General features: G+C 38.0%; 11 protein-coding genes and 1 long non-coding RNA gene across 23 annotated transcripts in view; 7 read left to right on the top strand and 5 right to left on the bottom strand.

Annotated features, from left to right (window-relative positions):
- Nucleotides 1–2,511, top strand: part of CR4 (crinkly4) — a 4,132-nt gene extending 1,621 nt beyond the window's left edge. Inside the window, exon 1 of the mRNA XM_008801842.5 lies at nt 1–2,511. This exon is cut by the window's left edge and continues 1,621 nt beyond it. Within this exon, the coding sequence (XP_008800064.3) occupies nt 1–2,091 (2,091 nt within the window). The 3' untranslated portion in view covers nt 2,092–2,511.
- A 1,859-nt stretch (nt 2,512–4,370) lies between these two features.
- LOC113463237 (uncharacterized) lies at nt 4,371–8,864 on the bottom strand. Of its 2 annotated transcripts, XR_005514884.2 has the most exons (3): nt 7,881–8,830; nt 5,742–5,873; nt 4,371–5,368 (listed from the first exon to the last, which is right to left on the bottom strand). It is a non-coding gene; the product is annotated as an uncharacterized LOC113463237 (long non-coding RNA). The 2 variants fall into 2 exon arrangements; XR_003387125.4 differs by having other exon boundaries at nt 4,371–5,873; nt 7,881–8,864.
- An 881-nt stretch (nt 8,865–9,745) lies between these two features.
- Nucleotides 9,746–10,860, top strand: GUN4 (protein GENOMES UNCOUPLED 4). The gene has a single exon (XM_008801817.6). It carries the CDS (start codon nt 9,807–9,809, stop codon nt 10,653–10,655), a length of 849 nt encoding a protein of 282 aa, XP_008800039.2. The 5' UTR covers nt 9,746–9,806; the 3' UTR covers nt 10,656–10,860.
- A 1,739-nt stretch (nt 10,861–12,599) lies between these two features.
- On the bottom strand, nt 12,600–19,388 carry LOC103714522 (glycosyltransferase family protein). 3 transcript variants are annotated; one of them, XM_088720147.2, is made up of 13 exons: nt 19,181–19,385; nt 17,520–17,596; nt 16,828–16,902; nt 16,628–16,703; nt 16,468–16,540; nt 16,334–16,385; nt 16,186–16,247; nt 15,878–15,941; nt 15,507–15,564; nt 15,331–15,417; nt 13,751–13,844; nt 13,119–13,201; nt 12,600–12,722 (listed from the first exon to the last, which is right to left on the bottom strand). In XM_088720147.2, exons 1-12 carry the CDS (start codon nt 19,276–19,278, stop codon nt 13,163–13,165), a joined length of 855 nt encoding a protein of 284 aa, XP_088576273.2. In that variant the 5' UTR covers nt 19,279–19,385; the 3' UTR covers nt 12,600–12,722; nt 13,119–13,162. The 3 variants fall into 3 exon arrangements, with proteins under 3 accessions (XP_088576273.2, XP_026663415.3, XP_008800023.2); XM_026807614.4 differs by lacking the exon at nt 13,119–13,201 and having other exon boundaries at nt 19,181–19,388; XM_008801801.6 differs by lacking the exons at nt 13,119–13,201; nt 16,828–16,902 and having other exon boundaries at nt 19,181–19,376.
- Nucleotides 19,389–31,823: 12,435 nt separating this feature from the next.
- Nucleotides 31,824–55,732, top strand: LOC103714504 (protein SEMI-ROLLED LEAF 2-like). 4 transcript variants are annotated; one of them, XM_008801782.6, is made up of 21 exons: nt 31,824–31,977; nt 32,135–32,593; nt 33,671–33,745; nt 40,543–40,658; nt 43,801–43,915; nt 44,063–44,191; nt 45,218–45,265; nt 49,858–50,051; nt 50,137–50,330; nt 50,434–50,726; nt 50,997–51,146; nt 51,258–51,704; nt 51,822–51,971; nt 52,301–52,376; nt 53,162–53,289; nt 53,411–53,611; nt 53,751–53,891; nt 53,979–54,107; nt 54,954–55,157; nt 55,273–55,411; nt 55,516–55,732. In XM_008801782.6, the coding sequence occupies exons 2-20, from the start codon at nt 32,459–32,461 to the stop codon at nt 55,393–55,395; spliced, it is 3,048 nt and encodes a 1,015-aa protein (XP_008800004.3). In that variant the 5' UTR covers nt 31,824–31,977; nt 32,135–32,458; the 3' UTR covers nt 55,396–55,411; nt 55,516–55,732. The 4 variants fall into 4 exon arrangements, with proteins under 4 accessions (XP_008800004.3, XP_008799995.3, XP_038989648.2 ...); XM_008801773.6 differs by having other exon boundaries at nt 55,273–55,732; XM_089930198.1 differs by lacking the exons at nt 31,824–31,977; nt 32,135–32,593 and having other exon boundaries at nt 40,543–40,645; nt 55,273–55,732.
- A 3,054-nt stretch (nt 55,733–58,786) lies between these two features.
- Nucleotides 58,787–65,957, top strand: ATNTH1 (DNA glycosylase superfamily protein). Of its 4 annotated transcripts, none has more exons than XM_088720141.2 (12): nt 58,814–59,111; nt 59,705–59,815; nt 60,116–60,179; nt 61,163–61,234; nt 61,457–61,575; nt 62,723–62,790; nt 62,932–63,022; nt 63,956–64,093; nt 64,168–64,272; nt 64,395–64,478; nt 65,408–65,468; nt 65,557–65,957. In XM_088720141.2, the coding sequence occupies exons 1-12, from the start codon at nt 58,866–58,868 to the stop codon at nt 65,670–65,672; spliced, it is 1,275 nt and encodes a 424-aa protein (XP_088576267.1). In that variant the 5' UTR covers nt 58,814–58,865; the 3' UTR covers nt 65,673–65,957. The 4 variants fall into 4 exon arrangements, with proteins under 4 accessions (XP_088576269.1, XP_088576267.1, XP_088576266.1 ...); XM_088720140.2 differs by having other exon boundaries at nt 58,821–59,109; nt 59,694–59,815; XM_088720143.2 differs by lacking the exon at nt 63,956–64,093 and having other exon boundaries at nt 58,787–59,109; nt 59,694–59,815.
- A 3,267-nt stretch (nt 65,958–69,224) lies between these two features.
- On the top strand, nt 69,225–77,283 carry LOC103714476 (gamma-secretase subunit APH1-like protein). Its single transcript, XM_008801745.5, has 6 exons — nt 69,225–69,462; nt 69,894–70,049; nt 70,194–70,279; nt 73,777–73,902; nt 75,038–75,165; nt 76,888–77,283. The coding sequence occupies exons 1-6, from the start codon at nt 69,350–69,352 to the stop codon at nt 77,026–77,028; spliced, it is 750 nt and encodes a 249-aa protein (XP_008799967.1). The 5' UTR covers nt 69,225–69,349; the 3' UTR covers nt 77,029–77,283.
- Nucleotides 77,284–80,231: 2,948 nt separating this feature from the next.
- Nucleotides 80,232–85,686, bottom strand: LOC103714465 (uncharacterized). Of its 2 annotated transcripts, none has more exons than XM_008801723.6 (8): nt 85,189–85,686; nt 84,520–84,692; nt 84,242–84,304; nt 83,901–83,967; nt 83,707–83,807; nt 81,827–81,871; nt 81,143–81,613; nt 80,232–80,670 (listed from the first exon to the last, which is right to left on the bottom strand). In XM_008801723.6, exons 2-8 carry the CDS (start codon nt 84,652–84,654, stop codon nt 80,500–80,502), a joined length of 1,053 nt encoding a protein of 350 aa, XP_008799945.4. In that variant the 5' UTR covers nt 84,655–84,692; nt 85,189–85,686; the 3' UTR covers nt 80,232–80,499. The 2 variants fall into 2 exon arrangements, with proteins under 2 accessions (XP_008799945.4, XP_088576270.2); XM_088720144.2 differs by lacking the exon at nt 85,189–85,686 and adding an exon at nt 84,794–84,918.
- A 4,311-nt stretch (nt 85,687–89,997) lies between these two features.
- Nucleotides 89,998–95,487, bottom strand: LOC103715916 (uncharacterized). Of its 2 annotated transcripts, XM_089930197.1 has the most exons (3): nt 95,302–95,487; nt 94,056–94,356; nt 89,998–92,836 (listed from the first exon to the last, which is right to left on the bottom strand). In XM_089930197.1, exon 3 carries the CDS (start codon nt 92,818–92,820, stop codon nt 91,147–91,149), a length of 1,674 nt encoding a protein of 557 aa, XP_089786323.1. In that variant the 5' UTR covers nt 92,821–92,836; nt 94,056–94,356; nt 95,302–95,487; the 3' UTR covers nt 89,998–91,146. The 2 variants fall into 2 exon arrangements, with proteins under 2 accessions (XP_089786323.1, XP_038989651.3); XM_039133723.3 differs by lacking the exon at nt 94,056–94,356.
- A 5,831-nt stretch (nt 95,488–101,318) lies between these two features.
- On the top strand, nt 101,319–102,198 carry LOC120106664 (uncharacterized). The gene is made up of 2 exons (XM_088720831.2): nt 101,319–102,038; nt 102,176–102,198. Exons 1-2 carry the CDS (start codon nt 101,585–101,587, stop codon nt 102,196–102,198), a joined length of 477 nt encoding a protein of 158 aa, XP_088576957.2. The 5' UTR covers nt 101,319–101,584.
- Nucleotides 102,199–102,249: 51 nt separating this feature from the next.
- LOC148714115 (NAP1-related protein 2-like) lies at nt 102,250–104,758 on the top strand. The gene is made up of 7 exons (XM_088720830.2): nt 102,250–102,261; nt 103,133–103,255; nt 103,374–103,424; nt 103,638–103,709; nt 103,818–103,931; nt 104,019–104,080; nt 104,545–104,758. Exons 1-7 carry the CDS (start codon nt 102,250–102,252, stop codon nt 104,669–104,671), a joined length of 561 nt encoding a protein of 186 aa, XP_088576956.2. The 3' UTR covers nt 104,672–104,758.
- A 17,540-nt stretch (nt 104,759–122,298) lies between these two features.
- LOC103700554 (furostanol glycoside 26-O-beta-glucosidase-like) lies at nt 122,299–131,586 on the bottom strand. Its single transcript, XM_088720139.2, has 13 exons — nt 131,267–131,586; nt 130,516–130,579; nt 129,292–129,350; nt 129,104–129,179; nt 128,694–128,771; nt 128,520–128,607; nt 128,115–128,364; nt 126,912–127,027; nt 125,982–126,202; nt 125,342–125,373; nt 124,588–124,687; nt 123,318–123,426; nt 122,299–122,611 (listed from the first exon to the last, which is right to left on the bottom strand). Exons 1-13 carry the CDS (start codon nt 131,534–131,536, stop codon nt 122,443–122,445), a joined length of 1,632 nt encoding a protein of 543 aa, XP_088576265.1. The 5' UTR covers nt 131,537–131,586; the 3' UTR covers nt 122,299–122,442.
- Between the last annotated feature and the right edge of the window lie 11,229 nt (nt 131,587–142,815).

The raw sequence follows: 142,815 nt of genomic DNA, 5'->3' as shown, positions 1-142,815 counted from the left end.
CAATCAATCTCAGCTGGTGGGTTTCATGTGTGTGGGATCTTAGAGAATTCTCAGGTCTTTTGCTGGGGGAGGAGCTTGGAAATGCAGCAGTCGTCTTCAGATGTTTTGGGCCAGGGGGATGTCAATATGGTGCCAATGTATCCTATGGTTTCTGTGGTTGGTGGGAGGTTTCATGCATGTGGGATAAAGAGCCTTGATCATGGAGTGGTCTGCTGGGGGTTTAAGATCCAGAATAGTGTTCCCCCACCCAAAGAGTCAAAGGTGTATGAGATTGCAGCTGGGGACTACTTCACTTGTGGTGTCCTTGCAGAGACCTTGCTGAGGCCGCTTTGCTGGGGCACCAGCGGTCCCTGGTCGTTGCCGATCGCAGTGTCGCCTGGAATCTGTGCTTCTAATCCTTGCGGCCCGGGGTACTATGAATTTAGCCATGTGAGTTTCAGGGTGAAGATTTGTAAGCCGGCGAATTCGAGAGTTTGCTTGCCATGCAGTGTTGGGTGCCCTGAAGGCATGTATCAGTCTACGCCCTGCAACTTGACATCCGACCGAGCGTGTCGATTCAACTGTTCCAGCTGCGCCTCGGCAGAATGCTCGCCTTTCTGCTATTCAGGAAAGAAATCCAAGAACCGGAAAGTTGTATCTCTTCAAATGCCTTTCATTTTAGGGGAGCTTGTCTTGGCTGCGATCGCGGTAACCTCGGTTATGTTAATTGCATGTCTTTATGTTCGATATAAATTGAGGAATTGTAAATGTTCGGATTCTGAATTGAAGACTGCAAGGAGCTGCACATATTCTTTCCATAAGGAGTCGGTAAAAGTTAGACCCCACATGGAGGAGCTGAAGATTAGGAGGGCTCGGATGTTTGCTTATGAGGAGCTGGAAAAAGCTACAGGGGGATTCAGTGAAGAATCAATTGTAGGGAAAGGCAGTTTCTCGTATGTTTTCAAAGGGATCCTGAAGGATGGAACTCTTGTTGCAGTTAAGCGAGCCATAAAGGCATCTGATGTGAAGAAAAACTCTAAGGAATTCCACACTGAGCTCGACCTCCTTTCAAGATTAAACCATGCCCATTTGCTCAACTTGCTTGGCTACTGTGAAGAAGGTGGTGAGAGGCTTCTAGTATATGAGTACATGGCTCATGGGTCCTTGTACCAGCACCTCCATGGTAAGGACCCTACTCTAAAAGAGCAGTTGGGTTGGGTTCGTCGGGTCACCATTGCCGTCCAAGCTGCACGGGGGATAGAGTACTTGCATGGATATGCTTGCCCGCCGGTAATTCATAGGGACATCAAATCTTCAAACATTTTGATCGACGAGGAACATAATGCTCGTGTTGCTGATTTTGGCCTTTCTTTGTTCGCCCCAGATGATAGTAGTGCCCCATTGTCTGAACTCCCTGCTGGAACTCTTGGCTATCTCGACCCTGAATACTACCGACTTCACTACCTGACGACAAAGTCTGATGTCTATAGTTTTGGAGTTCTTCTTCTAGAAATTTTAAGCGGCAGGAAAGCTATTGATATGCAGTATGAAGAAGGCAATATAGTAGAATGGGCAGTACCACTGATCAAAGCTGGAGATATCTCAACATTACTGGATCCAGTCCTGAAACCTCCTGCAGACCTTGAGGCTCTTAAGAAAATTGCGTCCATAGCATGCAAGTGTGTAAGAATGAGGGGAAAGGACAGGCCTTCAATGGATAAGGTGACAACCTCCTTAGAGAGAGCTCTTGCTCTGCTGATGGGAAGCCCATGCATTGAGCAACCGATTTTGCCTACTGAGGTGGTGTTAGGGAGCAGTAGGCTGCACAAAAAGGCTTCCCAGAGATCTTCAAACCAGTCATGTTCAGAGAATGATACTGCTGATGCTGAGGACCAGAGGTTTGAGTACAGAGCTCCTTCATGGATAACATTTCCAAGTGTGACGTCGTCGCAGCGGAGGAAGTCATCAGTGTCTGAAGGGGATGTGGATATGAAGAACTTGGAAGGCAGGAGTTTGGCAAATGGTGGAGCAGGAGATGGTCTGAGGTGCTTGGAGGAAGAGATTGGGCCAGCATCACCACAGGAGGATCTTTTCTTGCAGCACAACTTTTAATGGTATGACAGTGTCTGAAAGAATGAAACTTCAATTATCAATCTAAGGGTCATTTAAACATTTCCATAACGATGTGGTTTTCGAATTTCAATTCTGGAGGACGGTCCGGCTCATTGATAAGCTGTTTTAGCAAGAAAATGATGTGCGTATTGCTCAATCCAATCCTTGCGGTGTTCGGTTGCTGCATCTGATTGCACTTTGAATGCTATTGTCGAAACTCTTGGCTGCTCATGGTTATGGCATAAATATCCATGCTTTCAGCTTTGTTTTCCAGCTTCTATTGAAAAACATTAGAGGGCATTGTTTATTTGTCTTTCCCCTATATAGCAGGTCAATTATATTTGCACCGAAATTGATTGCAATCAGATGTCATGTTTGTATATGTTCCAATCTCATCAATTAGATTTTGCTTTTGGTAAATTTTCTGATTTGAATTAATTCTGTCCATGCACACAAGTGTATAATATCTTTCTTAGTTTTTTTTGGCCCTCTCTGCATTCTAGAAGCTGCATCTAAACAGTGGTTGTTGAACACTGGTTTGAAGCGATGGTAAGTATCTTTCAGGATGTTTTATGTAAACTGGCTGTTTGTCTGTGAGTTGGGATCTTCTCCAGTTTGGTGTAGAAGTGTCTATTTCTGTTTATGCTCTTTTTGGTGCATGTTTCTAACTAACAGATGGGCACGGATGCGTACCGTTGGAAAGATCATGATTAATGAGGCAGATATCCTTAGGAAAGAAAAAAAGGAGTTGGTGATTGTTCTTGAGCCATGATGTTCTTGTATGAATTGTTATGGGATGGATTGGGTTTCTACCAAGAAAAATGGGAGCTTTGTTAGAATAATTGGACAAAGGAGGTTAATAGTTGTAACCTGAGAAGTATGAGGGGAAAGATATTATGCATATTAGTTACCAAGGAAAAAAAAAACAATATGGACATTGACACCAAGTATCCACCATTCAGCTTCATGTAGATTGTTGAGGTGTGGAGGGATGAGTTTTGGTATGGAAACATTGCTTAGATTTCTGGGGGAAAAAAAACAGAAGAGTTTGATTGGAACAATTGCAAAATGGAAACAGAAAAAAATCTACAAGCAGTGACTGGTGGGTGGTCATAAGAATGTTTGAACCAATAAGGTGGATTTAGAAAAATAAACCAAATAAAACAGTAGAAAAGATTTCTTGGGAATAGCTGGAAAATGAAAAAGTAATGTCGCATTTGTAACTTTGCATTACATTCAAAACCATTTTTGGTGGCTTTGGAAAGTAGAATTCATTAAAAATATTAAAGTGAGATCAGGTGCTGGAAGGGTGATTTGCAAATGTATTGGAAACATTTACAAGATTTTGATAAAGAAATAATTCATAGAAGAAGTAGCTTGGGGGAAAAAAATCCATAGTAATACGGAAATTGGAAAATTAGAAAAAGTCGTACAAGGGCTGTAGTTGGATTATTTGCACAATATTTAGAAGGTTCATAGATTCTGCAGAAAAATATTAATAATAATCAGTGAATTTAGAAAAATAAAAATCATTAAAAAATGATGAGTTTTAGAAAAAAAGAATTTAGTAATAAAAATTAGTGATTCTTAATAATATAGAAATAAATTTTATTTATAAAAAAATATTGTCAGGACCAAACCAGGGAAAATCGAACTGCCAAAAAAATGTCTTCAAAAATAAAAATATTGTTAAATGACGGATTTTAGATGAACAGAATTCAGCATAAAATTTGGTGATTTAAAAAAAAGGGAAAATAAAATTATTCATAAAAAATAATAATAATTAATAAAAGTTAGGAAGTATGGACCATAAGTTTACAAGATCATTGCACTACGACTAAACTATAAAAATTGTTGCACTTAACAACTATGAAGCTCATCAATAAAACATTATAACTATTTAGATTTCGAGCGCTCTTATCCGTTGGCTTTAATTTTAAAACTGGACCATATGTTTATGAATCACAGCTCTGTCCTTCTTAGGTCGTGGCCAGTATAAGTTGGAGCAAGAGTTGTATCTTGCAAGTGTAAAGTGATTTTCTTGGATTAAAAAAAAATGGCGCGAACCCTCTTGTGTAGAAAATTTAAGGGAATTATCAATTAATTCATCACAAGCTGCTTTCTTTTATCCACATAACGAACGACTGTATTTCTCTAACTGGCAGCTTCCATTTTATTGCACTGAAAATTTAAAAAAGTTCTTATCAAAAAACAGAGAGAGAGAGAGAGAGAGAGAGAGAGAGAGAGAGAGATCTGTGAACTGCATAAAGTGTTGAAGATATAAAAGCAGGATCACTAATATTATGCAGAATATATCATCTATCACCCTAAAGTTTTAAGAATACTGGTTTGAATACAACAAACTTGCACCTCATTTACATTATTTCTCTGTATCAAAATTCTAAACTACATTTCCTTGTACAGTCAGGTGCTGATTTATTGCATCTAAGATTACAAAAAGAATGTCTACTATAAAAATCACATGAAAAAAGTACCCAGAAGAAGCAACAATGTACAAAAATGATCTAGCTAAATATTACTCATCACAAGACAGTTAAGTCCCTGAAGAATTCCTTCCCCTTTGCAACATCCCTCGGACGTTCTCCGGCGCTTACAACTACAACTATAATTTTAGATCAACAACCTAAAACTTCCCCGAAAGAAAGGAGAAATAACACAATTTAGGCTGCAGTGACTGAAAATTTCTGGTATTAAAATATCTGCATTATAGTTAACAGCTGTTAGCTGGTTGGCACCTTACTCTCCATAGGAGGTCCCCTGTTCATTCCTAGATGGTGGCAAATAACCACCATGTGTCACAAAAAATAAGGGCTGCACTATGGAGCATTGAATTTATATAAAGCACATAAAAGTGATTGCCCCTTGATGAATCCTGAAATCAGTTCTTGAACATAATTAAATTGCACTCGAAAATTGAAAAAAAAAAGAGATAAAGGCTGTTGCATAGGCAATGTCTTAGAACCTGTAAGCAACTAAAAAAAAACCCAAATGCAGAATCATCAATCTATGATATCAAAGTACTATCCTTCTAGAGATTCAAAACTCCACATTTTCTTTTAAACTTCTTTAAAATGTGCTACTACAACTATATATCTCACTTTCGATTGATATTAAGAATGGATCAGTAAAGTATGTTTGGGCTTCATCCATCCTCTAGCTGTTCAGCATGAATGGCAACAACATTCATCAAAATTGCTAACAATGTTCTGCTGTGGGTCCAGAACAAAGTTGTGGAGGCAGTCTTTTTCAGAAGAAACTGCAAAACAATACAGTTGTTATCTTCTATTTTTAAGCTTAATTTCCCATCTCAACTAACTCCCTTTAACCCTTATAGGCAATGCAGATAAAATACATGTTACATAAAATGTTCATCAGGTGTAAGATTTTAAAGTGACACATTACCTGTCACCATGCATTAAAGATAACTAGCTAGTACACCATCCTGTCATGACATGATACAGAAGCTTTTGACTTTATACTGGTGTATGATTTCAAGAGGTAATTTAACTATGAATTCTAAGAGACTGAAAAAAATTAGAAAAAAAACTGCAGAAACAAAAATAATCTAGGATTGAACAAAACACACTAAACCCATTCTGCGCCAAATTTAAGATAGTTTAAGAATTAACCTGATAACTAACGCTAGAAAATGAACACAGTCAAGTCCAAATTGCGAGATCCCTGGGTGCAGTTGTCTCTGTTAGAAACTTGACAACATCCCCTTTAGTGACCTCCTCTTTCTTTAGATAAAGATGACGAACCTGGGCAAAGAAGGACATGGTAACATAATGAATAAAGAGGTAAGGTAAGATATGCCACAACCAAAAATATTTAAGTATTATTTATAAACATACATTGTGAAGAAGAAATTAGGCAAAAATAAGAAGCAAATGGATATTTTAAGGAAACTCGTCTACCTGAGGACAAACCATACTGTAATATAGTTAACCAGTAACAATCATCTTCACTACAAAATATAAATTGGAACTAATCATCCAAAATTACAATTCTTAATGCTTCAAAAAAGTTGATACAAAAAGCAAGTTCACCAATTGATAAATAGCCAATACAGCATTGGCAATAAACAACTAATCAATAGTCATAGAAACTGATAGCTTTCAAGTAAAAGCAAAGGGCCCGTTTAGCAATATAGTAGATCTGGAAGGATATGAGGAGAATGCTGGGAGGCTGCAGGTCCAGATCCTCGCAGGAAGGGATAAAAGGAGCTCATGAGGTCTTTCCCCCCCTTCCTATGGGACCGGGACCTCCAACCTCCCCGTGCTCTCCCTCCTTGTCTCGCACTCTCTCCCTTCCCTCCCTCTTTGGCCTAGCCTGACAGATCTTGAGTAAGAATTATAACCTGCCTTTTCAACCTGTCCAATACCTTGACAAGTTACTTATTTCAGAAGATAATCCAATGCTTACCAGTTTCTCTTTCCTCTTCTTCCCCTTTTTTTTGTTTTAGGTAGGGGCATAAACCCAGCACAATCTATAATAACTACAATGCTAGTATCAGCCCAAACAAGCTAGAAAAGATCAGGAAACAAATCAGTGGTCCAGTGCATAGGCTGATTGGAGGTTGCTCCTTACCTGCTTATGGATATACAAAACTATGCCCCCCTCAAGAAAGAAGAAAAAAAGAAAAACTGAAACAAAAAGAATATATAGCATTCCTCACGAGGCCACCAAGGAGAGCAACTACAATGCGGAGAAAGATATGCCAGTTTCTTGACCTGACATGAAGGAAAAGGCATAACTAGTGGACTATCTATCTAAAAATTTGAAACAGAATCTCTCTCTCTCTCTCTCTCTCTCTGTATGTGTATTATATATATATGCCAGTTTATATCCCTCGTCCTGCCTCTCTTTTCACTCTCATATCTAGCAGCCAGAGATGCCTATCTTTCTGTGTTTCCCTTCACCTTCTTTGTTTCCTCTTTCTTCTTTAACCGTGTCTTAACATTTTTTCTCATTCAATGACGATATATTACATAATACCCCCATGGCCAGTCCCCCCAGATTAGAAAGGTGAAGGGTTGATATCATGTTGATAACCTGTCATAAAATATGTCAATAACTAAGATCCCTAAAGCTGACCCTACATAGTTTGGAAAAGGCTTGATAATTATAATTATGATTATGATTTATTACAATCTATGACCTTATAATATGGATGAGAATAGGCTGTGTCTGGGTTGAATTCAACATGTATTGTCTAAATATTGTCCAGAGGATTTGACTATCCAAACGGAAAGCACGGACAAGGAATTAGAACTATAAAGATGGAAATGAGCTGGGAATTGCAAAGCACAAGAGACAGCTCAACAACAGACCATACAACATTATTCCTCGCAATAGCAAGATAAATATCGATGACAGGAATATATTGAAGTTGTTCTCCTCTCCATAGAGCATTGAATCTCTTCTATCTTCTTCTCTCCTAAGATATCTCTCTAATCTCTACTCTTCTCTCTCATACATTTTTTACTCACATCATGTGGAAGAAGATCAGGTGAAATCTTTACCAACACATTTCAATCAGATCTTGTGCTAGTTGATCTAACTTTAATTGGTCAAGAAAAAAAAATATAGCTAAGAACTAATATTTTCCACGCCAAATATCAATCTACAGGGTCTGACGTGCAGAACAATTAGGTTGAAGCCAATCAATAGCATGCTGTTCGTATCAAGCAAAGCACAACTATATGTTCCTCACATTTAAGAAGAAAAAAGACAAGTTTTTTTATGAACCAACAGTTCTGTATAACCTGATCAAGAAGCAGAGAGATGAGTTGATCAGCAACCTTCTTGGACAAACCCTTCTGTGGTACAATCTGTAGCTTGGCACACTTGGGTATAGAAACAATGCAGTTAGCTCCTCAGAAAGAAGATCCTGGTCCTTCGATGGAGCCCTTCATCGGCCACTCTTATTTCTTTTCACTCGCAGCTCCCGCCTCACTCCTCCCAATCTCATACTAGCTTCACCAACGGTCAACTCCTCCCACTCTAGCTTCACCAACGGTCAACTCCTCCCACTCTAGCTTTCCACATTACTCAACCTAGGGTTTCAAAAGAAGTACATAATCCCAAGAAACCCTAAACCCTTTCGTTCTTGCTTCTGATGTCTTCGCCGGAGCCACTAGCTGGTAAACCCCGCTGGGGCTATTGGATCAAAAACTCTGCACCGAGCCACCCTCTGATATCAATAATTTTTTAAAATTGATTTCTAAATATAGCTGCTAAGCTGGAATTTATCACATCGATCAGATTTCATCGTAGTGGACGACTTGCTTGTGGACAAAATAACTAAGTTGCGGTGATCGGGAGAGGTGGCAAAGAGCAAGTAATGGCGATGCCGAGGAGGTCCAGGAAGGGGAATTTGTTCGGCTTTCGGCGGTGAGGTGGGACAAATGGCTCCAAATATAAATATAAATGAACATGGCGAAGGGGCCGGAGTGTGGAGGACACCATGAAAAGATCTCGAGAGAGTTGGTGACGGGGACCATCCAATCGAGGAACACGCCGGCAATGAGGTTGAGGAGGGGTGGTGGGTGTATCGAGAATGGCAGAGAGGTCGGAGAGGAGGCGGCGGAAGGAGGGCTTGAGGGCTTGGTCTTTGTGGGAGGGTGGTTTTTAGGGGAAAACAGTGAGTGGTAGGGTTTAGGAGGGCGTTGGGTCGAGAAAGAAAGGGATGGAAGCCAACTTGAACATGAGGTGAAGTCCTAGTTTTTTTTATAAAAAAAATTTATTTATTTTTATTTTTTTTAAGTATAGCAGCACCTCCTGCAACACGTACTTACATGAGTGCAATTAATAAAATCAAAAAAAATAATAAAGAAAAAAAAAATAGCCGTTTAGTTCTCCTAAAAAAAACCTCTAAAATATTGAGCCACAAAAGAGGCTATTCAGTCGGCCGTATGTAGGGCATGCCTCGCATAGAAAATGTCCTCCCACATAGCTCTAAGCTCAACTTCAATAACAAAAGTGTTGAAGATCTACCGGCCCCTGGTCACTACAAGCCTGACATTGTGGTCCTTGATGACAAAGCCATACCTCCTACTTCCTTCTCCAGCAATACTGCCATCGAAATTCACCTTAAAAAAAGCTAGAGTGGGGCTCCTAGTTGTTTCGCTTCTATTTTCATATTTTATAGAACCTAGTTGAAGCTAACTAGAAATAAAATATCTAATTACACATGATTGACTTAACTAGAGATTGCAGTTCATCAGGACGATGAAAGGCTAACATATGCAACTTTTTGCAAATTAAATTGATATTTTTTATACGGATTTGTAGAAAGTGATAAGGGAAGACCTTATCCGCAATACTGTTATATTATTGAGCATGGAATGCAAAAAGAAATTATATATCCACTTTTTTTTCTTTTTGAGATTAGTTAACTAATATATACTAATGAACACTCAATAATCTGCATGTTAACTTTCTGATTGAAGACCACGATAAGACATCCATCAATTGTCAGTGTTTCTTTCCAATGTTTTTCATGTCAAATAAGGGGAGGCATCCCATCCACCAATTGGCAGTAAGAAATTTATTAATAATTAGAAATATTGAGAAAGAAAAAGAGATAAACTTGTCCAACCATGTCAAGCAGCGGGAGAGGATCCAGCCTCACCCAAATCCCACCAATCAAAAGCCTCCTTTCCACCAGTCCTAGATGTCCCCCCATCTCCATGCCTCCATCCCCCACATCCATAAACTACATCATTCTCCACTCAATCCCGCAAATACCTTATCCCTCCTATCTCCCCTCGCGCCCTCTCTCCATGGCCACCACCTCCCTCCAATCCCTTTTTCATCCCCACCACCACTCCTTTACCTCCACCCCTGACTCTTCCCTCTTCCTCAAACCCGCCACCACCCCAACCAAACTCCTCTCCAACCTCTCTTCCTCCTCCATCACCACCACCCCATCCTCTCCTATCACTCCCACCACCACCACCTCCTCCTCCTCCTCCTTCGCTGTCATCGCCCGTCACCTCGAGGCAAGCGACTTCCGGCAGGCCGACGAGGAGACGCGGCGCCTCCTCATCGCCCTCGCAGGCGACGCCGCGCAGAAGCGCGGCTACGTCTTCTTCTCCGAGGTCCAGTTCATCGACGCCGCCGACCTCCAGGCCATCGACCGGCTGTGGCGCCTCCACAGCTCCGACCGCTTCGGCTACAGCGTGCAGCGCCGGATATGGGAGAAGTCCCGCCGCGACTTCAGCCGCTTCTTCATCCGCGTCGGCTGGATGAAGCGCCTCGACACCGAGGTGGAGCAGTACACGTACAGGGCCTTCCCGGATGAGTTCATCTGGGAGCTCAAAGATGATACTCCTGAAGGCCACCTCCCACTGACCAATGCTTTGAGAGGGACTCAGCTTCTTGCTCGTATATTGACGCACCCTGCTTTTGAGGAGGAGAGTTTAGAGGAGGAGGAGGAGGAGGAGAAAGAAGGTGAAGGTGGTGAGAAGGATGTGGAGAAGGAGAGGCCCAAGCCTCTGAGCAATACAAAAACCTTCAAACCAGATTACTCCTTTTAAACATGGTTTTGAAGGTCGGCAGCCTATTTTATTTTAAATAAGCCTTCCATGGCTGTCTAATTATTTCCATTTCCTTTCTTTTTGGTATTTTCGTTCTCTTAAACATGGATCATGGGAGAACTTTGCTGGCTGTTAATGGGTTGTTGCATGTTGCATGAAGTATTAATACATAAAATGTCATCCAATTACAGAGTTCTTAGCGTCATCTTAGGCTTCTTTTTTTGTCTCTATACTTGTGAGCCGGATAGGTTGCAACTCAGAGGTCAAGGGATAAACACTCCATACTAATGAGGGAAAGTCTTGTTCACAAAGATGTGAGGTTGTGACTTGTGAGGGCTTATCCTACGTGACGAGGGTCCTCGGCGCTGTGCGGGTGCACCTCGAGAGGGATTCTTCTGCGGTGATCGATTGGATTCGGGGTGCGGATAGACACGGTGACGGTCACCCGCTCATCCTAGAGACCCGGAGTTTTGCTCAGAAGATGGATGTTTTTCGGACAGCACATGTGTACCAAAAGGCGAACAGAGCAGCTGACTGGGTCACCTCCTACGTCGCCCGGCACTCCGGGGAGTTTCTTTGGACATCTGTAGCTGATATTCCCACCCTTTTGTACTCTTTACTTTCTTTGGATTTGGCTGGATGTACTCAAGCTAGAGCTATATGAATTTGCCGTTTTTCAAAAAAAAAAAAAAAAAAAAAAAATGTGAGGTTGTCGGGGGCCGAATAAGCTGCAACTCAGAGGTCAAGGGATAAAGACCGTGATAAATGTTCCTGTCGTACTACTGTGCTTATTCCTGATGAAAGCGTAGAGAAAGCACACGGACGAACGGATTTATTACCCATTTTTATCCCGGCAGTTCACAAAAAACCGGGTCGGGATAAGTTTAAGGATATGCTAAGGTTTACAAAGTATATTCCTTGGAAGCATTCACAACATTGACATGATGGATTCTGAGCACGAAGACAAATACTGATGCAGAACGAATCTTCGTAGCACTCCAGATACTGTTCACGTAACTGGTATTTAAGATTGGTGCCCATTCAACATTTTCCATACAGTGAGTATGATATGATACAAAAAAACAATTCTGCCTTCCTTCTTAATCCCATGTTGGCAATTGCATGGTGGAATAGAGGTTTGCCTTGATGATTTTGTTACATGCAACGAAGAAGCACTGTGTTTTCTGCAAGAGATTTAAACATGTGGATTGGCATTTACACCAGTAATGTTGCGTGGAGCATGTTCACCTCGAGGCTCCTTCTGTTTGACCAATTGTTGTCAAAATATCTCCTAAATTTTTTTGCTGCACATAAAAAAAAAGAAAAAAAAAAGTTAATCTACAGTTAGTACGCTGTGATTTCCATTACATATAATGCACAGGTTTGATGCAATCAAAGGGATTGCTGCCACTGCCAAATTAGAAAATTGATGCATTTTTTGGAAGAAGTTTCCTGAGGGTGCTGTTTAGACTCCTGGCTACCCTTTCCGCATGATATCTCGAAGGCCTGAGGCATTTACCAAGTGAAGGGGCAAAGAAAGACTGAAGAAGTTGGGAGGGCATGGAGGAAGCCGTTGATCCCACTCCTATTCAAGGATGCTAGAATCCATAAAAAATCGTTGAGTTTTAGTGACCAAGAAACCTCAGGATTGTGAGAGAATATAGGCAGCTTCCATTCAAGGGAAGAAAAACCAAATTATAATATATACAAGCTCTAGTTAAACATTCACTACTTAGTCGCGCACCACCAAAATGGTGGCAGATTGCTTGAACTTCTTGTCCCTTTTAATCAGCCATATTTTTTTATTTGGTCTAACAAACTATCTACTTGTTAAGGCAGCCAGCCTTCTTGAAAGAAACTTCATTCTAAGTTTTTTATATATAAGAATAAAGAAAAATGTGTGCCAGAAAGCAAAACCTGGTATGCACAAGCATGTAAACTCACATGCTCAACCTTGTCACAGTGCATCGCATGTCATGCACACGGGCAAAGTCTCCTTGTATGTTGATGTGAACCATCGCATGTAAGCATGGCCTCCCTTTGTGTAAACAAGCATGCCCCTGGATTCTGGAAAGCCAAAGAGAAAAGAAGCTCAACGAACATTTTACGGTAACGTGCTTTATATGTTCTCACTCCCGAACATTCTTAACAAGCAAAAGATAGATATAAGCAGTTGAGTCTAAAAAATAGTAATTTACAAGTATGCAAGGCTAAAGGAAAGGAAAAAATTTGCAGTTGATAAGGCAACTGATGCATTATACGCCTTTTCACAAGAACATAAGATGTGCCAGCAAAGTGAATTAAAAAGTTGGGATCGATATTTCGCATCATAATTATAAAACAAATGCAAAAAATGCCAACAATTAGAGTACCTGATCTTCCAATTTATAATGTGCTACTAAAACACACTATATGATAAGTTAATAGAAACATTACATGATCAAAAGATTTGGTAAAACCTACCATTTTTGAAGTATGGATGATACATTTTAAGCCCTTAGATAATCCTAACATATCTCATATCTGCAACCCAGGAGTTCGCAAGCCTGCAGTCAGCATATAATAATCTTCGCGTGCTAAGTATGCTAGTAGAGAGTATTTAATTCCTAAGTACTCAGGCAAACTATTTCATTCATTTAACTTGAAGTAGAAAGCTTGCCTACGGCAATGATCCACAATTAAAATTTGTTCTACAATGTCATAGGCTTGTGTCAGGGATTGGTACTTGCTTTCTTAATAAGCAAACCTTATTCATTGATCAAGAAACAAAGGAGATAATTTTGTCATACGAATTTCATAACACATATCTTTTAGTTATTTTTTTCCATCTATTTGCCCCATATAAATCATACAAAAAGAACCATGACTAACATATTATAAATTAAGATTTTGTTTGCAATCCTATTTTCAAGAGTCAGATCTTGATAGTCTCTATATATGCCAGTAGCACAGAAATTCATTTAGTACTTCATATTTTAGAAAGCTCTTCTCCATTAAATAAGCTGCTCAAGTGTGTGGGCCCATACCGAGAGAACAATGAAATGCTATAAAGGTGACTCAGATTATGCATTAAAAAAATGGAAAAGAAACTATACCACATCCTTCGGTGCATCATCAACAACTTCAGCAGGTTGATCTGCTCCAATGCTAGAAAAACATCCACCCTTGCAGCTCATATATCTCTGCAGACTAAATAGAAACAGCAAGTGCTATTCTTGTCAATATCATCTAGTCACAGAGGCCCAAATATATCATGCACAGTGATAGCATCAACTATAACTGTAAGGCACTCCATCGAAAAGCATATATCTAAATACTAGTTTTTTATAAAAATATAGATAAAATTTGATAAACATACGAAAGATGCCAGAAACTTTAATCATTTTAGGCAACAAACTCTATTACTGGAATCTATTGTCTATCATATATTAAAGCTAACTGTTGGTGGTGTTCTGAATTGCAGATGTCTAGCATTCCAATGCATTACAAGAAAGTTATATATCAATCTGACTCTCTACGAAAATTTGTTACCATACTTTTCAGATAAGGCATGAACTGTGAATATTCTCGTAGTAATTATTATTGTGATCTTTCAGTGGCTGCCATTTCAGTTTTATCCATTAGAGATCACAAAAATTAGAACTCACTGATAGTTATTTGATCATTTACTCACTGAGTTCAAACCCAGCTTAATATATCACATTTGCTTTCGGGACGAACTTGAATTCCATGTTTATATTATTTTTGATGATGAAGTTTGGTCACACAATCCAATATTTAAGATGATAACTATTACAACGAAAATTTGTTACCTTACTTTTCACACAAGGCATGAATCATGAATTTTCTCATAATAGCCTAACGTTATAATTGAGATCTTGCAATGGCTACCATGTTCAACTTTATCCTTAGGGGTCACCATACTTGGACCTTCAAACCCAACTCGACAACTCACATTTGCTTTAAGGATGAATTGGAATTCCATGTTTATATCACTTTTGACAATGAAGTTTGATCACCCAATATAATATTTAAGATTATAGCAATAACACCAATGCAAACATCTAAGAAAATAAGGGAAGATTAAGAAACAAGGAAAGTTCTAAGATATCGCAAATTGCTAATTTCTTTATGAGAATAAATCTCTAAGTCTGATCCATAGCCAGCCACCACTAAACTGCTACATTATCACGAGCTAAATTAGGTAAATATGCTCTACACTTGCTCTAATCAACTATAAGACACCCAAAGACAGGCATGCCTTAAGATCCATTAGATTGAAAAGAAGGTAATTATGCTCTACACTTGCTCTAGTCCACCATAAGACACCCAAAGACAGGAATGTCTTAAGATCCACTAGATTGCAACAGAAAAGAAAAAAAAAAAAAAAAGCAAACAACAACCAAACTCGCCCAAAAGTTTAAGATTATAAACAAGATAACAGAATGACATTTTTCTAGTTGCTTATTTTAAAAAGAAAAAAATGCATCGTTGGAGACGTACAGGAACTGAATAGAGACTTCTCAAAACTTAATAATTAAAGTATTTTCTTTTAAACTTCTATTTTTACACACTTTTCTGCAATTCGTTGTAAATAACATTGTGATGGTGTTTGGGGGAAAAATCAATAAAATAATCAGAAATTGTGATATTTTTTCTAGGATCAGAAACTTACAATTCACATTTATTAAGCACAAGAAGCCTGTTTGGAACACATGATTGCTTCTTCGACCTGCATGCTGAATTACAGGATTCCCCCTGCCTGCCTTTCATGTGAGGTTGTTAGCAAATTTCCCAAATGTTGCTGTCACTATATGTTACGGTAATAAAAATTGTCAGAAAGACTCTTACTTTCCAATGACAATATCAATGCCTGTCAGCCTTGCTTCAGAACTTAGTTCCATTATCCCTGATGTCAAACATGCAAAAAAATAACTGCTAAAAGATAATAATTCTATCCAATACCCATAATAACAATAAGGTACAAGCAAAAAAAAAAAACTTGGGCTTATGTGGGTCAAAGAAGATGATAGGGACTCTCAGATACATTCAAGGGAAGAACATTTAATACTAACATGATCAGATACAAAAAGATAATTGCTCATAATTGTAGGCATATTCTTTATCTAAGTTCATGCATATTTTTTATATACATAATGTCAAACACCAAGTGCTGTATTATTGTTGAAGACTGGAAGAAGAAATAGATTATAGTGAGTTACCTGAAAAATTTGACTGCAAAGAAAAGCAGTGATGAAAGTCACTTGCATATGCATTCTCATGAACCTGAAATATTTATATCACTTTAAGGAAACAATTTACAAGATCCTAATTCAATATTTGATATGCCTACATAGCATAATTATTCCAAGCAAGGTTGTCCAGCTAGAAACAAGAAAACACATGCAATCCCTTAATCATATAGTTGTGCTTTTATCCCCACAAAAATCATGAGATAAGCTTTAAAAGATCCATAACTTTTTGAGAAAAAAAGAACGAAAAGAGTATTCATGGAAAGCAAAATACATACCACACTTGCAGAATTATGACGGCACCTTCCAGCACAGAAATCAAAAACACTAGCATAAGTGCCTGAAAGAAGACAAGGTGGAAAACATGAATTAATGATGATAAAAGGCCTCCTCTCAGCAAAGAGGAGTTCTAAATGTGTATACAACCTGCAGTAATTGGTTTGGCTATCTTCACTTTCAGCGCAAGATCTTCCATTGTCTGCAAAAAGGACTGAGCGTGTTCAAACAAAGGCCTCAAATTTTTAATGGTAGCAGTGTGAATTTTGAATTAAAGAGAATACCCTGGATGGATCTAAGCAGCACGATACACAATGCTCATATGAATTGCAGCACTGTGAAACAAGGTTGCACCCACTGAAAAATCAAATGCCTAATTCAGCAAGTTCTCTATTTCAGTCCAGATGGTCATGTCAAATATCAGCTCATAGCCAAAAAACTCACTGACAAGAAAATCGCTGCCCTATTTCAGGACAGCAGCGAGACAATGAATCAACTGAAAGGGCAGTACATACATAGCCTGCAAGATTATAAGTTGATTAAAAACAGTTGTTGAATGGATAAGTCATGGTGCAAAACCAATACTAATAATTTTCCTATAAAACGACAATCATAGCCAAACAATTTGTATGTATGAACATTACAGGTGTACTTGAGCTGAGCTTCATTGAGCTTGCATCTGATCAAACTTGCTTTGAAATTAATTTCAAGCTTGAACTCTGAAATCAAGCTAGACTTGTTTACTATTCTTGCAAGCTCCATTTGAGTTTCAAATCGGCAAAAATGAGTCTAATTGAACAGTTCGATAATCCTACATTAGGCTCAAATAAATCTGCGCTTGAATCAAACTTAGTTCAAGATTGGCTTAACAATTAATTGTTTCAAAGTATTAAAAATTACTAATTAAGTCTTAACCCAACGATCCATTATCCATATAATATAATATAATTAACAATTAATTGATTCAAAGAACCAAAAATATAGTAGTCGAAGTCTCGATCAAATGGTTTATTATCTATATAATATAGAATATATATATATATATATAATATTTTTGAGCCATATCGGGATGAGCCTGGTCAATTTTGGCTTGGCTAGAAATTAAATTCAAGCACATCTTGTTGGTTCAAGCTTGATTATTTGGATTTGAACCAATATTGATTTGAGCTTTTCTCAACCCAAGCTCGAGCTGCTCGGCTCATTGATAGCCCTAATTAACATATGCTTAACGTGTACATGTATATGTGCATAGTTCACAGGTGCTTCTTTTCCCTGCTGGCGCCCATAATTATTGCACAATATAAACAGTGAGAGCAGTACAAAGTTGGAGCTTTACCATTATCATCTGATAGTAAGTATCGCCCTTGAATAGTATTCCTGCACACACGGTTCTCTGGAAGACCAATGTCCTTCCTGAAAAAATTAAACTAAAATTTTCAACAGAAACCTGTTTCTGTATTATAATAAAATCTTTTTCTTGTATTATCATGTTGTGATAAAAAATGAAGGGGATCCAACATGCAATTGGAGAAATCACTTAATTATAATATGTATACTATTAATTCTTTTCTCGTGCAATTATTGAAACTTCAAGACCCTGGAAGAAGATGACTGAGAAATGGGAGCATAAAAATCCAAAAAAACCACATGTAGAAAGATTGCAGGTTACATTGACTAAGTTAGCATAAGTACAAGAATTAAAATTGAAAGACCGCAGTTGCACAATTCATTTCAGCACTATAAAACCTTAAACAATAAAATTTGCTGCTTCAATGTGTAAATTATTGTATAGAAGCATCAAGGAAAAGCTACTGTGTCTCTCAGGTCATTAGGAGTCCTGCTTCTTAATGTGCACACGGTCTGTTTATTCATTGAAACATATATTGTAGGAATGTGTCTCTGAAGATTTCTACCTAGACTAAGATGTGTATAAAAGAGAAAATCATGTGACAGTAATAGTAAAATATCGCAAGAAAGGCAGGTTAAAGTTTGTTGGAAAGACAAATATAGAAGACTAGGAACTTACTCTCAACTACAATTCTTATACTGATCAGGTAACCATATATCCACCAAGGTGTTCAACATCAAATAGCAGCAGTTGTTATTCCAAAAGCTTTTGTTGGCCGATATACTTATTTATCTTGAGAGGTATGTAAAAAGAATGGAAGAGAAAGGGCCTTGCTTCTCTGTCTTTTATCTTCATATTACTCACTGTATATACTTGTGTGGGAGTTCCAACATTAATTACTAATAAAAGTCTTAAGCTAAGTAACAGTATAATGTTCCAAGATCGAACTTACTGTATGAACTTACACTCAAACACATTTCTTCCACAGATCTTGTAGCTATATATCCACCAAGATGCTCAACATTAAGTATCAGCACTTGTCATCATGCAAGCTTTTGTTGGCTGAATTGCATATTTATCTTGAGAAGCAATGCAAAACAAAAGAAAAAAGGGCATTATTCATTCCTCTGTCTTTGACCTGCAAGTTGTGCATAATTTGTAACGCACAAGCAATCCAATCCAGCATCTAATACTAATATATGCTCTAAACTCACCACATTTCTCAGGCAGTACTATTTTTCCCACTAATATCCTTTCGTATTGGTAATCCTCTCTTTGTTTCAGGGCCTTCTTCCAAGTCAAAAAGACTTATAAAAATCAAAGTTCTAACAATAACTTTGATCACTATGGCATTCACAACGACGGGTGAGGTCCATGAATGGAGACTGGATCAGCTTATGAATAGATTTTTCTTTCTCGTTAAACCATGATGCGAATTCCCATCCTCTAGACCCTAGGTTCAATCTTTCTACCAAAATACGAACTTTGACCCCAAAACTAACACAAGATTCCACAACATTCCATAAAATTTCACTTTTGCCGCCGCGGTTCGGAAACACCTCTTCACAGATTTCAGCGCTTGAAACAAAGCAAGGACAGAACGAGGGGGTGAAATAAAGAGGTAGAGAAGGAGATGGCGATCCACTCACCGGATTCCGGAGATTTTGGACGGAAAAACGAAGGCAATGAGGATCCAAAGGATCGGAAAGAGAGCATCTGGGAGGAGATCGCGACAAGATTTCCCCATTTGGAGATGCGATTCGAGGAGAGCGGGTTGGGGCTTAGGGCTCCGAAAGCAAGAGATTTGGGGTTTTGGGTAATTTTTCCCTTCTACAAGGGAGAAAGGGAAATCCGTCGGCGGAGGCGATGGTTTAAGGGAGTTATCTGTAATAAGTACATTCGATAGGGGGATTTGTTTGAAACATTGGAATATCAATTTTGAACTAGTCTCGGCAACTGGTTGCCGGTGTTAGAACAATTATAGCAAATGCATTCTTACATATATTCCCTTATGGTAAATAAAATAATGAATAGAGTTTTTTTGCATGAATACTCTCCTAAATATCGAATTTTTCATGAATATCCTCTCCAAATTGATATTTACATGTATACCATCTGTCACGACCCCCGCCCCGTTCCCGGCGGGCCGTCGCGACGGTCCTAGGGTGCGGGTAGGCATAAGGCCACCAGCCACCACGTAGAACCCTACTACCTATCAATCATCCATAAATTCTGAAAAATTTTGGCATGATGCATGCACAAAATGATCACCTTTCCTATGGTGACCTGTCAGGATTATCTCAATACATATAACACACTACCTGTCAGAGCAGCAATCACATAATCTGTCACATATAAACCTGGACAATATATAGCAATACATTATCACAGGCACACAACTGATCTGCACACATATATATACCTGCTTCCCAATCCATCCATGGTCAAACCCATATCCACAACAGGATCTATGACTGTAACTATACACTATATACAATAGAAGGTTTATAATACACCAAAAGGGGATAAACCTCTATCTACATTATACTATACTATACTATACTATACTATGGAGCGGCACAGCTAGCAGGCAACCACTAATCCTGCTCTTCTCTATACAATACCTGCCCTGCAATCAAAAACACCAAACTGGGGAGTGAGTATATAAATACTCAGTGAGTGGAGTAGAGAGTACTATGCACATGAGACAGAATATAATCATGGCTCGAGATGAAATCTCAAGATCAATAACAACATGAACATGAACTCAACATAGAGAATATGGAATAAATCATCAATATTACCACAATCAATATCAACTCATCTGAAGCATATATGGAATAATCAAGCAAACATATATGCTACTCATGAATATGCTCAACAGATCATAATGCTGGAACATACAAATCAGGTGTCAATATGCTGAAATCATCACTAGACAGCTGTCGGGAGGTGGGTTTTACGCCCCAGGCGAACCAGCAACAACTCCCTACTGTCACATGCATATGCAGGATAAGACACCATACCGATAACATAAATGCTAGACAGCTGTCGGGAGGTGGGTTTTACGCCCCAGGCGAACCAGCAACAACTCCCTACTGTCACATGCATATGCAGGATAAGACACCATACCGATAACATAAATGCTAGACAGCTATCAGGAGGTGGGTTTTACGCCCCAGGCGAACCAGCAACAACTCCCTACTGTCACATGCATATGCAGGATAAGACACCACACTGATCATATAAATGCTGGCCAGTATCCAGAACAGAAATCCATTTCACATCTACATACTAAACGGCACCTCGCGGGAATTCTACATCCGCGGAAAGCCATACTGCACCTCGCGGGGTCTTACTATGCCCGGCGGCAAGCAGAATATAAGTCGTAGGACCGGCCGATCCTACGCCTAGGGCCGTGTCCCCCCCTAGGAAGGGACTGGGCTCCGCCCACCCAGAAGGCTACTATGTGCACAAAGGCCGATGTTCAACCCCATCGACTATAGGTGTCCTGCAGATACTGCCAAGCCATGCATAAATGCCATAATGCACCCTCCCAATACTCTACTAAAAAGGAGTATAATCAAGATTACCACTCACTCGATCATGACCCAATCATAAACTAACATCAGGGTTAGGAGTGAGGGTCAAGGAAGTGCAATACAACTCAATATACCACTAAAAAGGCTCTACAAATCTTTGAAATGGAGGAAATGAAATCAATTTACAAAAGAAGTTATTTCACAATTTGGAACCAATTTAATTACTCATAAAAGAGTATAATCAAGGCTACCACTCATAAGTCTTTGAAATATAGGAAATGAAATCAATTTACAAAAGAAATCATTTCACAATTCGGAATCAATTTGATTACTCATCAACCCCTCGTAATTCCTCTCAATGTTCCTTCAAATGCATGTACAGAATAATCAAGCATAGAGAATCAAGATTATAGAGGAATCTACTACAATATCAATCAATATGCTCAAGTGGAATCAATTCACACTTGGCGACATTCATGAAAATGAATTAAGAATGCTCATGGTGCAAAGTACATGGCTCCCACTCACCTGTCAATCTGGCACAGCCCTGATACGCCTCCAAAAATCTACAGCAGGCAGTGGGGAACTTCTTCCTCTTGTTCCCTAGCTTTTTGCCCAACTGTGACATGCATTTACAATACATTTAGTCTTGTATCAAGGGCTATAATCTACGTGCCAATTATAACATAGGAAACTTTAATTGATTCAACTCCCCTGTTCCCTAAATCTTTTCTTTTCTTTCTTCTTTTCCTTTTTAATTAATTAACTCACCATTTATGTGTATTAGGGACTCCTTTGCATGAGTACAAGGTTCCTTTTAGCTTGATCTAGGCTTAATACTCTATTATAGCATGAAATCCCTTATTTTCCACCCGGATGAACAGTAACCCGGACCGACAGCCGGTTACTTCATCCCGGGTTTGATCCACTTTCCAGACTCCAAATTTGATGAAATTTTTACCTAACATTCTACACTCATAGAGGATTCCAAAGAGATAACATTCATCATCATCGGAGGCCGTTTGACCCCCTAAATAATTCGCCGAAGTTGGGACTTCGACACAGTTTTTCCGTAGTGCCGGAAAAATTTGTCAAAATCCGATTCTTCTTCTTTTAACCGCCTCTACAACCCTTATCCGACCCTTCTAGACTATATTCACCCTTTGTATAGCCTAATGTCATCAAAAGACTAGATAGGGATGGATATTTACCTTTTTCTTTTTTGAAAATCGAGGTCCTTGCGTAGAGGGGAAGGAGATCTACGTTCTTCCCTTCAGCTCGGAGCACAACCGGGATTCCTCTCCTCCTCGAATCCCCTTCCTCTTCTTCTTTCTTCTTCTTCTTTTTTCTTCCTCTCTGTCGCCTGAGAACTCCCTCTCCTCTCTGTTTCACGTCTGAGCCACCAAACCCTCCTAATTAAGTCACATCACACACCAAAAATTCCCATTTTGCCCCTAACACTTCAACATATCTACCGTTATGCCATTAATTTTTGATTCCTTCCAATTTTACCCTTACCACTTCAATGCATCTACAACTATGCCATTATCTTTTGATTCTTTCCTATTTTACCCCTTATATTAATTGAAAAGGACTATTCTATCCCTTTTTATATAAAAAAAAATATTTTGGGGTTATTACATCCTCCCCCCCTTATATAAAATTCGTCCTCGAATTTAAAAGAGTAAATTACCTGATTACTCAAAGGGGTGAGTGTATCTGCTCTTCATATTCTGCTCGGTGTGGTATTGGGAATCAAATAAATTGGGAGTGTTTTACCTTCTATCTCTACCACATAGGTAGGATATACATACTTCGCTTCTATACTATCCCCTACAGGTGTACTAATAGCTAAGGGGATATGCATTAATATCTTATCCTTAGCTAACTTTTTAGCAAAATAAAGGGACACAAATGAATGGGTAGCTCCAGAATTAAATAACACTCTAGCTTTAATCTTATCAATGAGGAGCATACCTGTCACAGCTGCATTCGATGCCTGTGCCTCTTGTGGATTTACCGTGAACACCCTTCCTTGCCCTTTGCCTACTGGAGCTGATAGTTGAGATGGTCCAGCACTCTGCTGTGATGTTTGTGCTTGACCTCTGCCTCTGCCTACAGGCTCCCTACTACTAGGCCTGTCCATCTGCACAGAAGGATAGGATGCCAAAGGCACCAACTGCTGGGTGGCACCCTGCGGGCATTCTCTGACAAAATGTCCCGGCTGTCCACATCTGTAGCACACTCCCTGACCCATTCTGCATCTGCCAGGGTGCTGCTTCCCACATATGCCACACACTGGCCATGATTGAAACTTGGATTCAGTTCTGGCCATAGTGACCGGAGGACGAGGTACTGATGGTAGAAAAGTATCTTGTGATTGACCTCTTTCCCTCCATTTCCTCTTACGTGGGGCAGGTGGAGCTGAGCGTACAGACTGCTCCGTCGGGCCCTCCGAGAGATCTACTCCCTCAGATCTATCTCTACTGCTTTGCCCTTTCCCCATACTCATTTTCCTCTGTTCTCTTTCAGCTCTTTCCTCTTTATTTCTGGTCTCCCACTGTTTTGCTTTATCTATCAGCCTAGACAAAGTGGGGACCTCTACTGCCAGTACTGCATTATAAAGCGGGGAAATCAGACCTCGTCTGAACCTTTCTATCCTGGCAGCTTCAGTGGGGATGATGTAAGGAGCATACTTCCCCAATCTAGTGAACTCACGAGCGTACTCAGATACGCTCATTCCGGGCATCTGCTTCAGCCTCTCAAACTGAAGAGCCCGATTCTGCCTCTCAGCCGGAGACAAGAACTCATCCATCACTGCTTGCCTGAACTCTTCCCAGGTTGGAGGATTCCTACTGTACAATCTATCCTCCATATGCCTCTGGTACCAGTCCCAGGCATCTTCCTTCATTGTAAGCCCTACAAGTTCTATAGCTCTTGCATCAGAACAGGGCAGTCTCCGTATCATCTTTTCAGTCTCCTCCAGAAATCTCTGAGGATCTTCACCTTCTTCCCCCTTAAACTCCGGGGTTCTGAGCCTAAGAAATTCCTGTACAGTAATCCCCTCATCATCTAGAGCTCGCCTGGCCAAACTTCTTGGCACAGGTACAGGAGGTGGAATGGATACTACTGACGGGGCAGGAGATTTCCCCCGAGCAATCTGCTCCCTCAGAGCCTGATTCTCCGCCAGTAACTGTTCCATCAATGCATCTCTACTTCCTACATCTCCTTGATCATCAACCCTCCGTCTATCAGCAGGAGGAGGTTTTTCTCTTTGGGGCTCGACATGTGCGGAACCCGCATCCAATGCTATATCTGGCTCCATTTTCCTTGAAAGTATTCTTTATATGTCTCTAAAGGAGTTAAAAAGAGAGGATGGTCGTTACACACTGAGTCATGATATATTTTACTGAGTTGTAAATAACTCATAAAATAACATACAGAAAAACCCTATGCTCCATAGTATAATCCTATACTTAATCCTGACTCATCCTATTGCTCTGACAGGACTCTTGTTTAACCTTTGCTCTGATACCAAGCTTTGTCACGACCCCCGCCCCGTTCCCGGCGGGCCGTCGCGACGGTCCTAGGGTGCGGGTAGGCATAAGGCCACCAGCCACCACGTAGAACCCTACTACCTATCAATCATCCATAAATTCTGAAAAATTTTGGCATGATGCATGCACAAAATGATCACCTTTCCTATGGTGACCTGTCAGGATTATCTCAATACATATAACACACTACCTGTCAGAGCAGCAATCACATAATCTGTCACATATAAACCTGGACAATATATAGCAATACATTATCACAGGCACACAACTGATCTGCACACATATATATACCTGCTTCCCAATCCATCCATGGTCAAACCCATATCCACAACAGGATCTATGACTGTAACTATACACTATATACAATAGAAGGTTTATAATACACCAAAAGGGGATAAACCTCTATCTACATTATACTATACTATACTATACTATACTATGGAGCGGCACAGCTAGCAGGCAACCACTAATCCTGCTCTTCTCTATACAATACCTGCCCTGCAATCAAAAACACCAAACTGGGGAGTGAGTATATAAATACTCAGTGAGTGGAGTAGAGAGTACTATGCACATGAGACAGAATATAATCATGGCTCGAGATGAAATCTCAAGATCAATAACAACATGAACATGAACTCAACATAGAGAATATGGAATAAATCATCAATATTACCACAATCAATATCAACTCATCTGAAGCATATATGGAATAATCAAGCAAACATATATGCTACTCATGAATATGCTCAACAGATCATAATGCTGGAACATACAAATCAGGTGTCAATATGCTGAAATCATCACTAGACAGCTGTCGGGAGGTGGGTTTTACGCCCCAGGCGAACCAGCAACAACTCCCTACTGTCACATGCATATGCAGGATAAGACACCATACCGATAACATAAATGCTAGACAGCTGTCGGGAGGTGGGTTTTACGCCCCAGGCGAACCAGCAACAACTCCCTACTGTCACATGCATATGCAGGATAAGACACCATACCGATAACATAAATGCTAGACAGCTATCAGGAGGTGGGTTTTACGCCCCAGGCGAACCAGCAACAACTCCCTACTGTCACATGCATATGCAGGATAAGACACCACACTGATCATATAAATGCTGGCCAGTATCCAGAACAGAAATCCATTTCACATCTACATACTAAACGGCACCTCGCGGGAATTCTACATCCGCGGAAAGCCATACTGCACCTCGCGGGGTCTTACTATGCCCGGCGGCAAGCAGAATATAAGTCGTAGGACCGGCCGATCCTACGCCTAGGGCCGTGTCCCCCCCTAGGAAGGGACTGGGCTCCGCCCACCCAGAAGGCTACTATGTGCACAAAGGCCGATGTTCAACCCCATCGACTATAGGTGTCCTGCAGATACTGCCAAGCCATGCATAAATGCCATAATGCACCCTCCCAATACTCTACTAAAAAGGAGTATAATCAAGATTACCACTCACTCGATCATGACCCAATCATAAACTAACATCAGGGTTAGGAGTGAGGGTCAAGGAAGTGCAATACAACTCAATATACCACTAAAAAGGCTCTACAAATCTTTGAAATGGAGGAAATGAAATCAATTTACAAAAGAAGTTATTTCACAATTTGGAACCAATTTAATTACTCATAAAAGAGTATAATCAAGGCTACCACTCATAAGTCTTTGAAATATAGGAAATGAAATCAATTTACAAAAGAAATCATTTCACAATTCGGAATCAATTTGATTACTCATCAACCCCTCGTAATTCCTCTCAATGTTCCTTCAAATGCATGTACAGAATAATCAAGCATAGAGAATCAAGATTATAGAGGAATCTACTACAATATCAATCAATATGCTCAAGTGGAATCAATTCACACTTGGCGACATTCATGAAAATGAATTAAGAATGCTCATGGTGCAAAGTACATGGCTCCCACTCACCTGTCAATCTGGCACAGCCCTGATACGCCTCCAAAAATCTACAGCAGGCAGTGGGGAACTTCTTCCTCTTGTTCCCTAGCTTTTTGCCCAACTGTGACATGCATTTACAATACATTTAGTCTTGTATCAAGGGCTATAATCTACGTGCCAATTATAACATAGGAAACTTTAATTGATTCAACTCCCCTGTTCCCTAAATCTTTTCTTTTCTTTCTTCTTTTCCTTTTTAATTAATTAACTCACCATTTATGTGTATTAGGGACTCCTTTGCATGAGTACAAGGTTCCTTTTAGCTTGATCTAGGCTTAATACTCTATTATAGCATGAAATCCCTTATTTTCCACCCGGATGAACAGTAACCCGGACCGACAGCCGGTTACTTCATCCCGGGTTTGATCCACTTTCCAGACTCCAAATTTGATGAAATTTTTACCTAACATTCTACACTCATAGAGGATTCCAAAGAGATAACATTCATCATCATCGGAGGCCGTTTGACCCCCTAAATAATTCGCCGAAGTTGGGACTTCGACACAGTTTTTCCGTAGTGCCGGAAAAATTTGTCAAAATCCGATTCTTCTTCTTTTAACCGCCTCTACAACCCTTATCCGACCCTTCTAGACTATATTCACCCTTTGTATAGCCTAATGTCATCAAAAGACTAGATAGGGATGGATATTTACCTTTTTCTTTTTTGAAAATCGAGGTCCTTGCGTAGAGGGGAAGGAGATCTACGTTCTTCCCTTCAGCTCGGAGCACAACCGGGATTCCTCTCCTCCTCGAATCCCCTTCCTCTTCTTCTTTCTTCTTCTTCTTTTTTCTTCCTCTCTGTCGCCTGAGAACTCCCTCTCCTCTCTGTTTCACGTCTGAGCCACCAAACCCTCCTAATTAAGTCACATCACACACCAAAAATTCCCATTTTGCCCCTAACACTTCAACATATCTACCGTTATGCCATTAATTTTTGATTCCTTCCAATTTTACCCTTACCACTTCAATGCATCTACAACTATGCCATTATCTTTTGATTCTTTCCTATTTTACCCCTTATATTAATTGAAAAGGACTATTCTATCCCTTTTTATATAAAAAAAAATATTTTGGGGTTATTACACCATCGTAAAACACTTGTTTTGCTATTTTATTTTTTTAATTATTATTTTTGCATATATATCCATGCCATCTAACGTCGTTAAAAAATTAACGATTTCAAATTAAGATGACTAAACTACTCTTATTAAGTAGATATGCAAAAAGGAACATTCATAAGACGATCGCAATGAAGACAAAAAAGAAAATTTCAAAATTTTATTTTATTTTTAATTAAAATAAATATAGTTTTTATTAACGATGTTAGAAGAACCGTTATATTAGGGGTATTTATGTAAAAATAGTATTTTATGAGTGTATAGAAATAAATATAAATTTTAAGAAGGTATTCATATAAATTTGAATTTTTAGAAAGATATACATGCAAAAAAAACCCTAATTAATATGTAACAGATATGTTATATAGAGGTTATATATATTTAAAATAGGCTCCTTAAATTTGAACTGGTCCTGTAGTTGTTCTATTCACATGGTTTTAAACTACAAGATATTGGTCATATAAGTGGTCAATAGATTTCAAGATAAATTGAGATCTTAGTTTATTAGCTTTTTAGCTAATGTGAAAAACAGAAAATCTCAACAGAAACTAAAAATTTTTATATCTCCATAGACATTTTAAGATCAATATATTAACATATTGGCTAATTTAATAGATTAGATATTAACAACTATATGTAGAGATTGATTTTAAACTTTTATAATTAAAAAATTAATTGATTTCGAGAAATAAAAGAAGTTATTGAAAAGTATGAAAAGAGATATCTATGTATCAGTTGGAATTTACTGATTTATACAACCTATATGTATGTATGTATGTATGTATGTATGTATGTATATGTATATATGTATGTATGTATGTATGTATATATATGTATATATATCTGTATGTATAAATATGTGTGTGTGCATGTATGTAAATACATATGTGTGTATGTATATAAAACACATGTATGCCTGTGTGTATGTATGTATACATGTAAGGAGATGTCTGGTATCAATACAAAACAAATCTCAACCACATTAAAATCTTGTTTGCTTGAACAGGTTGAGTTCTAGTACAGGCATATTCGCATATAAATTCCCATAGCATGGGAATAATATAATTTTCTGCATGAATCCATAACTTTGACCACTAGAAATTTGGTACGGCTCTTTTGAAAGTTTGGGTTAAAACAAATCACGGTAGGATGGAACAAAAAAAATAAAAATAAATCATGGTAGGCCACATCATTTGATCAAGTAACCGGAACGTGGGAACACGCTCCTTGTTCAGCAAAGGATCATATGTGTCTCAAAAAGAAAGTCCTTACTTGATTACTTGATTAGTTGATTCTAGTGTAACCCTTTCGAGTAGGAGCAGCAATTTATAATCCGATCCATCAATTCGATCTACAAATGACCCACTTTAAGTAGATTTGGGTTTGATTTAGGTCATAAATAGATCAACCCGTCTAAATCTATTTACTAAATAGATTGAATCTGGAATATAAATATTTAACCCGTTTAATCCATTTTGACTCGTTTAACCCATTTTGACCCGTTTAATAATTGAGTCGGATATAACCCGACTCGTTTAACCTATTTGATCTTTATTTGAGGATACCATCAGAGGATGTGCCCTATAGAAAAATGGCTTGATTTTGCAGCAAAAATTTGTTTTTCTCAAAATTTTATTTTATCAAGATTTTGGATCAAATTCTAAAGTTTTTATGGTTTCGAATAATCCCACATAGGACAGTGAATTCTGCGTGCCTCTATTTCAGCCCTATCATTTCTAGTCTTGATTTCTGTAGCATTAGAATTTTTTTTGCCTTTTTTCCATTTTGTTTGCAAATACTAGCAATAGCTTTTCCAACAAACTCTTTCTTTTTTAATGCAGTTTACGAGCAAGGTAGAACAATCATACATCACAATTTCCCAATTTGTGTGGCATACAACACCAAGAATGAAAGTCGCATGCAATAAAAAAACTAATACAATAAAATTAATCACTCCACGCATGAGCTCTAAACTTCGTTACCTTGTCACGGTCATGGGACAATCCATGGAAGCTAATTATTTAAGAGGAAAGTTAGGTCAAACTCATCTGCTGGACTTGTCTTTGCTAGTTGGCACCCCTTTCGACTTTTAAAATCTCGAGAATTCATTTTTTTTTAAAAAAAATCAACTCCACCATATTTCTTCAAAAAGAAAAAAAAAATAAAATAATCGTTTCCACTGCTCACACTTGATCATGTCCAAAATACTTGATAATTATTTGTTTGCCAAGTTCTAATCTCCCTTGAGACATTCTTCTTAATTTGCTCGCACGTCAAATTAGGTTCATAATGTCAACGTGGGCCCCATTGGTTAACCATGACAAGGTCAACTTTTTGTCTATTTCGATTATTTTTTCCAAAAAGTGACATGAATTATATGGATTCCCACTGCTGGAGCCATAAGCTTTTTGACACCTCTGAGTCCTCCATGGCTGACAGCTCCAGCCACGCCCAATAATGCTGACTTGAATAAAGAAAGCCATCATAGCAGGGAATGGAAATCCACTTTCACCCTCTCAATCATCAATATCTGTAAAGAGTTTTTCTATGTTGATAGATTGACCATCATACCCTTGTTCTATTCCTAATGCTGTGAGTTAAGTGCACAGCAACTCAGTAGAACAATGACAAATTAATTCTTGATAAAATATAAAAGATTTCCTCACAATAAAAAAGATGAAATATGTAAACTTTGTCCAAGCAGGCCAATTATATGTGCACAAATACACAAGAGTTCGACTGGATCTAGAAAAGCACCGGTGGTGTGGATGGGCACCACCCTCTGCTTCGGAACATCTGGACCATGGTAAGAGGCGATGTTATGTTCTAAGCTAGACATGTCTACAAAGAGACCAATGAGGCCGCAGATTGGAGAGCCTCGTACGTGGCAGGTCATTTCGGAGGAACTCTATGGGTTGGAGAAAGAGAGCTATCTAGAGCATTCCGTGATGTGTTGTTTTTTGACTTTTTTGGATGTATTTATATTAGAATCGTATAAGTCATCCGCTATAATAAAAAAAATACACATACACACAAGTACTTGTCCACAAAAAATATATACTACATCTCAATTAGTCGTATAAAATCCAAAACCATGGTTAAAAAAAATTACCAATCGCATGAATTGTACCAATTACTCTTCATTGGTGAAAGAAAGATGATTATAAAAATTACTGGCCGTACTAAAAACTAATCAATTACAATTCTAGTCATAGAGAATTTTTATAATCAAAATACATGGTAGAGTTCAACGAGCCAAAACCAAACATGGACAAAGCATATTCTTCTATTTTAAGCATATCTCCTATTGAATTGGCTGGGACCAAAGTTGGATAGCTAATAAATACCTGTATTATTTACAATGTTACAAGAAAGATATTTCTCTGCACTCATTGAATCACTACTCCAATTTCGATGTGCATTGGACCTGCCACGAAATTGGTACTTCTACTGAGAAATTGAGTGATATTAGAAAGCAGCACTTATAGTATCATAGTAGTTTTTTACAACAGAATTATTAAGTATTTATGCAACAGACAAAACTTGTACCTTTTGCATGAAAGAAAATTTTCTTTGTTGAATGATACAATAGTCGCTTCGAAATCTATCCAGATTGATAGATGAAAAAGTTTACAATATTTTAAAATTTGTGTGGAGTGTGATCCAATAGTCGATGTTGCAAAAAAAACATCCATTATTTTTTTCATGAAAGATGCAACCCTAATTTTTTTTTTTTATAGTAAAATGGTCGCTCACGTTAGTGCAACCAACGAAGTACGTGGCATAAAGATGGAGGTATAATATCAGATCGTGTCCATGAGACTTCTCCAGAGTGATGGGTAGTAAAGGAAGCAACCTAATCAACCGTCTTGTTCATTTTTCGATCTACATGAGCAATCTAAAAGAAGTCACAGTTTCTCACCATCCATTGTATATCGTTTAAAAGAGGAAGGTGGTCTGCATGTCCCTCAGCCATCAACAACGTTGCCAGGGATATTCTGGTCCATGCACAGCCATCGTTAAAAATTCAGGGACGTAATAACTCGTAAGTTGATTACCCGGTACCCGCAGAACGTTATAACCCCCCCCCCCCCCCCCCCCCCGGCACGCCAAAATTTTACAACCGTTATTGTCCATATCAATCTTTTCCTGATTTAAATTGTACGCAAAGTGCAAAAGACCAAAAAAAAAAGAAAAAAAAGAAAGAGAAATTTTTGAGGGATCTCAAGCCTCTGCCTCCCCAGGAGGCTATAGACGGAGGTGAGCTTAGTGGAATTCGATTCTTTTTTCCTTCCTGTTCCCGTTCACAGTTCTTGGAGAAATTTGCGCAGACGGAGCCCCCATTGGAAAAAGATCTTTTTTTTCCATGTTTTTTTTCCGTAATTGTAGGCTGAGATTCTGTGTTTTGTCATTGCAGGCTTGACCCGATCGTCCAATTGAGCACCGGATTCGACCAAATAACGAGATTTTGACCTCTAATTGATCGGTGTATTTGTCTTTCAATCAATTTCCCCCTAGAATTTGACAATTCTTTAGTTGACTCCTTGTTTCGATTTGATTTAGAAGGAAATTTTGCCAGGCATTCGCTTTTTTTTTCCCACCATAATGATTTGAGAAACCCTAAAACCCGATTACAAGAAACCCTTCTTCTGGCAACCTTATTGGGGAATTTTTTGCCCTTTTTTGATTTAATTTTGTATACCGGGCTTGACATTTGAAGAAAAAGAAAGAAATAATACAAATGGGGGTGGTATCGAGGCAGGTCTTGCCTGCTTGTGGTAACCTCTGTTTTCTGTGCCCTTCGATGCGGGCGAGATCAAGGCAGCCTGTTAAACGGTATAAGAAGCTCATTGCTGATAGCTTCCCAAAGACTCAGGTGAATCTCTTACACTTTCTAATTTGTATAGATTTTTATCAGCTAACTAGACATATCTGGATTGATCTAGAACTTAACTGGCGTAATTTATTTAGTTTTTGAACACCATATAATTTTGGTTTTCTTTGCGTTAAGAATTTGGTCCAATTTTGGGTTTTCTCAAACTTTTTATTTCTTTCTGTTATGCTAATAGTATTGGATTATAGCTTGTGATCTAAAATGAACTATGTTCTTCTCTCTTAGCTGTCAAAGTTGCTATTTGCTTTGGTTGGTTTAGGCTTGACTAGCTCATGTGTCTAAGGAATCTGGTGTCCTGATATGCTTGCTTATATTATCACAATTTGATTCTAACTGGTATGACTTCAAGTGTTGGAAAACATTTGTATCATCAAGAATTTGGCAAATTCTTTTTCTCTTTTCAAGCTGGTTTGAAATTTAGCTCGTTTAATGGTTTCTAATCTCTCTCATGCAAAGTTACAGTCACGATTTTAATTAGGCTTGAGTTTTCACTTACTGTTAAGATGATCCTATCATGTTGTTTCTTGATCAGGATTTTACACTTTGCAACTATGATCTATCCAATTTATGGGTTGTGCTTTCCCTTTATTTGTAAAATTTTTACTTGAAGATGAACCTATAATCTACTGGGTGTCTGATTCCTATGAATAAGTTGCTTATCTATGATGCTAGGCTACACCTCTATTCCATAAAAAAGCTTCAATAAATTTCAACTCTTTTGCTTGTTTTTACTTCCGACGTCTTGAACCTACTAAGTTGAACAAGATATATTTTATTCTGTTCCCGGCTTATACTATCAGACTCTTTTCATAACCATTAACTTGTTATTAGACCTTCATATATAATTATTTTGTTTTGCAGTAAGGAATATCTTAGGCCCTATGCTAGTATTTCCTAAAAGAAAAGAATCCCATTTTCTTAGCTTGTAAAATAGTTTAATATAGAAACTCTTCTTAAAGTTCTGCCATTTGTACACCTTCATTCCTTGTTATATATCTTGGCTGCAATATGTTTCTCATTATAATTATCATTTTTGCTGCTTGCCTTTGTACATTGTAGGGTGGAGAACCAAACAACAGGATGATCGGCAAGCTCTGTGAATATGCTTCTAAAAACCCAATGCGTATACCAAAGGTATTTAAAACCTGATTGTGTTGACTTCCATTTTCATGACATATCAAAATAACATAAACAACATTGTGGGTTACCTCATGGATTTAGGGATCTTCTTTGCAAGATTCAAGTCCTCCATCATTGGAAAGAGTCTTAATCTTAAGTTTAAAGTTTAAACCTTTCCCTTAAATCTATATCTAGATGAATGTACTTAGCCCAAAGTGGAATGTCAACCTAGACTTTACATCAAACTATTCAACATTGTATTTGAAGAAGACATTGGATTTTCAACAACAAAAAAAAAAAAAAAGCATTGGCACCAATTGATTGCATCTATTTGCAACAATTGGGTATATTGTGATTGTTCATGCGAGCCTTTTCCTAGCTCTATTGTCTGGGCACTTTGATTTTAGGATCTTGATGTGAAGCATAATGACAAGGATTGATGCCTGTCTCAACATATGGAGTGCACTTTCTTGAGTTGTACCAGGTGTTGACAATATTGGTGTAATAACACATTGAAATATTAATGCTTTAAGTACAATTTTGTGCTTTTATCAATACATCTATTATACCTAAAATATATGGTACCTAAATAAGTATTTTTTTTGTGGATGATAATACATATCTAGTTCCTAAAAGTTACTAACTTTAACTAGTCAACTTGGTTCAATTAGTTAATATATATCCTCACTACATCACATAGTTTGACCATGTATACTTTTTGTGTCTTTTATATATATATATGTGTGTGTGTGTGTGTGTGGTTGTTGTCAATTGTAATTGTATAAATTTGGCTATTTGCTGCCTCAGGATGAATAATTGCATTATTCCACATATTATTACCATATATTTAGGTTATAGATGAAATACTAACTATAAATTGGAAAAGACAAAAGACAATTTTACTAATGAAAAAAATGAAGGCCTAGGGACCTTCCTAAGTTCAAGTTAAGAGTTTGCTAGAGTTGGAACATTAGAACCAAACAAGGAAAGCTAGGGCTAGATATGTGGCCAAGATTAAGGCACGTCGTCTCAGTATCGGACTCCGTATCGGTGCCATTTGGTCACTGTGTTGGTACACCTGGTATGGGGGCCGGTTCGGCATATCGAGTGTCGGTATACCCCTCATGTCGTGTACTAGTATTGAACCAGTATGGTAGGTATATGCCCCATACTGCTCGGTTTGATACGGTATAACGTACCATGGCCAGGATGAAGGGGCCACTTATCAAGGTCTGGAAAATTGTGACAATATGCCAGATGATTCATTTTTCTTGTGGAGAGATGTTGTATATAAGATGATTAAATCTGAAGAAGGCTTGAAATGCATACCAAAGCAATAACTAAATCATAACCGACAAAACCAATGTTTTAAAGGAAATTTGTGGACCTTATACCTAAATAATAAGGTCATGTGGAGAATTGAGATTATATGGACTTCTGGATTATTTTTGGAGGAAAAAAATTGTGAATGATCAACAAGTGAGGACAATTGGAGTCATGCGAGGAAGGGGAAACAATAAGTAACAAGGTTGGTAGAAACTTAAAACATGATGCACGGCTTGAGAGATGAGTGCTGCATGGAGCAGCGTGGTATTTGAGTTGGTGGATATAGTTAGTCACTCAGCAAGAAAGGAGGTAATTAGCAATTACTTTTATTAAGGCATCAAGGAATTGTAAATTCTGAAAATGGTAACTATTCTAGACAATAATGTGGATTTGAATGGGAAGGAAAGTACGTGAGAAATAAAGAGAAGGAAATTAAAGTCATGATGTATGGGATGTTGAAGTATGGATGAAGGCAAAAAGTGCATATCCTCTGTTCTCTCTATTGCGTAGCCTCCTATCATGACCACACAATGATTGGCCTGAGGAGTTGGGCCACCAGAAGTAGATCATATTGTGCCATATTGATCATACCGATATCTCGGTTCGGGGTGTATATTGTGTCGTATTAATTGTACGGTACCAAACTGGTAAAGTGCCGGTATGGTACCCGATACTAAGATTGCAGATCTTAGCTAAGAGTCCTAACAACAACTATCTTGTTAGTTGATGAGGTGTTGAGTGTTAGGATTAAATACCAAACCGATCAAGCTGACATGGTATCTATAATATTGTTTGATTAGTGATAACTATGGCTTCGATACCATGTAACATGGAGTGGTAGATGGTAATGGCCAGATGATGGGGACATCAGCTAGGTCCCCATTTTATTTGCATATTTGTTTATTTTTATTTCTGGGTTTATTTGCATTTTAGAGTTTATTTGTGGTTTATTTTATTTCTGGGCTTATTTGCATTTTAGGGCTCATTTGTGGGTTTATTGGGCATTATTTTGTGTAAGGGGTTTTATTTTAATTGTTCTTATTGGGCCCTATTTATAGGAAACTTTTATGTTGATTAGGGTTAATGAAAGTTTAAGAAATTTTTCCCCCACGTCTTCTCCTCCTTTCTTCTTCTCTTCTCCTTCTCCTCGTCTTCCTCCTTCTCTTCTCCCTCTTCTTTTGTTCCTGATTTAAAATTGCAACGTGAGTACATCGTATTCACTGAAGTCTGCCTTTCCGGACTTGGTTCTACACCAACTTGGTATCAGAGCCAGGTTGGTTTTGCCCCTGCTGCCAAAGCCCCGATCCAACAACAACCTTCCTTTCCCTCGGTTCTCACGGTGCTTCAAGGAGAACAGGGCCTTTCCCTCTGTCAGTTCTGCTCAACAAAAAAAAAAATTCTGTAGCCGAGAGAGAAGAAAGAGCAACAGTCCCTGCGTCGGATTCTCCCTGCTCGTCGCCGCACTTGATCCTGCCTCCGCCATCAGTCGTCGCCGCTGCCCCCACCACCTGCAACCACTGTCAGCTGGTGTATGACCGAGCGTCGCCGGATCCCCGGATTCCTGTGGGCGCACGAGCTCTACGCCGTACCTCGACCACGGACACCGGAGCGTGTCGAAGGGCCACGAGTGACTCCCGCTGCCGGAAAGAAGAAGAGCGTCGCCGATCTATTTTCAACCTTGTCCCTCGGCACTGTCGACGCACCCGCCGACCACCGCGCACAAGGGAATCCCGGTCGCCACCACAACCAGCCGCCGCCTGTCGCCACCGACAACGGAGCCACGGTTGCGAGCTCCGTCGCCGTTCCGTTCGGCCGCTCTGCAACCACCGCCGAAGCGACCGGAACGCCCTCCCGAATCGATCGGGAGGTTGAAGAAGTTACGGTAACGGGTAGGTTCTAAACCCGTTACCCACAACCCGGTAACCCGGGTCCCAAAAAAAAAAAAAAAAATTGGCACGTGATCTGCACGTGCTGAGTTTCACAGTTATCGGAGCGGGTCTCATTCCAAACCCGAACCCGATAACCCGAACCCGTTAAGGTTCAAAAAAAAAAAAGCTAACCTTTGTTTCTGCCGAAAGAAACCCTAGGGTTTCCGCCGCACCGCTGTCGCCACCGCCGCTTCCTTCGCCGCCGTCGCCACCGCCGCTTCCTTCGCCGCCGTCGCCGAACCCAGTCTGCAGCGCCGCCTCCGACCGCTCCGCCTTCGCCACCTCCATCGCCTCCGCCGTGTCGCCGAACCCCGACGATTTCCATTGTCGCCGCCTCCCGCGCCCGCCTCCGCCTCCGTCTATTTTCCTTTCTTTCCATCGCCATCGCCCGACACCCCAGCTCCCCGCTGTCGACTGCCCGCCTTCTCGCCGTCGCCGTCACTTTCTCCCATTTCTCCCCAAACCGCTTCACCTCCCCAACACTTCACTCGACCCCCTCTTCTCCTCTCGCTGCAATTTCTCCGAGCACCCACCACCACACCCGCCGCTGGAAGACCGCCGCCGGTTCCGTTTTCGGCGCCCCCTCAGCCGAGCACTTCTCCTTTCGGCCGCTCCCTTCTCTCGCCGAGCACCATCAACCTCTCTTTCCCCTTCTTGCACTCAGCCGGGTCACCCACCAAATTCACCCGAGGTACAGTTGGGCCCAACAGATCTGGCCCTGTTTTCACTTGCCCATCAGGCCACATTCGAGCCCGACCAGCCTGGTCCAGTTCCTTGCAGCAGGCCGCCAGCCCAGCCCGCGCGCTGTACTGTAGCGCGGTCCAAGCCCAACTGGCCGCGGATCCTTTTACTAGCCCGATTCAGCATCTTCTTCAGCCCCTTCCAGAAATTCAGAAGGCTTTTGTGCTGCAGCCCCGGGTCCACGGTTCCAGCTAACTTCGCCCGGTACTGATTTCGTGTTCGAGACTCTACCACGGACGTTTCTGGTCGACTGCATTCACCACAGAGAACACATAGAACATATATTAGATGAGCAGGTTATATCTACCAGGAGAGGAAGCTACCAACGTTATCTTGTTCGGTGGAAAGGTCGACCCGAATCAGATATGACGTGGATTTCGCGAGTTGAGTTGCAGCGCTTTGACCCTGATCTTCTGGAGCAGTACGACAGCCGGCCAGATCTACACTCGACTGGGTCGAGTTTTTCCCACCCGGGAGGAGTTGATGGGGACATCAGCTAGGTCCCCATTTTATTTGCATATTTGTTTATTTTTATTTCTGGGTTTATTTGCATTTTAGGGTTTATTTGTGGTTTATTTTATTTCTGGGCTTATTTGCATTTTAGGGCTTATTTGTGGGTTTATTGGGCATTATTTTGTGTAAGGGGTTTTATTTTAATTGTTCTTATTGGGCCCTATTTATAGGAAACTTTTATGTTGATTAGGGTTAATGAAAGTTTAAGAAATTTTTCCCCCACGTCTTCTCCTCCTTTCTTCTTCTCTTCTCCTTCTTCTCCTCGTCTTCCTCCTTCTCTTCTCCCTCTTCTTCTGTTCCTGATTTAAAATTGCAACGTGAGTACATCGTATTCACTGAAGTCTGCCTTCCCGGACTTGGTTCTACACCACCAGATCATCCTTCCATAAGGATATAGTCTAAGATAAGTTATACAATATCACCATGGTCACCTAATATGTATGATAATATATATATTATTATATATATATGTACAAGGACTAGACATACGAGATATAGAGTATGTATCTCTAACAAATAGGGCTACAAATGGGTCAGGTCGACCATGACCTGACCTGATCCATATTTGTAGACTCGTGGACAGGGTTAGGTTCAAAAATTGAACTCAATCTAAAATTTGGGTTAGGTTTGGGTCTTGTATTTTGCAATTTGACCTTACCCATATATCATCCGAGTCTAATTTGGGTCAACAAAAAGGGACCCGACCCGAACTTGATCTAACTTGATCCAAAAACTTGAATCATGTAAACCTCTTTATCCTTCACTTTAAGTATCTTTCCCAATTCATTGAATAAACTCTCATCTAAACCAATTCCTTTCTTTTCATCTCAACAACCACTTCTCCTCTCATCTATTTTTACTTAATTATATTCAAACATTCATATGTCGTTGTTTGTTTTGGTAGATTCTTATTTATAATGCTCTCAAGTATATGAATATATCAGTATATATTGAAAATCGTAGTTTATAAACTTAAGAATAATCAATTACTTGGATGAAATTAAAAGTTTTTGAATGAAAATTCAAATTTAAGTTGGCTCTTTTTAGTTTTATTAAATTTCTAGCGATTTTATATTTAATTATTAATTAATTTAGCAATAAAAGAATAGCTAGATGCTTAACTCAAACAACAAATCGGGCCCAATCCTATCTCAACCTGAACCTAGACATTTCAAGTGGGGTCCAGGTCATATAGGATCCCGACCAGACTTGAATGACTTGCTGAATCTAAAATCATTTCTATGGACCCCACCCGACCCGATAAGCTAATGGGTCAGTTTTAGGCCCAAAATCATGACCCCAATGTGAAATCAGGTCGTGCCAGGGTCAAGCATATCTTGGTTTGACTCAACCTTTTTGCAGCTCAACTTACAAAATCGATCTAGATTAAAAGTCTCCCATTAATGTTAGAGAAGAGCAAAGATGTATACATATATAATATTAAATTACTCTGGCAACAATAGTTTTTGTGCAATGTCAATGCCCTTTCCTATATCATAATTCCGAATGTTTTCAGGCTTAAGAAAGTTGTGATTGCAATGCATATACATTCTATCCAGCTTCTGTAGCAACAAATAATCATGCATTATGCATACAGTGATGTGGTGCTTTTGGATTGCAAGTATTGACTAAATGGTCCGAATGTGCATGTAACATTGGTTAGTTAACAATATGTCCTTTTCATTATAAAATTATAAGTGTCAGTTGATGGCTTGTTTGAAGTTTTTGGCTACAATCAGAAAATTATATTTTCTGAAATCTGAATAATATGCCTATAAATTACTAAGTATATCAACATTTCCTCTGTTATGATGTTTTTTGTCGGAAATGCATAATATTAATTTTTTATAGGTGTTTCAATAAAAAAATGATTAAGATCTGATAGGAGATACATTATGATTGATGTTTGAGGCAAGAGTTCTATTCATACTCTTGAAACGGCAATTCAAGAAATTGAGCATCCGTTTTTACATATGGAATGTTGTATAAAGTTTTGCTAAAGTTTTATTCATTCTTATTGATTGTCATTTTCTGTTGGGTTGGCTATTATGAACAAAGCAGGTGATTGAGTTTCCATTCACTATCTTGTTGAAGTTATTTATGCCTTTTCTTTTGAATATTTTCAAAATAAAAAAAAGTAATATCTGTACCTCAAAGTATCATTGTATATCTGATGTTAATACAGTAAACTAATATGGAGAGCACTATTCTACTTGTGACTTGCTTCTTTGTGTGCTCAATTGAAGCTCGAGAATCATTGATAAAATTGAATTCTGTCACTCGCACTGCTTTCCTTCTCTGCAGATAACAGAGTTCTTAGAGCAGAAATTTTATAAAGCATTGCGGAAAGAAGACTTTTCTCTGGCAAAAGTAGTGCCATGCATCTACAGGAAACTGCTAGCTTCATGTAAGGAGCAGATGTAAGTTTGATTTATTCTTCTTCATGCTGAGCTTCTGCTAGAGAATAAGGTTTTGTCCTGTCAGATGTTGAAGTCTATATATCCTTTCATCTCACTTGGATTCACTTTGTCTTGATATCGTTGAAATGTTTCTCATGCTTTCATGTGTCCATCATAAATTTAATGCAATAAGCCTTTTTTTGTTTCCAGAAATAACATTAGTCGTTTTCCATCTTCGGAGAGGGTAACAGTGAAGCATGACTGGCAATGAATCTCTAATAATATAAAGATGCACACTGAATTAGGTCATGCCAACTTCTGCTAAAGATTATTACGAATATACTAGTTAACATATGAATACAGAACCCATCGAACTTGCACAATTAGCATGCCAATATCCATATGTCTTTAGAAGATACTTTGAAGTTTCATAATTCATACAACCCCTCGTTTTTATTTCCTTTCCCTCTAATCTCCCTTCATTTCTAGAGTCCTGCATTTTTCAATGAACAAACATAGAAAATTAGATGGGTCATTAGTCTTAGATTTTTTTTTAGGACTATATCTTATTAATTTTTGACTAATTCCTTTAATGACATGTGATATATATTCTATATAAAGCTTTAATTTATCGGAATTACTTTTGGGGCAACTTCTTTTAAGTAGATCTAAAGAGTCAAAATTAGCTTACTGATGACTTATTAAAAGCCTTAACATATATAATTTTATCTATTTGGGAATGATATTTCCCCATATCATTTTGTCTTTCCTTTCTTTCATTTTATTCATTTTATGTGACGGACCTTTCATCACTATGATAGTTATGACTTATGAGATCAACCTCATTTGGAAATTTCAATGTAATATGGTTCTTACCCAAAATAAGAAAGTATAAGGATTCCTACACTTGTCAATATGCTTGTCCATTTGTCTTAATATAGTGGCCCACTTTTGTAAATTTTAGACCTAGAATCTTATCATAGTAAAATTCTGCAAAGGTATCTTCCTTCTGTGTCATTTGACTCCAATGAATTGTTTACCCTTTCTCTCCTCTTCATTTTGTCTAATAACACAGAAGCTAGTTTGCTCTTCTCGTAAATCAGAACTCAGATATACCTAGTAACAAAGTGAAGGATCTTACATGTAGATATTGACAAACATAGTTACAATCTATACCAGAAAAATTGAAATGAATTTCAGCACATTTTTGGGGGCTTCTATCTGAGGATCAACATAGTGGATAAAAGACTTGGATAAAGTTGAGCAGATGTCAAAGAGTGATATTTGGGAGGACATGGACAGTCTACTAATGTTTGTTTAAAAATTCATCTGTCAACAATATCATGGAATGAAAAAAGCTGATTGCAGGATGAAAAACTCCCAACAAGGATCCATCTATTGGGCTTTAAGGAATGACTGCTGAAAAGCTGAAAACTATCATCAAGTCTAACAAGAGATTCTGCAATGAATGGTTATAATATTATGAAAATTAGTCATTACCAAGTCACTCATCAAGTGAACCACAAATTTCCATTCTGGATTATTTGTCAACAACAGAATCATTTATTCTTCTTTGATTTGATTGGATCTGTCATTTTACTTAATCTGTCAGACAATCCAATGCTCCAGATCAATATCAAGATTAGTTTGGAGCCCCATTTGGATTTCTATTCTCATGAAGATTCAGTGGTTATTACCACAATGGCCCCATCAAATCTTGGAGGTCTAATCATGGGACATGGCGGACATCTAAGAAAACAATCTTGGATGAGAATGGAACAATGTAATAAAATTTTAATGGAGAAAATAGGTTTGTGACTGTGTGTATTTGTAATATTTTTTAATGGGGTTTTTTACATGAATGCCCTCGTAAACATCGAATGTTGCATGAGTACCCTTCCAAAATTAATATTTGCATCTATACCCTCGTAAAACACTTGTTTTTCTATTCTACTCTTTTTTTATCCTTATTTTTGCATATGTACCCATGCCATCTAACGCCGTTAAAAAATTAATGGTTTCGAATTAAAATGACTAAAATACCTTTAATGAATAGATGTGCAAAAAGAAACATTTATAAGGCGATCGTGATGGGGGACAAAAAAATAATTTCAAAATTTTATTTTATTTTTAATTAAAATAAATATAGTTTTTATTAATGGTGTTAGAAGAACTGTTATATTAGGAGCATTTGTGCAAAAATAGTGTTTTATGAGGGTACATAAATAAATATAAATTTTAAGAAGGTATTCACGCAAATTTGAATTTTTAGAAGGGTACTCATGCAAAAAACCCTTTTGAATATCATCAAATATCTCTGGAGATTTTAACCTTCTATTATGAGTACAGAATTTGAAGTACTACTTTTAAGTAACCAGAAAGGGTCGGTCGGGATGCAAAATGTTAATTTAGAAGTCCATACTTTATACTTAAAACTCAAGTTTTGTGATGAATGAAAAAAACTAGGTTCAATGGAAGGAATTTTGAGTTTATGTTGCTTGCAATTCAAACTGGCACAAGGGATTTGGTATTTTACAGCTAAAATGTAACCCTTTTTTTTTTGCTTTTCCTGTAGTTCTGAGATGTACATATTTGAATTTTCTACTTGAACTATTTTAGAGCTCTCGTAAATTGCTTGGGTTATTGGTACAAGCATATTAATAGCTATATAACTTTCACCCAAAAAGCAGAAGGTATTGTAACTTAGGCAATTTAAGGGCACGAGAAAGCATGGTACAATTTCACTTTGCCTCTATATTGTGTTGTCAATGTTCCATGCTTTTCACCTATACTGTTGAAGGTGAGATAATTCTGAGAGGACTGACCTAGTCCCTGAACACATTCTTTTGAAACTTGATTGTTTCATAAGCCGTAATATCCACTTCTTAATATATCAATATTGGATTGAGCATGTCTACATATTTGTGGCAATTGATACAGAGAGGAAAGCATTATCTATTTAATCTAGTTTATGTTTCATCTGTTTAGGCCTTTTAACTTGAGCAGTATCGACATATTCTTAGGCTATTTGCTTTGTTTGATTTCTTGAAAGTTAGATTCCAGAGTTAGTTTATTTTAGCTGTTCAGGTTTGGTTTTTATTGGATATAAAATCTTCCAATTACTTTAGTTTTTGAATTTTATTGTGTACTTCATTTCTTTTAGGCCACTCTTTGCGCCTAGCTTGTTGTCTGTCATAAGAACACTTTTTGATCAAACACGTCAAGACGACATGCAAATTCTGGGTTGTCACACACTTGTTGACTTCTTAAACAGCCAGGTAAGCTCCATATTTTTATGTATTAACTCCTATCTGGTAATGTAGTGAGAGAGTTATTTGCATTAGGGGGATCAAGGGGTTCCTTGTGATCACATGATACAAATACCAATTTTCTAAGAATTGTTTCATGGCATGTTCTTGAAATAGAAGGACAGCACATATATGTTCAACTTAGAAGGCCTTGTACCTAAGCTTTGTCAACTTGGTCAAGAACTAGGAGAAGATGAAAGGGGACTTCGATTGCGTTCAGCAGGATTGCAAGCCCTTGCTTCCATGGTATATCTTCTTGCTAATTCGAAATGCCTTGTCTGAGACTTTTATTTTGTCATATTCACAACATATAGATGGTAGTTTTACCTGTTGTATAATATCTTCAATGTATCCACATAATTTTCTTTGATCATGTTTTGCTGCGTGGGGTTACCTGGAGCCTATCCAGGATTACTTCCATCTAATGAGAGGCTAAGGTTGGGGCTAGGGGAGGCCATTTCTCTCCCCCTCTGTACCTCTCTCATTTCATACTAAATGAAATGTGGGGCGGATTAATTCATCAGTTTGCTAAAAAACGGATTTTTACATATATACCTTAAAAATATCTCTTATTACATATTTTCCTTCTGAAAATATTTATTTGCATATATCCCTTAAATCATTACGTGCTTACATGGATGTCCCTTCCCTTAGACTTTGGGCTAACAACATTAACGGGATCTGCACTAATGTTGGATATCTTAGAATACATCATATGATTATAATAGTCTACAATAGACAAGTTGGGAAAGGTGCACCCTGTGCATATTTGTTTCTGTGACTATCATCTCATTTATATCATGTCTTGTTGGGAGTTATATGCTAATGTAAACCCATCTGATTTCAGTTGATTTTATTCGACTCCCAATTCTTCAAAAATCAAAAGTATATACTTATAAATTGATTCCTACGTTATTGCGATTTTCTTGTTAGTCTGTGGCTTGAAGTGGCATGTAGCAATGTGCTTATTTTCAGTGTTTTTGTCAATAGCAACAACAGATATGCATATGAGGATTCACTGTTTGTTGTATCTGTAGAAGTGGAGCATGTATTATGATTGATCAAACATTTTGATTCCTTAGTATGTAAATCTACTCAATATGATCTGGATTATTAGTCAAAAGAAGTTTGTTGTCTCATATATTTTGATAATTTTATGTCCATGTTTTTTCCATGCCAACTTGAGCACAATATGCGAGACCTTGTTTTTACAAGATAAATTTCTAGCAAATTCTTAATTTTAAGAATCTCCTGGATATGTTTTATGTACAGATGTGGTTCATGGGCGAGTATTCCCATATCTCAGTGGACTTCGATGATGTAAGTCTTGTTTTCTCTGTTATAGTTCTCCTGTCAAAATCTTTTACCCATTCAGATATTTCTATTTTAGACCTTTTATTTGCTGAATTTTAATTTATTTCTTATTTTGTAGCAGCGACAGTTTTTTGTTACAGTTTGCTCACCATCCAGAAGGTGCTGGTGGCTCTTTGATTTTTTCTTTCAAGTAATACAAGCAATAATATTGTACAACAAAGAAAAGGAAACAGCTACATGAATAAAATCCTAGGAGGGTTGTTGTTGGGCTGGGAAGCTGTAGGGATCCACATGCCCCCAACATAAAGTTAGGAACTTTGGGCAGCATGGTCTGGTTTTCAAAAATAAAATGAAGATGAAGGCTACTATTTCAAAATATTTAATCCTCCATCTTTCTTAACTTTCAAATCCTTGATAGAACCAACGTATATAGCTGATATATATTGCCATCTCCACCAATTCCACCGACTTATTCCCAATTGCAAATAGAAGACAAATGTGTCATCTCGAGCAGAATCTGTAGAGCTTGCAGCAACCATGTGAAGCACCAATAAAGAATTAGAAAAAACCATGTACTAGCATTATATATGTAAATCTTTTGCAAGAAGCAAAGTCTTACACATTTCATTGTGTAGTTGATAGATACCAAAACTATTCAATATTGTGTATTGTGCCATTGTATACATGAAATATCCTTGCATGATCTAGGGTTTATTCCCTTCACACTTGGTAAGGAGAGATTTCCTTATTAAGCAATTACCTAGATTTGCTAGCCAATACATTAGACAGAAAATGATCAGCACCATTTGTTTATCAATAAAGCTAAGGTCCTTCACATCCCTGCTACATCCTTGGCAACTGAGACAATAGAGGTAGCATTCATGCCTTTCGCACTCCATCATCATTATCTAATTCATCAATAACAGGTAGGTGGTCTCTTCAAGGGTGATCTATCTGGTTTCAGTACTCTCTTTCTTTTTTGTTAGCTTTCTTCTCCACTTAAAATTGGTCTTTGAAGAAGTATTTTTATTGTAATAAACCACATCTAAATTTTCTATATCTACAACGTAAGTTTTCAAAGAAACTTGAAGTGGCTTAACTTGTTAAATTTTGAACAAGAACCACTTTATGAAGGAACAAGATGATTTTGCACACCCTCTCTAATCCAGTACAACTTGTACTTTCTTGGTGTAATATCTCATGCTTATGTGTAGCCCCCTGATTTGGCACATCTTGTCATGCTTTTCATTTCTCTATCATTTTCTCCTATCGCAAATGAACATATCTATCTTGCTGACAGTATCTCCTAAGTGAACTCTCTCTTTGCTCTTCATCATCTTTTGTTGGTTGGGCTGTGATCAAAGGGAAGGAAGGGGGTAAATAGGGGTTTATGGTAGAAGGCTTAACCGGGGGGAAGGTGTACTTGTGTAAACAAAAAAATAAGAGAAGAATAAAGAAGTTGAAGGAGGAGGGGAGAAGAAAAAAATGGACTCACTTCAAAGGGCCTCAAACCTGACTTTGCATCATACAAAGGAAAACTCAAATGAAAAGAAGGCTAATTTCTTTCATTAAAATTACATGAGAATCCTAGAGTGGACCAGCCATCATTTATATATGAAGTTGCAACCTAAGTGCATGTCCAGTTAAATCTAATTACAAGTCAGCCCTTACTTCGTGCCCAAGTAAACACAAAATAAAGTACTTACTGCTTCATATCCTAGAAAGTGGCATAATTGCCAAGCAAAACAACAGAAAATAAAATAAAACACTAGAAATTTGCATGGGCCTGACTAATAACTCAAATAATAAAACTAGGCCAAGCAAGATTCAATAAATCTAATTTTGGTCTTATATAGTCCATGGAATATCCTAGTTAGCTCTCACCCATCCATTTGCAAGCCACAAATTTTTGTGGGGATGCTAACAATGATAATTAGGCTTGCAATTGGCCTTGTTGGGCCTAGGTGAGCCGTGAGCATGACCTAGAACTGACTTGGTTTTCTTTTAGGCCATGATTTTAGAGCTAAACCATTAGCCTGCTGACCCATCGGGTCAGGTCAGATCTATGAAAAATATTTGCAGATACACCGGATCATTTGGGCCGAACTGGGCCAATATGATCCAACCCAACCTAATGCATTTAGATTCAGGCTAGGTTAGGTCCACGACATGGTATGCTGAACCAGTACGGGCCGGTTCAGCCCGTACCGGCCCGGTCCGGTCCCTGACTGGTCTGGTTCAGCTGTGAAAAAAAGTTTCGGCCCCTATGGAGCTGGAACCGACCGGTTTCTGCTCTGTACCGGTGCAAATCGGACCGGTTCGCACTGGCCTGTGCGCGAGGCAGCGCGCCCGCGCGAGGAAGAGCGCTGGGAACCGCGCCTGCGCAAGCAACGCGCGCGGGGCAGCGCCCCTGCGCGGAAAGATATTTAATGCCACTCTGTGGCATTTAACGTGGGACGCGCGCCCCCGCGCGCGTTTTTACCTCTCTACCGGTTTGATACTGGTTTAAATCATTCCGAATTGGAACCGTACCAGTCCGGTAGGTGACCGGTACGCCTACCGGTACCAGTACGGCATACCCTGGTCTACGTTAAGGTCTTGTGCAAGATAAAAAGTAAACTATTCATTATATGTTTAGAAGAAAAATTAATAATGACATGGATAACAAGTAGAAAGAATTAAAAGAAGTATTGATGAAGAATTCTACCACTAATATTGTTGATAAGAGCATAGCTCAGTTTTAATTGAGCCCTTCAACCCAAGGTTGGAGGAACCGGTATCAGCAGCGTACCGGTTCTTTTGCGCCACGACTCAGTACGGGCCGTGCCGAGCTCGTACTGACAAAGAGCACGGTACCATGGAAGAGAGGAAAAGAGAGAGAGAAGGGGGAGAGAGGGAGGGAGGTCGGAGGAGGGTGGCGGACGCCGGTGGAGGGCTAGTAGAGGCCGGCCTCCCGACCTCTCCCTCCCTCCTCCACTTGCTTTCTTTTTTCCTTCTTCTCCGACTCCAGCAACGGATCTCGTTTTCATTACCGAAACCGTACCGGTGGCTCACCGATATAGCTCGGAACGGCTGAAACTGCCCGGTTCGGAACAATTCTGCCGACCTTGCTTCAAGCTACAAATAAATAGCCTTAATACCCATTCTACAAATCTAAATATGGCAACGGGTGAATGATAAAGGGTTTAAGATTTTAAAGTCATGGATTTTTTGATTGAGTTGGATCATGTTGGTTGGGTTGTGTTGGGTCACCTAATGCTTGACCATTTTAGACTTGTTTGGTGCATGTGGATCAGGTTAGGTCCAAGTTGAGTAAGAAAACATATCTAATTTTTCAAAAGGATCATTGTGTTAACTGACTAGTTGAGCCTGAAAGCTTAAGTTGTTAGGGGATGAATTTGCGAAGTGCCCCCCCCCCCCCCTCCCCCCTAATGTATGGCCTAGATCATGCGCATGGGACTAAAATGGGGGCAAGATGAGAAAATGATTCTTGGGACAGGTGCTCTCGAGCTGGTGGGGCATCCTTGGGAGGGCCTGGCATTCAGGAACTGCAATTTTTTCCTTTACTTCTCATTCTTGTTACTGGACCAACTTGAGGTCGGACTGAGAAGGGCACCACTACCAGGATTTAAACCATGCAGGTACTCATGTCCATTCTCTAGAGTAATGTACTTTGATCTCCCAATTTTGCTCACTCAAAATTTGACTGGAGGCTATTCACTGTCCAGGATATTGATTTTTTTTTTCACCCTATGGTCTGCGTTACAACATCTGATTTCCGGTTTCCTTGAGCAAGCTTTTTATTACCTTAGTAAATGAGCCTCCTGTTTTTGAGGAAACCACTTTGGCTCGAATAGAGATCGTTAATTATGTAACTAGCCCTTGTCATCCTAGACTTGTCCATCCTAATTACTCTGAATCCTAATTAGCACTTACCTCAATAATCATCTCTATTTCCTGCTATCTAAATCTCCCTTCTCCATTTTTAAACAATTTTAGTAACTAACATCTTGCAGAAAACCAATACTCTTCACCTGAGATTACACTCCCAACCCCCCAACCCCTCTCATCAATCCCTTTATCTCACTAATCATTGATTATTCATCATGAAGCATAAGTCTCAAGTAAGTCTCAAGAATTCATCTCCATACTAGTATTAAATTGTTTAAAAGAAGAATGAGGGGAACAGTAGTAAACTTGGGTAATAGAACCTATAACTGCTGCAGTGTGGATCTCAGCAGCAGCTAACTAGCTAACGAGTCAAATTGCTATTTGCACATCGAATGATGAATCAGGCATCCCAGATGACAGAAACAAATTATTTATTTTGTTCTAATTAAGAATTCTTCATCCATTTCTCTCTCTTCCTCTTTATGTTTTTTTTTTTTGCACATATATTCTCCTGATGTTTCTGTTGTTAAAATAGGAGCTTTTGTAGTGTTGTACTTTTTGTTCTTATATCTCCTGTTACTTCTTCCAGTTTATTATGCTTGTTTTTTTTTTCCAACTTTGTTATGATAAATGAGTGGTAGGCTGATGGTTTTGCTTTACAAATGTGACCATTTTTCTTATTTCTTTTTTTCTTTGATTGGTAATAGATAGTTTCAGTGACCCTGGATAATTTTGGAGTTCATCATGATAAATGCAATCAAGTCTTGCAATTTGCTCCGCCCCAAAATTCTTCAGTGCAGGAAGTTCTGAGAGCTGAGAACGCTATTTTGGTCTTACAGAGTTCTCTGAAGAAGGTTTCTTCATTAAGTGTCAGCAACAAAGCTGAACCAGATGAGCCAACGTGAGAAGTCATATTAATGTCTTATATTTCTCAACTGTTCACATGATTTTCTTCCATAATTTCCATTGCATTCATTTCTAAACAGAGATGACTCAAAAAATCCAAAATACTGGTCAAAAATTTGCTTGCATAATATGGCCAAGCTAGCCAAGGAGGCAACAACTGTCAGGCGTGTTTTAGAGCCCCTGTTTCGTAATTTAGACAGTGGGAATCAATGGTCACATGAAGGAATTGCTTGGCCTGTTTTATCTGAAATGCAGGTTGTCGTGGAAAAGTCAGGTAAAGGGAAATCTGATTATTCTATGTTTTATTTATTGAGGAATAGGTTGTAAAACGATCTTATAGTTATAAAAAGATTTATAAAGTTTTGTTTTATGTTCAGGAGAAAATAGCCATCTGCTGTTGTCTATTATGGTCAAGCATTTAGATCACAAGAATGTTGCCAAACAGCCTGATGTGCAGATCAGCATTGTTAAAGTTATTACTAATCTTGCGCAGCATGCAAGGTCACAAGCATCCGTAGCCATAATTACTGCAATAACTGATTTATTGAGACATTTGCGCAAATGTATGCAATGTTCTGTTGAAGCTTCAAACCTGGTTGATGATGTTAAAAAATGGAACTCTGCTTTCTATTCTGCATTAGAAGAGTGCCTCATACAGTTATTGAATAAGGTTATTGTTATAACTTCTTGGTTCTTACTATTGTTTTGAACTCAGACAAACAACCCTATGTAGTTTTTCATTTTGAAATTTTAATTTTTTATGTTAATCTGTGAACATGCTGACCAAGTTTTGATCGATCTTTCTTTTTTTGGGTTTTCCATTGAAATTCATTCTTGATTTGGCTGATTCATTACCTAAGAAGGCTTTCAGCTGCCAGCTTTAGGAATTTTCCCCCGTTTTTTGCATTATTTTACATGAATAATGATGCTGGATCAACAGGTGGGGGATGTTGGACCTATACTTGATATGATGGCTACAGTGCTGGAGAATATCTCAACTACCGCTGCTGTAGCCAGAACAACAGTTTCTTCTATCTATCGTACTGCACAGATAGCAGCTTCTATCCCTAACATATCTTATCACAACAAGGTTAGTTTATTCATATCTTTCTCCAGTATTTTCTCTGTGTGTAAAACTATACGCTGATATTCTAGCACTCGATGTTGATAGCTGAGTTAGTCAATCAATTTTGTCATGCAGGCTTTCCCGGAAGCTTTGTTTCACCAATTGCTCATGCTGATGACCCACCCAGATCATGAAACACGTGTTGGCTCCCATCGTGTCTTTTGTTCTGTTCTTGCAGCCTCAGCTGTTACTCCTTGGCCATTTCCATTCATACCATTTTTGCCGAAGAAGGGATACGATCCACAGAGTACACTTTTTGTATCTCTTTCAGGTTTCGCCTCTACAGAGGCAATCTTGGAGAAGATGGGGAAGAATGATTATTCCATCCAGAACTTGTACTCGGGTAGGAGTGATACATCAGATGCTGGAGTAGAAGGAATGAAAGAGGAAGAATGCCAACTAGTGAATGATGATATAAAATGGGATGTGGTTCATCCATCTCGCAGCGAGCGGCGCAGCATCAAACTTGCTCCCCCATGTGCAGTTTTTGGTGGAAGGGTTGTTACTGAGTCTGAAAAGGAAGTACGGGCTCTTGATTTTATTATGTGCATGTGACTGTCTTAATTCTCATTTTAACATGTGACTACCTTGTCATTAATTTTCTGCCCCGTAGTTATATCATCCGTGCTTGTCCTTCAGGAGATGACATCTTTGAGGTTGAGTAGTCACCAAGTGGATCTTTTGCTATCGTCAATCTGGGCACAGGCAACATTAGAAGAAAACACTCCTGGAAATTATGAAGCAATGGCACAGAGTTTCAATCTTGCTTTATTGTTTTCACGAAAAAAAGTAAGTTTATGGTGAACAACTTGCTATAGTTGTGCTAGCAGATAATAACAATAAGCTTTTATATCTTGTTGGACATTTCTAGTTTATGAAAACCTTTCTACTGATTTAAGTATATTAGCGTAATTTCTCAAGCTATCAATATTATTAAGTCAAAACCTCTTCAAGCTATTAGGTTTTCTGAAATGTTTACTTCTCAAATAGTGGGAGAAATTTTCCATTAATGATTGCCAATTATAGTTGACTCTGAAATCTTAAACTGTCACCATCTTCCATTATTTATAGTTTCTATTGGCTTTATTTGGTCTAATGATTCGATGTTTCTGGGACAGACATCTAGCCATGTGGCTCTAGTTCGCTGTTTTCAGTTAGCATTTTCTCTGAGGAGCATCTCTCTGGACAAAGAAAGTAAGTCCTTTGATCATGATGCTACATTTTCATTCTCAAAGACCATCATTAAGTGAAAATATTTTCAAAAATCGCTGGCAGTTGTTTTCTACTTGAATGAGGTACTGTATTCCCGGCATTTCTGATATAATATGTGCATGACATTTCTGGTTCAGAACATTTTTTAGGGTTCTATATTTGTCGAGGATATCCTGTGACCTTTTTACTTTCTATAGATATTTTGCATTGAAATTATATTCTTCTCCATGTTATGTTTCCCATATATGGATATAGCCACAAGGGATCTTGCTAATTCACATGGAACTGCATGGCAAAGTGAACCTTTTGCAATGTAAAGTAAAATGTCTTAAAACATGAACTCTGGAATTATGCAACATACTCTTACTAGTACGAATAACCGCAAAGGACTTCTATGACATTTATAATAATATTCTTGAAGCTATGCTGATTCAAGATGAGTTTATTGTCTAAGCTTGGTAATAATTGTTAAGAATTGGTTTGATGTCCGCACAAACACATTTCTTTTCTTCTTAAGCTTTTTAATTATATATAGGATGTGACCTAATATTCAAATCATATTGTAGTCCGTGCTAGCAAAATCATGCATGCTTCAAGCTAGCTTTACTTTGTCATAGGCTAGTTGTAAACTTTCACTCGTAGTACTCATTGCCTGTTATATCTCTAATTGATGCTGCAATTTTCACTCTGGTTGGTTAGGATTCATGATGAATGCCGAAAAGTGTATATGATTAACGCATGACATCCTGATGTTATATACTATGTAGGTTGTTTGCAGCCATCTCGAAGAAGGTCTCTACATACCTTGGCGTCATCTATGCTAATCTTTTCAGCAAAAGCAGGCGATCTTCCACAACTGATTCCTGTTGTAAAAGCGCTGATCTCAGATAAAGCGGTTCGTAGCTTAGTAACCTGTTTAACTGTTTATGCTTTGAATAATTGATATGTTCAAAAAATCTTTTTTTTCCTAGTCAATTATCTCTTCATGTGATTCATAGATGCAGATTACTTTACAGGTTGATCCTTTTCTTCATCTGGTTGAAGATAGCATGCTGCAAGCCAATTATGTTGCATCTTCTGTTGGGAAGGCAATCTTTGGATCAGAGGAGGATGAAATTGCTGCTTTGAAGTTTCTTGCAGCAATAGATGTTGATGACATGCAACTAAAAGAAACTGTGATATTCCACTTGGTGAATAAGTTTGAAAAATTACCAGAGGTAATATTTGTGGGTACATCCGTGCAATAATATGATGACATGTTCACAGTGAGTTAAAAACCCGCACTCACAAAACCCCCAACCAAACGACATGAAGGAAAACAAAAAGAACTCTGACAGGTTTGAAATTCATGTGCAGAAAGAATTATTGAGCATCAAAGAGCAACTCTTACAGGGGTTTTCACCAGATGATGCCTTTCCATTTGGAGTTCCATTGTTTGCAGAGACGCCAAATTTATGTTCACCATTTGCTCAGAAGGAATTTCAAACTCTTGATGAGGTCCATTCTCAGAGTATTCAAACTATAATTTATGATTTATATTGTTGAGATATGGTTTTTGAGCATATCTGAGGTTTTTTTTATCAGTTCTGGCCTCCTGATGTCTTGGAAGACATAGATCCAATTTCTGAAACATGTGGGAGCCAGTCAGAGAGCAGAGTGTCAGAGTCTACAAATGATCATGATATCCTTGGTGTCAATCAATTAATGGAATCCGTAAGTCACTTTTTTGAAACCACTAGCCAAGATACTGAATTGTATCTGATCTCTGACATTAACCAACGAGTTTGGGATCATTATGGCTTTATATTATCCAGAAATGCACTTTAGTCATAGTTTAGTATAATTTAATATGCATCTTGAGATACTGTGTGAGGTACTATGTACACGTGTACAATCATGCATGCATTTGTAAGATGCAATACAGAAATGAGTCTTTTGACTCATTCTCTTAGTCCTTTATAGAGAAGCAATTACATGTGAAATTTGACTAGGGCTTTTTAAGATGTGAATTAGTAAAGCACTATGGTATACATTGTATATGGATGTAGATACCAACTTTTTCTCTTATCACTTCATAATAAAGCAAAGATGCAGGAGTGAGCTAATGTTGCATCCTTGGATTTACTTTATTTCCTTTTGGTAAAACATGAATTTTCACATTCCTTGAAGAAACTAATCTAGAATAATTAGTCAAGGGCTAAATGTGCTTGTACAAGGTTTTTGCACTCCATAATTTTGGAGGTGATGCTGCAGACCTTCTTTGTATTCTCATACATTGGTTAAGTTTGTCATACATTCTTCAGAACACAACTTTGATCTTATTAGCCTTATGAAGGTGATTACTGTTTCCTGAACCTATTCTCTAAATGATTATCTCAAGTTCTCAACTATTTTTGAAATTCATTTAACCTAGATAAAAAAGCTGGTTATATAATAATATCCTCAGGACATCTGCGTTAACTTTCAATTGACTTGTGGTGGGGAAGAATCATTTTTAAAGTGCTGATTTTGACTTGTTTAATTAGATTGTAAGTTGAGCTGAGCAAATACTCCATGCAGGTCCTTGATACAGCACGGCAAGTTGCTGACTTACCATTTTTGACGACTACTGTGCCATACGACAAAATGAAGAGCCAGTGTGAAGCGCTTGTGATGGGAAAACAAAAGAAGATGTCAGTGCTTCTGAGCTTCAAGCATCGGCAGGAAGGCTTAGAAACGGAATCATCCAAAGAGAATGAGAATGACTCTGTACTTCCACCAGAGGCAAGTCAAAAGTTAACATTTCCCGGAGCTCACTAAGTATACTTTGTATCGACTTCTGTCAAAAACATCTTAGAGTACATTGCTTCTAACTCAACTCCTTGATCACTTTCAACAGAGTGCGCATTGCCCTGTGGAGAGCATTCGGTGCTATGATTCAATCATCAATGAGTGTGAGAAGTCGGTTAGGTTGCCACCTTCAAGCCCGTATGACAAATTCTTGATAGCCGCTGGATGTTAAAGAGGTCCTTGACATGGTACATGCATGTAATTAACGTTAGCCATGCAGTCTTGAATGCCTCAAATGATATTCCTTCTTATCTTTTGTTTACCGTTCTTTTTCCATGTACATGGTGAATAGGGGGAAAGTTGGATGCTGCCCCTTCTGAGAGAGTCCCTTCAAACATTCTTCTGAGAGTTGTTTTCTCTAAGCATTTTTTTGGATGTGAATAAAACCGTGTTAATAAGGAAGTCAAATGTAAAATGTATCGATTTGAAAGGTACAAAGGGAAAATGTACAAGTAAAGAATATTTATACCATGTAAGATGACAAGGTGCTGATAAATGTTCACAACTCATGTACAGATTTTGGATGCTGCTGAGTCAGGGCAGAAGTTTCCTCAGGCTCAGTTTTTAAACCTCCTGGGTCTTGCTGCTTGGCTGGAAATTAAGTGAAAATTGGCCATGTTAGGTTCAGGGGTCAGCTATAAAATGCAGATAATAGGCAGTACAATCTATGAATAATTCATACATGCATGGTCTGCCATATCATCCCAGTGCTGCCTAACACGGGGCATACGATACCGCGCCAGAAGCAAACTATTACAAAACTCAACTTTGAATTAGTACAAGCTCCATATCACCCTATATCAAGGTGCGTATTGATTTGTACTGAAATATACTAATATGTATCGAGACGTACCGAGATAAAAAATAAGAAAAATAGTTAGAGAGCTTTTTCGGTATAGGCTATATATTGTGCCAAATCGATAAGGTATTGATACAGTATTTAGTAATGAGATTATGGATCTCGCATACATAGAAATTTAAGAAGTTGAGGAGAGCACTATTTAAAGTTCATTCATTTTGATGTGTGCGCACTTCATAAGCATGATTCTATAGAAGCTAGTATTATGCTCTTTTGGCCGCCATGGAGGTTAGTTTATATAGTTCTGCAAATTTGTTTTAATTCTGTTGTTGTCCCATGAGGCCATACTTTCAACTGGTTGGAGCCATTAGTTCTCGCTTAACCCACCTGACTCCCAAGATTGACATCATGTTGACCCAATTTACCACATCAAAACACTGTTTTCATGTGTTATTTTGTGTATGACTTAGAGATGGTGATGAGTCAGGTTAGGTAAATAACCAAATAAGTCCTCGATCCATTTGTAATGAAGTTGAAAAGAAAAATTATACGCAGCTGACTTATATGGATCCATATTCAACCTTCTATTCCAACCTAAATTTTATTTATGAGCCATATATATATATATATATATATATATATATATATAGACACACACATATACGTACAATATACATGCATATATATATATATATATACACATATATAGAAAAATTAAAATCAGGAAGAAGAAATTAAAATAGAGGAAAATATGATAAATCCTTAAACACCAAATCCGCACCACTTTCCTTTTGGTCAACATTTTGCTTCTTTTTAACCATTACCTACAATGCCTCCCTAATAACTTGAACCAAGCTTTGACTTTAACCAGGGTACTCCACTCTATGGCTAGTATCTTAGGAACCCTGGATTTGGTCTTGGAAATTTTCCAACCCATGACAACTTGTTGGGTTTGGAAGCCAATTCAAAACATAAACCATGCATAACAGCGTTGGTTATGGTAAGCAAAACTTGATTTAATTATACAAAACCCTCAGCTGAAGCGTTTAGGTTGGATGAGTTCAAGAGAATCAACGGGTCTAAGTTAAAAATTGCTATAACTGCATAGAACCCTCATAAAGAATAGTAATAAGACATTAAGATAGTTTGCACTTTTTTGTATTTAAAATTTTCACATAGTATCTCGTAATTTTAAAAACGCACAGATTAATTTATGTCGATTGAAATTTTTGCTTGCATTCTTGTGCATGCTAACTTGGCGATGGATCTTTGAAATTTAGGTCCATTGCGAAGCAAAAAAATTTATTTCACTGTATGGCTGCTCGCATTTCATGGTAGATTTCAAGATCAATAATAGAGATAGAATGGTGGTTTTGGTAATCTCAATGTCCTGCAAAAAGTCCACTGGGGACTGCACTAGCATTTCTACCATGCAAGCGTTTTGGTTTGCAGTGCATGAAACTGCAAAGCACTTCTGCCATTTCCTGAGAATTTATCCGGCTTAGGCATCACTGGGTCCTCCGTCAGACAATCCTCGACAAAATGACTTCTTCATTTTTACTATTTCAGATTAGATCTAGCATTGAAGTGAAGGTCCAAGTACGATTTCCTTTGTCTACCACCATTTCAAAAATGACCGGCATTAGAGCCATCGAACACCACCTTGGAGGCACATCGCGCTCTTTTGTCAACCTCTATAGTCTGAATAGTCAATCACCGAACCCTCCAATAACCCAGTTAGTTTGGTGCCTCAGTCGAATCAATTCCTTGCGACAATAGATACTTTTCACCATAATGTTAATTAATGCACGAAAAAGTTTCTTTAAACCACAAAAACCCATATAAATATGGAGAACACTTGACGGTATGATTGTAAATAAGGTTGGGCAAATCGGAGTATGCTTGATCTTCACCCTATCTAGTTTTATATGAGGTCCTGATATTGGACCCAATCCAATGGATGAATGGTTTTGATCAGGTCGGATTCCTAAAAAATATTTTAGATCCAATAGGTTGTTTAGATTTAGGTTGGGGCCACATACGACTTTGGACCCAACCCAAAATATACATAACCCAAGACCCAACTTAAAATATTTGGATCTCAATGGGGGCTAATTCAAATCCAAGTCTACATTTGTTTACTAACAATATTTTATGAAGATTTTTTTTTCGTACGTGTGAATCAAACTAAATTTTGTTTGTTGTAGAATTGTTTGCTGGCATGGTTAAACTTGATGAATTAATGTTTATTTAGAATTGCAATTGGCTTCAAGAGATTGATGGCCTCAATAACAATTTTTTATAATAATTAATATTATCGGGCACTTTTCTCCTAACAAAAAAAAAAAGAAATATCTTAAAATACTTTCTTGCGAGTCAAGTTGGGTTGAATAACTAATAGTATGATCCAAAATATACTTATAAAATATATAGTATTTGGATTGGGTTAATTTGAGTCAAATCAGCTCAAATTTATGAAATACAAACCTAATCATTCTTTAGGTTTTCAAGAATAGGATGGATCGGGTGATTCGGGTCAAGGATGAACTCAGCTCATTTATAGCCTTAAATTGTCATTTTAGCACATATTAGATGTGCAAAGCACTTAGGGGACACAGCCCTTTAATATCACACAAGCTCCTCCATATTAACCTTTAGCATCAGAATCAAATTCTAAATAAAACTCTTGATAAATGATTTATTGTGATTTGTAAGCAAACGCTGCACAAAAAAAAAGAAAAGATCCCTCCTTTTTATTGTGATTTGTAGCATCAGAATCACACAAAACTCTTGATATATGTACCGCGACGTATGGGTAGCATGTTCTGAAATCCTCCTCTTCCATGGGAAACAACAACAAAAAAATAAAAAAAAATAAAGAAAGGAAACAAACAAAGATCCCTCCTTTTTACTTCCAAGTAAACCCATCTTCCCTCCAAATCCAAATGCCCTTCTCTCTCGCCGTCTTAAGGGTCCCTCTTCTCTCGTTCTCTTCTCCCGCGAAAAACCTGAGGATGTCTCGGACCAGGCTCTCTTCCCGATCTCTTCCATCAGAGGCCCAAAACCCTAACCCAGAGCTAAATCCAGGTACGGGTCTTCTTCCCCCCTTTCGAACCCCTTGAGAATCGCGTTATTTTTTTTCTCTTTTTTTGCTTTCGTTTCGGGTGAGAATCGTGTTTAAAATCCAAATTCCAGTATTCTAGAGCTAATAGATTAATTTCTCTTTCATTTTGGGTAAGAATGGTGTTAAAGCCTACATTTTAAGTTTTCTAAAATTTTTCTTAAGAAAAAACCAAATTTTTAGCATGTAGAGTAATAAATATGTCTTCTTTTGTATCCATTTTATGTTCTTTTGAACTCAGTTCTCGAAATTTGTTGAAAAATGTTTTTTTCCCGGGATGAAATCTCGTTTTTGCCTTTTCTTTTTGCTTTCTTTTTGGGTAAGCTTCGCGTCTAGAATTCAAATTCCAGTTACTAAATGTGCTAAATTAATTTCTCTTTCATTTTGGGTAAGAATGGTGTTAAGCTCAAACTTTTGAGGTAATAAATGCATCTTCTTTCTATCTATTTGTTCAGAATTTTGTGAAAGAAAGTTGTCTTTTTCTTATTTTTGTGTATAATGCTATGTTTGTGTTTATGAAAGAAATAATTTTTGTAGTGCTATTTTCCAGGTTCTGATGGTTCTGATGGCATTGCTGGATTGGGGATTCGTGGTTATGCGGGAAAAAAGAGGGTCAAAAGGATGATCGAAATTAATGCGGAGAATCCAGAAGGAGAAGCTCGTGATCAGAAAGTGAGCATTTCATGTTTTCTTCTTTTCCAAAATAAAGGGTCTTTCCGGTTTTCAGATTGTTATGTTCTTTCTCTTGCTTTAGAACTTGTAAAGATTATTTTTCTGTGGCATTTTCTTTTTTCTTTTGTTGTGGCTAGGATGTTAGTTTTATCTATATATCTATTTGTTGAAACTAATACTTTCCTTGCCCAATTCTTCTCTTTATTGTTTCTAGTTGGGTATATGCACAAACTTTGGTTCTTTTTTATTGTGGGTTAGTGTTCTGAGATACTTAGTCATGATGATTGGTTTATTTTGCAGATTGATCACTTGCCTGACATTGAAGAGTTTGCATATAATAAGGCCAAGGCAACTAAAACTTCAAGTAAGACATTTTATCAATATAAATTGGAGTACATTTTCTACCTATGAACGTTTTTAGCACATAGGGTTTTGAACACTTTATGACTTTCAGTTAGTTTAAATTAGTCAAGTTTGGAATATCTGATGCAGTAATCTTGTTTACAGTTACTCACTAGACAAAAGAGGAAATGTAGTTCGGAATTTTCTCTCTCTTAAAAAAAAAAAAAGTTGTTTGGAAGCGGTATACTGTTGTGCACAATATGAATGTAAATTTTAATTTTGAGGAAACTGATGATCAACATGGAAGGGAATAATATTTTAGTAAAGAAAACTTGGGGTTCAGCATATCATAGGGAGGTTTCACGTGCTGTGCTTTAATGATGACATACAGTATTATGGTCATAAGAACTGGGACATTTGAGCCAATCTTCTTGTAAAGTGATATCTGATGTCCTTACACAATGTGATACAAAAATCCTGTACACAATGCGATGCATAGAGCAGTATGTGAAAGGGATAGATCAAGTTCTGTTAGGAAAATTTAAGATTTGGCTTCAGAGTTCTGTCTCAACCTTCCAAATTGCAATCAATCAAATTGGCAAGGTGGTTATGCCTCAATCAGTTATGACTTTCTTCTTTTTTTTTTTTTTTTTTTTGACAGTAAGTAAGCCAGAGGTTGGAAATTTTCTTCAATGCACTTTCATGGTGAGCCGGTAGCAATAGACAGGCTTACTATCAAATAGCCTGTACTTGGCCCATTGTCGCACATTCTACATGCTAGAAAATGCTTAGTTTAGTCCTAAAACAATATCTGCAAGGGATATTCCTTTTTTATGACAAGTACTATCATTTACCAGTTACCAATGCACTTAAATCCTTGCTCTTATGATGTCTGATATTGCATGTTACATGCTTGCATGTATTTTACCTTATGCTAATGCAAGTATAACTTTTTAGCTTCATCTTAAAAGGATTTTCTTGTTTCCATTAAAAATGATCCTACAGGTAAGGTGAAGCTTGCATCTGCTCTTCCAGTTGGTATGGACAAGAGGACAGACCTTTCCATAGTACCAAAAGGTACTTGCAAAAAGCATAAGCAGTAAGAAATACGAAACATGGAATTATTTCAGAGGAATGAATCATTTTACAGTACTAAAAAAAGGGGGGAGTTGTCCATCTTTGCTCGTGTTTCTTCATTTTTATGGAGTCTTTGGCTCTGACTTTAAGCACATAACTATATTGCTCACAACTATTTTTTACCTGAAAGACAGTTTTAACTGAATTTCGTTTTCAATGCAGTGGAACCACCAACAAATTGGGAAGAAGTCCTTGAAGGGATTAAGAAAATGAGGTCCTCTGAGGAGGCCCCGGTAGACTCCAAGGGATGTGAAAAGGCGGGTATTCTTCTACCACCAAAGGTAATCTTGGTCTCTCAATTAGCTGGACCTTTGGATTGGAAACACACTAATTATTAGAAGTACGTGAATTACCATATTATTTGCAAAAACTAGCAATGTGCACTTAATAAAGTTCAACCTTTCTTGTATTTTCTATTTGTCGATCTTACCTACTTTTTGTATTCCTAATTTATTTTCTGTATTTTCCTTTTCCCTTCCTTTCCCTTATTACTTTTTAATTTTCATATAGGAATCTGTTTTGACACTCTTTGAACTAAAAAACGGGAATGATCTGACTCTTCTCAAAATAGAATCAATTAAAAGAGGCAAGTTATGTATTATATAACCATATGCATTGATGTGAGTTTTACCATAACATTTTTGTCTCTCAAAGTTCCTTGAAGTCCTTCGCATGGATTTTTTTACAATGAAGGATATAATTGCATGTATTAACAGCATATACGTGCATCAGCTTTATTAAATAGTTATAGAGAGAATGAGATGGTAAACTCAATTTGTGAGCCCATATTTGGATTTCATACTATATTTACAGCTTTGCATCTTATTGAGGATTTTATTAAGTGAAGAACTATTTTCTGGATGTTAAATTTAGTAATATTTTTGTCTTATGATGAAACTTTGATTTATCTTAACCTCAATTATGAAATGTCTTATGTCCAGCCTTTGCAATCCCTGCCCATCAACATTTTTTACGATATTGCCCTACTCATAATCTATCAATAAGACATCCATTCTTCATATCGATGATACGTGAGAATCGCTGTTGTATTTAAATAGGTTTAACCAAACAAATGAATAATTTGAAAGCTGCATAAGTTTTAGGTGCCATAAACCTGCTTTTATGCAAAATTTACCTCTAAAGACATCCAATGGAATTCTAAAGCAGAGGCCAAATTTTTGCGAAACCTATGACTTTATGGAGAGTTGATTATTCACTTCATAACATCCTATATTCTCCTTATCTTTGAAGATGCTGAGATATAATTATCTGACTACCAACTTTTAAATAAATGAACTCTGAAAGACAACACAATAATATATTTGATCACATTATTGTCCAGCCTTGAAGTCATATATTTCCACTAATTCTGATTTACATAATGCTTTTAATTTTTTTGCTGTCTAAGCCATGTTGTTTCCTTGTCAGGAAAGAAGATTTGCAGTTTTGGTTTCTTCCCTTCTATCGAGCCAAACCAAGGATGCAGTTACACATGGAAAGTTTTTGAAACTGTTCAATTTCTTTTCTTTTCTCTTTCCTTTAGGCCCAAACATATTATGCTGATTCTTTGCATTTATATAGTTTTCTCGCCAAGATATGATTCTTGCTAATTTAGTAAACTTGATTAGGAGAACAGGTGCCGTGCAGCGTCTCACTGAGAAAGGCTTACTTGATGCTGATGCCATTGTTAAAACTGACGAAGCAAGCATGGCTAGTTTGATCTATCCGGTATGTCCTGTGTGTATCATTTGAGTGCTCTTGCATGCAGTAGCTTCATGATCAGGGCTAAACAACACCATTATCCTTTATCATCACCGTCATCCACATGGCTGAAGATGTCAGTTCTATTTAAAAGAATTGTAATTTGTTGAGCTACTGATGCACTAATTATTATACTATGTCCTATCTTGTAACTTGAAAGATCAGGGGTTTGACTCCATCTCCAAGTATCTACTCCATGTCTAAAATGCCCTTTTATTGATAATTAAATCATTCTTTGGTACTCCGAATAGCTTATGTATATTATGGATCCAATACAAATTATTCAATAGCCTGAGGATATCACATTTCCCTATAATGCTTTCAGTTTTCAGATTTGTTAAAACTTAAAAACATATTTAGAAGAATATGCAAGATTGGAGATACAATCACATCGTCCCATTGCAGTTCTGTTATTTGCAGTCCCTAATCATGTTATCCTAATGACTAGTCCTTATGCTGTACTATTTGAGCCATCAACTTGTAATTTACTAGGAAGGCATTGGGTTTTGTTGTTCATTTCTTGTTTTCTCATGGAATCTTTCTGACCAATGGTCAAATGTTCAGGACAATTTTAGGAATTTGTTTTTCAGTTTCTGATCTGCAATATGTGGGAAGTAATTGAAAGAGAATGTGTTAAATGAAGGGGCAGGGGAGGAAGGAAAAAAGAGAACAAGTTGAATATGAGAGCCATGCGATTTTTTAAAAAAAAACCAAGAAATTCACTCACTTTGATAAGTGGAATTGGCTGTGTAGACCTCCTGATAATGACGCTGCTGACAATTCTTCAGACACTATTTTAAACTGCAGAATATAGGTCACACAATCATAATTTATGAGCTTCAGGCCTACTTCCACTTATAAATGATATTTTAAGCATGATAATTACTGTTTCTGTTTTAGGTTGGATTTTACCTGAGAAAGGCTCATTACATAAAGAAAGTTGCTGAAATTTGTCTTGAAAAGTATGATGGAGACATCCCAAGTTCTTTAGATGAACTGTTAGCGCTTCCAGGCATAGGTCCGAAAATGGCACATCTGGTACAGCTCACTTGTCATCTTCAAACATGACAGCTGATGTTCTTCTCTGATTTCGATTCCATTTCAATAAATAGGTTATGAACGTCGGATGGAATAATGTTCAAGGGATTTGTGTCGATACTCATGTGCATCGAATTTGTAATCGCCTTGGATGGGTATCACGACCGGGAACAAGAAAGGTGTTCTGCTGCACATAAAATATTCTTCATCTAGTCCCTTGCCTGCTGACTTCAACATCTTATCCTGGATCTCTTTTATCTGATGAAGACATGACACAACCTTTCTTTTTTTCATTTACTAGAAAACTTTGACTCCAGAAGAGACAAGAGTGTCTTTGCAAACATGGCTTCCGAAGGATGAATGGGTTCTGATCAATCCACTACTGGTATGATAAGCTTCACTACACTGATTTTTGTTATTACTTCTATTTTTCTTCTTCTGTAGTATTGTAATATAATGTGAACTTGAAAGGAAAATTTATGTATAGAAAACAAAGTTGTCTTTTCTGGTTTTACTATGTTCTTGACTTGTTTTTAACGAAAAGTAGAAGCATGCCACCTTTAATTCCATAAATTGAACTCCTATCAATCTGGAGACCTGTTGTAAATTGATGTAGGTATTATAACAACAGTCGTGGAGCATAGGCAAACTTACCTTCAACCTCATGTAAGAATAAAATCATAAAAACAGAAACCGACTTCTTTAAAGAATGTAAAAGAAGGTTACTACGGATGCTTCAATAAAATCATTTCACTGGAAGCCTGTGGTCATGGGTAGCTTTTATTCTTTTCTGAAAATTTTTCCCGATGGGAGTAAGATTGGTCTTTATCTTTTGTCACAAACATAGGAAGGTTTAGTACATGAACACTGACCTAACATTTTCGAGAATGGTGTGCTGCACTTTGTTGTAATTTTGTATGTGCACCCAACACCTACATTCTCTTTCAGCTTCCAATATTCCGACCTTCCCATAAATTTTGAGCAGAATCCACCTGTGATCACCAACTAGGGTCTTAGAGGCATCATGGCCTGGAATTTGTAGCATTTCCAAAATACTACTAGGAATATGTAGCACTGCATTATTTCTCGACCATTTTAAGATTGTTGTTATCTGGAAAGCAAAGGTTCCTAACTAAAATGCCTGAGGCCAGTGAATGCATTTTATGATGACTTCTGCAATATAATTTTCTTTCTGGTGAAAGAAGTTGTGGTATCTTCATCATGTTGAACGAACCATTTTCATTTTCCAAGGCTTCCAAAAAAACCTTAAATGACGTGCTTTAAATCTGAGAATTGATCTTATATTGGAATCAGAACCGATCGTGTTGTAGCATCTTTTCTGATGTGAAATATGAAGCAGGCACTTCAGCTTTCGGTATGCAAGCAAAAGAAGCATAATGCTCATTAATTTTCCTTCTTATTTGGATTGTTAATGAGTGGATTCGCATATCATGTTCATTCAGGTTGGATTCGGGCAAACAATTTGCACTCCTCTCAGACCTCGGTGCGGAATCTGTGGTATAAACAAATTATGCCCATCTGCTTTCATGGAGACGGCAAGCCCCAGTTCAAAAGCTAAGAAATCAAGCCCAGTTAAAAGATCTTAACCAACTTCTCTTGCCTTTATTGCATAGGACTAACATTTTATATACTGCATATCGAGAAGTTGTTTCTTATTCATCTTTTTTTGAATATTTATGTTGGTATAGTGCGGGTTGTACCACAATTCTGAAAAGATGCTTAATTTTGTAATTGATTTGTATCAGTATCCGTTACAGACTTTATTGGAAAAAACCTACTAAGGGGCATTGTAAAGGCAATTAAGATGAAATGAAATGAAATGGGAATTGATTATGGTACATAACATTTGCTTGATGCTCTCCTCCTTTAGTGTAAGATTCTGTATTGTTTATTTTAGAAAGGCAACAGCTGATAAAGTCTACCAGCCTGGAACAAGCTTGTTCTTCATTACATGGAAGAGGATTTGGTCTTCTGTAATATGACTCCAGAAAACTAATCCATTGGGTATTGTCCAAGTTGGAACATCAAAGCCAAAATATGAAATCCAATTGAAGTGGACCCTTGATCCATTTGGTCTGATAATCTCCATATTAGCTCAAACCAGTCATGGTGCGAAGCTTTATAAATCTTAACCTGTCCTAATCTTAGATGTTTGCTTAAAAGATTTTATATGTGCCTATATCTTTTTTTCTGATTAACGTTTTTTCGAGCAAAATGGCAACAAGGTTACTCCATTTCAACAAGAGTGTCCTCATTGCCTGGCATTTGACACAAAGGGAGCTCACTTAATGCTGACAGGAAAACAAAGAGCATACAAAAGCAGGCTCAAGAGAAATAAGGTTTCTATGGGTCTTTATAGTGAAAATCCTCTCCCATTAAGTCCATACTCCAGAGATTAGTTGCAGATTACTGAGAGGTCTGCATAATCTTCTAAACTGCTGAAGCATCTCCCAGGGCTCTCATCTTGGGGTCCATGACATTTGGTTCGACTGTCTTGGCACCAAACAAGTACCAAGTGATGCATGGGCCATGCATTGTTAATGATTCTAGTGTTTTCCAAGCACTGTTAGTGTTTTCCAAGCACTGTTTTGAAATGTGGTTGGGTGTAGTTAAAAGTGGCCTTAATCCTTGGGTAGAGTGGGAGATAAGGAGTGGACTGTGCTGATGAAAACTACGCTACCTCACAATACCCTCAACATGACATACCATCAGAACAAATTCTGTGTGTCCTGTGACCTGGCCATTCTCTAATTAGAACTCATATTGATCTCTTCGTTGAAGGTGCCAATGCCTTCCATGTTTTTGCTTTTGTGAAGATGTCTAGTAAGCTAACGATGGTAGCCTGTCTCACATCTTCCACCCAGATTGTCCAAGGTTGAAGGTATTGGTGACAAAGGCAATGTTCTTTCACCAAAAAAAAGAAAAGAAGGGCAAAGCCTGTAGATTTGGAAGATGAACTTCTATAAAATGCAATCAAAACCCATAGATTTGGAAGGTGAATTTTAATAGAGGAGAACTTTTTGGTGTTAGAGAAGACCTCCCTTAAGCTTGGAAGGAAGCCCAAATCTTCATAGGACGTTTGGTGTGGGGTGATCGTCCCAGGATCAAGGGTGATGTAGGTGGAGGTGATGAGATCGCCGCGTTTGGTTGCACCACGGTGATCCTATGTGGCGGTGATTCTAAATCACCTCCACTCCTCAAATCACCGCCCAACCCGGTGATGGGATATCCGTCCTTGAGATCGAAAATTCAAGATCATCCTAGGGCAGTGATCCTGGGTTGAAAGTTAAGGACAAAAATACTTCTCAATCTAGCAGAAAAATTGATATATCAATATACCATCAACATATTATGTCAATGTTATATATATATAAAATATTATGTCGATATTATATATTATATTAATGATATATATTATATTATAATATATTACTAACCATATTATTATCATATTATTATTGAATGATAATATCTTTTATATGATTAATAAATATATGATAAGGGCTACTAAAAGTAGAATATGTGACAAAATTATGGAGCTATTGTAGGAATTAGCATATTGACTTACATTTTTGATTCATGAGAATTAAAAACACATAAAAAATCCATCAAAGATATATCAGGGGTATTTGTGGTATTATGTGGTTGGTGATCTTGGATCCCCGTACCATATCAAATAAGTTACTCATAGATATCCGGAGATTTTAATCACTGGACCATGGCCTACTAAACATACTGATCTTGGATCATTGGGGATCAAATCATCCCAGTATTCGAATCACCGGAGATTTTAGATCACCGTGGTGATCCTCTTGAGGTTACCAAATGCCCCCTCAAGGCTAGGAGCAGCACCCTCCCAAGCTCTAACTGGGTGGACTTGATGATTCCTCCTTGTTAAATATGTTGGGGTATTTGGACTTGGGAGTTGTGGTGGAACGAACGGGTATTCTAAGATTTTGAGGTTTTTGTAATTGAGTTAGGACTTGGTTTTTGTAATAAAGGATTCTAAGGCTACTACAGATGGGGGATAGGAGAAGGAAGAGAGCTAGCACTAGAACTTGGGCTTTCTTATTTGGTCTTCTCTTCATGAATAAGGGGATTTATATATAATTAGTCTTGGTTTCAAGTCAGCACTTAAAAGTTAACTAGATGAAGAGGGCAATTTTATCTTGTAGGATATAAGGTATGGCTTAGTTGGTAGTGGTTGCTTAAGCTTACTCAAGTGTTGAGACCGGAAGGGATGAGTTAGAGGAAAAGGAATGCAGCGAGAATTCACTCATTTGAAATGAATGAAGGTGAAGGGATAGTGAAAGTTTCTTAGGTTCATCTAGCAAGTCCAAATAGTTAAGTTGAGGTATGAGTTGAGTACATGAGAATTATTTACATAAGTTGGGCTTCACATGAGTGAATGAGCCATAAGTCGTAAATAAATTTTAATCTAATGGACTTAGAGAGCTAATTAGGGCTTGGAATTATGGAAAGTAATTTGGAAACATGAGAAATGGGTAAAAATGAAGTAGACTTGGAGCGGCTAATGGTTGGGGACCTGGGATAATTTAATTTCTAGGTCTTAATCTATATGAGATAGAAGCTAGGCCTATTAGAGGTTTAGATTGAGCTTTAATTGTTTACATGTTGGGATTGGACTAGTTACGGAGCAGTTCCAAGGAGGAAATTATTGAATCAAGGAAAAGAATAATAGTGTTTGAAGTGTCTCCAACTTGCTTCTTTTATCGAAGGTCATTTGCGACTAATCGACAAAATATGTGGACAAACTTAAGCATAAGATTATGCCTGCCTACAAGCTAAATATGCAAACTTTAAAGCAATTTTTTAAAGATTCAAGTCGAGAAGTACTTGTCTACTTATCATATATTTTAATATATTAGTATAATAAAAATTATCCTATTCTCTATCAATCTCTTAGAGATTATTAAAATAATATTTAATTTCCATATATTTTTAATAGTATGGATCATAATTAATATTAAAAAAATTAATTTAAATATTTTATTATTAATTTTTGATCCCATAGGATTACATCCTTAGTTACACAGTCCATCTTAATAATAAAATTTTCCTCACTCTTTCTCTCTCCCTCTCTCTCCCTCCCTTCCGGCAGCTATTGCAGATATTAATAGAATTGTAATAGCGTGGGCTTGAACTCCGATAGCAACCTTTCCCCAATTCTTATTTCGAGACCAAGAGGAGAGGAGGGAAGCAGTGCCCGGAGAGATGACGGCAGCCGCGGGGCTCGGCTACGTCCTCATCGCCCTTGGCCCCGCCCTCTCCCTCTTCGTCGCCGTCATCGCCAAGAAGCCCTTTCTCATCCTTACCCTCCTCTCCAGGTCTGGCCCCCTCCTTCTCCTCTTTGTGCCCTGGTTTCCACCATTTTCTTCGCTTTTCTCCTTCTTAAATCGATCCAAAGACCAGGCTTCTATGCGGTCGGATGTGAAATTAGGTCATTTTTGCAAATAATTAGCCATCTTCCTGAGTAATCCTTAGCTGATCAAGCGATCTTTCTTGAAATACCTTGAAATTTGTGGTTTTCCTTCCATTGTTTGTTTTTCCCCAATGTTGCGATGAATTAATGGATAGAAACACAAAAAATTGCATCTTGATATGATTTTGGTGTTGCATGGGAACACAAAACGTTTGTATTTTGATGTGGTTTCTATTCTCTGAGCTAATGGATCGATGAATTAATGGATGGAAACATGAAAATTTTGCATTTTGATATGATTTTTTGTGCTGTGTGCTAATGGTTGGATAAATGCAGCACACTGTTTTGGCTTGTGAGTTTGATAGTTCTTTCTGCGGTATGGAGAGGCTTTCTTCCTGTGAAGTCTGCAGTGTGGTGGCCGTATGTGCTCCTTATCCTCACATCTGTTGGTTTTCAGGAAAGTGTCCGGATCGTATTCTGGAAGGTTTACAAGTAGGTTGAATTGTCAAATTCTTCACTTATTTGTCTTTGTCGCACTTAAGAGTTTCTTGCTTGTACATAGACTCATTTCATGAGGAAACTTGGACCATATGCTATTAAAGGATTCCTTAATGTGCACATTAATGAACTTTGCAGGAGACTGGAAGATATGTTGGATGCTTTTGCTGACAGAGTGTCGAAACCTCGCCTTTATTTGACAGATAAGATGCTAATTGCCTTGGGTAAGCTTTTAAAAATTTTCAATTTTGCATTTTTCTTAACAATCAATGAGCTCGTAAATGACAGCGTGTAAAATTATAATAGAATAATTTACAAATACAATAATTTAATGAAGCCCCTCATAAAATTTCATTTTAAAGAAACAATTTTATAGAAGAATGTTCTAATCTTATCAGGGTAAATGGCACATAGGCTATGCAAGTGTGTTATATGAGTGGGATGATTAATTTGTTGGATGATAGAAATAATGCCTTGTTTAAGATTACTGGTTCTGCTGGTCTGCAAGAATGATAGCCAAACAATTAGAATAAGTAAAACTTATATCTTTTGAAGGCAGATCGCCTATCTGAGCATGCTGACAACCTGTTGGTCATTTTTGATGCATTTTGAGGACAAATGCCATTATCATGATGATGAAAGGATGCGATAAAAATCTCATCGCTTCAATAAGGAAATTGCACTATTATAATTTTGATAAGAAAAAAATGTTTCACGATCACCACCTTCTAGGACAAATGTGTCTTCGAGAAGGATGAAAGGAGTTCCTAAATACAAGGCTCTTCCCCTTGACATGTAAGACTACGATTCAAACTCAAAAAGCTTACACCACAAACAGATGGTCATACTTACCTATTTTCACACTCACACGGACGTAGGCTACCTAAGATATTCCATTTCATTCATAAAACTAATGTAGACCATGCCCAATTCCTGCGCATTGAAAAATAGACATGGTCTGCATCATTCAAATGTTATATAGATCTATGCTGACTTTGACCACTCATTAATGATTTGGATTGATTTAACACCTCAACTACTGCTAAAAGTGCTCGGGCTGGACCTTTTCAATGGAAAAGTCCTAAGTATGCTTGGTTTTAATAAGCACTTTGCTGTTCTGGTAATTTGAACTTAAAAATGATGTAACTTAGAAATTTTCATGGTAGAAGGTTGGACACTTTAACATTGTTAATCAATTAATTCAAACTCAAAATATGTTTTCACAGGCCTTCATGAAGATTTTTCATGGTGCCCCAATATTGTAATGCTTACATACTATAGCTATGTTCTTTGTTTTTTGGGTAACTAATAGTTTGGGAAATAAATCAAATTATCAACGTCTAAATCCATTACCAGTCATTTCCGCTGTCTATTCAAATAGTACAGGGCAAAAATTTTAGTAGAAGAAGCTCATGAGTGATGTAAAACATAAAGAACATTTGAAAAGGATTTGCATGCTGTCACAATCTAATGGTGTTATAGTTGATAGAGAGAAAAATAAAAAAAAGAGCCTTCCATGTTAGGGCGTAAAATTGTAGGTTCTAGACTGAGGTACCTACAGAGATGATTGAAATACCAATAATTGCAAACCTGGTGGAGTTAGAGATATTCATACATCGAGGCAAGGTTTGAAAATTTTGGCCAAGCCAGACACTGCTTAAGTTTCAATAGTTTTGGAAGTTTCAGTTAGTTTCACCAGAAACCGACAACTTCTGGTCTAGTTTTGGCCAGCTTACAGTAGTTCTGATCAAAACCAACCAATGTCAGCTGAATTTGACATACATAAACCAAAAAAACACTTTGTAGATTAACTGCTAACTTTTTTAAGTTGTGCTTGCCAATTGCCAATGGGTTGTAAGTCAAGCATTCCAAAGCATATCTGCATGATTAAACTTAAATTTTATTAGATGGCAGTTAATTTAAAGCAGGTGAGTGTTTGTTATGAAAAATCCAACAAGGACTTCTTTCTTAAACATTTTGATGTATGAGTGCTTTCAACTTATTCAAACTAAAATGCAGTAGCCCTTGCATATATTTCATGAAGTAAGATAACCAAAACATAAAGAATAGGATATGCATTAGTCTAAAAGTATAAAAGCTTTTGTAGTTTGAGATAAATGTATATATTTGGTATTTACAATTCTTATCAAATAAAATTTGTTCTTTTTAAAACCGGTTAACAATATAATTCTATAGCTTGTTTTACTTTCTCTTTTCCTATTTCTTTATGTTTTGTTCATAACTTTAACAACAATGTACCATTTAAACTATACAAGTATGCACATTATGATCTTTTAGAATATTGTATTTTCTGATTTTTAATTTTTTTCCAGCCAAAACTCTAAGGCTTGAACTAAAATTTTTGAAAGTGGCCAAACTATTGATATCAGAACTAACTTGGCTTGGTTAAAACTGAGACAAGAGCCCAAGTATTCAAACCTTAGTTCCCGAAACTCTCTACATCTAATAAAATTTCTAATTAAGTAGAAAAGATAGGCTCAAAAGAGGAGGCTGTGCAAGTAGCTGTGGTAGAGGCCTCAAAGCTTGCAGGAATATGGATTTTAAGAATGCACTTCACGATTCATTCTTTAGCCACTTTTGTATGCTTTTCTAAATTGGCATGAGAATTTATGGAATAAAAAACATCCAGTATCAAGAGCACATCAGCTAAAGATGGATTACAAAGCACCATTAAGTATAATCTTGAAGTAACTTTCAGATGAGTAATGAGAGTAAAGATAATGGTGTCTCAACAATCAACTCATGCAAAACAATCGTGAGATGAGTGCTAGCATACCAAGGTTTATGACTGAGACACTAACCTTTGAGCTTCTAGAACTTGAAATGACCATAGACATTTAACATGATACTAAATGAAGAATGATGATAGAATCCAAGACACCTTTAGAGCCTCACTGGATGAAATAGGTGCATGGTTTGATTTATAAATTTGAACTCATATTTTGACCTTTTTAGATGAAGACTCAAGGTAAATGATCAAGTGACATAGTGGCTTTTCCAAGTAAGCTTGCCATTTACGAACTATTTCTGCTCTCAACCATTTTTCTACTTCTATCATTCCCTCCAAACCTCGTTCTGCTGCTGCTCTTACGTTTCTCTTAGATTTTATGACTTGAATATCCATGATTAGCATGTGATTCTAGATGGTGTGGGTCTTCAACCTTACAGCTCATTATTTGCAGACACTTGAGCATGATGGCTTAAATAGAACAATAAGTTATTGCTCAAGACATATATCTAAGAACTGTTGTTGGATGATGAAGAATGAATGCAGTGTATCTGATATTTTCACTTGATCTTATAATTCAACTCCAAAATTTTGAATGGCATGTTTGTCATTTTTATAACACAAGAAGACACTTCAAGAATGGCCAACACATATAGATAAGTGGTTGTAATATAATTATAACAGCTTTTTGCAGCATTGCAGATAAAAGATCCAAAATTAATGTGTCCATATAAGTTTCTAGTGATATGAAATTTGTAAGATAAGCATGAATGTTGGCTTGATCATAAAATCTATATCTTTAGTGCCCGGTTATTGCGATGAAATATTCCTCCTTGTATGGTTGTAAGGGAAATAAATGTGCATATAAAGATTTTAATATTATTATTTGTTATATTAAGTATGCTTCCTGCTTTATGGGCAACTGTACTTTCATTCTTGATGAATTCTTTCAATGTCATACATGTCATGCAGCTGGTGGTTTAGGTCATGGCTTGGCTCATGCCGTCTTTTTCTGTCTTAGTCTCTTGACTCCTGCATTTGGTCCAGCAACATTTTATGTTGATAGGTGCTCACACATACCATTTTTCCTTATTTCTGGTGAGTCATCAGTCTTTCTTAGTTTTTGTTTCAAGTTTTATTTCAACTTGAAAGTTGTTCCCTGATGAGTGAAAGGAGATTTGCATAGCTTGATGTTGAATAGGCTCTTATTATAAGAATTTTAAGGCTAAGCACAGCAATATTCATCTGAGAAGACCTTGTAGCAGTAAGAAAATAAGATAGCATTTTAGGAAATGTATGCTATACTGACCTCGGCAGGAAATTTCCAGGGACATTTTTTAATTCTCTCTTTCTTTCTCTCTCTCTCTCTCTCTCTCTCTCAATCAGACACACATACTCACCAAAGCATCCATGCTTATGCAGAGCTCTATGGAGGAGCTGTTAAGTGAAGAGAAAAGGTTATGTCATTGCACCCTGCATCAACACACACATAAAAGAGTTTCCACATGCTGCAATCAAACAAATAAGCTAGCACTGCATGTGTCACTGCTTTGCAGCTCTAGATAATGAGGCTTTTTCCTGACTGAAAGTTGATGACATTTATAGTCTATGAGCTTGTGTTGTGCTTATGGTGCATTTATTTATTCAAATTATAGCAAACTTCCTGAGATGTTTGATGAAGATGTGGTTTAGGGAAGGAAGAAGAGAAAGAAAGAAAGAGGTGGTTAAATTGAAATTAAACAAAGACAATTTTAGCACTCAACTACACCCAAATCCTTAAACATCCCATTCTCTCCCTCCTGGATGCATGCAAGTAGCATAACACTTGGAGAGTGTGAACTGGTTGAGTTTGCAAAGTTAATGGGTGTTGGATACTGAATACTGTCCTCAATGTGATTTCAAGCGAGATTTCTGCCTCTCCTTGTTCTCAGGAAAAAAAGAAAGGAAAAAAAATTAAAAAGAGGGTAGGTTGCATGGTCAGCACACTTAGCAAAATAAAATTAAGATACTGATCCTAGATTATAACTTGAATCCATGATATTATTCAGACTAGTTTGGGTTGGATGGCTGCTTCATACGCATACAACAATATTACTATTATTATTGTTGTTGTTGTTGTTGTTAAAGAATTGACTGTGGTGTTCCAATGCTGCTGCAGATGCTCCCAAATTCAACACACATCTTTTTGAGATCATATTGCTTTTGCATTGACTAATTTCCTTCTGTGTTGCAGCCATTATGTCACTTGGATTTGTGGTTATTCATACTTTTTCGATGGTCATTGCTTTCAATGGGTATGCTGAAGGGAGGAAAAGTGACCAAGCTATTGTTCCGGTTGTTCATAGCATTGCCGCTATAATGGTGAGCATCTAACCTTACATATTACATGTCCGTGAACTCATTGTTTTTGGCTAAGTAGAGTCTCTGAAAACCCAAGAGGACCCAAGGCTTGCCAATCAGTTATGAATTTAATGTCAACTTAAGCAGCTTTCCATTCATTTTATCGAAATGCCATATGAAACAAGAATATATTTTGTTCCTTTCATTTCTGGCATGTTGCAATTGTTGAAACATCTATATTCTTGAAGTTGTGGGATGAAGACAACTTTTTTTTTTTAATAAAAATCTGTAAAGTACAAAAAAAGGTGTTAAATTTCATTATTGGAGATGTATTCAAAGTGTGGCGAGAAAGTCTCCTCTAGTAATAGAATGCAAAATAGATAAAGTTCTCAATTGACATGCTTCTTATTTCATTTTAATTGCTTTAATGCCTTAAGAAAATAAACAGGATCTTGCTCAGACTCCTAAAATTCTCTGAAAGGAGAGATTACTTGTTCATATCAGATAAGAAACAGATACAACAATTTTTTATGCCGGACAATACTGCATGCTTGCAATAAATAATGTTTGTTTATGTGGTCCATAATACAGCACATTTTAAACCCTAGGAGGATTATAGACTGTGTAGCTTATCCATTGAACTGCTTCATGACAGTGCAGATGTGCCAAACTGTACTGATTTCTATGAAATCTGTTGGTTTGAATTCCTTGCTTTTGCTTAAAATCCCCTTCACAATATGTGTGATATGCAACTAATCACTGCTAGCATGCATAACATGCACTTTTTCCATGTATCTCAGGAACATCAGCTATAAACACCGGTAACATCAACAGAATGAATGGTGTTATTATCACATTCAACATTAGGCACATTTCTCAGCTGGTGAGAACACTTGAAAGCTTAAGGTTGTGGGATTGATCTGAAGTTTATGACATCAAGTTGTCAGCAAATGTTAGCACAGTAGGCTTGCACCTTCCCCCCAAAGGCTTGCCCTTTAGAAGTCCAAGGTTCACGTCCTGGGTATTGCTCCAAAAAAGGGGGAGCAAATGAAGATAACATCCAATTATTCACAGAGGGTTGAAAATTCATTGTTTTGGTCTAACTTCATAAAAAATTGCAGCATATGTCCTCTCAATTAATGTTCATATAATGCATAAACATTTTGTCTGGGTTGTTCCTGGATTCAGACATTACCTGAACCAGAAAACACACATGAAGATAAGTTATAGAATGTGCATATGCTGTTTATTTATATCTGCTTGGTTGTTTTCTTACATGAATAACAACGAATTACTCAGTTGCAGATCCATGTATTTTTGGTCTAATGAAAGGCACTTCTGGCTTGCATAATAGGCTAATTAGTTTAATCATTTATTTGTTCCAATGAGAATGCATGATGTAATGTTGGTTGTTCTTGGTCACGGGTCATTGAGTTTGTGACTACATTTGATGGTGTAGGCCTTGTTGATTACTCCAGCGGTTGTTGTCTTGTTTGTTGGATAATGATATTGTCTGCTATTTGTTTATCATGGCATTCTTAATTCCCATCTCTGTTTTGTGGCAAAATCATTGTGTTGTCTTATATGCTCCTTATTCTTCATTGTCTCTACTTTTTTTCCATTACCTTAATTTCCAGTAGACACTGTTTAACCTTGCACCTCGGGGCTGCGTTGTTGGTGTACCTTTTCCTTTTTAGTTCATTGTCTTTACTTGTTCTTCATTAACTTCAACTTCGATTTCAGACGCTGATTAACCTTGCACCTGGGGGCTGTGTTGTTGGTGTACCTCTGCTCTGCTTCATGGCAGCTGTAACATTGCAATATTGCTGGCAGATGGTTTGGAGAAGACTAACTGAACACCAAAACAGGCAGATGAACAATTAGCAGTCATCTGCATCTTATGATGCCGTCTCATGGGTAAAGAAATTAAACTTCCCTCTTGTTAAGTGAAGTAGGAGGATAGCAATGATGACTTCGAATTTGAATGTGACATTTATACATCCATAAATGGAAATGTAGCAACAGGATAGCATGGAATATGGATAATTGAAGGCAGATGCCTCCTTTTTTCCGTGAAATGTGATCTCAACAATTACAAACTTTCACTTGATATGGAGAAAAGCTCATTGCTCTTGTTTCTCTCTGCATTCCCTTTTATGCTAAAAATAGCATGATAGAAAACACACTGATGGATAGCTGCTGAAAGAGCCAGCTTGTGTTATTGAATCTATGCCTTGTTTTATTAGCAAAATATAATGTCACATGGAGATTCTTAAGATCCATAAATATCATCACTCTTAAACCAAAGTTGCGAAGAAATAAAAAATCTACGGAAACATCTAAGAAATAACAATATGGTAACTCTTATGAAATCACAGGTATGAAGATCTAGTGCAAATGCTAATAGATCTCTTTCTGCTGCACCCGTGAGTGGAGAACGAAACTAATGCCTGTGAATGACTTGATACAATTAAGCGTCTGAAGCCAGACTTCAGATTTGTATCAAAGCATCACAATGTAAAATATAATTTTGTGCTCAACCTTTGGACTGGATTTTTCTTTGATTAACCAAAAGAATATCATGGAAACAAAAGCTTAGTAGAGAATCAATAGCAGGACAGAATGTCAAGCTGGACAGCATCAATATCTGAAAGAAACTTGGAAGGATGTACGTGCAAAACAGTCACGAGCTGATTATGTATGTAGAAATTAGTTTTATTGCTCCGAAACATGTCGGAATTCATGACATGCATCATTTTGATTATAGAAATGTATCTCTGTCTGTCCTTTTAAACCTATTAAGCCCATTAATTTTCTTAGACAGGGGGATGCCGTTATCCCATTCCCTGGCTACACTCTGAATATGATATCCTGCTTATATCAAGCATGGTGAACTGAAGAGGTTGTTGATGTCTCATATATTTCCTAGATATTTAGGATACTGGTACTTCAACCCAAGGAATTGTTTACCCTAAAAATCCTGCACAGATATTGAAGACCAGGTGCTTCAGTCACGAGTCCTGCACGTGATTAGGAGGCAGTTATGCTCGTGCACAATCTAAGAAAGCCCAAGTTTTACTAATATGTTTGTATTGATTAAAAATATAGTTTTTATATAATTTTAAAATAAATAATATTTTTATACAAAATAAGTGTTATAATATTATCTGAAAAATATTTTTATAAAAATAATCAAAAAAACAAAAACTTTAAGAAACTAGAAAACCTAATTTGTGGCTTCTCCTCCTTTTTCTTATAAAAGTAACAGCGGACATGCCTAAACGGCTCTCTATGGGCTTTTTCTGGAGAATTCTAAACAATGGTCATATCTATCTAGTTTTCTATAATGATCATCTCTTTTTTGCTTTGAGATTTTTTTTTTCTAGGAATACTGACTGCTGTTGTTTACCACCTTTTTTTTCTTTTCATCTAATCATTCATTGTTGTTTAGAAATAGTCGTTTCAATATGGGAAGTTCAAGCTAGGTGATTCCAATGGATTTAGTGCTTCATCATCTTGGAAAAAGGTTGTTCTGTGGTGAGGAGTTTGTATTGTAGAAGCCTATAGAGGTAACTTTGAATTTCTCCAATTTTCTGTGATACCAAGCCCAAGGCAAAGGCTTTGAGAGATTGCACTCTTTTATTCTGTTCTCATACCAGTAGTTCCACTTGTTTGTCCTGTGGTTTTTCTCCCTTGAAGGCTTTCCATGTATATCTTGGTGTCTTGATTGTTTGGTGCTTGATGTGTTATCTTCATAGTTGATTGTTGTGTTTTGCTTATTGCTATTGCTGTATTTCTGGTGAAAAATACCTTCTTCAGGGTATTATAAGGCGACCTCATCAATGCCAAGGTGTAATACTCTTTTTCTCAGCCTTTGTCTTAGTAGCCCCATAAGCAAAACCCCACAAGTATGCATGCCTGTATGCGTCCGCCTTCACTAATAAGCAGTTGGCTTCATCTTGTTGCTTGGTTTATTTTTCCAACAAAGGTCGCGGCCTAACAATAAAACTTAAATGAAAAAAACAACTTTAGTAATTGAGATGCAAGTTAAAACCTTCGTTTGAATGGAACCAAGTTATAGTGGTGGAAGAGTGTCACATAGGCAGATTTAGTAATTGAATTTTTCTTGATTTGCATATTAATTCCTTAATTCCTTTAGATTTGTATTTTACACTTTATGAATATATAATCGATGTATATCCATCAGTTTTAGTCAATTATGTTGTTGGAATAGGTAGTTCTATTTATCCCTTTGGTGAATCCTTAACCTTTAAAGTCTGACTAATTACCAAATTTTTACTTTTAGATCGCTTGAAAGCACAATGCCAAACAATCAGCATTTTTTCTTCTAAGGGTGACTAGGATGCTAGTTATTAGAGACCTATATAGGAATTAAGGATGAGAAAAGATGTGAGGAGATCAGGTCCACAGTCCTAAATTTAACTTTAGGAAAAAAACTTAATTCTATATCTCCTCCAATCCTAGAAGACAAACAAGGATATATAGGTTACTTTTAGATGTAATTTCAGATTATTTTTTTAAAAAAATTAAGAAATTAATATGTAAATAAGATATTTTGAAGGGACTCTTTGCAATAAACCCTTTACCCTTAGAAGTCACAACTCTTACAACTCTAATTAGCGGCAAATGTAATCGAAAGCAATTTCAATTGGATTTTTCAATTAAACTTTCTAGGGCAACATATCTTCTTTGATGGCAGCACTATCCACAGTTTTGGTGCCTATCAATTTGGAGCAATGATAGTACAAATACTTGCAGGTTGAAATGCCATTCGAGGGTGAGCATCAGGGAGTAATTATTTTGCTGAAGACTTCACCTCTATTGAATGCTAATATATCTGCAGATCTGTTGTTGAGCTTGGCTAAGTAGATGCCCTCCCATTCAGAAATTGAATTATTCTTTGGATTTTCTTTTTCTGAAGCAAAAGGAGGAAGAAAGGAAGGCCGCCCCGAACCCTAACCAAAAGTTTATAAAGAAAAAAGAGAATTACACGAGATTTCGGCGTTACATTTGCATAATGATATGCTGCCTCTGATATAATACTTCTGCAAACCCACAGGATAAGATGGAAAAAAGGAACTCAACACATATATAAATCAAGCTTTAAATTTATCCTTTTGTGTACATATGAATATTAAAAAAAGAATAAAAATCTACAAAAAGGTAGCATTGCAACATTTTAGCAAGCTAATAGAGCCAATGATTTTGGACCTTATCATCAAATAAAATTAAAGAAGAAATTAAACATTGGTGGTGCATACAGTGTATAAGAATCAAAACCAAGGGGTTCACGAAGTTAGGGAATGATATACTTTCTTGACTCCACGAATTTACTCACTTGAAAAAGAACTTCCAAATTTCCCTGTCTGCCAATTCAGTAACCAGATGGGCACCAAAAATACCTTCCTCATCCACCAGAGCTCTCAGCTGCCGTGCCCCACCATTGGAACCTACAAAATTCTTCTTGGCAGCCAAATACAACACCCCATATGGTGGTCTCAAGCACTGCATCAAAGAAATCCAGTCAGATATATTGCAGACAAAAGCAAGCACCTAAAGCAAGGTCATTCTATTCAGTGGCTTCAGCTCAATTCCAGATAATCGTTATATTCAAATAGTCGATCTAATAATGCACCATGTCTTCATTTAGTGAACAACCATTTCTGATAGTTCAGCTAATATAACAGACAATTCCCTTTTTATTTCAGCAATAAATTACATATCGAGAACTTAATCTCTGAACAAATAGGCGTCATACCACAAAGTCACGCTCCTAGTTTGAATCCTAAGTGTTAAACAGTTTCATACATTGATAAAGTGGCATAGGACAATTGGAAAATTCAACAGTTTTTTTTTGGTAAAGATGGGCTACTTTCGAGTTAGTGATGTACCATGATTCTGATGAACTCAGCAAACAGTTCAGCAGCGTATAGTGTTCTTAAGATCATAAGGCAGACAAGAAAATTAAATGACTAACCTTTGTTATAAGGGCATATAGCTTCCTCAAAGAACTCACTGAATACGGGATTTCAGTAATTAAAATAATATCATAACCACCATCCCTGGCGTCTGTCTCGTTTGCTCTCTCCCAAGCACGGCTTCCTGAGAGCTTCCTGGATCGCCTGGAGGAAGGCTCATGACCAGTGATGCTTCCATCCTGACTGCTACATCCATCCATGAAGTCATCCTCAGAGAAGCTGAGGCTTGTCCCTGGGGCTAGCTCAAACCCATCCATCTGCACCACAGACAGGACCGCATGGAGCTCCTCCCAATCCCCAGCATAGAAGTGGACATCAGGAGACAATTGCTGCCGAGATGGGGTGAGTGGACTCTCTGGTTGGCGGCTCTGCCTATCTCGAGCCTGCTCAAGATTTGCCAGGACATTGGGAATGGTTGTGCATCTTATAGTTTCTGCATTTGGATCCTGAAAATGCACTGTGGAAGCACCCTGTAAAAGGTCTCAACAAGAATGAAATCTGTAAGTTTCGTATAACAAAAAAATATTAGTTGGACATGCTTTGGAAGCACAAAATCCAAGGATAAGCTAAGTATCATAATGGACAGAATATCCCATTTAAATGGCTAATAGCTCTATGAATTTTATTACAGTTTGGCACTGTAAAAGGAAACATAAGCTTTTAATTATTTAGATAGCACGTACCTTCAGGCAAGCAAAAATCCCAGCCAGACCATATCCACAACCAAGCTGCAGCAATCAGCAATACAAAGCAATTTTAGAGCCAAACTATTTACTTGACAGAATAAGGAGCAAATATTCACTTGCCGAAAATTAATATTTTAACATCTTGAGTTCCATTATACAGGAAAAGGGGGGTCAAGATGCACAGGAAACGAAATCAATTCACAGTACTTTTCATGAGCTCCAAATGAAAAACTTTTACATTTTAAGTGCAATTTGGGTAGATGTTCAGCAATGAAAATCAATAGAATATGTACACAAACATATGAAGAAAACAAAGAGAGGATGATATGACTGTTGAGAAGTAGCGTGCTTTATTCCCGGGAGTTCAACCAGCAAAGTAATTTCTTACGATCTGGAGGAAGTTAGGTTGAAAGCGCTTAAGAAATTGGTTCTGAGAAATTTCCAGAGCAAACTGGCAAGGTAATTGATGAATAAAACATGCGAAAAGAGGAAGATCAACCTAAGCTGTTATTGGCTGTTGGAAAATATCAGGATTTCAGCAGCTGAATTAAGGAAGAACTTCTGCTGAAAGGTGTACTTTAAGCATTCCAATAATGGTATTTTGGAGAGTTTATGATTAAGTATTTTAATGGTCTCCAATGAAGAAAGGAGTGCTAGAGGTCCATCTAATGAGCATTAAAAACACATCCAAGGCAGCAACCAAATATGAGATGCCATGCAAGTGATAAACAACAGCAGAATTCAAATTATGGAGGGAAGGTCCTTTCTCTTCTTTTTCTTTTTTGTTTTGAGCAATTATGTCATTGAAACCTGGACCTCCCACAGCAAGCCCTCAGGAAAGATGTGCCAACCAAGCTAGCAGATGTTGGCTAATCATGGAGAGAAGCTCTTCATGATAACATTGTCAAAGTTATCACACTATACAGCACAATATAGTGGAGATTTAAATGGAACTCAGACCTCAGGCAGACCTTATGGCCATGCAATTTCAAACTTGTCAGGCCATTTGCAAATTTCTTAATTATGGATCAAGCTTACAGAGTGAAAAGGCAAGGCATGTAGTAATTTCGATTTAATCTGCGAAGTAATAAAGAGACAAATACAGATTAAAACATGAGCAGCAAGCCTATTATACTATTACACTCTATTTGGAATTAATAAAGTTGGTTCGAATCCATAAGTTGTTCCTGTCCAACAAGTACTTTTACAGTAAAAAATAGTCTTTAAAAATACTTCCAACTACACTATGCGAGGCTTATTCGGTTTATCCCACAATTTTCCTAAATCTGTTCAAACTGGATTCAAGTAATAGATGATGGAACTACAAATGGTAGATTAAGAGGATATGAATTAGAGGGTGTAAACACTTGCTGTGATTGTAGCAGAGAAATGTTAGAAAAGCAGTAAGATACATAAATATGAACAAGAGAAGGTTAAAGAGTCGTAACCATAAAGCTTAGATAATTAACAATGGATGAGATACCATGGTTGTATTCAATTAAAAATTAAAAGCAAAGGAAGCTGAATTGGGAGGCATAGACTAACAAAATCTAGATAAAAGTTCTAATAAAGGGAACTTGATATGATTTTTTTTTAGAAGAAGGAACTTATGTCCAAGAGATTCTTATACAGCAATAGCAAGTCAATACATTTTGGTTATTTTCATAAGAACTATACAATCTTAATCAGTTTTCATGCTTTAAAATAGAATACGTGTCAATCAGTTTAAAGTTTCTTTTGCAAAGGCATATACATATGTTCCTCCAATTTTTCTTCTTTTTCATTTTTAGGTGGGAGGAGGGCAAAAATTTTAAAGAAAGAGAAATATGGAATCAGAAAGAACAAAATTGGAAGAGCTTTCGGAAAGCAGCAGCTACCTCTAGAATCTGCTTGCCCCTGAAACTCAACTGTCCATCACGTATCTCGTGCTTCAGAATATTTACAAGATCCATTGAACTCTCCCAGGATTTCAGAGATCCTGCAAAACCGGAAGTTAGAACCTACAGAGTCACATATTCTGCTGCATCATACAAAAACTACACAAAGTGATCCACAACTCTGGTGCACTCACCATCATGTTTTGACGATATCATCTCTGAACTGGAAAATCCAATCATGTCGGCTACACTAACTCTTCCCTAGAATACAAATAAAAAAAAACAACAATATTAATTCTAGAAGCACCCTTACTGATGTTAAAATACTAGTACAAAGTTGAATGCTGCCTCACTTTTCTTACAAGCTTCACCTGCCAAATTACCCATGCAGGTGGCTGTCAGTAGTGATTTAGCATATATAATGAAACAAGGCTGGCATATTTTGCCAATAAAAAATTATATCCTCCATGATGGATACTGACAGAGGCACAAATATCACGAATACAAGATCACAAACCCAATGAACAGCACATACCTTGAAAATATTTAGACCTTGCACATCAACATTTTCTCCAGCATACTTGTAAGGGTGAGCATTCTGTAAGAAGGCCAAGAAACGTTTGCAGTTGTTACAGAAATGACCCAAAATAGTCATTTAAATCTAAATTGATGAAATTTCTTTATAAAATCAACAGCGAAAATTTGTGGTAATCCGTAATTCTTTGGTTAAAGAAGAAATTGCAATGACCAAAGTTAAATTAAAACTCAGACAATCAAATTGGCAGAGAGATAAATAAAGAAAGATGGAGATACCTTTGAAGGAAGAATCTCAACAGCTGGTGAGGGAAGAAGCAAATCCCTTTCAGAAACAATGGAAACGCCATGACCATTCTTGTCATGGGGTATCAAGCCTGGAAAGCATTGCGCAAGCAGCGACGGTGCCCGCATTTTCTTCTTCTATCCCTCAACAATTACCACCGAAAAAACTGCCAATGCCACCAAATCAAAGTTAAAACTCAATGAACCTAAAAGCCACATGAATCAACTACACATCCTTAAAGTCCAAAAAAAAATGCCTCCAACAAACCTAGATCTCTCAAAATTCTCGTCTTGCTTTCCACAAACAACTAAGCCAAACAAAATAAAACATAATTGAAAACAAAATTAAAACCATAATCACCAGAAAACAAAATCTAAAAAGCTCTCCAATTAATTTTTCAATTCCAAGCCCTGCAAACCCTTAGAAATTGCTCCACCATAGGACGAAAGAAACTCAAATCTCCCCAGTTTTCAAATGAGAGCAAACACAACTTACAAAGGAAGAATAAAAATCCAATCTTGAACACCGAAATACATAAATAAGATGAGAATACCGGAAATTCCTCAATAAAGACTCGACCTTTCCGATTCTCAAACAGGAAAGGGAGCAAAAAATGAGCTAAAAATCAAACAATAAAGGGGGGGAAATTCAAAAATTGTTACCTAGATCTGGAGAAGCTGACTACGGAAGAGGCGTGATTCTCGAGAGAGGGGGATCGCTACGCGGGGAGAAACCCTCGCTTGGATCCCATTCAAATACCAACAGACGTCGCAGCTTCGGAGAAGAAACCGAAACCCCTAACCCTAACCCCTATAGCCCGCCGTGGACCGCTTCTCGCCGAGTCAAAAAGAGCACGGCGACTAATATAAAGCCTCGGAAGAGCAAGGAAGCTTCATTGCTTCGGAGGCAAAAATCTTTCCGACGGCCTGCAACCTGGTGTTCCCATAACGCCCCTGGATCTCCCGGAAATGCCCGGGGTTTGGGAAGCTTCGGCGGTAGGTAACTGGGCGGTGCGACTCCCGCGCGCGCGAACGTCAAAGAAAGTTCGCCCGCCTGCGGTGCCTGACCGTCTCTTCCGGGTGATCAAATGCGTCGGCTTTGGCTCTCCAGGTCGCAAAGGTGGTTAGGTACGTTGACAAGACGAGCCAGATAGGTTGGATTTGGAGACTCTCATGTTGGATTTATTTATTTATGTTGGATTTGGAGATTAAGATTATGATGGATTTGGAACCACATATTTTCTTTTTGATAATATATTTAATCCTTTTTTTTCTCACATAATATCACATGCAGTCCATTTGCTTCGTGCTAAACAAAACATAACGCATACATGACATATATTGCTTTTAGATATAATAAAGATCTATTACTGCTTGCTATATCCCTCATCAATCTTTGATCTTAGCATTCATGCCTCATAAAAATGGCTTTCACACGTACCGTTGAGCTAGTTGCTATATATATATATATATATATATATATAGAGAGAGAGAGAGAGAGAGAGAGAGAGAGAGAGAGAGGTGGCGGGGTTCTTATTGGAGCTAATGCCCGTTACTATCTATGCCTCTCTCTCTAAGTATTTTTGTAGAGGGGTTTGTTCCGAACTTTTCACATGAAGCTAGAAAAGGAAACCATTGCTTTTCTTATGAAAATAAAAAGTCAGTTAATGTCTAAACTTTGATAAAATCCATAGCATACTTTATCATAGCTATCCCTCTCATGAGAGGGTCAACATAATGTGATCCGCTAAGTTGGAGTGGTTGTTTTTGAACTTGATTTGACGGAGTAGCTGGAAGATTTGGAATAAGCGGCTCTTGCTTGCTCCTCAAGGAGAACCGGGAAGGCCACTTGTCATGGAAGAGCATCGCCTTAGTCGGCATGCATGGAATTTAAAAATCTCTAGATTGTTTGGTTGACCTACCTAAACCTTTTCTAGAAACATCTAGAGGCGTCAACCGGTTTTCTGATTCTTTCTAGGCATTTGGTTGTTTTTGAACTTGATTTGACGGAGTAGCTGGAAGATTTGGAATAAGCGGCTCTTGCTTGCTCCTCAAGGAGAACCGGGAAGGCCACTTGTCATGGAAGAGCATCGCCTTAGTCGGCATGCATGGAATTTAAAAATCTCTAGATTGTTTGGTTGACCTACCTAAACCTTTTCTAGAAACATCTAGAGTAATCTTAGGCCTCCAACAAGGTAAAAACAATCTCAATTTTTTTGGGTCAATGTTAGAAGGGTTGTGGTTGCAAGAATTCAACTTTTTTTTTTTCCGTACGAATCCACTGTTGGATCACCCACCACTCGCTTTTGGATCTATGCAAATGGATGAATGATAGAGTTTGAAGTACTTTGAGATTTATATTGTGGGTGATCCAGTAGTGGACTAGTGGGAAGGAAGGTGAATGCCTTCGAGGGATGCTGTGACTAATGATGGATATAAGACTCAAGCCAATGACCAAATAGGACCCAGAACATAGAACCATAATCAGTTGATCAGCGTGAGATTCATCTGATGGATGGCAGGTGATTCCATTGGAAAGGATCGGTGAAAGGAGTTGAAATAATCTAGAGAGCACAGAGACCTGACCAACACTATCCAAAACTTCAACCCTTGATTGCACGAGACTAAATAAGAATTGGAATTTGTCTCACCAGATCTACAGTTCCCATCCTCAGTCAATGGATTCATTTGCATGAGTGGCAGGAGATCAAATTATAGATGGTTAGACATTAACAAGAATGGGATCATGTTGGGGCCATAGATTTAGGAGACGGTTGATGTAGATTACCATTCCTTTTTCTGTTTTTCATCTACTTCAAATTCTGAACCTAGCTTATGCTATACTCATGGGAAGTTGATAAACACATCAGCCACTCCTGACATGCATCCATTACTTGAGTTCATCTGATATTTTTCAGTTCGAATAAGATAAAATAATGTCCACAGAAGGTTTCACCATTCATTCAATCACCTACGTTGACTAGGGGGTCTCAACTAAATAAACCGGTCGAGCAAGCAACTATGAACTGGAAATTTCCACTCATGCTTGTTACAATGGGACAATCTCATTCTTTGTTTAGTCAAGAGAAAAATCGAAAAAAAATAACATCAATTTAGAGGACCTAAAGAATCCACTCCATGAACTCGTGATTGATCAATTAGAGCAAGGACTCGAATAAATCCCACCACCTGTCTATCACCCACCATTGGTTAGTGAGACCCATTCCATCAAATGATCAAATATTGCATAATTCAAACTCCATGGAACGGGAAGAGAAGATCAAGACACCAGTCCAACCATGGTTCTAAATCTCTGAAACAAGCTATTCACCACACAGACCAGGATCACTTCTCTGCATTCATTTCTGCTATCAGATTTCATGGAGGCTTCTTAGGAGGATTTCTCTTTAAAAAGAATATGATAGGGCTTGCTTAATTCTAATGCCAATGACTTGAAATGTTCTGAAGTGAGGTCTGGAATGCCATCAACGATACGCTCCTCGAACAGTATACGGGCAACGCATGAAGCTGGTTCATCTCCTTTTTTTTCGGGACTAAAAGTGGGTCAGACCAACAAGATGTCACCAAAGCGAGCTACAAATCTATTATGGCAGCAGACTAGTTTAGGTAGTCCATGCAAAAGAATTAAAATAAAATAAAACAAAATAAAAAATAAATAAATAAATATTTTTTACTAACTATGAGTGCACTACAAATCATCTCTCAGAAAATATGGAGACTATACACATGGTAGACATCTAGGGAACACCTTTTCATACATCTAGGAAACACCTTTCCCGGTCTATCCAAAATCTATGCTCATCATTTCGTTTCTCCTCCAATAACACATTGAGAGGCCAATAGCTGTTAGCTCAGCTAGTTATCACCCCTCTCTTAATGAGGACTTTTCCATGGTGAAGATTCATGGTTTGAACCCCGGTGGTGGTTTAAATAATGGCTCGTTTGGTTCACGGAAAAAAAAGAGGAGAAAGTGTGGCCAATGAGAAAGTAATGAGATGCCTCTTATTTGGTTGGAGTTTTCAAAAGAGAGAGATGGGGAAGTTGTATTCCCATGGGAATATGATTCCCACATTTTGGGCTCGTTTGGTTCGCGGGAAGTATTTTCCCTCCTAGGAATATGATTCCCAGGAATCATATTCCTAGGAAGAGGATACCTAGGAAAGTATTTTTGGCATGTTTGGTTAACCATGGGAAAGTGATAAATTTCCAAAGTGCTCATGTTTGGTTGACCATCCACTTTCCTAGGAAAGTTATGTATAATTCCTATTATGCCCTTAATAAAAATTAGTTCTTTAATGCCTCTTTAATGCTTCTTTAATGTTGAAGGGTCTTTTTGGAAAAAAATAAAAAAGGAGTGATTCCCACCTCATGGGAAAGTAACTTTCCCATGTTTCTCATGGGAAAGACTTTCCCATGAAATATGGGAATCATATTCCCATGGGAATACAACTTTCCCATCTCTCTCCTTTGAAAACTCCAACCAAACAAGAAGCATTTCATTACTTTCCCGTTGACCATACTTTCCCCCCTCCTTTTCCTGCGAACCAAACGAGCCCTTTATGGAAAAGTTACTTTCTCATGAGACGGAAATCACTCCATTTTTATTTTTTTTCCAAAAAGGCCCTTCAACATTAAAGAGACATTAAAGACCTAATTTTTATTAAGGGTATAATAGGAATTATACATAACTTTTTCAGAAAAATGGTTGGTCAACCAAACATAGGCACTCTGGAAATCTGTCACTTTTTCATGTTTAACCAAACATGCCAAAAATACATTCCCAGGCATTCTCTTCTTAGGAATCTTCTTTCCAGAAATCATATTCCTAAGAAGGAAAATGCTTCCTGCGAACCAAATGAGCCCTAAAAGTATGTCTAAAAAACATGTTCACTGTAAGTGGGTACAATAGATGAATAAAAACACATGAAGGAGAGGGATGAATCTCCTCCTATGGTCCAAAACCACAGAAACTCAAGAGCATTTAAAAGGACTTGACTTGCGATACTAAAGTTAGGATTCAAAGATCTAATATCATAATACTCCTAGGAGGGCAAAATATATATTGCACTTCACAATTTTCATATCCTTGTGAAGGCAATTGCACCTCTACATTTCCTAAGGATGAAATGAAAACCCAAATCTTTTTGAAGTTGAAATTCCATGGAGCTGAGAATTTAAAAATCATAAGCAAACCATATGATTTTGAACAATAATTCACTTATATCATCACTTCTTGTTTAGCTTTGATTAACTTTTCCCCCCGAAAAAAAAACTCATTGAGGATTTATAACAACAGGCAAACAAACAGCTTTCACCACTAGATCTATTTGCATCACCTCTCAAGCTTTGTAAAATCAATTCTGCTAAAATATGAGCAGGATATAGTAGAGAATCATATGCAACACATTTTTTTGCTCAAAGCTTATATATACAATGAAGGAAACTAGAATATTAAAGAGAGAATGGTTCATGCCTTTGTACCAAGTGAACAAGTTTCATACATAAAATGACGCCACAGAGTTGAGGAGGAAAAAAAACACATACCCAGCCTCTAGAATGCAGTTAAGAAAAAGGTGGGTGGATCTCCATGGGCCAAGATATTCAAAACAGATATCTTATAATGCCCATTTACATAAGAGATACAACTAATCTACACCAAGGTTTTAAATCTAGGTAAATGGGAGGCATCTCGGGGTCGGAACTCCAAAACTCATAAATATGGGAGAAAAGAAAAGAAAGATGAAAAAAAGAAAGAAACAAAGGAAAACAAAGGAAAGAAAGATGAGGAAAAGGAAAAGGTGAAAGAAAAGAAGAAGAAAAATGAATGAAAGAAAGGAAGACGAAAAAGAAAGAAAGAAAAGAGAAAGAAGAAGAAAAAGGAAAAAAGAAATGAAGAAAAGGGTAAAAATAGAAAGAAGGTAGAATAAAAAGAAAGAAAAAAAAAGAAGGAAAGAAAGAAAAAAAAGAAGAAAGGAAAAGGGAAAAAGAAGGGGAGAGTGATAGAGCATATCTAATGGCATTTATGACTGAGACCGCTTCCAGGATAGGGTGGGACAGCACACCATCATCCCACAGGATTTAAAATCTTGATCTGAACATAATATAGGGAATGTTGAGACTACTCAATTAACTAAAACCATGTCAAGCAAAGTAACTCCTCTCCATTTTTTCAAATGGACTCCTCCAAAACCCGCATCGAACCATGCGCAACAACATAATGCAAAATCCCACTGCTCCAGCTTGCAATGGCGATGAAGCAACATCGAACTCATTTTCCAAGGAAGCAAACTATGCTATTTCTCTGCAGAACTTTGTTGGACGAATTGCCAACAAAATTAATGCACAAACCTATTGCTCTAGGCTGATATGGTGGCATGAGTTTAGCAAGCTACAGCTATAGACTACTCTGCTGTTCTATCCTTGCTGGAAACCAAGACCATGAGCACTCATCTCATTGTGCTGACCCTGTGCTAACCCCCCCATGTCAAAATCCATTAATACAGAACTCTTTGCTCCAAATTGCAACAATATTGGAGGCACCGGGTTTAGTTGTTTGAGAAGCAGACTGCACCACCAGTCTCCTTACTCTGAAAGCGAAAGTCAATCATGTACATGAGGCTCCCCCAGCTGCTCATCTAAAATATCTTCGTTGCCTTTGGCATGTGCTACAGTACAATCCTTTGTTTGTTGATTGCTTTCATCGATGCCCATAGCAGAATGGTTGCAGCCCTTGTGATCACTGTTTACCATGGACCAATCAATATTCCCAGAAAGCATCAGCTTCATAGTCTTGCAGGGCGATGCATAAAAAGTAAACTGATCCTCCTCAGATTCTACATTAATGCCTTCATGACCATCAAATTCATTCAGCCCAACAAACTTTTCAATTGGAACTCCTTGCACGACCAAATCATGCAAACTGACAGCTTCAACCTCTGGCAGAGGTTGGCGCAAAATCTCCTGACCACTAGCATGTTTTGGCACATCAATTTTTAACTGAGGTGGTCTTCTTTTCTTGGATATGTTGCTTGGATGCTGGTCAGAAGAAGCTTTGTTTAATTTGCTCAACCTTGAAGATGAGGCAGCAGTCTTCCGAACATCATTATCAGAACCTCTGGTTTTACGTTCTGCAACAGCTGACTTTGGTGTTGGACTGAATGTAATCCTTCTTCTACATCCTTGGCTGACTTGTCTGTCTGCTGGGATGTTCTTTTGATGGAGTTTCAACCTGATTGTTTTTGAGTTATGCGGACCTGAAATACAATCAATTCCTCCATCCTTAGGAGGTGACAAACATAGGAAGTTCTTGAATTCAGGGCAGCTATAGGAGCTATGTTCAAATGGCCAAAAGAGAGGTTCATCAGAATCAGATTCTTCTACTGCATTCTTAACTTCATCTGCATGGACAATAGAAGACCTTGGAGTACAGCTGGAAGGACTGAGTTGGAAATTCAGTTTGGCACTAAAGGGAGGACTGGGAAAATCAGAATCAAAGATGTCGAACACTTGCTCTTTATCTTGTATTAACTCGGTATCCTCCCCTTCAAGATCCAATGAAGATACCCATATGTCTGTTCTATCAAAATCTCGAAATGGTGTATCATCACAGGGATTGAAGGATGTACCAGGACAATAAGCAACCGGCGAATTCTCACCGACAAATATCTCATATGAAGAATCACCACTCTCTGGATGCCCAATGTGAGAATCTTTTACCTCATTTCTGACAGTTTCATGTAACTGCAAAACGAGTTCCTCCTTCAGACCTTTCCCCTCAGTATCTTCACATAGTCCGTTAAGAACTAAGGGTGAGACGCCTGTAGAACTCATTCTAGACCCATCAGAGACAAGAAAACCTTTTCCCTTATTTGAGAGAACTTCAGAGCTTTGAGATAATGACAATGATGAAGAGAACGGATCATGGAGAGACAGATCCCAGCAATCAAACTCCCAAATATCTTGCGAGTCATCAGAACTAAACAATGATGAAGACTTACTATCTGAAGACAACCACACATACTCGCTTTCATCTGACAATCCTTCAGTATAATCCACCTGCTTCTCAATATCAAAATCTTTGGTTTCCGAATCTGCAAGAACAACATCAGGTGTCTCTGTATGATTTTGATCAAGGCCTGCCTCATGATCTCTCAAACCATATTTGGACCAACTATGGGTGCTAGCATTCTTGGAGACTGACTGAATTGTAGGTAAGAAATCCCTTGTCTGCTGAGAAGATTCAATACTACCAATAAAGCCCATTTTTTCTGGCATTAAATCGTAAAGCTATCTGCATATTGACAGATTCAATTATATAAGAAAGGGAAAGGTTCAAATTGGATATCAAATTGAAGAGTCCTGCAAAGATATTAGACCATGGCAAATCCCAGGTAACTAAAATAATCCAAGTCAAACACTATATGGAGAACAGGACAAGGAATTACAAGTCACTTTTAAAGTTCAATATGCAAATAAATTAACTAGGCTGCATGAAATGACATACACATAGAACTTCCCGCTATTCTCAAAAAAACATAAAACTTCATGCACAGCAGCTAGTAAAAGCAAAACTGAATAAAGGAAATTTTAATATTGGAAGCTTAGTAAACTACCCAAATATACACCAGCTGACAAATTAGCATAATAAATATCAAAGAAAATGCAACCAAAGGAAATTCGTACGCATTAATACAGAATTCCAGAACTTCCAATAATCACAACAGAACTGACTGGTAAGTTTAACATCTCAGAATCTCAGGTTGGTCAGATGCAAACCAATATCTAGCCATGTTAAAACACAAGCAAATTCAAGTAACTTCATACTAATGCAAATCTGTGTTTCTTAACCTTCTATTTCAAAAGTGAATCACTAAATATAGTTAACTTGCATCCATTAGATACTTTCGGGAATTCATAAAACTCTACATACGGACCAGTATGCCTATTAGAGTAAAATATCCTAACTCGTTGATGGTAATCCCTGAAATGCCCCGAGCTACTCCAGAACATTTGTTCCCATCAGAGGCCTCATCCTCAACCAGTGCCCCAAAACAGTTCAAAGTGCAATACCAAGTCAATTGTTTTAAATCATGACATTCAAACTATATCAGGCATCAGATAGAAACAAGATGCTTGGGTGAGTCAACGACAGTGAAAGTCTCAACAATTATGTTTGTGGAATTCAGAGACCCAACAGATGCAACAAGGAAATGGTAAACACAAGAGTCCGATACAATAACAAATAAATGACTTGAAAAGGACTTAGTTCATTCACTAGATAGAAGCCAGCCAATCTTGCAAGCAATTTTCAGACTTCCATATAAAAGCAGGGTTAGATATAAAGATACATGTTAAATGTATTCATCATTACAATAGCCACTACTGCATGAGTGCTTCTGTAATAAAAACAAGGAACAAATGAAGGCTTCAAAATTTCTCATCATGAGTGTATGAACAAAATGAATGGGAGTTTTACCATAGGATTTATAGTGCATTCAATTTCAACTTACCAACCTAAAAGGAAATCCTTCAAAATTATTATCTTAACTGCTTTAAACTCAAAAGCTGCAGAAGAATTCCAAACTATAATATGAACAGTGCCTTGGGTGCCCCTTAGTATACATGAAATGTGTATAGCACAACCCCCCTGCTGTCTTGGAAACTTGATATTCAACTAAACCCTTATGTATTGCGCTAATTTCTGCCAGTGACACCAATCCCCCATGCGACATGGATAGATGAAATTTTCCAGTGTACAATACCAGCTCCCCGTAGCATTATTCCAACACAACGGAGCAGTGATGGTATCCCCTAACAAGATTTAACAATTTTTTTTAAAGAAAGTGGAAAAACAACTGATATATGACATATCAAAAGAAAAAAGGAATGCATTTGTGATATGCTTTCATGATATTCCTAATAATGTTTGCTAAATTTTGAGGATATCAGTTGGAAACATAAGGGGAGAGGGATCGACTCGCTTTCTTACCAAAATCAAAAAATAAAACTGAGAAAAAACACAAGCCCATCCAACTATAGGCTGAGCTAACAAATATGTTGACATGAGGGCACTACACCACATATGTTCTAAAAAAACACCTAATCAAGACACTCTTGTAGCCATCCTAAATTGATGATTAACAATATCATCAGTGGAGTGATCAGGTGTGCATCCAGCACTCTATGAAACTGGCACACGGTTTCAGTAATAGCTGGCGATTTCAGCGTCACATTTATCACAGGATGCAACAACAAAATCAATATTTTTCTTGTTAAATAGAAACTGAATCATTTATGGCAGCCAAAAGAAAAGAAAGAGAAACCACACATTCAAAATTTTTGGTAGAGATTAGCGAGAAGAAAAAATAGAGAAACATAAGAACAAAATCTAATTTTCCTGAGAGAGAGAGAGGACAAAATCGTATACGTAAACCGAATATAAAAAATATATTAATCGGAGCATCTACAGAAACCTTATTCTCTCTTAAAATAATGCGAACCTCATAAAAATCTCGACTTTCTATCGGTCTAACATTAAAGCAAACGAAAAAAAAAGAGAGTTCCATTGGGCGATTATAAATCTTCAGATGGGATTAAAACCAAAACCGAAAAGCTAAAGATCAACCTTTTATTCTGAAAACAAAAGACCACCAACCTTTGATCCTTCCAACAAAAAATAATCCCGATCCAAGAAGAAAACATTAAAATAAGAAAAAAAAGTCGATTCTAAAAGCTAAAAAAGATCGGAAAAAATACCTGAAGGGAAGAATCTTCAAGAAGCGACTTACTCCGATCGCCGTAAAAAAAAAAAGGGAGAGATTATTTAGCGCCGTTTACAGGCCGAAGAAGGTTTTATAAGTCTCAGTTCGAGAGCGAGCAGGACGCATTTTTTCCCGCGGCCGACTCGGCCTCTTGTCGTAACGCAACCTAAATGTCCTACTTACCTTAAACACCCTTGCCTTAATAGTCGGAGTGCAAGCTATTGCGTCCCTATCTCTAGGATCCGACGGCTGCGATTGTGACAAGGGTAGAGGTATTTTGGTCACTTTGCGTCAGAGACACTAAATAGGGGTGAGTTGGTAAAAGTATCAAGATAGAGCGTGAGCGTTCGGAGTGGGAACCTATTTATGACCGTTTGATCTTGATTCTGACTGCTATCTGGAGATGATGAGAAACGGAAAACCTAACGCCGTTTAGTTTTATTTGTTGGAGGATTAGAACTGGGCTGGGATTCGGAGCTACTAACGAACGTGCCCTTAAAGGTTATTCGTTATCCGATCGAGTGGGGATTTTGCCAGCAAACTTTTCCTTTTCTGACTTGCAATTCTTTGTCCTCCTCGGAGACCGAGAAAATAATAAATAATAATAATAATAATAATAATAATAAAAGAAGAATTGACCTATCTTAGCCCGAAACCGCTGGATCACCCACTGCACAGATATCAAAGCAAAAAATTGATGATCGAACGGTGACTCCAATGAAAGAAGATGAATATTTTTTTTTATTAAGATAGATAATTTATATAATATGTATACGAATACATCCAATAAAATCAAAAACAGAATATGTGAAACTTCCGACACAGCGCTTCATTTTCAGCTCAAAAGGCGCTATCAGCGTAGTTAGTCACATAGGCGGCTACCTAATCCACAGTCCTCTAAATTCATGCTTACTCTGGACGATCCCTCCATCTTTTATCATCGTCAAGATATCTCGGAGTAATGGATAGCCATAGGCTCCTGATCTAGCTGTCATGTCCCATCCAAGTGACATGTTATGTGTCCCGCGGTACAGTGTATCAAAATTTATTGATAAGTTCTTGATTGAGATTTGTTGATAGATATGTCATCAGATGGATGTCGGTGGTGGAAAAAAAAAATGGAGCAAATCAAATAGTACAAACTGGTCGGGTGGTACGTGACCGAATAACTCAGGCCAGCCAATTAAAGTACGGTTCGAGTCCAAGGTCAAGTCACAAGGCCCATAAAGATCTAGCCTACTTGGACTTTCAGTTTTGACATCTACGGTTGTAAGACATCTAAAATGTAATCTCTTATTATTAAAGCTAATTAAATACACAATAGGATATTAAACATATATTAAGAATGTATATATTTCTATGTAAACTGTAGTATAAATAAGTTTATTAACTCATGCAGCATCAGAATCATGAAATACTGCTCATTCAATTTGAGTAATGGATGAGAGGTTACAGACATGAAACCGGTGAATCAAAAATAGAAATGCTAACATGGTTAATCTATGGGGGCAAGAATGGCTAAGTTGCATATAAGTATGTTTAGGATGAAAAATTAAGGGGAAAAAGGAAACTTATCTGAAATGAAAGTTTGCTTAGGTACGATGAGAGTTCATAATTCAAATTTAGGCATGAAGGTCACTCTACTTATAACATAAAACTAGATACGTAGCAAACCGTTTAGTTCATGTAGGAGGAAGCATGCAATTAACATGTTTTTCAGTTGGAAGATTAAAATTAAATAATGAAGGGCAAGCTCTCATTAGCACATAGTTTTCTAAACATACCTTCATCTCGATTTTTAGCTAGATTTTTTCATGTCATAGCTCTAGAAAAAAATCGGCATGCGAGAAAATGAATATTCTCGAAATATAAGATTTAGTATATAAAGGTTCTTTTTTCTTATAAGGGAGATTGATCATGGAAAACATTGATCCTTTAGTTATGAAATTATCTTTAGAACAAAAATTAAGTCGAATGAAAAACATGCTTTTAAGTTTTAACAAACCATATAGTTGAACTTTGTTTGGAATTGGTTTTCATCGCCATTTGGCTTTTTAATAGATTGTGATTGACTTGTGAACAAATTCTCTCTTGCAATAAAAATTTTCAAATAATAAATTTTGTATTAAGAATATGAAATAGATTAGCCTTTAATTTTAATTTTTAAAATGTAAAAGTTTAAGATATTATAACAAAGAGTTTATGAATTATTGATTGAACATGATTGTTTTTAACTTCTTGCATCCTAATCTTTCCACTTACTCAAACTTATGCCTCTCCTTACTTGGATATAATTTAGGTTTCTTTGAGTTGAGGCCAAACAAATTTGACTTGATTTACAAAACACCCAATCCAAACTTAACATGACCTCTAAAATTAATTACCTAACCAAACTCGTATTTGAGTCCAAAAGTTTTGTATCCAAACAAGTTTTGCCTAGTCAATTTATCTTGGTCCAAGCAAGATATAGGTTAGGAAAGGAGTGAGCACGTAACACAAAGAGTATTTCGATCAAGTTGAGTTGAAAAATCTAAAAAATATAAGCCATATATAAATTTTAGTTGTCAGCAGCCCAAAAAGTTTGAGTCAAATCTAGAAATTCGAAAGTAAGATTGGCTTGAGTTAGCGCTAACAAGCTCTAATCCAACTAATAAAATTACCAGAAATTGACTTAACTTGGTAGATCGACTTAAATTAGGTCAAGTTATATTGATTCAAGTGAGACTAATCTAAATCTTATACATACATATAGATAGATAGATAGCGACAAGAGAGAGACAGAGAAAGAGATTTATTTGTTAAAATAAATTATATAGATTACTGAGATTGGCTTGAGTTAGGACTAACAAGCTCTAATCCAACTAATAAAATTATCGGAATTTGACCTCACTTGGTAGATCGACTTAAATTAGGTCAAGTTATATTGATTCAAGTGAGGCTAATCTAAATCTTATACATACATATAGATAGATAGATAGCGACAAGAGAGAGAAAATAAGATTTTATTTGTTAAAATAAATTATATAGATTAGTTTCGGTCGGATTATATTAGAAGCTTTAGAAATGCAACTGAATTAGGTTGGTTAAAACTTAGAAGCTCTAAAAATTTAGATTAGGTACATGCCCAATCAATTATGATTAACTGGAGAGTGCAAATTAGGAAAACCTAAGCACATCCACTCTCTTAATAACTCCATCTCTCCCTCTTCCCCTTTTTTTCTCTCATTTTTTAACTCATCATGTACATGGCAAATGTGTTTTCTTTTCCTTAATAAAATAAGAATTGAGAAAGTGCAGCAGAAAAAATCATGGTGAATTTATCATTTTTTCTCAATGAGACGACCATGGCACGAAAGAAAAAACTATTTTTCCCGACTTTTGTCTGCCGACGCTAAGTAGAAGCGTCGGTAATTTTTGCTAAGCGCCAAAATTTGCCGACGCTTTTAAAGAGCGTTAGTAGGTCTGGCTTCCAGCGACGCTTATAAGCGTCGCTAAAGGTTCCGCCGACGGCTTATAAGCGTCGTCGCAAGCCGTAGCTTAGGCCGACGCTTTTAAGCGTCGGCGGAAGCAAAAAATCCCCAATCGAAGCCATCTCCCTTTTTTTTTCCCTCCCAACGACGCTTTAGAGGCCATTATCCCCCCTCCCCTCTCCTCGTTGCAAATTCCTCCCGATTCCTAACCGATCCAGCCGCCCCCCTCCCCTTCTCTCTCCACCGCTCGCCCCCTCACCCCTCCCGATCCCTTAAACCCCCTCCCGATTCTCGATCAGATCCCTTCCAAGAAGCGAGAGAGAGAGAGAGAGAACGGCCATGCTTCATAGACAGTTCGATGTAGCTTCTTCCCTCTTCTCCGGCGTCGGCTTCATGCCTTCTCAGGCCATCCAGGCCCCCGATTCTTCCTCCTTCTCCCCCGCCAAGGTACCCATCGCCCCTCTCTCTCTCTGTAGAGATCGCGATCTCGATCCGCGCCCTCCGGTCCTGGCAGTCCCGCCCGGAGCCGGAGTCCGGCTCCCCGGATTGGATCTGCGTCGGCCTCGCCCGGATCAAGCTCCTCCACGCCTCCCTCGACGACCTCCACTAGCTCCCATAGGCCCAGGACACCCTCCGCCGCCGCTCCTCCACCCCCTGGACCAACCGCCTCCTCGACGACTTCCTCCGCTTCGCCGACGCCTACGGCTCCTTCCAATCCGTCCTCATCTCCCTCAAAGAAACCCAGTCCGAGCTCCAGACCGCCATCCGGTGGTGCGATGAGGCCCGGGTCGCGTCCTCCGTCCGGTCACAGAAAAGAATCCAGAAAGATCTCGCCAAGCTTGCCGTTTCCATTCGAGAAGCATCCAAATCGCCCGCCCCCACGCTGGCGGCGGATGCGGCGGAGGCGGAGATAGCGGGGATCATGAGGAGGCGACGGTGGCCACGGCGATAGCTTCGGCGGCGGTTTTCCAGATCCCCCCTCAGGTTGCAGTAAAAAGATATATTTTTATATATTTTTTTCTTTAAAAAAATTTTATGATGACGCTTTAAAGCGTCGCTAATTTAACTGCTAGACGTAAAAATAACCTTTAGCGACGCTTTTCAAACGCGTCAGCAATTTTTTTTTCACCCCGACATAGCGGACGCTTTGGTGACGCTTTGAAAAGCGTCGGAAAGAAAATTACCGACTCTTATAAGCATCGGTAAAAGCTTCAAAAAGCGTCGCCAAAGCCTCTTTTTCTTGTAGTGTGGGCTTATCTCTATAAGGGCTCGTTTGGTTCGCGGAAAATATTTTTCCTCCTAGAAATATGATTCCTTGGAAGTAGATTCTTGAAAAAAGATGCCTGAACAAGTACTTTTGGTATATTTAGTTGATAATAGGAAAGTTACAGATTTTCAGAGTGCTTATGTTTAGTTGACCATCCACTTTTCTGAAAAAGTTATGTATAATTTCTATTATATTCTTAATAAAAATTAGGTCTTTAATGCCTTTTTAATGCTGAAGGACTTTTTTGGAAAATAATAAAAATGGAGTGATTTTTGACTCACGAAAAAATAACTTTTTCTCATAAAATATGGAAATTATATTTTTATAGAAATACAACTTTTTCTTCTCTTTCCTTTGAAAATTTCAACCAAACAAGTGGATCTCACTTTTTCTTCTTCTTTTTTTTGTGTGGTAAAAACGGTAATTCATATAGCTCTAATATGAGTACATCCTGTTAAGTCAGAAGAAATTAAAAAGTATAATGGGGGCGGGAGCTTTACTGTAGGTGTTCACAAGAACTCCCCAGAATGACGTGCAACAAAAGAGGCGACCTATTCTGCTGCCCTGTTCAGCTTCCGAAAAACATGAGCTACCTGGTGCACGCCCCACTCCACTACCAGTTTCCGTGTTTCACGAATAAGTGGGTGACCATCTCCATATCTATCCGCGCCCCGTATCCACTCGATCACCATAAATGAGTCCTCCTCAATGTACGCCCGCTCGGCACCGAGCACCCGCCTTGCATACGATATCCCCTTCTAGGCTGCTCGAAGCTCTGCCCCAACTACAGTAAGGCCTGGCGTGCGCCCCCTACTGCTACCAGCCTGCCACGGTGGTCCCTAATTACAAATCCAAAACCTCCGGACCTCCCGTCTGTCGACACGCTGCCGTCAAAGTTTTCACTTTCTCCCCTTCCTTTTATGCACGTTCTTAATTCCTCTTATGATATTCCCCTGATAACCTGGTTCCTTTCCCCATGAAAAACTTCTGATTCAATCTTATTTCTTGGTTGATTTTATCTTAGAACTGGATTTCTTGGAAACAAATGTTAGTGTCCCCATGAATCTTTACCAAGAAGAATTCTGAAGTTATTAATTTAAATTTCCCACAATCTCCTGGTTCTTTAAACACGTATCAATCTGTTCACTACAACAAAAAAGATTTTTGCCGACTTTGTATTGCCGACGCTAGTTAAAAGCGTCGGCGATTTTTTTTGTTGGGACAGTAACCACCGACGCTTCTGGGAAGCATCGGTAAAAAAGCTTCCAGCGACGCTTTTTTTAAGCGTCGGCGTCTGGGCGCATTACCGACGCTTATAAGCGTCGGAATATTTAAACACCGACGCTGTTATGCGTCGGCATAACGGAAGAACACGACGACGCTTATAAGCGTCGTCGGACTTCATTCCTCCCGCATACCCCCTCCCTCTAAAGCCCTAAATCCCCCGACCGACTCCCTCTCTTCTCAACCCTTTTCACCGATCTCATCCATTCTCCTCCGCCGAGCGCTCTCCGTCGTCGCGATGGGGGGAGTCGCTGCTGATGCGGGCGTTGAGCAAGCGGCGGACGTGGGTCTTCCTCTTCCTCGTCGTCTACTCCCTCCTCCTCTCCTCCTCCTGGAACCTCCTCCTCTCCATCCGCTCCTGGTACAACTCGGCGGCCGCCTCCGCCTCCTCCCGCGCCGCCGCCGGCTGGAAGGCCCTCTACGCCTCCGTGCTCTACGGAGGGGTCTTCGGCCTGCTCTCCATGGGGGCGGCGCTGGCCGTGGCGGTGCCGGCCACGTTGGTCACCTGGATCACGATCCTCGTGCTGCTCGCCTTCGCCGGGAAGCCCCGACGGGCGCTCGTCGCCGACGGCCGTCGGATCACCGCCGACATCACCGGTTTCGCGCTCAAGATCCTCCTCCGAGAGGGAAACCTCGTCGCCGTCGTCGGCGCCGTCCTCAGCTTCGTTGCCCTCCTCCTCCGACGGAGACGAGGCAGAGCTGAGGACCAAGGTTTTTGTTCTATCATTGCATCTCCAGAGTCTTTCAGAATATTTCGTCTAAATTATTACTTTTTTTTTCATAATCTATAAAATTTGGATTTATAGCTGTACCTTGTCTATTTTGTGTTAATGCTTTTTGGTGGATAGCTATATTCTTCCTTAATTCCTGAGATTTTCTTCATTTACTTCTTGCTGTTGTCACTAGAATCCGAGGATAAAGTATGGCCTTGGATGTCTCTCATCTAATTCTATGTAATTCTCTTTTTCTTGGAGTTAACCTTTTCTTTTGTTGCTTTTGATTGACCGAAATTGGTCCATTGCATTGTTATTGCTTGAAGGTCTTTCCTCTGCTCTTTTGGTGTGCTTTTGAGGTTTAATTGTTTTGGGTGGGAAAAATTGTGTTACAAGCTCATGATTAATAGATAACAAGATTGTTCTCTTGTATTTCCCTCCTTCCCACCATTTGTGTTACTCGATCTATTGTTCTGCTTCTTTATTTAGCTGACTGAGCTCTTTTTGCTTATTTTTCACTGAAATTATGCCTCCCGTTATTATCTTGTTTAAAGCATTACTGAATGTTTTGAACTCTGATTTGATAACTCACTGGTGATATGGAACATTGAATGGAGATTTGTAGGAGATTTTTGGCCCAACACATACTCGTATGTTGACAGGGCTTTACACATATGGTGTCTTTTTATCCTTATGTTTGCACCAATAATGTGGCTTACATTTTCTTCATGTGATCTAAGAACTAGATCAGTTTCATGAGTGAACAATGGCTAGGCCTTTGACTGACATGTGAGCCTTGCAGTCAAGTTTTAGGCATGTCATGTGGTTTTTTGTCTTTCTCAATGTTGGAGAAGAGAATGGCCAAACCAGCTACCGCACAAAGTGTTCTGAATTTTTACTTGTAGAATTTTAAGGCTCACCAAAATTGTCTGTAGTAGAGTTTCTGTCCAACATAATCTCTACCACGATTTAAGTAGAAATTTCTTTTTTACTCTCATAGTATTTCTTTTTTACTCTCATAGTATTTTTACTTGTAGAGTTGTCGGCCTGTTGCCTGTGTCTGCCATATGCTCATCTCATTCATGACTGTAGGTTAATGAGGAAGCAAGTGATAAAGTTTTGGAGGTGGAACAGAAATATAATGAGATTCGAAGACCTGTCTACATTAAACGGAATGAGATCATCCAATCCATTCCAGACTTTTGGTTAACTGCGGTTCGTAATCTCTCTTTTTTTAGTAATTATATATTTAAGCTACAACCTCTTTTTTGGAACATTCTCATCTAATAGTTTTTCTTTTTTGTATTTCTGTGTGTAATGCTTAACTCTTTAGTTCCTGAGTCATCCTGCTCTTAGCGATCTTCTGACAGAGGAAGACCAAAAGGTATGCATGCTGTTATTTTTGAAACATGCTGTGTTCAAACTAAGTGTGGTGGAAATTGTTACTCCATCTAGAATAAATATATTAACTATATCAATTAGAGATATCATTCTAGGACCTTTGTCAGCTTCTTCTGGATTTATCTGATGTCTGGTATTACTTGGAACCCATTATAGATTTCCAGGTGCTTGTGTTAATAAAGTTCCTTTGATGCAGATTTTCAAGTATTTGGTTTCATTGGACGTTGAAGATTGTCAAGATTTGAAGTCAGGCTACTCCATTATATTTGTGAGATGTTGTTTGTTTTTGACGAAATAGCCATTTTGTTGCTATGAATAAGTATATTCTTGTGATTTATTACCTTTAATCAATTGACTGGGTGTTTGTAATGTATAGAACTTCTCTCCTAACCCATATTTTGAAGACACAAAGCTTGTGAAGACTTATTCCTTCACTGAGGAAGGAGTGGCTAATATAACCGGTACGACTATCAAGTGGAAGGAGGGTATCGTAAGGTTATTATCTTATGCGGTAATCATTGATATTTTTCTGAGTCAGGTATTAGTTTTAATGTTTGTTTCTCATAATATCTTGTAGGAGATTGCCAATGGTAATGGTCATGAGAAGAAGGGAAGCAAGCGACCTTTTGCTGAGGAAAGGTTGGCTTTAGTACCATGTAATCTTGTTTTATAAGCAATTGCTGGATATTTAACTGATTTTGTCACGTTGAGTATCTGATAATTTATGATAATTCTGCTGTTGTTGCTTTCAGTATTAGGATTATTCATATTTATGTATATCATATGCATATTCTTTCCAAGTAGATCGCCGTTCACATTTCCCTCCTAGTTCTTCTTAGAAGACTAGGAATCTTATTTTTGCTATGGCTATGGCTATGGCATGCAAGCAGTCAAGGACTCCATAGTGCATATACAATGTGTAGGCTGCATATACAGACAATATGCAATTTGTATCAACATCCATGTAGTGCCCCAGCATGAAATCCATCAAAGGCCAGCCTTCTTAAGTCCTTCCTTCAACATGCATATAAATAAGTATCATATTTTTTTGAAGAGCTTAATAAATTTTGTATTCTTAACTTCTTAAGGTTTTTTTATTACAGGTTCCTGATACTTCATCTGCTCGTAGAAATGGTGACTCCATTGATCCCTGAAGCTTTTATTTTGGAGTTTTATATGCATTTTTTTATGCTTTTTGAAGTACATTGCAAATGTAAATTGACAGTATGAATGTAATTTGACAATATGAATGTAATTTGACAAAATGAATGTTTTGATAAATATGTTTGATTGTGCTATGACTATAATCTCGTTTAGTGTGAATGCCTTTGACTTTGTAAACAGAGTTTTAAAAAAAAAATTTAAATTTTTTTTAAAAAAAATTATACTCTAACGACGCTTTAAAGCGTCGTTAAAATCCCGGTGTTTTAACTATTACCGACGCTTTAAAGCGTCGGTAGGTTTGACTTTAACGACGCTTTAAAGCGTCGCTAGTTACCGACGCTAAAAAGCGTCGCTAAATTGCAATTAGCGACGCTTTTAAGCGTCGCTAAATTGTACGTTACCGACGCTAAAAAGCGTCGCTAATGACCGACGCTTTGAAAAGCGTCGGAAAATTATTTATCCACTGTAGCATAGGCGACGCTTTACCGACGCTTGGGATAGCGTCGGGATGGTTTTTACCGACGCTTAAAAGCGTCGCTAATGGCCAAAAAAAGCGTCGCTAATGCCCAATTTTCTTGTAGTGGTTGTTATGCGTTTTACTATGTTTATCTTGCTACCAGGTATGCGAGGAGATTGATGTTGGATGGAAATATCATTAACTTTGTTCACTAGAGATGGAAATATTAGATCCGGAACATATTGTTTCATGTCTGTTTCACTATGGTTGTTGGGCACCGATCTGTGTATTTAGACGCTGTTACATTGATTAATGCTAGTTATGAATGTTTGCTCTCTTTAACCTTCTTGTTGTTGTTGGCTGTGATGCCCTAATGACCCATTGAGAAGAGATGAGCCTGCATGTTATGTTACGTAGTTTCCATAGAACGCTTGATATTTATTCAGTTGTAATTCCATTTGTAATTATTTGGACCATATCTTTTTGAAGTCTACTACTTAATCTGGTGGTTTATTCTGTTCATGCTATTTACTTTACTACAAGTGTAGTGTTAGTGCTGATGTCTAAGATACAAGCATAACCCACAATTCTCCAGAAGCAAACACTTCATCTGATCTTTAGATATACTTTACTTACCTTGTAAATGTACATATTATATGTGATTGCTGATTCCTTCTTCTTCTTCCGCAAAGATTCCATAGAATTTTCATTTTAAATTTTTGTATGTGAAATTGTCATCAGTTTTAACTTGACTGTAATTTGGCTACTGAAACGTCGAGTGTGGCAGGTGTCAATGGCTTCTCAACTTCCTCTTGTTGTTCAGAATGAGAATGTACAGAATTATAGAGGTATACATTGTTCTTGATGTCTGCTAAACTGGTTTTTTGCTGAACATGTTCATTTTAGAGTTTTATCTTGGAAGACTGCAATGAACTGAAATAATTTGTTGTTTTTCCAGGAAAAGGTGTCGGTGGGATGAAGGCTGATCTTACTAAGGCTGCAAAAACTGCGCGTCAAGTCAGAAAAGCTTTGACGGATCTTTCAAATACCGGCACACCTCTGGTTGCTGGTGTATCAAAGAGCTCCACTTTGAAAGAGAAGTCTGGAATATGTGGCCGTCGGACCACCTTGAATGCCCTAAAGAGTACCATTTTGACTGATAAGGAGATAAAGAGATGCAATGAATGGGCTAAGGACGGAATTGAGCATGCTCATTTCACAGGGAAGGACTTACAGAAGCTCCAGAGAGTTATGGTGGAAGGATGTAAGATCCTTGTCTTTTGTTTTCTTTCAATCTGTTTCTCAAAATTTTGTTTCTATTTCTCACTGTTTCTAGGTTCCTATTTACTGTATCACTTGTTCATCCACTTATTAAAGTGATATTTTCACTATTTATTAATTTAGGCATAAAGAAGAAAGTTGAGAAAGTACTTTCTGAATTGCACAAGTCATCAAATGTTTCCTATGATTTTGAGTTGGCAATGAAGGTACGGGTTTGATTGGTAATCTTGTGTCTTAAATACCGTATAATTCTCATGTTCTATTTTCGTTCTCATATACGTAGCAGTAATTTTTAAGAAGTGGTCTGTGATAATGTACATGAATGGTTGGAACATGGCTGCAAGGTATTACAAGTAGCAAGCCTTATCCTGATTCCTGATTGTTAGGTGTCTGCTAAAGTCAGAACCATTAACACATTTTAACTCCTGATGTCTTTTGCACCTCAATAGTCAAGACCTTGTCTGAAGTGCAAGAATGACCTTTGGTACTTTATCAACAAGGCACTCTATGATTCCTTTCGCTTTCCTTCCTTCTTTTCTTTCTTTGTGCATGCAGGCAGGCAGTGGATTTGGTTATTTTAACAATTGTCTGTCATTTGGCTGAAAGAAAAGAAAATAGAGGACATACTCTTGGTTATCTGAAACACAATAAACTATAAGTAAGATTTAGTTTTCTAAATTGCTTCCAATGATTCTCAGACCCAAATGGAGAAGGTTGTAATTCTCCCTTTCTTATCACTTCTTAATTCTAGTGTTCATTACCTGACCATAGCATGCCCTGCTGGCCTGATCCATACACTTCGGGATAGGCTTTTATTTATCCTTCCTCACCACAACTAGGTAGCAAGGCCTTTCTTGAATGCGAACTTTGTCTTTAAACAACCAGTTCTATAAATGCAAGTTAATTAGGATATTTTTTTAAGAAAAGTAGTGAACTCATTACATACAAATATGGAATTGTTGCGTGTCAGCATAAAATCAATTACTGGCATTTAGCATTGTCCCCCCCCCCCCCCCCCCCTCTTTTTTTTGTTCATTGCCTTGCAGTGCCTCTCATTTTCATCAGCATATGGTGCATGTTAAGTACACCAATTGGACTATCTTTAGGTTGCATTTCAATTTCAATTTTAGGGTTGTTTAGAAAATGGATAGAGCATCTGAGGCAGCAATCATAGACTTTGTTACTGTAGCCAAAGAAAAGAAAATTAAAGCGTGTATGAGTTCTAGGGAGGGGGGGGGGGGGGGAGTATGCTGTGGAGTCATGTTGTAAGAGTTGATGAATGGTTGAATATACTTATTATATTTTGTGTGCATGTGCATGTACATCGGCAAACAGGGTTAGCTGAGTGGTTGTGCCCCTCTTCCATTAGGAGACTCTTTGATTCTTGGGATGTGTATTCCCAATTGTGGAACAAAAGTTAGGTAGTTACTCCATTCATCTGAATCATTGGTCGTGGCACTTCTATTGCCATTCTCAAAAAAGACAAAAAAGGGAGCAGAAGAATAAAAAATCTTGACCATGTTTGCGCATCATGGGCTATGGCCCTTGAAAGAATCAATGCAACATTTCAGTTTTCTCTTAGTAAGATGGTTTTCTTGCTTTCCTCACTTGTGTGACTTCTTATTTTTGCCACATCTTATCTAAACTTTTAAATCTGAGCCTTGCATATTGTGTTACTAAATGATTGCTCTTCTCAGCCTCATCTTGTATTCTCAATTCTTGTATTTCTTGCATATGTGCAATCATTGTTTTCAGTAATTGTTACAAAGAATATTTGTCGAAATCATGGTTAACCCCAAAATAACAAATATTGGAGTAAATATATCTATCTCTATATATAATGCTAACTCGAGAGGCAGCAACTCCACCGGAGTTCAACTCCACAATTAAGTTATTTACTAAACTGCCCTCACTCTCCCATTGCGGTAGCTCTAGAGCCCCAGTCATCCTTTCCATCGTGAAACTCTTTTCCACTCTATCATGTGCAGAGAATGTGCAAGAGACTAGTTCAAGTACCTGCAGAGTAGTTCTTTTATTTTCACATTCTTTTTTTTTTTCAAGATTTAGCCATGTATTTACAAAGAATTGCTGGAGTTTTAACTTTGCTTCTAGCTCAGGAAGTCAAGGATACTGAAGATATAGTGAAGATGCAGTTTAAGCCAGAGTTGCTTCCTCTCGTTAAAAAATACCATTTGGTCTCCTCTCTCTCTCTCTCTCTCTCTCTCTCTCTCTCTCTCTCTCTCTCTCTCTGTGGTACGCCTATGTATCATAGATTCTAATACAACATTTGTCTATGTGACACCATTTTGTTGTCTTGTAATGATGAGTTTTATGTTTTTCCTAATCTGTGTTAACTTTTTTTTTTCTGAGAAAGGCATCATGATGATCTTCTCATCAAACCTGAACTCAATCATCTTCCAATTATTGACCGTGAAGTAGTGTTCAAGCTCACAGCTGAGTGTATCATAGTTTCTAATACAGCATTTGTCTATGTGATACCATTTTGTTGTCTTGTAATGATGAGTTTTATGTTTTTCCTAATCTGTGTTATCTTTCTTTTTCTGAGAAAGGCATTGATGATCTTCTCATCAAACCCGAACTCAATCATCTTCCAAGTGTTGACCGTGAAGTAGTGTTCAAGCTCAGAGATGAACCATCACCTTAGTTGAATTCTCTTTCATCTGTCTTCAATACTTTAGAGCAGAGATCAGTTGTGTAGCATTAAAATCCTGTCAAGCTTGGGATACATTATGTTTTTTGTACACATAGATGTTCATATTGCTGTATAAAGTTGTTACTCTTACTTCTCTTTGAGATTGTGATGTTGCACTATATGTGTTGCTGGTTCACCATCCTTCTGGGAGTGCTGAGCTAAGGAAATCCCACGCAGCTCCAGCTTCCCTTCTTGATGAAAATCAGTACGTATAGGTTCATTAAATAGAACAATTTGTAAATGTAGAAGGAGAGGAGAGAGAGAGAGACGTAGACGGAGAGGAACGAGAGACGTAGGGAGAGAAGGATATATTCTTTTATTCACGCACAAATAGTGCCATAGCCCATCTTTTATAGTTGAGGGTGGCTATGTACGGCTATACAGCTCATATACATGTCATATACAACTAACTAATCCAACTTATATATAGCTAACATCTTCCCTCCAATTCAAGATGGTAGCAAAGATACCAACTTGAGTTTGTTAATTAAATTATGATGACATCTCGGTAGATGGGCCTTCGTAATAATGTCAGCAAGCTGATCCGCAGAAGCAACATGTATCAACTGAAGAGTGTCTTACTTGATATGATACCAAATAAAGTGACAATCTATCTTAATATGCTTCGTTCGCTGATAAAATGTATTATTATGAGCAATCTACATGACACTCATATTATCACAATGAAGAGGAACTGCTAGTCAAAGGAACACCGATGTCATGCAGTAGCCATTGAAGCCATAAGAGCTCAAATATAGTATTTGTCAGTGTACGGTACTCAACCTCTATAGTAGAGCGAGAGACAACTGTCTGCTTCTTGCTTTTCCAAAAGATAAGAGAAGAACCAAGCAAGAAACAATAGTGAGTGGTAGAGTGACGATCTGTAGGGTCGCCAGCCCAATTAGCATCGGAATAGGCCTGAATATCCAAAGTGGAGTAGGCTAAGAAATAACGCCCATAGAACAATGTACCCTTACGTAGGACTGCTGTATAGTGAGTAGAGCATGGTGCATGCATAAACTGACTAACCAAGATGACTGCATAAGAAATATCAGGACATATAATAGTTAGATAGATGAGATTACCAACCAACTGCCGATACAAAGTTGCATCTGTCAATGGTTCACCATTAGTAGGAAGAAACTTAACATTTCTTTTCAGAGGACTATTCATAGTCTTGCTATCTGTTAAACCAGTATGAGACAACAACTCGGAAGTATACTTACCTTGGAAAAGATAGTAGCTGTTTGAGCTGGATGTCACCTCAAGACTAAGAAGAAGTAGCTGAGGGATCCTAAATCTTTCATTCTACTGTCCAAGAAACTGCTGAAGTGCATGAATCCCTGAGACATCATCTCCAGTAATAACTATATCATCCACATATAGTAAGAGAAGAACAACATCAGCCTCAAATCGATGAAGAAATAATGCAGAATCATATGCACTAGTAGTGAAACCCTGCTGAGTCAGAATTGAGATGAACATGAAAAACCAAGCTTGAGGAGACTGCTTAAGGCTATAGAATGCCTTATGAAGACGACAGAACTTCCCACGCGGATGAGCAAAATCTGAAGGAGGCTGGAGATACACTTTCTCAGATAAATCACCATTGAGAAAAATATTTTTAACATCTATCTGATACATCTTCTATCGCTTAATAGCTGCAACTGCAAGTACAGAACGAAAAGTGGTAAGACGTGCTATAGAAGCAAAGATCTCCTCATGGTTAATACCATACTCCTGTGTGAATCCTCGAGCCACAAGACGAGCCTTGTAGCGTTCCACTGAACCGTCAGCACGAGTCTTGATCTTATATACCCACTTGCATTCTACTGCAGTCTTCTTAGAAGGCAAGTTAGTCAGATCCCATGTATGAGTATCATGAAGGGCTTGGAGTTCATCAGACATGGCCTTCCGCTAAAGAGAATTAGAATTGGCCTCGCGATAATTGCGAGGCTCATAGAGGGTAGCATGAGCACTAAAACAGTAGCAATCACTAAGATGAGATGGGATGGATCTTACTTTACTAGAGCGGCGAAGGGAAGTACTGAGGATAGGATGGTGGAGTTGGACGTTGAGAGATTACCTGATGAGCTCCCATCACCTGTAACAGAAAAGAAGCCTGGAAAGATATTAACAGTGGGGTTATTGAAGATAGGAGAATACTGAGAACCTATGAAGAGCGTAGAGATGCTAGTAAATATTTTGTGTTCTCAAAATTGAACATGTCAGGATATACGAAGTCGCTTAGCTATAGGGTCATAACAACGATAACCTTTATGTTCAATACCGTATCTAAGAAAATAGTATAGACTCGAGCATAGTTCAAGTTTAGTATGCTCATGTGATGGAAGCAGAACAAAACATAGACACTCAAATTTTTTTAGAAAAGATTAATCAGAGACCTTCTCTTAAAGGACCTCAGATGGTGATTTATTTGAGATCGTGGGAGAAGGTACTCGATTAATGGTATAAACTGCTGTAAGAGAAGCCTCTCCTTAGAAGGACTCAGGTAAGGTAGCAGAAAGAATGAGGGACCTAACAGTATCCAAGATGTGTCTGTAATACCCCTGAAAAAAAAAAACAAAAAAAAACAAAAAAAAAAAGGAAAGGGGGACGGGCCGGCCCGAAAAGACCGGGCCCATCCCCTTATTACGATCGTGCCTTAGGCACGATCGTGGTGGATGAAGGGAGGGTGCAAAGGGGGAGGCGGCGGCGGCGTTGTTGGAGAGGCGACTCGCCGGAGGAGACCGAGCGCCGGAGAGGTCCGAGATCCGGCCGGCCGCGGGGGGGAAGCCTTCCTCTTTCCTTCGGTGAAGACCCTCCGCAAGTTGCTCACAATTTCTCCGCCGATTCCTCGCCGGAAAGGTCGCCGGAGCACACCGTCGGACCGAGGTAAGTGGGGCTCCCTTTCTTATGCTTCATGTTCTGGATTTTGGGGGCGTTGGAGGGGTTTTTGGCCGGTGAAGCCGTCGGAGAGGGATCCGAAACAAGGTACCCCTGTTTCGGCCCCTCTCTTTCGGATTTCGCCGCCGCCGGCCGCCGGGTTGGCCGGATCTATGGTCTTGGGGGTTGAATCGGGACTGTGGGTTGGTTGAGAGGGATTTCTAGGGTTTTAGAGGGGATGGGAAGAGGTGGACCGAGATCTCCTTCCTCGTGATCCCATCTCCTTTCCTTCCCCTCATTGGTTGGCCGCCGGCCGACCACCGTCGCCGGTGGTGCCGCAGTTGATGGCCGTCACTGGCTGGCCGTCGTCGCCGAGGATGGGCACCTTGGTGGTTGTGCCACCCTGATCCAAGAAGAGAGGGAGATGGATCGGTTCCCCCTATTTTGAGAAGGAGGAAGAGTTTTCTCTCTCCTCTCTTCTCTCTCCTAGGTTCTCTCTCTTGTTTATTAGTTCCTCTCTCTACTTGGATTATTTCTCTCTCCAGTTTCTCTCTCTAGATTGGAGTTTTCTCTCTCTAGTTTGATACGAGGAGACCATGGTTTGTAAGGATTGCTGGATAGTCGTAGGTCAATGGAGGGTTTTGGATTGTCAGATACTCTGGATAATTTTTAATATTGTCTTGATTCTGTAGGGGGACAATCTATTGGACGAGAGGACGCTGAGCGGAGTCCTGCGCATTCCGGTTCATAGATCGCCGTAAGGACGGTGATTAGTTTGTCTGAGTTTTCAACAAAGGATAAGAATCCTTGTACGCCAATCCTACATGATATAAATATTTTGCACTATATATATATATGTTTGATATGCTATGATCCAGGCAAAACAAAATGATTTTTATATTTAAATTGTATTTTGATCGTCTTTGCTTGTGCTTGGTATAATGATAGATGCATGCATGCGCATAACTTACACCTACATAATTGAACTGATGGATGTGGTGCTCTAAACTAACTATGTGATATTGGTTGCCCCGTCACGGGCTGGAAACGTGACCGTGGTTAGTTTAAAGCTGGAAATAAATATAAAGGAATTGATGTGTGGGATGTAAACTGGATTGTATGAAAAGGGACTTTGGGTTTATCTTGTTATTATGGCAGGCCCCGTCACAGGCTGAAAATGTGGTATTTTGGTAGGCCCCCTCACAGGCTAGAAATGTGGAACTATAATGTGCAGGCCCCGCCACAGGCTGAAAATGTGATATTTTGGTAGGCCCCCTCACAGGCTAGAAATGTGGAACTATAATGTGCAGGCCCCGCCACAGGCTGAAAATGTGATATTTTGGTAGGCCCCCTCACAGGCTAGAAATGTGGAACCATAATGTGCAGGCCCCGCCACAGGCTGAAAATGTGATACTTTGGCAGGCCCCATCACAGGCTAGAAATGTGGAACTATAATGTGCAGGCCCCGCCACAGGCTAAAAATGTGATAATTTGGTTGCCCCACCACAGGCTGAGAAATGTGACTGAGATTTGACCCAAAGTCGGAAAGATAATTAAACCGGATCAAGTTAATATAGAATGAAAAGAAAAGGCATTGAAAACTTTAATGAAGATTTACGAGCTATCGTATGCTATATCATTCTTACGTGGCTGGACTTTCATTGATGTTTGACGTACATACTTATATTGATTATTTGAGCCTTTTGATAACCGGTTTAGGATTTCATGAAATGTGCATCGATTTGTCGTGGCTTTCAAATTCATATTATTATTGTGTTGGTATGGATGTGTAGGGATTCTTACTGGGCTGTAAAGCTCACCCTCCTTTTCTTCTTTTTCTTTATCAGAGTTGCAGGATGCTTAGATTTAGATGGGATGGGCGCAGCGTGCGAGTACCAGAGTCATTAGTTAGTTTATTTGTTTATCCTTCTTTGATGTCGATGAACATTTGAAGATATTGTAATTGAACTAATTTGTTTATTTGGATATGTCGGACTTGTCTATTTGAATTATTAAATTAATCGTGGATTTATTGGAATTTTGTTAAACATAGGCCTTGCATGATCTTTAGGGCACTGCTCTAGGGCTCATGCGGCCGGTCGCGTACCGAACCCGGGTGCTGGGTTCGGGGCGTGACAGAGTGGTATCAGAGCTTAAGGTTAAGGTATCCTAGGGTTTAGGTTCAGGTGAGTGTGAGTGGGGAATTATGATCGGAAAACTATCAGAGCCTTAGTTTATAATCACCTGAGATTGTAACAGGAATGATAATGTAATTTAAGGTTTAAGACCATTAGGGATTGTGGCCTTAGTGGCATTAGAGTTTAAGGTTTAAGATCATTGGGGATAGTGATAAATTGGAATCTGAGCATATGTTTAAGATCACTAGGGACTGTGACTGAAATATATTATAGCTTAAGGTTATGATCACTTGGAACATGACAATTAAATTCAGTGCTTAAGGTGTAAGATCACTGGGCATTGTGATAAAATATATGCATCGGGTTTTGGTTTTCGATGAGTGTGGAAGGAAAGTATAAATTATCTTTGATCATGATAAGAGAGGTTTGACCTAAGATAAGTGTAGGAAGGTCCACAATGGCATATCAGTTATACCATATTCGGATATTATTTAAATGACCTGAAAGTTCAAACTTGATATGGGTTTTGATGTGATCGTATTTTTGGTTTTGCTGCTAATTATTAGAGTAGGGTTTGTACGTAGATCTTCCATAGTATTGGAGTGAGCTAAGAAGATTTCATAATATTGAAAGGAATGTTCTTCGAAGTTGAATATGTATGTGGATTATATCTGGTATTGGCATGTTGGCTATTGCAAATAGGTCTATTTCCTATTAATGTATTTGATTATTTTGAGGCCATAGAGTATGCATATTGACGGGGGAATTCTAATTATTGGAATTCTCCTATTTGGATTGGGCTACTGGATTTTACTTATAATTGTAGAAGACTATTTGATGTGTTAAATTTAAAACTCAAGCCTAGGTTTAAGATTTGAGCAGGATCTTTTGTCATTGTTGATGAAGCCACTAATAAATGTCATATTGAGTAGAGACTTCGGTCATGAGATGCTTACATAAATTATCATATATAGCATTTTTGATGGATGTTAAGAATCTTGGTGAAGAAAGATCTGGAGATCGATAGAGTTAATTTCTAATCATAGTGTATTGGCTCAATGACTTCTAACCCATTGAATTTGAAGTAAATCTTTTTGGAAAGAAGATCAACGTAGATTGTCTAATCGAATTGCTGAGGAAATCCAAGGTTAACTTATTTTAAATTAAACCTAGATATTTTAAATTCTAAAACGGTTGTGAAGATCATGTCGTGACCTTAAACTTGATTAATGGCTTGAGTGTTAGTAATGGTTAGTATACTCTACATAAATTGAGGATAGAGAGATCTGGAGGTTCTGCTCAATTAAAGTTCTAAAATTTGGATTTTTTTTTACTCCTAATGCAAAGTGATATTTCGGTCATAAATTATTTAGAGGCTTTAGAGTATTTAATGGATTAAATCAGAGTGCGCAGCGGAAGTGTGGTGGTTTGAGTTATTTTGAAACTGGTTAAGGACATTAATATTTGATCTAAAAGGTATTATGATGGAACACTTGAGTTAGTTTCTAGTAGAGGAGAATGTTGTTGATTCTATGGATGATCTAGAGGTAGCTATGTAATTTTCACCGGTGGGTTCTTCTATTGTCGAAAACTTTTGGGAGAATCTTGGGCATCTTAAAATTAGCGTTAATGGTTGATGAGTCCTTGGTTGGTCTTAGACTTGGAATGTTTTAACATGGATCTCCTATTTATTAGGATGATATGGGCGAGAGAAAATTATTAGGCCCAGAGATAGTGCAATAGACCATAGATAATGTGTAAGTGATCAGAGAACGACTTCGTACAGCTCAGAGTTGTTGAAAGAGTTATGCTAATAATAGAAGGAGATCAAAATAACCTACTATGTGTGGTAAATAGAAAGGATTAAGTTTTGAGATGCTGTAATTTTTGTATGTCAAAATCTTGTGAGTAGGTACTCCGAGAGGGAGACTATTTGAAATCTTGGGGATGATATAACGGATGCATATTTTTTTAAAGTTTGAGGCTTTAAGTAAGTTAATTTCGAGGACGAAATTTTTTTTAGGGGGAGAGAATGTAATACCCCTGAAAAAAAAAACAAAAAAAAACAAAAAAAAAAGGAAAGGGGGACGGGCCGGCCCGAAAAGACCGGGCCCATCCCCTTATTACGATCGTGCCTTAGGCACGATCGTGGTGGATGAAGGGAGGGTGCAAAGGGGGAGGCGGCGGCGGCGTTGTTGGAGAGGCGACTCGCCGGAGGAGACCGAGCGCCGGAGAGGTCCGAGATCCGGCCGGCCGCGGGGGGGGGGGGGGGGGGGGGGGGAAGCCTTCCTCTTTCCTTCGGTGAAGACCCTCCGCAAGTTGCTCACAATTTCTCCGCCGATTCCTCGCCGGAAAGGTCGCCGAAGCACGCCGTCGGACCGAGGTAAGTGGGGCTCCCTTCCTTATGCTTCATGTTCTGGATTTTGGGGGCGTTGGAGGGGTTTTTGGCCGGTGAAGCCGTCGGAGAGGGATCCGAAATAGGGTACCCCTGTTTCGGCCCCTCTCTTTCGGATTTCGCCGCCGCCGGCCGCCGGGTTGGCCGGATCTATGGTCTTGGGGGTTGAATCGGGACTGTGGGTTGGTTGAGAGGGATTTCTAGGGTTTTAGAGGGGATGGGAAGAGGTGGACCGAGATCTCCTTCCTCGTGATCCCATCTCCTTTCCTTCCCCTCGTTGGTTGGCCGCCGGCCGACCACCGTCGCCGGTGGTGCCGCAGTTGATGGCCGTCACTGGCCGGCCGTCGTCGCCGAGGATGGGCACCTTGGTGGCTGTGCCACCCTGATCCAAGAAGAGAGGGAGATGGATCGGTTCCCCCTATTTTGAGAAGGAGGAAGAGTTTTCTCTCTCCTCTCTTCTCTCTCCTAGGTTCTCTCTCTTGTTTATTAGTTCCTCTCTCTACTTGGATTATTTCTCTCTCCAGTTTCTCTCTCTAGATTGGAGTTTTCTCTCTCTAGTTTGATACGAGGAGACCATGGTTTGTAAGGATTGCTGGATAGTCGTAGGTCAATGGAGGGTTTTGGATTGTCAGATACTCTGGATAATTTTTAATATTGTCTTGATTCTGTAGGGGGACAATCTATTGGACGAGAGGACGCTGAGCGGAGTCCTGCGCATTCCGGTTCATAGATCGCCGTGAGGACGCTGATTAGTTTGTCTGAGTTTTCAACAAAGGGTAAGAATCCTTGTACGCCAATCCTACATGATATAAATATTTTGCACTATATATATATGTTTGATATGCTATGATACAGGCAAAACAAAATGATTTTTATATTTAAATTGTATTTTGATCGTCTTTGCTTGTGCTTGGTATAATGATAGATGCATGCATGCGCATAACTTACACCTACATAATTGGACTGATGGATGTGGTGCTCTAAACTAACTATGTGATATTGGTTGCCCCATCACGGGCTGAAAACGTGACCGTGGTTAGTTTAAAGCCGGAAATAAATATAAAGGAATTGATGTTGGGATGTAAACTGGATTGTATGAAAAGGGACTTTGGGTTTATCTTGTTATTATGGCAGGCCCCGTCACAGGCTGAAAATGTGGTATTTTGGTAAGCCCCCTCACAGGCTAGAAATGTGGAACTATAATGTGCAGGCCCCGCCACAGGCTGAAAATGTGATATTTTGGTAGGCCCCCTCACAGGCTAGAAATGTGGAACTATAATGTGCAGGCCCCGCCACAGGCTGAAAATGTGATATTTTGGTAGGCCCCCTCACAGGCTAGAAATGTGGAACCATAATGTGCAGGCCCCGCCACAGGCTGAAAATGTGATACTTTGGCAGGCCCCATCACAGGCTAGAAATGTGGAACTATAATGTGCAGGCCCCGCCACAGGCTGAAAATGTGATAATTTGGTTGTCCCACCACAGGCTGAGAAATGTGACTGAGATTTGACCCAAAGTCGGAAAGATAATTAAACCGGATCAAGTTAATATAGAATGAAAAGAAAAGGCATTGAAAACTTTAATGAAGATTTACGAGCTATCGTATGCTATATCATTCTTACGTGGCTGGACTTTCATTGATGTTTGACGTACATACTTATATTGATTATTTGAGCCTTTTGATAACCGGTTTATGATTTCATGAAATGTGCATCGATTTGTCGTGGCTTTCAAATTCATATTATTATTGTGTTGGTATGGATGTGTAGGGATTCTTACTGGGCTGTAAAGCTCACCCCCTCTTTTCTTCTTTTTCTTTATCAGAGTTGCAGGATGCTTAGATTTAGATGGGATGGGCGCAGCGTGCGAGTACCAGAGTCATTAGTTAGTTTATTTGTTTATCCTTTTTTGATGTCGATGAACATTTGAAGATATTGTAATTGAACTAATTTGTTTATTTGGATATGTCGGACTTGTCTATTTGAATTATTAAATTAATCGTGGATTTATTGGAATTTTGTTAAACATAGGCCTTGCATGATCTTTAGGGCACTGCTCTAGGGCTCATGCGGCCGGTCGCGTACCGAACCCGGGTGCTGGGTTCGGGGCGTGACAGTGTCGATGCTTTCATTTGGCACGACCATTTTGCTGAGAGGTGTAAGGGCAAGAATGATATGATACTGTTCCATCTTATCTAAGTGCTTCCATGAATGAGGTAGAGGTATATTTCATGGCATTGTCACTACAAAAAACTTTTATGGGCCGACTAAACTGAGTTTTGACTATCTGCTGAAAATCACAACAAATGTCAAGCAACTCAGAGCGATCACGTAAAAGATAGAGCCATGTATACCGTGAGTAGTCATTAATAAATACACAAAATATCGTGATCCTTCCTTAGTTGTAATAGGAGCAGATCCCTAAATATCAAAGTGTATCAAATCAAAAGGTGTAGTGGAGAAAGAGACACTTTTATTAAAAGATAAATCATTTTGTTTTCCTAATTGGCAAGAGAACAATCAAAAGGTTGAAAGTTAACTTTTTCCAAATGACCACTCGAAGCTAAGGACTGAACACGAGACAAAGAAGCATGCTCCAAACGAGAATATCAGAGACTCGAGGATACAACAACAATTGATGGAATAGGACTAGAGCTGGGTATATGCAATGATGTGAGCTCAAACAGACGACAAACTATACTCCTGGTCCCAACGAGCTAATCCGTCTTCTGATCCTGCACATCATAACCTTTGTCAGTAAAGGTTACTTTAAGGCCATGTTCTAAAAGTTGACTAACAGACAATAAGTTAAAAGATAATTTTAGAACAAGGTATGTACTAGGTAAGAAAAGGATAGAAGTAGAGACAGAACTTACGTGGCTAACAACCATATGAAAGCCACTAGTAGTGCAAATAATGGAAACAAAATTTAAGTTTGTTTTCAAGAGAACTAAGGAGGGATCATAGGTCATGTGATTATAACTGGCGGAGTCAATGAACTAGAAAGAAAGTTTACATGAGATGGTAGAGAGGACGGTGCGAGATAGAATCTGATGAACTATTGCCTTATCATCAACTGTAGTAATGGATGAAATGGGCATAAAAGAAGACACAGAAGCTGACGAACTGGTGGAAACAGCAGCCGCAAACCGATATGACGAGGCCGCCTGGGCTTTCTGAGCTGCTTTCTCCTCAGTCTATTTTTTTTCTGTACTCTAAGATTTTATGGCCTATTTTGCCACAATGGAAGCACTGGTTCTCTGAAATTTACTAGGCTTTTTCCTATCTGACTTTGAATGGGTAGCTGTAACCACTGGAACAGAAGCAGAAGGAATAAAGAGAGTGGGTAAAATACCAGCTGATGTGGCCATAACTATATTAGTAAAGACACCTCGACGAGTAGGCTGACGAGTCTCCTTAGAGATAAGCTCAGTGAGAGCTACCTCAACAGTCAATCGAGGAGATCGACGAAGTAAAGAAGCCATGGTGTTCTCAATTCATCCCGAATGCCTATTATAAGCTGAATAAATTGCCGACGATCCCTATATTCCTAGAAGTTCTTGGCAGAGTTCTCATTTGTAAAATTAGGATTAATCTGAAAAAGTTGATCATAAAGACTGCTAATCTGTGAATGGATATCAAGAATAGATTGATCGGATGCTTGACGTAATTGATGAATCCTTGACTCCGACTGGAACTGAAGAGCCAAGTCACTCGAACAATTATAACGATTTGCCAAGAAATTCCATGCGAGCTTGGCATTTCAAAATTTTGGACGAAGAGTCTGAATAGAAGGCACAAATGTATTAATAAACCAATATAAGATCTTATAGTGTGTACCATCCCACTTGTCTTGTCATTCTTCAAAATTAGCATTGGACTCTATAGAACCCTTTTTAGGAGCCTTCTTGTCTTCAGCGATGAATCTCCATAATCTGCGCCCAATGAGAAAAACAGGCATCTATTGGGACCAAATATATCTAGAACAATTTTAATCGGACTTGTAACATCATTCGACAATGCCATCGCTCCTCAGTATTATCCTCTCCCCATTTTTTTTTTTTTTTGAAATTCCTCAGATGTCCGCTATCCCTAGATTTTCCTTTGGCAGAAATCTCGGGATGTTACGGACTCAAGATGCCAACCAAAGTCTCTGTGGAGGGGGGGGGCGAAGCACAGAGAGAGAGAGAGGATATGTACTAGAGTAGTGGCACTGGGGAAGAAGAGGGATAAGCGATTGCCGAAGGTGATCGAGATGGTGGAGAAAGAGGTGATGCTGGAGAGATCTTATGGCACCGAGGCTCTCCCTTGATAGCCGCGTCGTCGTGGATGCGAGGGGCAAGCTCCGCCCGGGGGAGATTCGGACAGTGGCCTCCGAAAACCAATCCAACTCCTCGGAGGTGGTGGATGGGAGCGAGAGGTAGCGTTGGTTCTCGAGCATTGTCGCCCGACTGATGGGGCTCGAGGCGCTGCCAGACGTGGGAGGTGGCGGCGTGGGAGGTGGTGTGGGAGGAGGACGACGAGCCCAAGGAATGGATTGCTCAGGTGGAGCTTGGCGTCCACATCACCTTTGTTTCTCTCCTCGGTGGTGCCGACAACGACCTCAAGCACTTCCATTTCAGTGGCAAGCACAGAGGTGGTGGAGGAGATCGTGGCCTACTTCGACTAACAGGCGCGGCCGATCAAGCTGCTGTCGCCCAGGCTGGAGGGGCTCAGCGAGGACCCCACCCCCGAGCGGGTGGCCTGGATGCTGGCCCTGCTCGAGCACGGCTTGACTTCGCTAAGGAGCTCCTCCGGCTGGGGAGCTAAGAGAGCAAGATCTTCAAGATGCCCCGTCGCCCCTACGAGAAAGAGCGGCTGTGATGAGCTGAGGAAGCGGAAGCCACTGACGGCGGAAGAGAAGGTGCAGCGAGGGGATCTCGGAGGCAGAGGCAGCGGGTGAGGGCGTCTCCAGGATCTCGGAGGCTCTGATACCATGTAAACGCAGAAGGAGAGGAGAGAGAGAGAGTCATAGAGCGAGGAGAACAAGAGACGTAGGGAGAGAAGGATGTATTCTTTTATTCACACACAAATAGTGTCATAGCCCATCTTTCATAGTTGAAGATGGCTATGTACAACTCATATACAGTTCATATATACAACTCATATATAGCTAAGCAATACAGCTATACAACTCATGTATACAGCTCTAATATAGCTAATCAATACAGCTCATATACAGCTTATATACAGCTAATACATTTAACTGGCCGTTATCTCGAGACGAAGGAAATGGATTTGATTTGATACCAAATATATAGGAAAAATGAAATCTTGCACTCTATAGTTTAGCCAATTTTTCCACCATATTTCACATTTATTTGGAGAAGGTATTAGGCAATAACGGGCTACTGATCCTTGGCATCATCCATTTAATGAGTGGGTTGATTTAGCAGCCCACAGATGAAACAAGCTCTCTCTAACAATATTGTCTTGCTCTTCTTGTGAGAAGCCTCTTTCTTCCTATATGTCTTCATCTAACTAGCCATTATTGCATAAGTTTATTCTAGATAATTGAAGGTATCATCAGACCTCTACCTCCACGTGCTGGCGCTACGCTTGGAGTTTTTTTGGAAAGCATTAAGATTGGGCATAACCACTTGGTTTTATGGTTCCAAAAATTTTGAAATGTTCAATGAATGTTTATTCAAATCTTTAAAAATGATCTTCATAGCTGTTTTTAGATCTATGATCTTTTTCTACCAGCAAAAGTGAAGTTCATTAGTTATTGATATAAGCTAAATGCATATAGTAGTACTCATCATGAAGATTCTAAAATAAACTTTCAACCATGATAAGTCAACCGATAATAAGAATCTTATTCAAGTTACATTTGAGACTACAATTGACATTGCAACTAATAACTTGAAACCATCAAACCATGCTACCGACACACAAAGGGAGCTTTATTCGCCATTCTATGCTGAAATTAAGATTTAAGAAACTGGGTAAACCACTCAGCCGAGATCTTGGGATATCGTTTTAGGTTGTCTTTGTAGTCAATATAGGTAAGTCCAAAACGATGAGTATAGCCCTCCTTCCATTCAAAATTATCAGTGAGAGACCATGCGAAGTATCCTTTCACATTTGCTCCCATCCTGTAAAAATTAAAGTCATCTAATAATAAGGATATTGGGGTGAAAAGTTACTAGCAACAATTTGTAGTCATGTTAGATAGTTTAAATAGCACTTAAGAACCGCTATGATTACCTTGTGTGCAATGTACTAAGAATGGGACTAGAGGAAATTTTACATTGATGCAAATATTAATTATGATATATCTTTAAGTGCATGTTAGACCAAACATATAAGTTTCTTCAAACACAATATAATGATAGTTGATGTCTTGATCATGTTAGTGGTATGAATATATGTAGATGAATTTCAAAAACTCGTATTCTATATGAGTGGATAAAATTTATTTCATGATATTAAGTTCCATATGGTATTATCATTAAGAAACTATGTATGCTCATAGTGAATCGCTCTTTAATTAAGTATAACTAATTATAGCCATTATGACAGAGTAACCTATGGCATTGCTTATATTGATTACACCATTGCATCATATATTCTCCATTTTAAAACTTTAATATTGAAATTTACTCAAGCTATCAAGAGAAACAATTTGTTTGAAATTTTGGACCAATAAAATATCGAGTTCAATGTAATAAATTACACGATTCATCATCTCCTCTTTTAGACCATCTTTTTTTTTTTTTTTCTCTATGATGATATAAGATATTCTGCATATTCTATACATGCATCTAAAATATTATAATGTAACCTTTATTTACAACTTACCCCATGGCTTGCCTAATTGCACTCAAATGAAGATGCAGGTAGTCCCTACGATGCTTATCATTTAGTGCCTCTTTCAATGACATGTCCGGCTTATCCTCCTCACAAATTCCTGTCAAGTGCATTTAATCAAATTATAAAGTAACATTTACATAAAAATCGTTAATATTGTACTAGCTAGGTATAAAATTCTCTACAACCTAAATAGTAGGAATTTCCTACAACTAGCTGCATGCCATGATTAGCTAGGTAAGAAAATTCAGTGAGATTTTTTTAGCCAACCACATCCAGTGGAATGCATTTTATCTGAAATTTCATAACTAATATAAACCCAGCATATAATGATGTTTTGAAAATTCCTACAATTAGAGATCTATTTGATTATCAATCTACTAGTTGCCACATATCAAATAACAACTACTATATAAGACATTAAATGCCATCAGTCTATATAAGACATTAAATGTCATCAGTTCTCTTTAATAAATATTTTTAATGGCGCAAATAATCTAGTAATTCAAATATTAAATTATTTATTTTTATTATGCTTTATTTATAAGAAGAAGATAAAGGAAAATCAATACTCAATTAATCCTATGGATTTGGTTTTCTTGCATCATTTTGTATCTCATAGCTTCACACCATACATCAAAAGAAGGGTTCTTTAAACTGTCATATATATTTTATCCATGTTGATACAAAACCTTATTATTTGATTATATAGCACAAAAATAATAAAAATGAATTCCTTATTTCCAAGAAGAAACAATAGTTATCTTATAGAAGAATTAATACATGTTATGAGAGAAACCAACCTATCTTTATATTTATGAGAAATAGGATTATCAATACACACTCATCAAAATGATATTGAGATATGCATCTTCTTCTCTTAAGGAAATAGGAAACCATGATATTACAATTAAATCTATGTATAATTTATTTGTTTTACCTTGTGTTTGGATTACATTCAATCCAATATATTTTTAAATGATGAATTTTTACATGAAGCACTAACTTCACATTGAAAAAGAAAAATAAATAAGGGACTTTAGACTCTTGTTTTATCAATGTCAGCTATGTATTGATGCAAGAGTAAATTTGCATAATAATGACAAAGCACAATAAAAGAAAATGTAGAACTCACAATGTTATTAGCAAATATCAAAATGCATCATTGTACGTATAATCATAACTAATAAGTATGTATATATGCCCATAATAGTGAAAATAATTGACGATGCTATAGGAATTTTAATATATAAATACTAACCATTCTCAGTGATGTAGATTAGCGGGTTGTCATATCTCTGCTTTATATACATTAAAAGATCCTTCAAACCATTAGGGTACACATATATCCAAGTGCGGAACTGAAAAAAAACGATAATGAACATACCATGATAATTAACAGTGTTAGTCATTTATGAACATCATTGACATCAATCCTATCAAATATGTTGATATTATTATGAAAACTACAATATTACTTGGTTAAAACACTAGCTATATGTTTGATAAGTTAGCATCTTTATATCGTTAAATCTTATTGAAGTCTTCTCATCAAGTATATTTGTTTGCATTGATAAATAATCGAAGATGAATTATGATACCTTATAATTTTCACTATCATTTGTTATTTTTAAGAGTAATAGAGGGGGACCCACTATACTATAGTTACCTAGGTCTAGAGTTTTAGTAATGTACTATTCAAGAATCAAAACTAGAAACTGGGGTTACCAAGTAGAGGATTGTCACCACTAGGACAAGCCCCCATTAATAAAAAATTAGTTTATTGTAAGGTACATAGATTCTTAGATACATTTTGGATTTCAAATAGTGATTAAGTAATATGTGGATTTTTATATTTATAACTTACCATTTTCTATCACCATATTATCATTTTTGGTGTATTTTTAGTTAGAAATACTTTAAAATTATATTTGATGATCATTAAGCACAACCTTGTGAATCTTAATTTTTACATTTTTAATTCAAAAATAAAAACTATAAAATAATGGCTTTACCTCATCACCTATTGGAACTCCATCCTTTGTCTCTGCATTGAAATATATCAATAGATTAGCAAATTCTAAAATATACCAAAAAACATAAAAATAAAAACTATAGAATCATAACCAAAATCTAAATTCTAAAATATGGTGTATCCCTTTGTTGTTACTAATCATAGATTACTCCTTGTTGTTCTTTTTTCTTATACTGCTAGCTTAATCAATCAATCCATGAACATAATTTAAATGAAGGCCCGGCAAATGTCTAGTAAAAATTTTTGGTTATTTACGAAGAAATGTATAGATAAATTTGATAATATGGAAATAAATATCTTGATTCCTATAACATTTATTTGGCAACTTTATGATTATGTAAGTTTAATAAACTCTTCTAACAACATTTAGGAAGAAAGAATTGTATATCTTTAGTTTGAGGTAAGTTAGGCAACTTGATCCCAAATTAATGTAATAATTTTTAAATTTTTGAGTTATCTTTACAAGAAACTACATTGATTATGTTGTCATCACAATTTGTTTATCGATAAGTAGCATATATGTCTTGAAAAAAGTTGTATCGATTTAATATGTCGACTTATAATGCTGCTACTGCTACCAAATATGAACCGAAAATCATATATGAGATTATAGAAATTACCTAATTGTTCAGCATACGCTTCCTGAATATGAAGAATTGGTGAAGTATTTGGTGATATTGAAAGAGAGCGTGCATATCTTGCTGTATAGTAATTGAGACCAATGAAGTCAAAAGAATCCTTAATCATCGTTGATTCCTCATTAGTGAAGTAGGGAAGCCTATCCCGTACTATAGCTCTCATGTTGAAAGGATAATCTCCATGAACTAGTGGGTCCATATACCTGATGAGGACAAAAATACCATAAAATGTATTATAAAAATTTGAGATGTAAATGTATCATATTATAAGAGAAGAGAATTTTTTATATATAGATTTTTATACCAGATTACTGATTTTGCTTTAAAAAGAATAGCTCTTATCTTTCAGGTTCCATGACATGTATTTGATTCAAGATAGTTTGGTTTTACATTTTGTTGACAACAATTTCTATTTTTAATCTTATATTAGGATAAGTTCCTATTCAATTAATCACTATTGGTTGAGAAGAGAAGATAATGATTACAAATGATTAGACTTGGATATAAATGTATCTCTCTTCTCTCTCTCTCTCTCTCTCTCTCTGTTAAATTGATCAGTTGAATTCGAATAGAGCTCATGATTATGCATCTTTTCTATATAAAAATTTTAGCGTGGAGGCTCCCAAAATGAGAATGCTAGTTCCTCAATGAAGATACAAATGTGCACTTTCCTAGGAGCTTAAATATCCGAACATAATTTCTAGAGAAAAAAGAAATTATGAATATATTTGTACAAAATCTAAACTCCAAGATATGAGCATTATAAAATTTTTGACATGAATAGGCCAATTCTGTAATGTTAAAATAGGTGAAGATGAGAGTACATCTCAGGATTGTTAATATAAACAATATATTGTTTGCATGCATATGAACATTCTGATTTTATGTTAATTATATTTTGTATAAACTTACCATGCAAGCATGAAATCAAGAGACCTAGCCTTTGCCTCGTCGTTCATATGCAAGTGATCATATGGTTCATACCACATACACACCAAAGTAATTCCCACTTCTCCTTGTTGTGAGGCCTGCAAAATAATTAGTATTAGATTAAGGCCACATTTCTAATACATGAACAACTATAAAAGCTGATTATATGTGAAAATTGCACGCACATAATATGTTTATTAATATGAATACTACTTTCCAAAATATTGGATTTGTAAGATGCTTTATGTGTGAATGAATTTTAGATGAATGATAAAGTACTTTATTTGTCAAAGGCAGAAGGAGAATTTTCTCAGATTATTGTCAAACTATATATATAGGACATGGTATTCTACTACTTAATATTTCTAAACTTTTGATGACATTAATTTTCAACTAAATGCAATGTTAAGAAAACTTATGTATAAACATTTGTTACCCTACTTTTACTAACTCCTTTTATTTTCTTTTTCTTTTTTTTCTTAAGTGAGGAGTAGTTTGAACAAGATTCTCTGTTAATATAACTTATTAAGCTAAAAGCAGGCTGAAAAAGGAATTATGATGGATCTAATAGATGCTAAATATACATATCTAATTATGTGTATTGGGTGGGGGGTGGGGAGGTGGGGAGCGCATATATATACATATACATGTCTACATGTATATACCTGTATACATGTATATACATGTATATACATGTATACATGTATGTATGTGTATAGACACACTCACACACAAACACATATGTACACATGTATACACATGTACACATGTAGACATGTATATACATATAGATATATGTACATATATGTATATACATATACATATATAGATATATATATATACATATATGTATATACATACATACATACATGTATAGATATATGTACATACATACATATATGTATATATATGTGTGTATATACATACATACATACATATACATATACATATATACATATATATATATATATATATATATATATATATATATATATATATATATATATATATATAGAGAGAGAGAGAGAGAGAGAGAGAGAGAGAGAGCATTGAAACAATGACATGATAATGGTAACAAGAATGAATAATATTAATAAAAATGATATTAATAAGGGTTTTAGCCATGTGTGTTTAAAAGTAAGATTAATAAATATTTAACTTTAGTATTTTAAATTTTCTATTTACCTGGAATTTATCTTTGTAGAGTCTAGCCGCTTCAGCATGGGCTAAAATAAGATTGTGCGTAACAATATATGGTTCTACTGTGGAGTCACCACATGGGCAGCCAAGAATTTTAGAACATCGACCTGGAGCATGAGTTCCAAGGCCGTAGCCAAGGCTGCTAAATGTCCATGGCTCATTTAATGTGATCCAATGCTTCACCCTATCTCCAAATTCATAGTAACATATTTGAACATAGTCCTTAAAATCGTCACTGTAAATGAAAGAGAATTAATCATTATGATGTCTACTTCAGTAATTGGTGACTAGTAAATGATGAATATTAGTTTAGAAAATGAAACATCATATCCAAATAAATCAAAGCAAAAACTTGTACTAGTAAGTGGATTACGGGACTATAATTCTTACACAATCCTACGATCCAAGAAGCCTCCATACTCATCTTCAAGGGCTTGTGGCACGTCCCAATGAAACAATGTCACAAATGGCTCGATACCTATAATCATAAAGTTATATTTGAATAACAAAAATTCATAATCACACCATAAACTGTAAAAAAAGAAAAATATCCTTCTAATGTACCATTATTTATCAACTCATTTATGAGATTGTTGTAGTATTGAATTCCTTCTTGGCTGATTCCACCTTTCAGCGAGCCCTCTGCAAGTAGAATAAATTGCATGCCATTGACAGAGAGAGGGGGAGGGAGGGAGGGGGGGAGAGAGAGAGAGAGAGGTGCAATTTGTATTAAAGACATTATGGAGGAAAGCTGATCATTGACAAGACTTGGGCACAAAAAATGTCAAATGTTAAATAAGCCCGACTAAATTCCAACTAAATATGAATGTAGTCTAGGCTCAAGGTCCAGCCTATGATCAACTCTGTTATGGAGCATTCTTTACGCCTTTTCTTTTTCAACAGGAATGAAGTGGGGTTTTAAAGCGGATCAATTCTCACAGAGAAAAAACTGCATTGAGTTAAATTAAGCTTACTTGGTAAAATCCTTGACCAAGAGATGGAGAATCTATAGGCATCCATGCCCATATCCTTTAATAACTTCACATCTTCCTACAATGATGCGTAAAATCTTCAAAATTTCCCTTTTGCATAACACTAAAGATGATGAATGGAAACAAATTTAACTAAAACAAATCTTGGATATGTGTTTTAGTGTTTTTACCTGATAGCGGTTGTATGAATCCACTGCTACATCCCCGTTACTTTTATCTTTAATTTTAGCTGTAGCGAATTGAAAGATTGACATCTTTAATTCAAAAAAAATAATAATATGCAAATACAAGCTGATTTGCTATTGGGTGGGCTAATCAAATTGCTATGTGGTGCATAACTATGATTGGTTTGGTTTACTTGTGTTCATGAATTCATGTCGAGTCAGTTTTATCATCAACTAAGGCTTAATGCACCCAAACATGTTGACGTGACAGCAAATATCTAAGAATTACACCATGTACAAATTACATGAATGATTAGGAGACTTGGTGATCGATCAACAACCATGTTTGCTACCATCATCTATACATGTACGTGCGTGCTCCTCGAGACGTCCTCCTCCGAAGCACCATTAGATCATAGGAGTTATCAGCAATTATTGCATGCCCTCCTTATTACATGAATTATTGCATAGAGGAACTTAGCTATCTCATCACTGGTTACTTGCTTCCTAAGTTCAAACACGAGTCAAATCCAATGCTATCTGAACTATGTGAGAAAGTCTTTTAAGATCCAATAGGTTCGTAACAAATATGAAGTCAAGCTAGTATGACCATCCGCTTTGTACCACCATTATTCTTGACACAATGCTAGGATATAGCATAGCATAAAGGCGATGTTAGTGCATGATAATATACAAAGGCCAGCATACTTCACAAAGATGTGATGTATTATGTTGGGTGGTAGCAACAGTGCACCAAGTAGGCCAGATGCACAACATAGACCCTTGTACATACTAGACTAATAAAGTTGAAGACACCATGCATGTTTCATATATTGACAAAGAGAACGAGTTAGACTAATAACGTTGAAGACTAATGCTATTTAAATTGTTATATACCACTAGTAGTGATTTGTAAATCTTGTGCATGGCGTGCAGGGTAAGCGGTGAAGCTACTTATTATTTGTAGGGATTCATGTGGGCGTATATTTAGTTTCATATTGGCTATATACTGAAAAGATTTTGCATGCTTATACAGAATCAAAAAATTCAGGTAATATTGCTGGTTAGTCCATATTTAGGTCCATATCTACTATATATTCAATAAATTTTGAATATTTATATAGAATTAATAAATTTCAATAATAGCTTTTTTTGGATAAAATAATAGGGTTGAGTCACTCGTGGGAAGAGCCGTAAAAAAAAAAAAATGGTGGGCTCCATAAAAGGGACCTGGGAATTTGCGGCAAAACGTGTCCCATATATTTTCCCCCCTCGAATCCACGCCTCCTTCAATCTGCAAAGGAATTACGTTGAATGGAATTAGCAGGGGAAAAAAAAGATAAATAAAAAAAGAAGTAATTGAATTATGTGCTAGTATCAAATAATTAAACTATATCTTAATTGTTTATTGAATGTAATATATTATTTTTATCAGTACATTAAATTAACTTAAACTATTTTTTTTAGAAAAAATAAAAAAGACCATATAATCCGAAAATAGAAAAAGAAAATATATAAATGAAGCAACTAGAACACAGACATTTTTTTTCTCCATGGTTGTATAATTTTGGATAGCTACTTTATCATCCATTTCAGAGATGTCAACAATTGTTCATTCTAGAACCAAACACGATGCATCATGTATTAAACGATAGCTATTGATCTCAAAGATGAATGATGTGGGGCTATTTGAGACTGTACAGCACTCTGCAGCGCAAAACATGCACCATAGAGGATCCCAACTAAAAATTAAAATTTTAGTAATGGTGTTTTGTTAATCATCAAACATGATGTTGAAACAACGCTTGATGCTTCACATGCAGGGATCCAACCAATCCCTCCCATCAAAGTATCAAGATCGATGAATTGAGTGGGTACTCATAGCATCGTTTTGATCGTTATTTTGAACCTTGAAAGTTAAACAACGTAAAAATAAATAAATAAATAAATAAATATGGATGTTTTAGAAGGTGGGGGTGACCTGATAAGCGGAGGAGGCAGCTCCAAAGGTGAACCCAGTAGGGAAGCTCTTCCTCCCCAAAACGTCGACAGAAGGCTTCGTCTCCTCCGCATCATTCACTACAGCAGCATCCCCCTGGTTGCAACGGATATTAAGGAAATGAGAGGTCTTATTAGTAGAAAGAGGCATCCTAGCCTTCCCTTCAAGGGAAGCCAACCCCTTGCTGCCAAGTCTAGGGAGCTGGGGAGCAGCATGAGTTGTGGCAATGGGCACCACGCTAAGAAGAGCCATGTTGGCAACTTTGATGAGGAGAGTGAAGAGGCTAGCTTGAGCTTTGATGGCCTTCACCCTTGTGGTCGGCCCAATTTATAGGAGATCATCCTTGTCGAGCTTCTCATGTCTTCAAGGAGGCAATAGTGCTGCAGACTGGGTGGCATCCTATGCGGCTCATCACTCCAACGAGTTTATCTGAGAGACTCATGCTTCTGTTCTGTCTCCTTTGTTTTTTTTTTTACTGTGTGATGCTTTGGGCTGTACTCATGCATATTGCGTAAAAAGTTGCCGAGGTACAAAAATAAAAATAAAAATATAGTTGGCGGGAGAAATTAATGACATGATTATGTCGTGCCAAACACAGGTGGGATGAGTGACCAACCCATTCGTCGTAACAACTAGTGTAAAAAAAAAAAAAGTCTTTGGAGAAGGCACGCGGGTGGAAAGCATTTTAAAAATTGGGAAAAAAAAAGAACGGCTAAAAGAAGGAGATGGAATAAACCAAGTACTATACCTTAAAAAGCTATTACTCTCACTGTATATCGAGCTTGCATTGCTTTCAATTTCGCAGACCGACTCATCTGATGGGCAGTAAAACACTTAAAAAGAAAACATCAATAGACAAATTTTCCAATAGATAAAGAAAAATAAAGTGGATTTCGATTCCATTCAATCCTACACACAACAATTTGATCAAGAACCTTCGTTATCTTTTTGCTGATGTTTCATGGGATGGCGCCACTGAAGCATCATTGGCCATGGTGTCGGGATCCATAATTTATCTTGCTAGCTTGAGCTTACTGGAGAGAAATTGAGGAAATAATTTTTAATTGATTTTAGTTGAGAATAATCTTGATTAGTCGAAAAATGGTCAATCTTTTCTTTTCTAACCAATAGGGAAGGATATTATTTACTCTTATTTTCTTCGAAATTTTGGTGAATTTCTAGAGAGGGAAGATGTTTCTCTCTCCTATCCATTTAATAGGTATAGGGAAGACAGAGAGATTTTTTTGTGCATAAAATATGTGCAAAATTCCTTTATTTTTTTTGTATGTACGTGGATTTCTTTTATTTCAATACAATTTAATTTTTTTGTGCCACCAAAGATCTAATTTTGGTATAACTGAAATTTCTTGCCAGCATTCTTTGTGCAAGTGTGTAGTTTTTTGGTTTTTTGATGCGTATATGTGTGCAAAATTACTTTCCATTTGTGTGCATAAATGTTTTTTTTTTTTTTGAGTACAACAATTTGGTATGCATGAATCACTAACAAACTAATTTTCTTTTTTGAACCACTAAAAATCTAATGTTAGTACGACTGAATTTTCTTGTATGTATTTTTTTTTATATGCGCATGCAATCTTTTTATTTTGCATAAAGATAATCTAATATTCCTTTTTCCTTATGTGCAGTTTTTATGCATTTTCTTGTTTAACAAGACTTAATTTAGTTCGTAAAAGAATTCCTTGTATGCCACAAAACTAATTACCTTGCATGCATAAAAAACTAATTTTATTTGAATCTAATTTTCTTTTTTATTCATGCATGGAATTGCATGCATTTTTTGTGCATGCATGCAATTCTTTTTCGTATGTAAATATGTTCACATAAATAATTTTTATGCATATTAAAAACCTAATTTTAGTACGATCGAATTTTCTTGTGTGCGTAAAAAATCTAATTTTATTTGAATCCTAGTTAGTTAATTTATTTTTTGTGTGTGCATAAAATTCCATGCAAACAAATCTTTTTGGTACATAAATATTAGATTAATTTTTTTATGCGTACAAATTCTTTCGGAGTGAATATATTTGTATGTAAAGAAATTCATTGCAAGCTAAGAATCTAATTTTAGTATGATTGAATTTCTTTGTGTGCATAAAAATCTATTTTAATGTGAATATAATTTATGTATTCATATATATGCAAAATATTTTATTATGCACTTTTTTTTCCTCATGTGCATCTTTTGTGCATTTGTGCTTTTTTGTTCGTAAATTGTAAAAAAATTATTTCTTTAACATGACTTTCAAAAATTAGAATTTAGAATATAAAAAATTTTCTTGCATGTTAAATACCTAATTTTATCGCATACATAAAATTCTAATTCTATTTGATTCTAGTTTTCTTTTTTATGAATGCATGGAATTGCATGCATTTTTATGTGTGTTTGCAATTTTTTGGTACAAGAAAAATTAAATCATTGAATTAATTAATAAGCTTTCACATCACTTGTTCTCAAGGTAGTACCTTTTTTTTTTCTTTTTTTTTTTAACAATTCATCAATACTAATTAAACCACGTACGACATGCGCCGCAAGTTCCATATATCATGGATTAACCTTGTATAAATTTCCAAAACTTTCCTCGCCTCTATCTTCCCTTGCATGGTTGCATTAAAACAAGTAGAGTGTTTGGTTATTCCATTGATGTATTAAAATGCCATCAAGAGCCATATGCTTCCCTTTTATTACTGAATAGGAGCCTTTTGCTCCATGCAGATTCTACTCAATCCCAAACAGCGCAAAAAATATATAAAAAAAGCTTGTTCGTTCAACCCCAAGCAACATGAACCTGCTGTGTTCGAAACTGGAGATATCATTCCCCACATTGCATGTGTTATGTGATCGTGTACATCGGTATCACATTTTTGTAGCGGTTCATTGAGATGACTGATTGACTTGGCTGCATGCAAGGGCGACGTGGTGCATACGGTACCGTATGAAGGCCCAAATGTGGGGGTTCTTCTTGCGGGATAAGATAGGAATAGATTGCACCCATGCGGCCATTGGATGTGGAGCAATATAGAAAAAGCAAATGAATTAAAACTGCAAAATATTCTAAATGGTTGCAGACTCTGGTTAAGATAAGCTAACGTGGTATAGACTTGGGATGAATAAAGAATCCACGTGGGCTTATTCATTTGTGTTTTGTTTGAAACTCGGTTAGCCGGGCGAAGCCTTCAGAAGGCTAGGAGGGCGGTATCGAGGTCGTGGGAATTTTATGAGGTGGAGTCCCAGAAATTGTTGGAAGGCATTATTGTTACTTGGGCACAGAGTTGCTGCAAACTTGATATCTTCAATGTGTGCAATCAAGAGATGATTATGGTGATATCAGAGAGTACCGTAGGTCTTGGGTTATGGCAGCTGTGTATGCTAGTACCAATTTCAGAGAGAGGAGGATCTTGTGGGAGGAGACGTCTCAGATGATCGGTCAGGGCTTTCCTATGATGGTGGCATGTGATTTTAATTATATTGTTGATCCCCAGGAGAAGATAGGGGGTAAGCTTTTCTCTTATAAAAGGAAGATAAAGGAGTTCCAGAATTTTCTCGAATGGGCTTATGGACCTGAGCTTCTCAGGCCCAAGGTTCACATGGTGCAATAATCAGCAGGGACGGGCCCGAGTATGGGAGAGACTAGACAAAGCATGTGTCACAGCTGGATGGGTTCAGTGCTTCCCAGACCATCATGTCAAACACCTGCTTAGGATCGTAATGGACCACGGTCCATTATTGGTGAGCACTGATGCACTTATTCCGGTTCGGCCCCCGTTTAGGTTTGAGAAGCTTTGGCTTTGTTATCCACGTTCTTGGGAGATGGTGAGGGAGGCATGGAGTGTCCCTGTCAGGGGACATACTATGCATCGGGTATCCCGTAGGTTGGAGCTGACGAGGAGACGGCTGCGGAGGTGGAATCGTGAGGAGATGGGGAATATCTTCAAGAGGATTGAGGACTCAGAGGAGGCTATCGCCAGACTACAGTCCCAGGAGGCCCCGGGGGGAGGGTTATCGGATGAGGAGGTGGAGGAGCTTAGATCACTCTTGGCATTGCATAACCCTCTTCTTAGTCAGTAGGATATATTTTGGAGACAGAAGTCGAGGTTATAGTGAATTTTAGAGGGAGATCGAAATACCAGATTTTTCCACCAAGCGACACTGATCAAGAGGCACCAAAATTGGATTAGAGTCATCAGGGGGAAGGATGGACAGTTGTCGGAGGACCCTGACATGATCTGGAGGGTCTTGGAGGGTTTCTTCAGGGCTAGGTGGACGGGGCAGATAGGGGATGGGAGCCCAGCGGAGATACCGAGTTCTTTGGCCGGGGTGTTAGATGAGGAGACTGCAGCATTGATCAAGCCGGTATCGAAGAGGAAGATTAGGGAGGTAGTTTGGTCCCTTAAGGGGGACAAGGCTCCGGAGGCAGATGGTTTTCCACCATTGTTTTTTCCGGAGATACTGGATGATAGTTGGACAGGATGTGACGGTGGCCATTCAACAGTTTTTCAACACGGCTATGATGTCTACCGACTGGAAGAGAACCTTCATTACCTTGATACCGAAGCCGCAGGATGCTTCTGAGCCGAGCCATTTTCGTCCGATTAGCCTGTGTATGACCATGTACAAGGCTACGGCGAAGATACTTGCAGTTAGGTTGAGGGATGTTCTTCCAAGATTGATCAGTCCGGAGCAGGAAGCCTTCATAGGCGGGCAGAGCATCTCTGATAATGTGCTAATTGCCCAGAAGTTTATGTTTGACTTTCGCAGGGCCCCGATGAGGAGGAGCTTGATGGGGATCAAGCTTGGTATGGAGAAGGCCTATGACAGAGTGAGATGAGACTTTGTGCAGCAGTTTTTGTAGGGGTTTGGCTTTCATGAGATATGGATTAGATGGGTTATGGGCTGTGTTAGGGCTCCCTCCTTTGCCATCTTGGTGAACGACACACCGTCCCATTTTTTTGAGTCCTCTGGAGGGCTGCACCAAGGCTGTCCCCTTTCCCCCTTGCTCTTCATTATTTGTGCGGATGCACTTTTCAGAACTCTTAGACATGCTGCACTCACTCAGGAGTTGGAGGTCTATAGGCCAGTGGCAGAGGCCATGCCGATTTCTCATTTACTTTTTGCTGATGATTGTTTTTTTGCTAGCCAGGGCGACTAGACAGGCCGCTCGGGTTATTTGCAGGATTCTCCGAGACTATTGTGTAGTGTCGGATCAGCGAGTCAACCTATCGAAGTCAGCTATTTTTTTAGTCCGAAGATCAGGTCGGCAGTGAAGAATTCGATATTGGAGATCTTGGGGGTGGGGGAGCAGGAGGGCACACTGAGATATCTGGGGATCCCGATTTCTAGTCAGCGGCTGCGGAGCAGGGATTATTCCTCCCTTAAGCTGAGCATCAAGCATAGGTTGGAGGGATGGCAGATGCATGCACTCTCTATGATGGGTAGGATCACGTTGGTTTGGTCAATTCTTACCTCGATCCCTTTATACTTTTTATCTAATTCTTTTATTCCTGTGGCGCTTCTGAGGACTCTTGAGCAGCTATTTAAAAACTTTATCTGGGGGAAGAGCAGTGGTAGAGGTGGTATCCACCTGCTGGTGTGGGAGGTCGTGTGTCAGCCGAACCAGTTTGGAGGCTTGGGGGTGCAGTCACTAGTGGCGAGATAGGAGATGCTTGCAGCTAGACATGCAGCTGATTTGTGCTAGAGCCCGACAGTATATGGTCCTTGTTGTTGAGGGCCAAGAACGGAGCTTTAATTACTACCTAAAGTGCGAGCTGGCCGACACCACTCACCGGTCTGGCGGGAGATGTGTGCCCGAGCTACTTTGGTGCTTCCGGAGATCAGATGAGCCATTGGGGACGGGTGATCCATCGATGTTTTGGAGGATTACCGGGTGACCGAGCAGCCGATCAGCTGTCTATCGACCATGGTAGCTAGACTCGGGTAGGCTAGCGGGTCATAGGGTCAGTGATTTGTTGGACCCAGATGGGGGACGATGGAGGGATGGTATGATTTGAGAGGTTTTTGAGGAGCAGTTGGCAGAGATGGTTCTGGCTCTACCGGTCCCATCCCAGACGGAGCATGACAGGCTAGTATGGCTGTCGTCAGGGCGGTCGCGAGTGCGAGCTAAGGACCTTTACGCTTTGATCAGTAGGGAGCCAGCCCGACAGATGGAGGGAGGATGGATTTGGAGGATGCAGATTCACCCACATGTGGCGCTTTTCATCTGGAAGGTGGCATGGGGTGTTCTACTGACCAAAAGTCTGCTGACTCAGTGAGGGGTGCAGATTACCTCGTGCTATGAGTATGCACGAATATCGAGGAGATCATTGATCATGTTCTTTTGCAGTGCCTCAGGGCCAGGGAGATATAGAGCAGATCACCTGCACCTCTTTCCCATTCAGTGGAGTGGAGTCAGCTCAGGACTTGATTCACATGCTGAGGGGCTCCATGCGGAGTCCTAGCTTTGCTGAGGTGGGGATCCTCCGAGTATATTTGGCTTATTATATATGGTTGGACAGAAATGCCGGCCTGTTTGAGGGCAGGAGGTCATTGTCGAGAATAGTGGTGGATAGAGCTATACTGCATGTGAGGGAGGTCACTGCAGCTGCCGCATTGTTTTCTTCTGGAATGGCCAGGGACATCTGGGGTACTCTATCCACTGGTACAACGCCTAGGTTTGCCCTAGTTTCTTGGGTGCCCCCACCACTTGGTACTCTCAAAGTGAACTTCGACGGTAGCAGATCGGTGGACGGCAGGTCCGGAGGGATTGGTTTTGTGATCAGAGACTCTCTTGGCAGGATGATAGCAGCTGGTGGGCGCCGCTCGCCAGGACTCACGGTTATTGGTGCAGAACTTCGGGCAGCTTGGGAGGGCTTATTCTATGTGAAGCGAGTGCTTAGCGCAGAGCGGGTGTATCTTGAGGGGGATTCATCTATGGTGATTGATTGGATCCAGGGTGTGGATAGATACGGGGATGGTCATCCTCTTATCCGGGAGACTCGCAGATTGGCTCAGAAGATGGGCGATTTTCAGGCAGTGCATATGTTCAGGAAGGCGAGCAGGACAGTAAACTGGATTGCTTCCTCTATTTTCTGGCACTCAGGAGAGGTTCTTTGGACGTCTGGAGTAGACATACCTACTTCGTTGTACCTTTTACTTTTTCGTAATTTGGCAGAATATACTCATATTAAAGCTATATAAAATTTGCCGTTTCAACAAAAAAAAAAAAAAAAAATCCACGTGAGATGTATACCACATCTTGCATGGGTGCTCATTGTGATTCACGACGGGGCATCGTGATCCATGTTTGTCCGGCCTTGCGTAAATGCCCTACGACACCAAACGCGTTTCTGACTCCGTTCCTCACGTACGTAACAACGAGAGACACAAGGGTGCCCTCACACATACGCACCATATCTCAACTACTTGTGGTCAAGTTAGCTAAATGACAGACACATAATTTTGAAGTTGAGACTCATCAATCCAAGGTTACATCCTTAGACTAATATTATATATCAATGATCTGACAAATTTCTGATTGTTGGTATTCTATCCTTATCTTGCGTGATAGCCTGCAAAACATGCAATTGATCATGCCCTCAACTGCCTCTTTGCGTGGCCTCACTTTGTCCTCTCAATTTTACTTACCGTACCTAACATTGAAGTGCTGATAAGAACAGCACATTGGATATTTAATACGAAGAATCTCCCTTAATGCCTTTGAAGCATGCAGAAACCTTCTCTTATTGCCGCATTAGTACTACGTACGTACCCAGATCCTGTTCACTAATTGCTAACTCCCCGTTTTATATTTGATCGAGAGGGCGTACCAACAAAACCCTCAACCTTGCACTGTCGATTAAAATTTAATGACTTAGAATAAAAGAAGAAAAGACGAGATCACTAAGGTTCCAGAGTATGACGATAAACTTCATCACATGATCATGTTAACAATTTCGGTTTCCACGCTCAAATGGGAATGAGTCGCATGATACGTACTTTGTATCTTCCGGGCTTTGAAAACCCCAACAAGAGCACATGCTCTTCCATTAGGAGACTCTTTGATTCTTGGGATATGTATTCCCAATTGTGTATCAAAAGTTAGGTAGTTAGTCCATTCATCTGAATGATTCGTGGTCACACTTCTATTGTTATTCTAAAAAGAGACAAAAGGGGAGCAGAAGAGTGAAATTTTTTTAATTAATTTCATTTTTGGTACATAATAAATTTTTATGTATTTTAAATTAATTTTAATTATTTTTTTCGTATTTGAATCTAGTTTAGTACGATCATTTTTTTTGCATGCTTTTTTTTTGAGTGAAATTTTTTCATACGTACGAATCACTAAATAACAAATTTTGCTTTTATGATCGTGCATGGATTTCTATAATAATAGAAATTTGTTCTTTCATATTCTTTTTTTCTTGCATGTCATTTTTTTGAATAAAATATATTTGTGCTTATTAATCATTAAATAACAAACCTTCCTTTTTTGTATGTGCATTGATTATTATATTACTAAACGTTTTGCATTTATATTGGAATGTTTGAATTTAAGATTCAATTTTCTTTTTCCTTTTTGTGCATGCATGAATTATTTTGTGCACATGAAAATGTTTAAATTTTTTATATGCATGCATGGATTTCTATGTTAATAGAAATTTATTTTTTTTTCTTCATGCATGCGTGCATGGATTTCTATATGAATACAAATTACTCCTTTTATATTTTATTTTTGTTTGCATATTTTTCTTTTCGAGTAGAACTTCTTTTTGTGTACGAATCACTAAATGACAATTTTTTTTACGTGTGTTCATAAATTTCTATATTCATAGAATTTTTTGCATGCAATTTTATATTATTAGAAATTTTTATTTGCAATTTTTTTCTATGGGGGAATGATTGAATTTGCTTTTTTTCATTTTGCATGCATGCATCGATTTTTTATTGTGAATGGGAATATCTGCGTGGATTTCTATATTAATAGAAATTTTCATTTTCTTGTACGCGTGTGTTGGATTTCTATATTAATATAATTTTTTTAATGATACATTTTTCTTGTGTGTGTTTTTTTAACGAAACTTTTTTTATGCATATGAATTACTATATAATAAATTTTTGTTTTACGTGCATCCATTTATCAATTTCTATATTAATATAAATTTTTGCGTGCAATTTTATACTAATAGAAATTTATGTACGATTTGTTTTGGTAGGTGGTAATGATTGAATTAGCAAATAATATTTTTTTCTTTCTTGTACTTGTATCAATTCTTTTTGCATTGGAATGATTGAATTAATCTCGTATGTGCGTACATGAATGTCTATATGAATAGATTTTTTCCCTTGTTATGCATATATTGATTTTTTTATTTTCTATATAGGAATGATCGTAGGGGGATGTTTAAATTTTCGATCGATATTTCTATATTATGCATCATGCATACGATTTTTTTTACATAAATCTATATCAAAATTAATTTTTTAGAATTTTTGATTGAATTTTCTTTGTTGTGCAGCATGCATATGATATTTTTGAGTAAATATGTTTAATTTTTTAACATGTTTTCTGAAATTATCAAATCTTTATTTTTTTAATTTTCTGAATTTAGGAAAGGGGGCGGGGTGACGAGCCCGGTTGGGGTTCGCAGGGTATATGGTGATAGAAAATGACAAGTTGAATTATTGGCTAAAGAGCCAATAATTCATAAGCCACCAAACAAATTTAAGTCGCAATCATTGCGTAGCAAGCAGGTTAGCTGTGGGGCAACTTTGACGTGCAACCGGCCGCATTTTTTCCAAAACGAAGAAACCAAGCTTTCGAATCATTGTTCTCAAGGTATTATTTCATGATGTAGTACTTTGTTTTCCTTTTTTGGTAAACAAGCCATCAATACTAATTACACCATGACATGCGTCGCAAGTTCCATATATCATGGATTAACCTTATAAAAATTAAAATGTAAACAACTTTGGCCCGCAAAATTTCCTAATCGTTCCTCGCCTCTATCTTCCCCTGCATTAAAATTAACAAGTAGAGTGTTTGGTTTTTTCATTGATGTATAAAAATGCCATCAATAGTCATATGCTTCATTTTTATTATCTATGTCATCGACGACGATCATTAATCAATAGGAGCCATTTGCTCCATGCAAATTCTACTCAATCCCAAACTGTCTAGTAATGCAAAAACAACAACAACAAAAAAAAAAAAAAAAATCGTCCAACCCCAAACAACATGAACATACTGCGTCTGAAACTAGAGATATTATTTCCTGTATGGCATGTATTACATGATCTTGTATGAAAGATGCAGAAATTTTTAAATGCTTTTCTCACCAATCTGTAAGATTGTGATCTCATTATATAAACAGATATTGGTTTACATGGAAAGTATGCAAAAATTGCTGCAGTGCTTGTTACCATAATAACTTTTTGTAATGTTTGTTATCATAACCCCTGCAGTTCGTTGAGATGACCATATGATAAATGACTGACTTGGCTGCATGCAAGATTGGTGCAGTGCATACGGCATGGGGAACAGTTTCCATTAGAACAGACAACGGAGGCCCAAAGGTATGGGTCTTCTAGCGGGATAAGATAGGAATAGATTGCACCCATGTATGCATGCGGCCATTGGCTGTGGAGCAATCATAGAAAAAGCAAATGAATTAAAACTGCAAAATATTCTAAATGGTTGCAGACTTGGGTTAAGATAAGACTTGGGATGAATAAAGAATCCACGTGGTGAGATGCATACCAAATCTTGCATGGGTGCTCATCGTGATTCACGATGGGGCATCGTGATTCATGTTTGTCCGGCCTTGCATAAATGCCCTACGACACCAAACGCGTTTCTGACTCCGTTGCTCACGTAGGTGGCAACGACCCATTGGTAGCAAAAGCTAGAAGATAGAGAACTAGGGTGTCCTCACACATATCCAGCACATCTCAACTACTAGTGATCAAGATAGCTAAATGGCACACACATAATTATGAAGTTGAGACTAAAGGTTACATCCTTACACTAATTGCGTGATAGCTAGCCAGCAAAACATGCAATTGATCATGCCCTCAACTGTCTCTTTGCGTGGCCTCACTATTTCCTCTCCATTTTACTTACCGTACCTAACATTGAAGTGCTGATAAAACAGCACATTGGATAGTTAATACGTAGAATCTCCCTTAATGCCTTTGAAGCATGCAGAAACCTACTCTCTATGTACGTACCCAGATCCAGTTCTTTTCTTTGTCAACGAGGCACTCTATGTTTCCTCTCGCTCTCCTTTCTTCTTTTCTTTCTTTGTGCATGCAGGCAGGCAGTGGATTTGATTATTTTAACAATTGTCTGTCATTTGGATGAAAGAAAAGAAAATAGAGGACATAATCTTGGTTATCTGAAACACAATAAACTATAAGTAAGGTTTAGTTTTCTAAATTGTTTCCAATGATTCTCAGACCCAAATGGAGAAGGTTGTAATTATCCCTTTCTTATCACTTCTTAATTCTAGTACTGTTT

This window comes from Phoenix dactylifera, chromosome 4 (genome assembly GCF_051530095.1).
Source record: "Phoenix dactylifera cultivar Ajwa chromosome 4, Ajwa_hap1_PhDact_Kaust_v1.1, whole genome shotgun sequence".
Classification (NCBI taxonomy): domain Eukaryota; kingdom Viridiplantae; phylum Streptophyta; class Magnoliopsida; order Arecales; family Arecaceae; genus Phoenix; species Phoenix dactylifera.
This window is presented reverse-complemented; position numbering and strand designations above follow the sequence as displayed.

Excerpts from the sequence above, each read along its gene's own strand:
- GUN4 (XM_008801817.6), top strand. The coding sequence starts at position 9,807 with ATGCCTCCATCCCCCACATCCATAAACTACATCATTCTCCACTCAATC.
- LOC103714522 (XM_026807614.4), bottom strand. The coding sequence starts at position 19,278 with ATGGGGAAATCTTGTCGCGATCTCCTCCCAGATGCTCTCTTTCCGATC. Across the intron at positions 16,386-16,467 it reads GCTGCTTAGATCCATCCAGG|ACAATGGAAGATCTTGCGCT; the intron begins GTATTCTCTTTA and ends TCCTTTTTGCAG. Across the intron at positions 15,418-15,506 it reads ATTGATATTGTCATTGGAAA|GCAGGGGGAATCCTGTAATT; the intron begins GTAAGAGTCTTT and ends CATGAAAGGCAG.
- LOC103714504 (XM_008801782.6), top strand. The coding sequence starts at position 32,459 with ATGGGGGTGGTATCGAGGCAGGTCTTGCCTGCTTGTGGTAACCTCTGT. Across the intron at positions 51,972-52,300 it reads TATTGTTTTCACGAAAAAAA|ACATCTAGCCATGTGGCTCT; the intron begins GTAAGTTTATGG and ends TTTCTGGGACAG. Across the intron at positions 53,290-53,410 it reads CGCTGATCTCAGATAAAGCG|GTTGATCCTTTTCTTCATCT; the intron begins GTTCGTAGCTTA and ends ATTACTTTACAG.
- ATNTH1 (XM_088720140.2), top strand. The coding sequence starts at position 58,866 with ATGGGAAACAACAACAAAAAAATAAAAAAAAATAAAGAAAGGAAACAA. Across the intron at positions 64,094-64,167 it reads GTCCGAAAATGGCACATCTG|GTTATGAACGTCGGATGGAA; the intron begins GTACAGCTCACT and ends TTCAATAAATAG. Across the intron at positions 64,479-65,407 it reads TTCTGATCAATCCACTACTG|AACCGATCGTGTTGTAGCAT; the intron begins GTATGATAAGCT and ends TATTGGAATCAG.
- LOC103714476 (XM_008801745.5), top strand. The coding sequence starts at position 69,350 with ATGACGGCAGCCGCGGGGCTCGGCTACGTCCTCATCGCCCTTGGCCCC. Across the intron at positions 69,463-69,893 it reads ATCCTTACCCTCCTCTCCAG|CACACTGTTTTGGCTTGTGA; the intron begins GTCTGGCCCCCT and ends GGATAAATGCAG. Across the intron at positions 70,280-73,776 it reads TAAGATGCTAATTGCCTTGG|CTGGTGGTTTAGGTCATGGC; the intron begins GTAAGCTTTTAA and ends CATGTCATGCAG.
- LOC103714465 (XM_008801723.6), bottom strand. The coding sequence starts at position 84,654 with ATGCGGGCACCGTCGCTGCTTGCGCAATGCTTTCCAGGCTTGATACCC. Across the intron at positions 83,968-84,241 it reads AAGGTCTAAATATTTTCAAG|GGAAGAGTTAGTGTAGCCGA; the intron begins GTATGTGCTGTT and ends TTTGTATTCTAG. Across the intron at positions 81,872-83,706 it reads GGGGCAAGCAGATTCTAGAG|CTTGGTTGTGGATATGGTCT; the intron begins GTAGCTGCTGCT and ends TGATTGCTGCAG.
- LOC103715916 (XM_089930197.1), bottom strand. The coding sequence starts at position 92,820 with ATGCCAGAAAAAATGGGCTTTATTGGTAGTATTGAATCTTCTCAGCAG.
- LOC120106664 (XM_088720831.2), top strand. The coding sequence starts at position 101,585 with ATGCGGGCGTTGAGCAAGCGGCGGACGTGGGTCTTCCTCTTCCTCGTC. Across the intron at positions 102,039-102,175 it reads AGGCAGAGCTGAGGACCAAG|CTATATTCTTCCTTAATTCC; the intron begins GTTTTTGTTCTA and ends TTTGGTGGATAG.
- LOC148714115 (XM_088720830.2), top strand. Across the intron at positions 103,932-104,018 it reads TCAAGTGGAAGGAGGGTATC|GAGATTGCCAATGGTAATGG; the intron begins GTAAGGTTATTA and ends AATATCTTGTAG. Across the intron at positions 104,081-104,544 it reads CGACCTTTTGCTGAGGAAAG|GTTCCTGATACTTCATCTGC; the intron begins GTTGGCTTTAGT and ends TTTTTATTACAG.
- LOC103700554 (XM_088720139.2), bottom strand. The coding sequence starts at position 131,536 with ATGGCTCTTCTTAGCGTGGTGCCCATTGCCACAACTCATGCTGCTCCC. Across the intron at positions 126,203-126,911 it reads CTTGATTTCATGCTTGCATG|GTATATGGACCCACTAGTTC; the intron begins GTAAGTTTATAC and ends TGTCCTCATCAG. Across the intron at positions 122,612-123,317 it reads GCAATTAGGCAAGCCATGGG|GATGGGAGCAAATGTGAAAG; the intron begins GTAAGTTGTAAA and ends TAATTTTTACAG.